This window comes from Engystomops pustulosus, chromosome 8 (genome assembly GCF_040894005.1).
Source record: "Engystomops pustulosus chromosome 8, aEngPut4.maternal, whole genome shotgun sequence".
In the NCBI taxonomy this organism is placed as follows: Eukaryota; Metazoa; Chordata; class Amphibia; order Anura; family Leptodactylidae; genus Engystomops; species Engystomops pustulosus.
Genome location: NC_092418.1, coordinates 89593372 through 89737550, shown reverse-complemented (window position 1 = coordinate 89737550; position 144179 = coordinate 89593372). Strand labels below are relative to the sequence as shown.

Here is a 144179-nt window from a genome sequence, read left to right as displayed (position 1 = left end):
TTTTTGGGGGCAGGCTGTATACTTCATGGGGGCAGGCTGTATACTTCATTGGGGCAGGCTGTATACTTCATGGGGGCAGGCTGTATACTTCATGGGGGCAGGCTGTATACTTCATGGGGGCAGGCTGTATACTTCATGGGGGCAGGCTGATTGTATACTACTTGGGACAGGCTGTATACTACAGGGGGCTAGCTGGCTGTATACTACACCCTCGGCTTATACTCGAGTCAATAGGTTTTCCCATTTTTTGTGGTAAAATTAGGGATCTCGGCTTATACTCGGGTCGGCTTATACTCGAGTATATACGGTATATATATATATATGTATATATATATATATATATATATATATATATATATATATATATATATATAAAAGCAAATATGAACCATATTAAACTATATCAACTGTTTTGGAATGTCCATATAGTAATATTTGCATTTCTTATGAATTAATAATTGTGAAATTATTTCCCTACAAATTTATGTTCCTCTGTTAATCCTCCTAGAAACTAATGGCAATGTATATATTCTATATATTATACATTTTATATATATTAATTCTGTTTCTCATGAATTTCCCCACTGTGGGACTAATAAAGGATTATCTTATCTTATTTTATCTTATAGTCGTGTGTCTCATAGTAGTGGTACACAATATACAATGGGCAGGACTTGTAAGAACAAAGTCTAACTGGTAACAGCTGGTTGTCAATGTATTTCTACATTTGTAGGAGGAATAACAGAGGAAGAGAGTTTTAAGAAAAGATACTGGCCCACATTAACTAAAAACACAGTTTGCCTGTGTAGTCTGCAGAGGGCGCCAGATCCATGAATTTTGGTGCCCGTTCTTCATGAATCTGGTGCACCCTGCACTGCCCCGACAGAGAGAACTAACTGTTTTTTGGTGCACCTTTAACATTGGGACTACGACACAGTTCTATCGGACTTTGCATGATAAATGGATTGCACAGTCTAACTGAGCACCAGAACGCCCCCTTCTGTGCCTCGGGTATAGTGCAGCCGCGCCACAAATGATTCGCTTGTAACACAAATGTTTGCACAAGCCGTTTGCACTAGAATGGAAGTCTGACAGAAAGCTGGTGGAGAGGCTTTAGCAAATGTGCCCCACTTTGAAATTGTTAATTGAGTAAATTAGTCTCCTTTTTATACTATATCTTAGCAAGGAGGACTGTATATACAGCATACAGATGTAGCAGTGCTGAATTGATCACATAGCTCTGCAGGGCAGTATTGTTAGATGCTTCTGTCAATTTACCGTATTTTACCGGCGTATAAGACAACTGCCAAGTTTGGGTAATACTCTACGTATAAGACTACGCATATATGGTAAAAATAAATAAAACATCAGATTTGATTTAAATATGGTCATTTTTATTAATTAAAAAAAAAATCTTCATTCTGCCATCTTCTAATAACTTTGTCATTCTTCGGTGTACAGAACTGTTTGAGGTGTCATTTTTTGCAAGATGAGATTAAGTTTTCATTGATAACATGTTGAGGACTTTACGGCCTTTTGATCACTTTTTATTACATTTTTTTATACGTTGCAAAGTGGCGTTTCGGACATTTGGGTGCTATTTTCTGTTGCAAGGTTAAAAGCTGGGAATAAATGTTATGAATATTTTGATAGATCAGACATTTTGGGACTTTGGCAACACCTAACATGTTTTATGATTTTTACTATTTATTTTTATATAAGTTCTATTTAAAGGGGGGTGATTTTACTTTTTAGTTTTTTAAATTTTTACTTTTTTTCTATTTTTCAGACCCCCTACGGTACTGTATTTTTCAGACTATAAGGCGCATTAAAAATCCTTCAATTTTCTCAGAAATCAAAGGTGCGCCTTATAGTCTAGTGCGCCTTATATATGAACCGTACTTACAGACAACAGCTGCCTTGAACTGTGCACAGGTCTGCCACCTGCTGGTCATTCATCCTTATAATCAGGTGCGCCTTATAATCTGGTGCGCCTTATAGTCCGAAAAATACTGTACTTTCACCCTAGGTCGTCTGATTGATCCTACCATATTCTGCCATACCACAGTAAGGCACTATATGGGGATTTTACTGATGATGTATTACAATGGGGTACTGGCACATTGTAACAAATGACCAAAAAATATACAGCATCGGGTCTTAGAAAGACCCAAGGCTGTCATAGAGAGAGATTGCCGCTCCCTGATAACGTCACGGGGAGCGACGGTCTAAGCAAGATGCGTCGCCAGCTTTTTACTGCCACCGGTAGCTATGTTAGTGCCGATGAAAGGGTTAACACCGGTTGTTAAGGGTGGGTGTTTGTTGCATGGGTGGATGTTTGCTGTCTGGCTTATAAGACGACCCCCGAATTCTGAAAAGATTTTCGGTGGTTAAAAAATCGTATTATATGCAAAATATGGTATGTATATATATATATATATATATATATATATATGTATATATATATATATATATATATATAGGGGTTGTCTCATTACAGATAACAACTTTGAAAAGAGAGCTTCCTGCTTTCTCAGACTCCCTTAGCAGCTGATTTTTTTGAGGGGAAGTCTCATTTATTGATTATAACGTTACACCTCACCATAGAAAATACAGTATTTGCAATTTTTAGAAGGTCCACTTCCTAAGTGGTGATCTTAAGGAAAGGACATCCTTTTATGATGCCCAAATGCGCTAATAGGGTAAAAATATATATTAAGTTGAAGCATTAGGTGTATCTACAGTCTTTTAACCAGAAATAAAACTGTAGACCTCTAACTAAACCTGACAAACTCATATCCACTACACTTACATAGACTTACAATAATCATCCCTCTGAAATGGTGAAAATTCTACATCTTAACAAGAACTAGATTATATATCCACTTACCACTATGGATACTAGTTCATGATCTGATGTGTAACTAAACTTTATAAATGAATAGATAGTAGTAAACTTTATAATATACTTTATAAATAAATCTGATAGCAGTTTTTACTATCCTGGGTTCTACTAGTATTAATATATTACTTTATTTTGGCACATTTTGATAGACACGACCTTTCCAAAACTAACTAATAAGATACCAAAATTGGCTAAAATATATAAGAAATCTGGTGCTTAATAAACTTTCCTCAGTGTTAAAGAAAATTTATATGGTGAAAATGCAATACGTGACCTTATAACATTACAAGACAAAACAAATCACATCAGACACAAGATGCGTTTACAGGCGGTCCCCTACTTCCCCTACTCAGAACACCTGACTTACATACGACCCCTAGTTACAAACAGACCTCTGGATGTTGGCAATTTACTGTACTTTAGCCTTAGGCTACAATAATCAGCTGTAACAGTTATCACAGGTTTCTGTAATGAAGCTTTAGTGTTAATCCTGGTTCTTATGACAATCCAACATTTTTAAAATCCAATTGTCACAGAGACCAAAAAAAATTCGGATGGGGGTTACAATGATAAAGTATACAGTTCCGACTTGCATACAAATTCAATTCAAAAACCTACAGGCCCTACTGCCTGTATAAACTTTATGCAAAGTTAGTGACTATTTAGGACTACAGCATTTAAAAAACACACCAAAAAATGCACCGTGTGACCGCACCCTAAATGTCCCTTTTTCCTACAGCACCACCAATGGTCAAATTTAGCATTACACAGTTTCCATTCAAATCAGTGGATTGCGTGTGTAATGCAGGACAGGATAGGTCGTCCAGAGACTGCTCTATACAGATTATAACCCTGATGAGAGGATTCTGATCAGGATTAAGGGCTCAAACACAGACAAATCAGGGACCATTTTGTATGGATCCATAACATGGAGCCAATAGTCTACTAGGGGGCTATGCTGCACCTCCAGTTTTATATAGAGGTAATTTTTGAGAAAACCTTCAAAGGAATCAACATATAAGAAACCTATTTTATATGGATCCACAATCCCCAAGTGTGAATAAGGCCTATGCCAGGATAGTGCCTTGTCAGTATATACATTACTTTGAGGCCTCTTATATCCTGAACTATTTGCATTGTGCTATAATAGAACATACACATCCCAAATAAAGGAATCCCCTCATTTTAGGGTATCACTTTGTGTTGTATGTTAGTAGGATTTTGTCACTGTCTATTGATTACTTGTCACTTATACAAGATGTCATATTGCACACAAACATTGGTAATGCAACAGCACCCCCTTCTGGAACATCAGAGGAACTTAGAAATATTAGAAGTGTATTATTTAGTCACTGGGACACTTGTATAATATTCTGGCTTTGTCTGTCAGTTTTCTTTTTTGCCTTTTCTGCTGGTCAGATGTATCTTAGCAGTTTTTCCTTATTGATACATATGGGGCACATTTACTAAGCTCCATCTGCCAGTTTTGTGTCAGGCTTTGCTCGTCCTTTTAGGTGCAAACTGCTTGCACATGTATTTAAGAAGTGCCCGCGCCACATATGTGTCTCACATGACCCTTTTGTGGTGCGGCTTCACTAAAGGGGGCATTCCAGTGCTTATTTGGATTGTTCGCCACATTTAACATGCAAAGTACGACATAAGTATGCCGCGCGCACTAGTTTAAAGTTGCCCCAAAAAAGTGGTGCACTCTGTCGGGGCAGTGCAGGGGGCACCAAATTCATGAAGAATGTGTGCCAGAAATCATGAATCTAGCTCCCTGTTTTTAGTAAATGTGCCCCATGGTGTTTGGTTTTTAGTGAATATGCGACTTTTTAAACCAAAGTTGCAAAATTCTACAGATGGTCAGGGACAGCCTTAGATTTGCGGCAAAATTTGCAACTTTTTAGCAACTTGTTTTAATAAGTTCCAACTATTGGATTCAGGAGATAACTTAGGGAACAATGTAGAAAACTAGACAGCAGCAAACTTTGAAGGTAGACTGGGGCTCATTTACTAAGGGTCGCGCTGCTGAGTTTCGTCGGACTGTTCACTTTTTTGGGGATTACACAGCTTGCACAGGTATTTAGGAAGTTTGTGTGTGCTGGGATTTTGGCGCACACAATCCATTTGTGGTGCAGCTGCGCTGGCTTCCATGCGACACAGTATAGGGGGGCGTGCTGTCGGACGATCCGCCTTATACGGACTGAGTGCGGGATTTAACTTTCAAATTGTGTCGCAAGCACTTACATGCACCAGGAAGAAGAAGGTGAACTCTGTCGGATGTGAGTGGGGAAGCAACATTTGCACTCCAGTGGACGGGTAAGTAAATGTGCCCCACTGTCTTAAGCAGAGAAAAAAAAGGTGCAGATGAGCACAAGACCGCGAGTTTCACGGACCCATGTGGTGGTTGTAGAAAACTCACAATTGAGCTTGTTCCTTCCCATAGAAAAATACGGTTCTGTCCTGATTTGTGGATCAGATGCTATGTAACACAATTATGTGATCCTTCAAGGATTTGGGATAAGCTATAGACATAGTTTGCCAGCCTTCCGTTTTTTGTTTTTTTTGTGGAACCACAAAAATGTACGATATGTGAATGACACATGGGCAAAACTACCTGATCAAAAAAATCTGACAACATTACTAATGACTGATGCTACACAGTGTCACACACTAGTATCAGCCAGTGACACAGACATCAGTGACATCTGGTACCTTGCAGGATACGTTCTGCTCCATCAGGAAGACGACTTCATTACCACTTCTCTCGGCCGTGACCATCACTGCCAGATGTCTTCAGCTCTGTCCAGCACATCCATAAAAATACCACAGACCCTGATTATTATATACATCCCCCCACTTCCCCCACTCTATTTTCAGACTCCCCTCTCTATACAACCCCCCAGACCCAGTCTATATTGAGACCCCCTAACCCCCAGTCTATATACAGCCCCTCCCATCCACTAGTCTATATACAGCCCCCATACTATATACAACCCCCTAAGGCCCCCAGTCTATAAACAGCCCATCCAGACACCAGTCTATATACAGCCCCCAGATTATATACAGCCCCAGTCTATTTATAGCCCTCCATAACCCCCAGTCTATATACAGTCCACCCCTCTATATGCCTATTTGTCATCGTCATTACATGCTGCCTGGGTCCAAGACAGAATACAGAGCACTGCAAACACCCATTCTGCTGGGGCTGGGTGCCCTTATAGAATGGGGGCCCTGGGCAATTGCCGTGATTGCCTTGGCGTATCGCGGACCCTGCACAAGGGGGCACATGTATAATTTGTTTTCTTTTGCCTCTTTTTAAAGTCAGGATACTTTAGCAGTGCTGTTTACCTTTTGAAATTTGCTTTTGTGATACATGTCTTTTTTTCTTTGTCCCTGATTTGCGTGTTTTTTTTTTTATTTTTTGCGACTTTTGCGACTTGCAAAACGTGACGGTGCAGATTCCTTTAGTGAACACACACAGAGCTTTATATTTATATGTGAAAGTCCATATATGTGATGCTGACTTTATCTATAGGATAAACAGTTTCATGCCAATACTTTGCAGAATGATGCTGTATAATGGAAGGTGTAATCATAACACAAGATGCAAAAGGGGAGATTTATCAGACGTGTCTGAGAGCAGAACTGTTCTAGTTGCCCATGGTAACCAATCAGAGCTCAGCTTTCATTTTCCCACAGCAGTTTATAAATGTTAAAGGCGAGCTCTGATTGGTTGCCATGAGCATCTACAGTAGTTTTCCTCTCAGACACTATTAATCAATCTCTCCAAATGTGTACAATAAAAGTGACGCCAGGCAATGCCGGACATCCAGTCCATTTCATATTAAAACTAAGGAAACTGACATTAAAATCAGCGCATTAGGAGGTTTACTCAGACCACAGCAAATTATGACTGTATTGTTAACGATTGTTAATGGTGTATTTTTGTCGCTTTTAATGAAAAGATCCCCAAAGCTTCTCTCTTAATACCCCCCTCCTTTGTATGGATGTTGGAAACCAAATAGTTACATTGTTAATGAGTCCTGAAAATATTTTATATAATTTTTTTTTTTTTGCTGCTGAAAAGAAGTGACAACCAGGGGGCTTTGAACAAAGCTTGTGATCAGGATAAAAAGTAAAAGGCAATTTGTAAAATTATATATGTTTTCCAGACTGAGAAAAAGAAGGTTGAGGCTTTAAAACATGTTGCTATTTCTGCTTGGTGTTAATTGGCTCTATGACAACATAATGAACAGGTTTGCAGCTTTCCTCCGATCAGTAAAGCCACTGCCGAATATTAAAGGAATAGGAAATTTTAGCTGAGCGGATTATCATGTGAAGTTCTTCTAGAAGGTCCAGTTATTGCGCTGCCAGATGTCAATACGTAGCCAGGATTTGTGGAGGAACCGACAAGACAAAGCAGGAAAAGTGGGGAGTAATGTGCTATAAATAGGGGTGGAAGGAAACCAATGTAATAAAAGGATATTGTATTTATATGTATTATATGTATTTATAGATCCTTATTGTACAGTATATTGCTTTATATATGCTTTCATTGTGTAGTTGGATGAGGTCTTATAAGAAGTAATAGATGTATAAAATAGATCTTCAGCTCACCTATCTGGCAAAATGTTTGTATTCCAATATCCCACATCCAGAGCTGGTGTGAACGGTAATAAAAATTCAAGTACATCACATATATGGAGCTGACATGCTCACTGTTAAAAAGTGCGTGCAGCAGACCTACGCGTTTCGGACATAACTTGGTATGTTGTCCTTACCAACATTTGCCAAAAGATAAAACACAATGGGGGTCATTTACTAATGAAAAATCAGGGGGGGGGGGGGGCGTGGCCGTAAGGAAACCCGACGGATTCAGAAAAACCGCCGTATTTAAAAAAAAAAAAAAAGTGGCACTTGACACGCGCTTACCTGCACCCACGATAGCTTGGTGAACTCCACTGAACTCCGACAGACTTCGGCGCAGCAGCGACACCTAGTGGACATCCAGCGCACTACTTTAGTGAATCACCAGAAGACCCGAAACCTCCACAGAGAATGCGCCGCTGGATCGCGAATGGACCGTGTAAGTAAATCTGCCCCGATGCTTTATGGTTATAGGAAGTGACTGGTGTAGAACTGTGGTTACGCCAAATACAAGTCTATTATTATTGTAAAACTTGACCATTCTAAGATTAATTCCTTAAAGGGGATGATCCATCAGGGAACCCGCTGCACATTTGCATAAATGGTTTGCATTGATTAGGTGATCAGTTTATACTCCCATACTATTGAATGAAGTGACATTACACATGTCCGACCTGATCATCAATATATTTAATGAAGACCTGTTATAGTGAATGGAATAGGCCAAAGAAGTTTGATAGTATAATGGGAATTGGCAGGATCGTTCACCCTTAGTAGTGTGGGAGAGAAGGAATTTATTCATTATTGTAAGTGGCTGCAGACATGATGAGTTTTATAAACATAATAATATGTGTTGTACTTAAAGGACATCTACCACCAAGATGAAGGAATGTAAATCATGCACATGGACAAACTGGTGTATGTGCCCTCTGGCAGGATCCACTCATCTTTTAGCTTCCAAAGCTCCTCCTTACAAAAAGAAAATATGCAAATGAGCCTGGGGGGCTCCAGGCTCAATTAACAGTTATGATGCCCGGAGCCTCTCGGGCTCATTTGCATAATTTTGACCACTTTTTTTTTTGCAAAGAGAAGAGTTGATCATGCCAGAGGGGGCACACACCCGTATGTCAGTGTGCTTAGTTTTCAGTCCTTCATCCCGATGGTAGATGTCCCTTAAATCAATTCAGCCTAATTTGCATAAGTCTAAAATGATGTTTTGCTACGGAAGGAGCAGCTGGATGTGTGAAATGTGTTGGGATAGCCGTACATAAGATAGCAATAAGTTCAGATAGGAAAATGGTTGTACAAGTTTAGTACACCTTGACCTCACTGCACAAGGGCTGTAGGTACTCAGTGTGCTCTATGTAGATGGGGTTTGTATTCTGGCTTTATTGAAGCATTCAGGGAGAAGGGGCCCAGTTGGGTGGGTTTTGTCCCCCCTATGCTGAACCCAGGGGCGTAACTACAGTGGTAGCAGCCATAGCCGCTATGGGGCCCAGAATAGCACAGTGTAGGGGGCCCCGGGATCTATGGTATGGGTGTATGCCGAGTGTGTGGTGTCTATAAAATGTATGTTTGCGTGTGTATATTATTGTATATATGTGTGTATTTGCTGTATGAGAGTGTATATGCACCATAGGTGTATATGGTACTGTATCTATGTGTGTATATACTGTATGTATATTCATGCTGTATGTTTGTATACGGTGTGTATATTTATTTATGGAGGAATGGGGCCCAGTCTCTCCTAGTTACGCCCTTGGCTAAACCCCTAGCTACGCCTCGGCTACAACTAAGAGCTCTTCCACACTTTTTTTTTTTCACATGCATGGTTCTGTGATTTTCACGGATGCCCTACTGAGCCATTGTTTTCACGTTATATATCCCCCCTCTACAAGGATATGTTGTCCATAGAATTTTTTTTTTAACCTTACGTATTTCACTGATGCGGATGACAGAAGGAATAGAAGTCTAGCGGTCCGCAAAATAAAAAAACAAAACAAATAAAAACTGATGACAGGTCCCTATTTTTTCACTTATGCAGAGGCAAAACAGGTATTGTTTTTTTTTTTTTTGCGGACCAAAAACAAAGACAAAGCGCAACGGTCACGCAAAACATGCTATGCTCATGTGTACTATTGAAAGGAGCAGCAGGTTGCACATGTGTCCTGCTGCTCCTTTCAATAGTATACATGAGCATAGCATGTTTTGCGTGTCCGTTGCGCTTTGTCTTTGGTCCGCAAAAAAAAAAACAATACCATCAAGAAGAGAGAACAGTACCCCCTTATTGTGATCAGTGGGGTTCCCAGCAGTCGAACCTTGAGGCGACAGAGCTTTTTTTTACTATGAGAACTGTCAATCTGTGGAATAGCCTGCCTCAGGCGCTGGTCACAGCAGGGACAGCAGAGAGCTTCAAGAAGAGTCTAGATGCCATTTTACAGCTAAATTACATTGATGGTTATGTTATATAGAATTGTTTCCCCTAAATCCCTTCCTCATCCAATCCCTTCCTTGGTTGAACATGATGGACAAGTGTCTTTTTTCAACCGTATAAACTATGATACACCTTTAAGGTGCCCATATCTGATCAACATATTTTAAAAGTAACACTTACTTGCTATAAAGGGGTTACTTGGGTGTATAAAAGCTACTTTACTTGGCACACAAGGTTATTGCAGCTCAATGGATTCAGACCTCAGCGCTCACTGTGCAGGAGTTCGTTAATAAAATTAATAATATTATCAGTTTAGAATGGTGGGAATACCTAAAATGAAAATGCCCACAAAAAGTTGTGGAGGAGGTGATTGGACATAGCAGGGCCCCTGAGCAGGGCCCTTATAGATCTGTGTGGAAGCCTTAGTTACCAACTGATGGTACAGGGGGGCACATTGTATATATACACCCTGTTCTTTGTATTATAACATGGCCCTTACATTCTAGGTTCGATTCCTATAGTTATATGGAATGGTCTCAGTAAAAGGACTATTTTTCCTTACTACGGGTCTGTCTGCAGAAGGGGGAGGGGGGTAGGAATAGGATACTTTTGTACTGCAATGTCCAAGAAATGTCAAGAAAAATATGTTAAAAATGCTTGGATCAAAAAAATAACAGTTACTTGCCTTTCCATCATTGTAAATGGGGAGAGAGGAAGTACACTTCTATATGTAGGGGCAGCTCAGACAGTTATCTGCTGGGGTACAAGGGATCAGACAGGGAAAAATATTATTTCAGGCCGTAAAGGAGTCGTTTAGGTTCCCATACACACAATTGGCTGCTCAGTGAACACTGCACATACAGGATGTATATGGTGACAGCCTGGCAGCTTCCATCACATGGAGGAGCAAGGAACATGTAATAAGTGGAAGAAATCATAAGTAACCCAGTTACATGAAGTGTATGACATGTGCTGTGTGAGCACTAAGGGTTAACAGCTTCACTGCACAGAGCTAATACTGTCCATGACAAGGTGGGGGAGGTGAGAAGCATGAAGAGCAGAGACAGAGGAAGTTCTCTAGAATCACAGACTGGGATGGAGGGACTGATAGGGAACAGGGGAGATCTTGTACCTCACTATTCTGTGCAGGAGACATCTGCATTCACACATCCAGCACTGCTACATTCACTTACAGTGAGCAGGGAGAAGCAGTGCCTCCCCTCCCATGAAACCGACCAAGAAACAAAGTATAAACAAAGTACCAATTCACAGGGCTTATCAGCACATAGATAGGATGCAGCCATTACAGCACTGAGGTAATCTGAGGGGGGTAGCAAATAAACTACTGCATAGATAACAAAGATAATAGGCAAAGTTGTTTTACATCCCAAGAGCTATGGATTGTGGAAAAAAAAAAATCCTTTGTCTTTAAGAGTAACTAATTTTTTTCTTATGTGTATAGGGCAATCAGACTCAAATCCAAACTCCATGGTATTAAATGTTACACATCTCTATCTATGCAATAACAGGGGACCCAAAAACACTGTATGGAGCCATAACCATAAGTAAGGTCAAAGATCTGACTTAATGGGGACAGAAGATGGGAATACCCCTTTAACCCAGCTATTAGGCAACATCTGCATTGAGTACATGTTGTAGTGATGATGCCTTTTCCTGAAGTATTTCTACTGACCTATCAATATGGTTTTAAATGGCCTCACATGACAATGAGTAATAAATAAAATCCCCATTTAGAAGATGAAGGTACATGATCACTGACGTCAGATAAATGGAGTCAGATTTGATTTTATTGCTCCTTTTCAAGTCCGAGGCAGGAGGACATCGTTCTTTATAATAAATTGTGTAGTACCACAAAGCTGCTGAACAAGAAATGCTAAAAAACAAATAGATTGCTACATAAATATGAAGTGGGCAGAAGACAGCATGCTATAAGACATCAGAAAATATGACTTGCTCTAGGCTTCTGTGAAGAACTAAACAGTTTAATATAATAGGAAACATATGCATCAACCACATGTGACGAAAATTATGTAGACCCAGTCTATCTCCTTTTGTGATCTCTCTCTCGGCTCCTACTTCTCCCCCGGTCTCTACTTCGGCTTCTTTGATCTCGGCTCTTCCCTTTGTCTTTTCTATCCTCATAGTCTCTTCTATCCCGGTAGTTACTTCTGCTGGAACTCCTGCTTCTATGCCGGTGGCTTCTAGATCGTTCATTGCTTGGACTTCTGTAAGATCTAGATTTTTCAGGCCTGTGGCTCTTCTCATCCCTTTGATGACCTCGGTTATCTTCCTGTGCCCTGTGACGTTCCCCATTTTCACTTTGATCATGGGACCTCTGGAGATCTTTACCGCTCCGACAATCCTCACTTTTTCTGCGGTTAGTCGAAGGCTCGTTGGAATCTTTGCTTTTTCTTGACTGAGATTTCTCTTCGTCCTCGCTGCTACTATCTTCAGAGTCTTTGCTGGACTTCTTATTCTTGGCCTTCTTCTTCTTCTTCTTTCGCTTCTCCTCTTCTTCGCTGGAAGAGTCGCTCTCACTACTGGAGGAGGAGTCACTAGAGGAGCTGCTGCTGTTTTTGCGTTTTTTGTTCTTTGATTTGCTTTTTTTCTTCTGTGCCTTCTTTTTCTTGTCTTTTTTCTTCTTTTTCTTTTCAAGACGATCTAGTTTTCTGAAATGGAATAAAAATCATAATCAAGAACAAAAGTTGTATAATAGTAAGTAGACAAAGACCAGGATGATTGCCCTTGGAAGTAAAACTCTGTCACACATGTCTACAGGAAAGCTCACTCTGAAATAGAATGGTTCCTTTGCCTTCTGAATTATGCATAGAAATATTTTTGGCCTTTTTTAAAAATTATATTTGCTAGTTATTTAACCATTAATAAGAAGTGTTGAAGACTTGCTGCCATGATGTATCCCATACACAAACTAAAGCGGCGATCTTGCATCATTCTGTAGCTCAACCTCAAAAGCAGCAGCATGAAGAACAATACCCAGCAGTGCTAGGCAGCATAGCTATAAACCCTGCACAACAATTAGAAGGGCCACTACATTCTGCTTCTTTCCTTCCATCAGCTACTTCCTCCTTCCCTTAGCAGGGAACAGTTTGGAAAATTAAAGAAGATGAATAAAAGAACCTAACAAGTGGTAAAAGTAGTATTTTTCTCTAAGACATATTACAAAGTTTCCTCTATTCTTAAAGGACACCTAGTATTTTTTTAATTGCATTCTGAACCATACACATGCTCAAAAAACAATTATAAAATTCAGGACCTTGGGAAAGCTGGGTGCATTCTGGCTGCTGCGTTTCACTGAGCTTTCTGAACTGTCCAGGCAGGACTATTCAACCTGAGCTGGATGACTAATACACAGCTGCTGGGGGTTGGTGCAGCTATTGATTACTTCTGCCTGTCAGGGACAACACAGTGATAATGTATTTTCAGGGTTTTGCTGGGCAGGACAAGGCTGGAGCAGTGCATAATTACGGTAAGAGGAGAAGCGCCAAGCAGCCATAGGAGCGACAGAGCCTCATTATCATAATATTATAATAGTTTTTTCAGGAAAACCACTCCGATCAGGGATTAAACAAGATATGTTTCAGTGTAGCTACAGCATTCTCAAGGTAAGTTTGGTTCACAATGCATAAAAGCAAATGGTAGATATATACTTTGATACTTTAGCTCATGCACTGGAGGAGCTCAGGAAGCCTCCACCTACCAAAATATGTCTTTGGAAACGTTCAGCAAATACTCCAGAGGACCCGAATGTTAGGTTCGGTGTCCTCCGTTTGCCTAACCTGGACGTGTTACGTGATAGGCTGCAGGGCAGCTTTATTCCCCTAGCAACCAGGCATGGCTGTGATTGGCCAAGTGTGTCCACTAGGTATCTACTTGGCCAATCACAGACATGCCTAGTTGCTTGGGGTCGTAAAACGGTCATAACCAGGTTAGACCTAAAGTTCGGGTCCTCTCATCCGTAGCAAGAAGCTTTACTATCATATAGGCAAACCTTATTTATATATATTAAAAGGGGGAAGGGGGATGCGAGTGTGTGTAATATGTATCCAACAAGGATTTTGGCACTGAATCTGTGCAGTAATGTCTTGATGTTACTGGAACGTGATATGTACAATATGACTGCTATACACACAAATACATTTTAAGAATGGTTTTGTGCTGGAGAAAGCTTGCTGGTAGAGGAAATAGAAAAAAAAAGTGGCACAAAAACAATGTTGTGCGATTTGCAATCGCTTTACATCCCATAAAGTGTATATACGTGTAATTTATGCAACACCCACCATTGTTTTGTGCAATCCAGGCATCCCTGCTGTCAAAGCAACGTTAACCAACAGACAGACTATTCACCAGCTCCGGCTCTAAATCCTATAATTCTCCTTACTCGATGCACGGTTGAATATTTTCTCTCAATGGACGAACCAATTACAATCCGCGTTGCCACTTTACAAACGCACGGATCGTGCTGCTAAATTAGACTTTATATTTGTCTGCCACAATAAAGAGCGCGGGGGACACGAATCTACTTAAGACGGACACCCATGTGGAAGAGGGTCACATCTGATAAGATGCAGATATAGTTTCATACCTCTATAGATTGGATGCGTGGTGCGTTATATGGTCACAAAGCAAATGATGCGCGACAACAGTAAACTGCAAAAATATTCCCCCCCCCCCTCCTCCTGCCGCCCTTCTTCAGGCTCCGACAATGGTTTCTAGTTTCATAGGTAAACACAATAAAATTAGGAAAGTAATGGTACGTGACACAACGGGACCGGCACCGACTGTAAGTATGAAGAAGTAATGGTGTAACAGGCGCAGGACCCCTGATCACATCATCTGGCGACTTCACCAATCTGGGGAGGCCACCAATGTTGAATTTTTGCGTTGGAAATGTTGTCTCATCTTAATTATTCATTTCATATCTATAAGATGGGTTATAAGTATCCGTTATGTATCCCATTGACTTGAAGGGAGCGCACGTCGCTCGATTTGAGAAAGCGAATGTAATGAAGGTCAACAGACCAATAGGTGCAGGTCCTGATGAAGGTTCACAATCTAATTCTTCAGATTAACAATATAAAGAATCATTCCATTCACCCTTTTGTATTTGTTTGGCACAGAATCATTTACATCACACACACTGCACATAGAGTGTAGGAATCCCATGAGTAAGTACTTCATTCAAAATGAGCATCTATACAGTAACCTGCAATGTGCCCCCGAAAGTCCAAGCCATGAAAACATATGATTGATGAATTACCTCAACAGCTTCTGTTTCTGTTTTGTAGATAAGGATTTTAAAAATTCCACTTCAGGATCATCCTCCTCCTCCTCCTCAGGTTCACTTACGACATATCCCTGGACAAAAAATAAAATAAAATAAAATAAAATCAGGCATGAATAAAGTGGATATACAAAGCCACTGAATTTAAAGAAAATCTACTGTCAAAACCAAGCATGGTAAATCATTGATACTTGCTCACAGATTCAGGCACTGTGACTGTGATAATCTTTTTTATATTTGTTATCCATCGCTTCCTTCCTTCTAAAACCAACTTTTAAAATGATGCTTATTAGCATGAAGGGCTACTGTAGCCACTCCATACTCTAGCTTTACAAACTGTTACGCTGTGCAGCAGCACGTCTCCCTCTTCCCCCTTCCTTCTGCACTTCATGTAATTTCAGAAGAAACTAGCAGACTGTGGGATGGGGAAGGGGGGGGGGGGGGGGGAGTGCTCCTTCACACCAACAGTTGGCGTAGCTTAACACTGAGGGGTCAACAAGTACAGGCGGTCCCCTACTGAAGGAAACCCGACTTACAGACGACCCCTAGTTAAAGACTGACCCCTCTGCCCACTGTGACCATTGGGGAAGTTCTCCAAATGCTTTACTATAGTCCAAGGCTGCAATGATCGGCTGTAAGGTGTCTGTAATGAAGCTTTATTGATGATCCTTGGTCCCATAACAGGAAAAAATTTGGAAACTTCAATTGTCACTGGGACAAAAAAAACTACAATTATAAGATATATAGTTTCGACTTACATACTAATTCAACTTAAGAACAAACCTATGGAACCCATCTTGTACGTATACTGCCTGTATAAGAAGAAGATTACTACAGTCACGGTGCCTGGGTATATGAGTAAGTGTCTCTGGCTTAAGCTGGATTCTGATGGTAGATTATACAATTTATAAATATAGGTCAGTGGGTCCAATATTCAAAGTAGATGGATTATGTTTTTGAAGGACATCTACTCTCACACTGACTGATGGTAGCCTACTATTACTAACTTGCTCATTATGTCCTTTAGGGGATGGAACAGTTTTTCCTATCTCCAGAAACGGTAACAGTAGTCTCTACCATCAGTCAATCTAATTATTGATATCCTTTAAAAACGAACCTGTCAATACCGGAGCTTACTCGAAACTGATTTTTTTCTTAGTTGATAGGGGTCCTTATTACTCTGTCTACAGTAAGCTCCAGTATTGACACGTTCGTTTTTTAAAGGATATCAATCAGTAGATGGTAGACTACTATTACCGTTTCTGGATTTAAGAAAACCTGTTCCATCCCCTAGAAGAATGAATTGGGCCAACTGCAGAAGTCTGCATGGGTTGCAGGACTGGGTTTACTGAATTAGCATATTTCTGTTACTTTTTTTCCCCTCTACCACCACTAGAGGGAGCTCACTGAAGACAGATTTTTTTTTTTTTTTTTAGTTTATAGGGGTCCTTATTAATTTGTCTTCTAGGTTTTAGTGGGCCCCTGGGCTGCCCTCCAGTAGTCACACTGACACCCCCCCCCCCTCCGCCCCCTGTACACACACTGACACCCCCCCCCTCCGCCCCCTGTACACACACTGACACCCCCCCCTCCGCCCCCTGTACACACACTGACACCCCCCCCCTCCGCCCGCCGTACACACACTGACACCCCCCCTCCGCCCGCCGTACACACACTGACCCCCCCCCCCTCCGCCCGCCGTACACACACTGACCCCCCCCTCCTCCCCCTGTATACACACTGACCCGCCCCCTCCTCCCCCTGTATACACACTGACCCGCCCCCTCCTCCCCCTGTATACACACTGACCCGCCCCCTCCTCCCCCTGTATACACACTGACCCGCCCCCTCCTCCCCCTGTATACACACTGACCCCCCCCCTCCTCCCCCTGTATACACACTGACCCCCCCCCTCCTCCCCCTGTATACACACTGACCCCCCCCTCCTCCCCCTGTATACACACTGCCCCCCATGTTCTCCCCCTTCCTTGGCCCCTGTCATGTCTCCCCCTCACCTGAAGCTCTCTCCGTGTGGTCGCTGCTTTCCCCGGCAGGTCATGTGACCATGACGTCATCAAAGGTCCTTCAGCCTTCAGCCTCCGGGGCAAGCAGTGAGTGCAAATGCTCTCATCGCGATCTGTGTCCGGAGGACACAGATCGCGATGAGAGAGGAAAGGAATCTCCCGGGAAGGGGCAGATGTCCTGCTGACCCGGGGAGATCCTGGGGCCCGAGTGGGCCCCTCCAGTACCCCGGAGCCCCGGCACTTGCCCGGGTTTGCCGGGTGCTGGCGCCGGGCCTGACCTCAGCAGTCACATGCCATAACCAGTGCCCTAACGGCTCAGTTGTAAGTGGCCCTACCAGTAAGCAAGACATGTAACCGCTGAGGCCAATGGAGTCTTTAGAAGTTGCAGAAAGTGACGACTCCATTGGCCTCAACAGTCACAGGCCATAAAGGCACAAAGGCTCAGGATCGGCAGAATATGATGTAGGTTTTATGATTCAGATGTTTTTTTCCTTAGAAATCAAATAACCATTAATCAAAAATGGCCATTATTTGATTTCTAATATAGATATGAGGGACATTACCTTTTTATGATCCTAAACAATATATAAAAACGCTAAGAATAAAAAGAAGTTCATAATTTAGTGGACAGTAGGAATCTTACGTTTTCATACTAGGATATGAAGGCCACACTTGTATCTAGACACCTGCATCTGTCAGCTCTAGTAAATTTATAGTAATTTAGCCCTCGATCCTAGGACGTGTAGAAGAGAACGCTTTGTTTATGGGCTATTCAGGACTCTAAGCCGGGAGTATAAACTATATTTGTGCTGACTGCTATAAGAGCAGTAGTATACAATGTAACGTGCGGAGAGAGCGCGTACAACGATAAAAGCGACAAGACACAACACACAAGTATAAGAGACAGTAATGCGCGGTGCCAAGTTTAATATCAACATCCTTTACAAGCTCCTCTAATGCCTTGCAGTTTGTACCTATACGCAGCTTTGTCTGGAATCAAAGACTCTTGACAAATCCATCACTAAAAGCGGAGAACAGATTGCTCGCACGAAAAAAAAAAAAGCTTTATGTATTGGCCATCAGGCAGCGGTGATACATTTAGGTGCGTTGTTGCTGTGGAGATGTCTACCTTTTATTATGAATATTCTATTACAGCAATCTCCGCGTGCCAGGAGGATACAATCTAATGCACCCAGTTTTTATCCCGGTGCTATCAAGTCAATGTGGAGTGCTGCCTTCCGCCATTGTGTCCATCTAGGAAAAAAAAAATTGCTTCCTATTCTTCATATTTCAAAGCTTTTCAGGATCAGGCAGCGCAGAGCAAACAATGGGGTAGGAGATCACGGTTATTACTCTTATTACTCATGGGGGGGAGCTGCATAAGCTGAACAAAAATTTATAAAATTTAGGAAAAAAATGTAATAAAATAAGAACTCTGTGATTCACTTTAGCGTTGTCGTTTTCTCTCTCTACCCTGTGGATTTGCATATTGGCAAATGATAAAGTAGTAATTTCCAGGCCAAAAAAAAAAATTGTGTGAAAATTTACAGATATTTTCAGCTTACTGATAAAAAGATCATTACCTGTGATGGATCATTTACGGTCAGGTTTCTTCCTAGTACATTTTGTTTCAGTGCAAACCCACTGTTTCTCATCTCCGCCATTAACTCCGAGGGGTGCATTGATGGCCCTGAAAAGAGGAATTTCGGTGTGAATGCATCGTTGATATCTCCCCTATCTTTATTCTGGCTCCGCTGTAGGAATACGTTTGAAGCTTTGTTAAGTAAAATCGGTGCTAAATCAACTCAATAATCTTCTGCTGGGAAAAGCATCGGATATGATTTTCTAAACCAGCGGTCGAGGGGGGTGGGGGGGGATTCGGAATACAAAATAATTTGGTGTTTAAGCGAGGAGCTGGATTCTCCTTCTTATGTAACTTACTAATACTCCAAAACAACAGGCGGAGAAGTAGCGCCAGTTAGGGGGGGGTGATCATTACAGGAGGTATCCTGGCGTTACCTAGATTAATCGGAGGACCTCTCGCAGCCTAGCGCAGGTACAGAGGAGACCTATATGGGAAACTGTCTGCCAGCTACAAGGAACGAAAAAGAAAAGAAAGAAGAAAAAAAAAAAAAACTTTCATGTTCACAACACCGAGCAGCGGTGAAGTATTGCTTGTACTTAAAAATCCAGCTTATTGGAATGATCATTATTCCACTTAAAGGCTGGCACCTTACAGCTCGCTTCACTTCTGCCGAGATGTAAATTTGTGCCGCACACAAAAATGGCCTTTAAATGCTCATTTCATACTTGTTATTCCTGCGGAGACAGCCATTATGAGCGTACGGGAAACATTTTCTGCTTATTGAAATAATTACAATAGGTTTAAAAGGCGCGGACCCTGGCAGCTTGGCTTCAGTATCAGACTGGAGGAGTTGTAAAATAACATGCAGAAGAAGAATAGTCAAACACTCGGGCACAAATAGACCTCTGATTGATACATTAATCGGGAGAGTCAACCTCTTTACACTGATCGCTCGCTACAGTTTTTTTTGCCTTTTCAGTCATTTACTGTGCAAGCATTTCAAGACAAAGCTGCAAGAAGGATTGATCTGGGTTAGTAAAAAAAGGTTCATTTCTTAATATTTTTCTTCAGAAACAGCACCACTCCTGTCTAGTATTAAAGCTCATTCTCACTGATGTGAATGTGGCCCGAGCTGCAACGCTGTGGAATGTGTATGTAGATGAGAAATCCCTCACCTATAGAGGTTGCTGTCCCTCAGGTAGAAGGTATTTGTCTTGAAAAGCCCACAAAGGAGTTTATTCCAAAAACCACAGAAAATAAACTTCTGTCCATCTAATCTATAATACCCTTCCAACCCCAATATGGAATCCAGATTACTGTATCTTCCTGGATTAACATCAAATCATCAAATATTTTGTTCCCATCATTATTATGCTCTCTGGAAGGGCATCCAGGTCTCTCTTGAACATGAACAAGGTTTCAGCCATTGCAAAATCCTGTGGAAGAGACTTCCATAGTCTCACTGCTCTTACACAGTTGGTAGAGCCGCCTCTCCTCTAGGTGTAGAGGATGCCCCCTTTCTACAGCAATGGTGAAGCCAACTCTTCTCTAGGTGTAGAGGATGTCCCCTGTCTACAGCAATGGTGGAGCCAACTCTCCTCTAGGTGTAGAGGATGCCCCCCGTCTACTGCGATGGTAGAGCTTCCTCCCCTCTAGGTGTAGAGGATGCCCCCCGTCTACTGCGATGGTAGAGCTGCCTCCCCTCTAGGTGTAGAGGATGCCCCCCGTCTATGGTGATGGTAGAGCTGCCTCCCCTCTAGGTGTAGAGGATGCCCCCCGTCTACGGCGATGGTAGAATAAGCTCTCCTTTTGGTGTAGAGGATGTACCCTTTTCCTGCACCTTCTCTTACCTTTTTTGGTGCCCACAACTGTAGACCGTGGCCCACATTTACTAAGGTTCTTTGTGCCAGTTTTCTGTCAGACAGGTATTTAAGAATTCTCTGCACCAGGGGCTTTCCGGCACTCAGTTGGACCGTGCGCCTGATTTATCATACAAAGTCTGACAGAATTGTGCACACAACCTATGTTAAAGGTGCACCAAAAAAGTTGGTTCATTCTGTCGGGCCAGTATTTCATTCGATCCACCAATCTCCCCCTTCCACCAAATCTTTTACAGCTGCAGTTTGCACTTTGTCATCACGGCCCAAGTGCATGAAAATATTGAAACACTACATTAGTTCATTAATAAAAATATTAAAAAGAAGGGAGCCTCAACCCAATCAGAAAATCTAACATTCAGCTGGTACAGTCCAGTAAATCCAGTACATGCACATAAGCTAATTTGTTCCAACAATTGCCGTATAGGAATATGCCAGAACCAATTACAAATTGCCTATTATCAGGAAAGAGCCTTAGAAGTAAAAGGAGCCTAAAAAAAAAAATCTATAAAATTCACAATAAGCCCAAACTCCAAAAAGAAAGAAAAAGGACCAATAGTTACCAAGGGAAACCCTTCCTTTTGACCGCTTTATGAGCCAAGATGGAGATCTACTCGATTGGAATGGCTCCCTATTTGGTGAGCTGGCCCCATCTTTGTAGTGCTACACTACAAAGGTTTATGGTGGAAACTGGGGGCTTCATACAGGTGTGGTGTAGAGATGAAAAGTGATGTGGAACTATTTGGAAAACTTTTCTGGAAACTAAATTCTGGTCTTATAGAGTGAAATCTGACGATCTGTAGGAGAGTCACGGATCCTAAAGTATATTCAGCTGGTCCCAGATCCCTTAGGTTGTGAACAGCTGTTTTCTATGGTATACAGGTAAGGGGGGTGGGGGGTGGTCTTAAGTTTATGCACAAGATTACAGGGAGCTCTAAAAGTGAACTTTTAGATAATGTTGGCACTTGTGGTATATTTTTATGTATACATAGAATCGGAAGGACATTGGAGATATAAAATATTAATGTCATTGCTAATTGTTTGAGATTTATATCTTGTTGCAAAGAATATCCCCAAACTTTTCTTTTATAAAATCCTGACCTCTGGGTACACGCGGCATTAATTTCCTACAGTGTTCTGTGACACAATTGTTTTTTTCACGATGGACGTGAATGTTGTACGGTTTTCCCAGTTACTACAGTGTCAACACATGTAGACAGGAGATTTTATTGAAGCTGTTTTGTAGTTGATTGTCAGGCTTTTTATGTCCTTCCACATCGTGTCAATGCTGAGCACTACCCTGCTGTACAGGTCCCAGGTTTTCATGAAAGAAAATAAAGAGACTTGATTTCAAGGAGTCCCCGGGAAGCCAAGAAGGTTGAAAAATCTGCAAATATATTATATCAACTGGAGGAGAACGATTAAAGTAAAAACCCCTTTACAATGGATCTGGTAACCCAGGATATAACAATTGTGGAGCGCCTTAAAGAGTTCTATTATTCCTTGGGGGTGTGTCACACAAGCCTTCCCTGTCCTATCAGGACTGTAGGGACACACCCCTTTGACTAGAGGAAGTTGGATATGTGCATGAAGAAAGTCCATTGTTGTACAGATGTAAAATAGATAAGCTTCTTTAAATAAGGCCTAAAAGACTGGTCAGGAGTGGTGACAGGCCCTCTTTAAAGGATGTCTCCCCATTGAAATCCATCATGTTAAACCAGGAACATTTACTCATAGATCCAGGCAGTAAGACTGTGGTATTCTGCTTCTATTTATTTGTAAAATTATGCTAATGAGCAAGAAGGGCTTTTGGGTTGTTACCAGAGCCCATCTGTGCTGTAGTTTCACAGGCTGTTACACTGTGTCCTCCTCCATCTCTCTGCACTTCCCCCTTTACCTTCCCGATGTAATCTCCCATAGTGGGAGGTGGAAAGTGCTTTGTACAGTCTGACAGCCTGTGCAGCTACAGCACAGAGGGAACCTGGTAATGTCCCCAGAGCCCTTCAGGCTCATTATTATAATTTTACAGGTTGATTTTAGAAGGAAGGAAGCCATGGATAACAAGTGTAAGAAGATTGCCAAAGTCAAGGTGCCTGGATCTAAGAGTAAGTGTCCCTGGTTTCCCATGATGGATTTTGATTGTAGAATTCCTTTAAAGGACATCTACCACCAGGATGAAAGACTCTATGCAAATGAGCCTGAGGGGCTCCAGGCTCTATTAACACCTATGGAACCTGGAGCCCCTCAGACTCATTCGCATACAGTCCTTTATCCTGATGGTAGCTGCCCTTTAAGTTTTAAATATGCAAAAATACACAAGGAGTGTGCACATTTCATTGCATATGCCCTATATAAGCCAAGGCACAAGCCTCCAACAAAGAGGGATTGCCATTTTTGGAAACCCCCTGGTGGTCAGCTATTGGCCCAGTTGACCTCCATTTAAGTGAGCCCATAATCTTTAGAAAACACTTATATTTTATGTTGACAGCAGAATTTATAACAAAACCTATAGAACCGCTCACATGGTAATATTCCACAAAAGCTACAGCAATTATAGACATTGCCTGATTTGGTATTGTGCCCATTAGGACGATCCATGATGGGCAGAGAGCGCTAGTCAGGTGAAGGGCCAACGCATTATACAAAATCCCTTATATCTGCCTTACAACTATCGCCTGGAGACTGCTGCCAGCTGCTGCCCGCTCTTTATAGCCATGTTGTGTCTTTCTCAATAGGATCACCAGACATCTATAATGCATAGAGGAGAACAGAAGACCAATAACCTTTAAGAAGATTGGAAGCCAGTCCTCTCTGATGTTTTTGAACTTTTCCCAAGACCAAGCCACCATGTAGCGATGCCGCGCGCATCTTTTTCATCATTCGAAAAGCTCTGATTTCTGAGTCTGGTCGACATCATGTTGGGTTTCATCAACAGGGTCTCTCCTCTGACTTATCATGCTGTTGGGTTGTGACCTTCACCATAACCAGGTGTATTTTTAGACCTACCCTAGTGTTTTCTTAACTTTGCTTTCCGTGCCGTTACATGTTATCAAAAAGAACCATTGCGGAGCGGAACGAGGATGGAGGTGGTCAGAAAAAAATAATCTTGTTTAAAATACCTTTTGAGTGTGAACAAAGGCTCTACAAGGCATGTACATAAATTACTCCTTGCAAGTTACACCTCAAAGCAAAGAAAATTCACAATGGGCGATTATCGTGTGTAAATATAATATATATCGATGAGTTATAAGTCTGTAGGAGTAAGGCAATCAAATTTCAACTTCTGATGGCCCATAAAATAGAACAATAATTATTTGAAATATATATTTGTTAGCAATAGGAGGACATTGTGACTTGAAGGATCATAATTGACATCTTATATCAACAAATTTAGCCCCCCGGGAACTACTGATCAGCGGATTCCAGTGCCGGAACAACAACTGCAGTTACCAGGCCCAACCACTACATAGAGAATGGAGCTCTTTGACCAGATCAGTATTCTGTGTTGATACCACTGGTGGAGGTTCATATAGAATTTCAGAGCTGAATGCAAAGAGACCATGGTTATAGCTTATAGCCAAAAAGTGTAGGTCTTCTCACCATCTCCATGTTCAGGTGTTCCTTATTGCAGAATAAAAATTTACACATTACTACATCCAGAATGATTCTGAATCTCCATCTTTGGATATAGCTTATCAAAGGTAAAATGGCCTTTCCAGGACTATCCCTTACCATTTTTCGTAAAGTAACATTTTAGGGGCTTTAAAACCAACTACTCAATATTTGTTTTACGGATTATGGGGAAGATTTATCAAGCTGTCTGAAAGTCAGAATATTTCTAGTTGCCCATGGCAACCAATCACAGCTCAGCTTTCATTTTACCAGTGCTCATGAATATTTTAAAGGGGAGCTGTGATTGGTTGCCATGGGCAACTAGAAATATTCTGAATTTCAGACAGCTTGATACATCTGCCCCTACGTCTCAAGACAACCAGGAATTAATGAATAGAGTCACATAACTGATGGTGGTCACTATGACATTCACTCTACCGCTGTAATAATCCTGTTATAAGAAGTATCGTATCATACAAGTCATTTATATGCTCATAGAAGAGAATTGTTTCTGGGAAATGGATATTGGGGAACCTTAGGGTGCGTCATCAATATCAAATCGGAGGGGGTCAGACACACAACAAACCCATTGGTCAGCTGCTTAAAGATATTGCAGCACCTGGATGAGTGTTGTGGTCTCTTAACTGTTAAAGTAACAATAATCCTTATTTAAAAGTAAAAGTAAAATACTATAGGTTTTACCTGATCCGTCTGCCGTGACTGAGCTCGCGTTGATCCCTGAGAGACCAAACAACGGACATTCTCTGTCTGTGTTCACGTGACCCCACTTGTGACACTTAATGCATCTCACGTTGCGAACCTGTGAAAAGTAAATGTTAGACAATGTTGGGCTGCATACACACGGCTGTCGTAGAAACGTATATCTGGCCGGGATAAACGTCCCATATAGACAGCTATGCCACCCAAGCCGTGGCCACAAAAAAAAAAAAAAAAAAAAAAAAAAGAGCATGCCCTATCTTCTGCATTATTTTCTACAGAACGGGGAGGGGTTACCCCCTCCTCCTCTCCAGCGCGACAATTCTAAAAAAAAAAATATTACAATGTGTAAAAGTTTGTTGCAGCAGAGTCGCCAAGCAGCAGGGATTTACCGTGGTTTAGTGGATGTCATGTATACAAATCCATCCAAATGCTACACAAGAAACCTGCAGCGCAAATCCTTAGAATCCACAGAATACATTGGGGCAGATTTATCAAGTGTCTGAAAGTCAGAATATTTCTAGTTGCCCATGGCCACCAATGACAGCTCAGCTTTCATTTTATCAGTGCTCATGAATATTTTAAAGGGGAGCTGTGATCGGTTGCCATGGGCAACTAGAAATATTCTGACTTTCAGACAGCTTGATAAATCTGCCCCATTGTGTCTTTACTGTTGCAGATTCTACATGCGGCTTTCAACTTTCCAATGTGGACATTTAACTCTGAGACTTTTGATGCAGCTAAATAAAATCCCTTTAAAGGCATTAAATAGTTACACAAGAATATCCTGGTGCAGAAACACCAAAATTTATTTTATGAATATTCTAAAACATTAACAATGACCGGGAAATATAAGGATGAAAAGAAAAAGGGGTGGGGTGGGGAATACCTGAATACCAAAAGGCTGATCTCGGATATTCATATCATCCTTGGCATACCTGCAAGGTAAAATAAATGGACATTACAATATAGAAAAATAAGAAAATTGTAAGCCTTATTTAAACCTTCCACACGTTTTACTCTACATAAACCAACTGAAGTTAATAACTGGAATGTTAATGACATCAGTCTTGAGCGGCCACCAGTCAGTGAATCCGATGTAGTACACTGGGCTTCACTGAGCATGCCCCATAGGTCACACCCTGCTGTAACACCCCTGAACAGAGGTTATTCAGTTCAGGGTCTTAACCCTCTGCACACTGTGGTCACCCATGATCGCGGCGGGCAAAGAGGATTGCAAAGTCCTTCACCAACCTTGATCGGACCCCCGAAACACTTATTGGGGGATCTGATCCTTCCCCTGCCAGCCTTGAGGTCCTAGCACGACCTGTCTGTGTCACCGACTTACTAACTTGTCTGTGTATATAGTGTATGGTGTGTATATATGCTGTACATTTGTATAGGACACAGTATGTGTGTGTATATGTGCTATGTGTATGCATAAGTGGATAAATGTGCAAGTATACACATATGTATATTTTTTAAGTTGGAAAGGGGCCCCATTTAGAAGCCTGCTATGGGGCCCTGCCTCTCCTAGGTACGTCCCTGGTAAAACCCCATGACCATAGGATATCTACAGCCCTGTTGCCACATCTGCACCATGTATGCAAACAACTTTGCCCTCTATGTAGTGGCCATACTAGAGAACTGCAGCCTAGCTCCAATTCAAGTTAATGAAAACTGAGCACGGCCTTTGCACCATGTACTTCTAGTTCTAAGCATTGTGCACTTCAATTGGCTACCGATATGTTCTTAGTGCGGCAGGGCCTCATATTTGACCTCAATTAGGGCTAACAGAAAATCTGACAGCAACAGGATCATTACTTACTTTTCTCGTGGAGCCATCTTCTGCCACTCAAACTTGTATTCAGTTTCTCCTTCTTGCTAGAAGAGTAAAAAAAAAAAAAAAAAAACATTTTCCCCCTGAGTTTACTGACTTTTTTCAGTGACAAAATCAAGGATACTGATCAAAGATAAGTCCTTTCAGAATCAGAGCTTAAATATGGCTAAATATGATACTATGACCCAGTAATCTGCGACTTTTACCATTGCGTACATGCAAATCACTCGCAGATGTGATTAGTTTGAGCCCCATCCCATAGAGTCTGCATTGCGTTTGTAAATGTGAACACACGTGTACATGTGAACGCGCCCAAACGGATGTAACGCACTTGCAAAAAAAAAAAAAAAAAAAAATGCAACAGCATTTAAGTTCTCTGAGGGTGCATTCACATGTGGCATTGAACTTAAATGGCTGTTTACGGTTGCTTCTTTTAAATGCAAAAATTAACACATGCATTAACATTGTGTTAACACTTACATTTTGTAAATGTGAATGTTAACAGCCATTTAATTAGACAAGTCTCTCTTCAGCTGATACACACGTTCAATGTATGAATGCACCCTTATAATACCCAACTGCAAGCTCCTTCATATGAGCACTGCCGGTCTTACCATGATGTCTTCCTCTGTATATTGAAATGTCATAGTTACAATGTTTTATTTTTTGCTTTAAATAACATTTTTTTTCTCAGTTCCACACTTAAAACTGCATTCATCTTGATTGAACTATAAAAACTACATTCATAAAAGAAGCCACATAGACAGCAATACAACAGTGACATCAAGAGGTAACAAGTGGTACAAATGTATTCTTCTCTATACAAGCAAACACCATAACCTCATAGCAATGGAATTTATAATAGGTTGATGACTGTGATGGAGACCTTACACTTAAACATTAGGTGTGAAATGAAGAAACTCAAACTTTAGAAAAATTCCCCATTGTTTTGTTGCTGTAGAATCAGTGCAACTTCTCTACATAGCCAGTTGTGCTGTTTCTTACATAGATCTAAAAGCACCCACTAGTATTGGCTGTGTTGGCCCTCTCTGTTAGGGATGCATGTACAGTATCAGAACATGGAAGTCTGTATGGGGACAACATTTTAGAACTGTATCTGGAAATGATTAAAGTAGTAAAGGAGAAAATCAACATAGGCAAAGAGACAAAATAATTTCTGATAGTACTTACCTCTTTTGTTTCTTGATGGACAAATCCGGAGTAGAAAGGGAAAAAACAAAACAAAATAAAAAGTTAAAATTGCGGTTCTAATAATAATAATAAATAATAATACTAATATATAGCGCACACAGATTACACAGCGCTGCACAGAGTTTGCCAAATCGGTCCCTGTCCCCATGGGGCTCACAATCTAATCATCCTACCAGTATGTTTTGGAGTGTGGGAGGAAAAAGGAGGACTTATTTTTTTAATCCTTACAAATACTCTACAACAATTGAATGTTTGTATAAAGTCCAATCAAAACAAGGTGGAGTGATTATAATTGGCATGTGGTTCTGCTCCTTCGCTCTTTATTCAATTTTTCTATGTAGCTTCAAAACCTTAAGAGGTTGTACCGCATAAAGGATAACAAGAACGGAACCGATCACAAGGATCGGGGTTCATAGACAGGGAGTAGAAGTCCTGGTGATAGCTCCACCGGGCGCTCAATTCAATTTATGAGAACAAGACCCCTGTTCTTGTGCTGGTGGTTGTGTTGCCCTTTAAAGTTGAGCAGAATGACAATGTGTCTTGTTCACCCCTGGCCTGAATCCTTAGATCAGGAATTGAATAGACATTTTAAATGAAACTTCATAATTTATAGAATTTATTATTTATTTGTGGAGTTGATCCATTTTATCACAACTCCACAAAAATGGTCACCGATACTAACCGGCCTCTGTGACCCTGCATCTAAGGGTGCATTCACACACCCGTCTGTGGGGATGTAAGTGCAGCCGCAAATTTGCGGCCGCATATACTTCCCCATAGACGGCAATGGCGGCCCGGAGGCAATACACGTGTAGCACCGATCCGCGCCATACACTTGGAAAAGATAGAGCATACTGCCATGTGAATGTACCCTAACAATGTAAATCTCTATCAAAATGTATTCCAATTCCAGTATGCACAAACAAGGTCTAATACGAAGACTATAGCTTTAACAAGTGAGCCCTCCCTTTTGACGCCCAGGAATTTATTATCCTAAAATCGAATACACATAAAAGTGTGCAGAACCAGGCAACAAACAGGGGAAAGTTTGCTGCCCCTTTCCCCTGGAGATGGAAGGGGTAAGTGACACTCACCCCTCCCATCTCCATAGGAGCTGAGCAACCGCCCTGCAAATGAGGGCAGGAATAGAGGAATAGGACCTGCTGTATATTTTACATCATGGCCGCCCTATGGTGCAGCTAGCCCCAGGCCCCCATATACTGTAGTGAGAATGTGGCCTTCACTGTAGATTTTTCTTCTGGTGCAAGCAAATGAAATTTGATAAAGACACATTGCAAAGTTTCTGCAGAACATATGATCAGTTTAGCCTCGTGCAGTAATTCAGTAAAATATTCTTCATCCTAAAATCCTGAACACAACTGTGCCACTAGAAATAATATGCCGCATACCTTTCTCAGCCCCGGGTGGAGCTTCATACATGAAGTTCAATCCATTCTTCACTTTTTCGTCACCCAGTAGTAGCCTGTGAACAAGAATGAAACAAAAGTGAACTTTTTTTTTGGATCAGATTTGGCAGTGGCTGGATGCTGGAGCTGAACCTTTGCAGCAATAATTATCATTGTGTGGATTTTCAACCCCTGGAGAAATCAGTTTCTTCTGCAGCATGCGGATGGGATTTGTATACATCCCACTATACTGTGACTGTACATTGAAGTGGTTAGCTGCAGAATATCCAACCTAAAGCGTGAACCTTGTATTTTTAAAGTCCTTCTTCTAAACAAGCCCGATTATAGTATACAAACAGCTTTACACGTCAGGTAACATAGTAGGATCATCGTGCAGTCCAGTAATCCAGGATCTGTACAACCCTACAACTCTACATTGTACTGAATATTGATACAATAAGTCAATAATCAGCTCACCTTGGCTTATTCAGACATCCATAATGAGTTAAACAGACCAGACCAAATGCTGTTCCCAACTTCTTATCACAGGTCTAATGAGCAAAACTAGGAGCATCATAAATCCCTATGACACGGCCTGTCCTGGTTATTAGACCACAGGATGGGATTTGCAGCTATAGTATGCTAGTGTAAGCAGCAGAATTTTTATGTATTAAATTATGTTTTTTTTCCATTCCCTTATAAAAATTAGCTGGATCATTATACATCTACATATCATCCTCATAGACTGTAAGCTCTTGCGTCACCCCCCCCCCCCATCCTCATAGACTGTAAGCTCTTGTGTCACCCCCCCCCATCCTCATAGACTGTAAGCTCTTGTGTCACCCCCTCATCCTCATAGACTGTAAGCTCTTGTGTCACCCCCTCATCCTCATAGACTGTAAGCTCTTGTCTCACCCCCCCCATCCTCATAGACTGTAAGCTCTTGTCTCACCCCCCCCCCATCCTCATAGACTGTAAGCTCGTGTCACCCCCTCATCCTCATAGACTGTAAGCTCTTGTGTCACCCCCTCATCCTCATAGACTGTAAGCTCTTGTGCCACCCCCTCATACTCATAGACTGTAAGCTCTTGTGCCACCCCCTCATACTCATAGACTGTAAGCTCTTGTGTCACCCCCTCATCCTCATAGACTGTAAGCTCGTGTCACCCCTTCATCCTCATAGACTGTAAGCTCTTGTGTCACCCCTTCATCCTCATAGACTGTAAGCTCTTGTGTCACTTCCTCATCGACTGTAAGCTCTTGTGTCACCCCCTCATCCTCATAGACTGTAAGCTCTTGTGAGCAGGGCCGTCACTCCTATTGTTCCATATGACTGTTTATACTCTGTAATGCAATATTATATTTGTATATGTCCCCTATGATTTACAAGCACCACAATATAATTATTACTATTATTGTCTGTCATGTTTCAGGCACTATATTCTTATATGTTAAAATAAAGCCATAGTTTGTGTGTATTCATGAATAATAATAATAATAAACTTAAATGTAACTCACCGGTTGTTGTAGGATTCTTGTTCTTTTAAATATTGTTGCATTAAATCTTCCTGTTTTTTTGTATCATAGGAGATTTTCTGCTCCGCCATCCATACCTGGAGATAAATCATAAACATTACTAACATTTGTACAGTGGGAGTAGGCAATACGCTATAGATGGCGCTGTCCATCTGAGTAAATTGGTGTTGAAGAGGAGTCTACAACACCAAGCACATAATTTAAATTTTAAAGGAAAAAAAAAAGACAAACTAAATTATAGTTAAAGGCATACACTCGCCAGATTTTATTTACTATACTAGTCATCTAAGGTAGGGGATGAAATCTCCTTTCTAGAATTCACCCCTGATAACAAAAATTTCTAAACTAATGTAAAATGGGTAGAGAAGAGTCATATTTTGCCCGAGAGGAGTCATGTTTAGAGGCTTGAGGCGGATGTCATCTCACACAGAGCTGTTTTCAGTCCTATAGTACCTAAAAACATGTAAAACTAAAGGTAAGAATTTCATCTTTCTGACTGGCTTGGCAGATAAGGCTTATAATTCTGTGATCTTTAACTGTCTGAATTTTCAGTTCTGTAGAAAAAGGGAGAACTGGATGTTATTGGCAGCTCAATGTTCCTCACTATGTGTTTAGGTGACTGTATCTCCAGTTCCGTACATCGCAGATCTACAAGCCCAGATAGAGCCTCTAAATGTGACTCATCTCAAACAATAAGTTCTCTGCTCATTTTTCACATGGCTTTGGAGGAGAATTTTTAGAGGTAAACTAGTGAGACCTTATCGCCGGCCGGCGATAGGTGCCGTGAGCTTGGTGACGTCACGGCTCTCGGCACCTGAAGGAGGACGGGTAATATGAAGGAGGTGGGAATAATTAAACATTGCAGCCTGAAGATGACGTAGCGTAGATTACGTATGTAAGAAAATCATTTTTTTTAGCTAAACTAAAGTTCGCCGAGCCTAAGAATGTATGTGCCGGCTTCAGCATTAAGTAGCCTACAGGGTGGTCTGCTTGCATGATTTCATCATGCGAGCAGTGGTAGGTTTCCTTTAACAACTATGGAGTCTGGAGGCCCCGAGGATCATTTGCATACAGTCCTTCATACTGGTGGTAGTTGCCCTTTAAAGCGGCTGACACTAGTTTAGAACATAGACCTCCACTTGTAGTAGTGGCTGTTAGTGGTATTACAGATGACATTTATTGATGCTTTGTGACTGGACCCAGTGAGCATGTTAAAGGAAGCCTACCACTTGTAGTGGCAGGTTTCCGATGGCAATACCGGGCACCAGCTCAGGGTGAGCTGGTGCCGGAGCTTATTTTAGCTAGTGTTTTAAACCGCGGTATCGCGGTTTAAAACACTTTTTAAACTTCATAGCCGGCGCAGGCAGGTACGCGCTCGGCGCTTACCGTGCACGCGGCTACATAGGAAGTGAATGAGAGCCGCGTGCACGGTAAGCGCCGAGCGCGTACCTGCCTGCGCCGGCTATAACGTTTAAAAAGTGTTTTAAACCGCGATACTGCGGTTTAAAACACTAACTAAAATAAGCTCCGGCACCAGCTCACCCTGAGCTGGTGCCCGGTATTTCCATCGGAAACCTGCCACTACAAGTGGTAGGTTTTTTTTAATACCGATCCAGAGAATAGATGAAAACTTAAAACAAAATAAAAGGGGACCACCTACATAACAATGGATACATTTATGGTCTATAGGTGACCCCGTTATACGACGCACATATATCCAATACAGATGGGCAAATGGGTGTAGAAAATGGATCACATGACTCCTCGGAGCCAGTCAGGAATCAGGGACTCCTGCATTTATTAAAGAGTCCTGGAATGTTGATCATATGATCCTTTTCAGAACTGCTGATTGGCTTATAGGCATCACATGATCTTACGATAACAAGAAGAGCGATTTTTAGTACAATTTAGGGAATTTAGTCGATGTTGTGTCATGATAACAGCGCAGCCCCTCACCCTCACCCCCCGACAGCTAATATCCCCAATTACGTCTCACCTTCTTTATGTTGGACTTAGAGGCAGGATGGAAATCCTTCTTACACATGAAGTTAGCGAAGGACTTCCCCATTGTCACTGGCTGCTCCCGGACCTCACACAAACAGATGGAGAGATTACGATCCCCGCAGGTCCCGCTGTCTGCGGCTACAACGCACAAACTCCTCAGGGAGCTAGTTCGTAGTACCGCTGAAGGACCTGTGATGACGTCAGAGCATGTGATCAGGAAGCTCTAAAGTGGGCGGAGTCAGACGCGAAATTGGAGGTTGTAGTCCTAAAATAGCGAAATAGCTGAAGGACCTTTCATGACGTCATGAACATGTGATTAGTCATTTGTGCGGGGAGGAGCCATCCCGTGGTCTGTGCTTGATTATGTGAGGTGTCAGAACGTGAGTGACGCACATGTGTATACAGTGTGCAGAGTATATGTAATACAGGTAGTAGTGCTGTGTGTGTCATGTGTATACAGGCAGCATAGTATACAGTATGTAATACAGGTAGTAGTGCTGTGTGTGTCATGTGTATACAGGCAGCATAGTATACAGTATGTAATACAGGTAGTAGTGCTGTGTGTGTAATGTGTACACAGGCAGCATAGTATACAGTATGTAATACAGGAAGTAGAGCTGTGTGTGTGATGTGTATACAGGCAGCAGAGTATACAGTATGTAATACAGGTAGTAGAGCTGTGTGTGTAATGTGTATACAGGCAGCAGAGTATACAGTATGTAATACAGGTAGTAGAGCTGTGTGTGTAATGTGTATACAGGTAGCAGAGTATACAGTATGTAATACATGTAGTAAAGCTGTGTGTGTAATGTGTATACAGGCAGCAGAGTATACAGTATGTAATACAGGTAGTAGAGCTGTGTGTAATGTGTATACAGGCAGCAGAGTATACAGTGTGTAATACAGGTAGTAGTGCAGTGTGTGTAATGTGTATATAGGCAGCAGAGTATACAGTATGTAATACAGGTAGTAGAGCTGTGTGTGTCATGTGTATACAGGCAGCAGAGTATACAGTATGTAATACAGGTAGAAGAGCTGTGTATAATGTGTATATAGGCAGCAGAGTATACAGTATGTAATACAGGTAGTAGTGCTGTGTGTGTAATGTGTATACAGGCAGTAGAGTATACAGTATGTAATACAGGTTGTAGTGCTGTGTGTGTAATGTGTATACAGGCAGCAGATTATACAGTATGTAATACAGGTAGTAGAGCTGTGTGTGTAATGTGCATACAGGCAGCAGAGTATACAGTATGTAATACAGGTAGTAGAGCTGTGTGTGTCATGTGTATACAGGCAGCAGAGTATACAGTATGTAATACAGGTAGTAGTGCTGTGTGTGTAATGTTTATACAGGCAGTAGAGTATACAGTATGTAATACAGGTAGTAGTGCTGTGTGTGTAATGTGTATACAGGCAGTAGAGTATACAGTATGTAATACAGGTTGTAGTGCTGTGTGTGTAATGTGTATACAGTGTGCAGAGTATATGTAATACAGGTTGTAGTGCTGTGTGTGTAATGTGTATACAGTGTGCAGAGTATATGTAATACAGGTTGTAGTGCTGTGTGTGTAATGTGTATACAGTGTGCAGAGTATACAGTATGTAATACAGGTAGTAGAGCTGTGTGTGTAATGTGTATATAGGTAGCAGAGTATACAGTATGTAATACAGGTAGTAGTGCTGTGTGTGTAATGTGTATACAGGCAGCAGAGTATACAGTATGTAATACAGGTAGTAGTGCTGTGTGTGTAATGTGTATACAGTGTGCAGAGTATATGTAATACAGGTAGTAGAGCTGTGTGTGTAATGTGTATATAGGCAGCAGAGTATACAGTATGTAATACAGGTAGTAGAGCTGTGTGTGTCATGTGTATACAGGCAGCAGAGTATATGTAATACAGGTAGTAGAGCTGTGTGTGTAATGTGTATACAGGCAGCAGAGTATACAGTGTGTAATACAGGTAGTAGAGCTGTGTGTGTAATGTGTATACAGTGTACAGAGTATACAGTATGTAATACAGGTAGTAGAGCTGTGTGTGTAATGTGTATACAGTGTACAGAGTATACAGAATGTAATACAGGTAGTAGAGCTGTGTGTGTAATGTGTATATAGGCAGCAGAGTATACAGTATGTAATACAGGTAGTAGAGCTGTGTGTGTCATGTGTATACAGGCAGCAGAGTATACAGTATGTAATACAGGTAGTAGAGCTGTGTGTGTCATGTGTATACAGGCAGTAGAGTATACAGTGTGTAATACAGGTAGTAGTGCAGTGTGTGTAATGTGTATACAGGCTGCAGAGTATACAGTATGTAATACAGGTAGTAGAGCTGTGTGTGTAATGTGTATACAGGCAGCAGAGTATACAGTATGTAATACAGGTAGTAGTGCTGTGTGTGTAATGTGTATACAGGCAGCAGAGTATACAGTATGTAATACAGGTAGTAGTGCTGTGTGTGTAATGTGTATACAGGCAGCAGAGTATATGTAATACAGGTAGTAGTGCTGTGTGTGTAATGTGTATACAGTGTGCAGAGTATATGTAATACAGGTAGTAGAGCTGTGTGTGTCATGTGTATACAGGCAGCAGACTATACAGTGTGTAATACAGGTAGTAGAGCTGTGTGTGTAATGTGTATATAGGCAGCAGAGTATACAGTATGTAATACAGGTAGTAGAGCTGTGTGTGTCATGTGTATACAGGCAGCAGAGTATACAGTATGTAATACAGGTAGTAGTGCTGTGTGTGTAATGTTTATACAGGCAGTAGAGTATACAGTATGTAATACAGGTAGTAGTGCTGTGTGTGTAATGTGTATACAGGCAGTAGAGTATACAGTATGTAATACAGGTTGTAGTGCTGTGTGTGTAATGTGTATACAGTGTGCAGAGTATATGTAATACAGGTTGTAGTGCTGTGTGTGTAATGTGTATACAGTGTGCAGAGTATATGTAATACAGGTTGTAGTGCTGTGTGTGTAATGTGTATACAGTGTGCAGAGTATACAGTATGTAATACAGGTAGTAGAGCTGTGTGTGTAATGTGTATATAGGTAGCAGAGTATACAGTATGTAATACAGGTAGTAGTGCTGTGTGTGTAATGTGTATACAGGCAGCAGAGTATACAGTATGTAATACAGGTAGTAGTGCTGTGTGTGTAATGTGTATACAGTGTGCAGAGTATATGTAATACAGGTAGTAGAGCTGTGTGTGTAATGTGTATATAGGCAGCAGAGTATACAGTATGTAATACAGGTAGTAGAGCTGTGTGTGTCATGTGTATACAGGCAGCAGAGTATATGTAATACAGGTAGTAGAGCTGTGTGTGTAATGTGTATACAGGCAGCAGAGTATACAGTGTGTAATACAGGTAGTAGAGCTGTGTGTGTAATGTGTATACAGTGTACAGAGTATACAGTATGTAATACAGGTAGTAGAGCTGTGTGTGTAATGTGTATACAGTGTACAGAGTATACAGAATGTAATACAGGTAGTAGAGCTGTGTGTGTAATGTGTATATAGGCAGCAGAGTATACAGTATGTAATACAGGTAGTAGAGCTGTGTGTGTCATGTGTATACAGGCAGCAGAGTATACAGTATGTAATACAGGTAGTAGAGCTGTGTGTGTCATGTGTATACAGGCAGCAGACTATACAGTGTGTAATACAGGTAGTAGAGCTGTGTGTGTAATGTGTATACAGGCAGTAGAGTATACAGTATGTAATACAGGTAGTAGAGCTGTGTGTGTCATGTGTATACAGGCAGTAGAGTATACAGTATGTAATACAGGTAGTAGAGCTGTGTGTGTCGTGTGTATACAGGCAGCAGAGTATACAGTATGTAATACAGGTAGTAGAGCTGTGTGTGTCATGTGTATACAGGCAGCAGAGTATACAGTATGTAATACAGGTAGTAGAGCTGTGTGTGTAATGTGTATACAGGCAGCAGAGTATATGTAATACAGGTAGTAGAGCTGTGTGTGTAATGTTTATACAGTGTACAGAGTATACAGTATGTAATACAGGTAGTAGTGCTGTGTGTGTAATGTGTATACAGGCAACAGAGTATACAGTATGTAATACAGGTATTAGAGCTGTGTGTGTAATGTGTATACAGGCAGCAGAGTATACAGTATGTAATACAGGTAGTAGAGCTGTGTGTGTAATGTGCATACAGGCAGCAGAGTATACAGTATGTAATACAGGTAGTAGAGCTGTGTGTGTAATGTGTATACAGGCAGCAGAGTATACAGTATGTAATACAGGTAGTAGAGCTGTGTGTGTAATGTGTATACAGGCAGCAGAGTATACAGTATGTAATACAGGTAGTAGAGCTGTGTGTGTAATGTGCATTCAGGCAGCAGAGTATACAGTATGTAATACAGGTAGTAGAGCTGTGTGTGTAATGTGTATACAGGCAGCAGAGTATACAGTATGTAATACAGGTAGTAGAGCTGTGTGTGTAATGTGCATACAGGCAGCAGAGTATACAGTATGTAATACAGGTAGTAGAGCTGTGTGTGTAATGTGCATTCAGGCAGCAGAGTATACAGTATGTAATACAGGTAGTAGAGCTGTGTGTGTAATGTGTATACAGGCAGCAGAGTATACAGTATGTAATACAGGTAGTAGAGCTGTGTGTGTAATGTGTATACAGGCAGCAGAGTATACAGTATGTAATACAGGTAGTAGAGCTGTGTATGTAATGTGTATACAGGCTGCAGAGTATACAGTATGTAATACAGGTAGTAGAGCTGTGTGTGTGATGTGTATACAGGCTGCAGAGTATACAGTATGTAATACAGGTAGTAGAGCTGTGTGTGTATTGTATATACAGGCAGCAGAGTATAAAGTATTTAATACAGGTAGTAGAGCTGTGTGTGTAATGTGTATACAGGCAGCAGAGTATACAGTATGTAATACAGGTAGTAGAGCTGTGTGTGTAATGTGTATACAGGCAGCAGAGTATACAGTATGTAATACAGGTAGTAGTGCAGTGTGTAATGTATATACAGGCAGCAGAGTATACAGTATGTAATACAGGTAGTAGAGATGTGTGTGTAATGTGTATACAGGCAGCAGAGTATACAGTATGTAATACAGGTAGTAGAGCTGTGTGTGTCATGTGTATACAGGCTGCAGAGTATACAGTATGTAATACAGGTAGTAGAGCTGTGTGTGTGATGTGTATACAGGCTGCAGAGTATACAGTATGTAATACAGGTAGTAGAGCTGTGTGTGTATTGTATATACAGGCAGCAGAGTATAAAGTATTTAATACAGGTAGTAGAGCTGTGTGTGTAATGTGTATACAGGCAGCAGAGTATACAGTATGTAATACAGGTAGTAGAGCTGTGTGTGTAATGTGTATACAGGCAGCAGAGTATACAGTATGTAATACAGGTAGTAGTGCAGTGTGTAATGTATATACAGGCAGCAGAGTATACAGTATGTAATACAGGTAGTAGAGATGTGTGTGTAATGTGTATACAGGCAGCAGAGTATACAGTATGTAATACAGGTAGTAGAGCTGTGTGTGTCATGTGTATACAGGCAGCAGAGTATACAGTATGTAATACAGGTAGTAGTGCTGTGTGTGTAATGTGTATACAGGCAGCAGAGTATATGTAATACAGGTGGTAGAGCTGTGTGTGTAATGTGTATACAGGCAGTTGAGTATACAGTATGTAATACAGGTAGTAGAGCTGTGTGTGTCATGTGTATACAGGCAGCAGAGTATACAGTATGTAATACAGGTAGTAGAGCTGTGTGCGTAATGTGTATACAGGCAGTAGAGTATACAGTATGTAATACAGGTAGTAGAGCTGTGTGTGTCATGTGTATACAGGCAGCAGAGTATGCAGTATGTAATACAGGTAGTAGAGCTGTGTGCGTAATGTGTATACAGGCAGTAGAGTATACAGTATGTAATACAGGCAGTAGAGTATACAGTATGTAATACAGGTAGTAGAGCTGTGTGTGTCATGTGTATACAGGCAGCAGAGTATATGTAATACAGGTAGTAGAGCTGTGTGTGTAATGTGTATACAGGCAGTAGAGTATACAGTATGTAATACAGGTAGTAGTGCTGTGTGTGTAATGTGTATACAGGCAGCAGAGTATATGTAATACAGGTAGTAGAGCTGTGTGTGTAATGTGTATACAGGCAGCAGAGTATATGTAATACAGGTAGTAGAGCTGTGTGTGTAATGTGTATACAGTGTACAGAGTATACAGTATGTAATACAGGTAGTAGTTCTGTGTGTGTAATGTGTATACAGGCAGCAGATTATACAGTATGTAATACAGGTAGTAGAGCTGTGTGTGTAATGTGTATACAGTGTACAGAGTATACAGTATGTAATACAGGTAGTAGAGCTGTGTGTGTAATGTGTATACAGGCAGCAGATTATACAGTATGTAATACAGGTAGTAGAGCTGTGTGTGTAATGTGTATACAGTGTACAGAGTATACAGTATGTAATACAGGTAGTAGAGCTGTGTGTGTAATGTGTATACAGGCAGCAGAGTATATGTAATACAGGTAGTAGAGCTGTGTGTGTAATGTGTATTCAGTGTACAGAGTATACAGTATGTAATACAGGTAGTAGAGCTGTGTGTGTAATGTGTATACAGGCTGCAGAGTATACAGTATGTAATACAGGTAGTAGAGCTGTGTATAATGTGTATACAGGTAGTAGAGCTGTGTGTAATGTATATACAGGCAGCAGAGTATACAGTATGTAATACAGGTAGTAGAGCTGTGTGTAATATGTATACAGGCATCTCCATGTTTTAGCTATTCAGCTAGAATGAAGTGTTTGATTTTTTAAGGGATATTTTCACCTGTGCACTCACATTTAATTTAATTCATATACCTAGGTGACGATGATTTCCCATAAACGTCGCCATGTTGTCCCTCATAAACAAGATTTTATACTTGGATACGACCACCTCTGCTGAAGTAATGGCGCACGGAAACAAAACGGGAGTTACATCTCGTCCCAGAGCATTCCTGTGCTAATGATCACTGCATCCAGGTGGTCGGACAGGGCTCCAAACGCATGTATGGCAACCACTGCCTGAGTGTGGGGGAGGTTGTATCCAAGGGCAGCTATCTCTTTTCTAAAGGACAATATACAAACATTTATGGGAAATTATCTTCACACAGGTACATTTTTAATAACATGCATTTGAAGAAATAAATATTTGGCAGCTGAGTTAAATTAAATGTGAACACCCAGATGGGAATATATAGTTTTTTTACTTCTTCTGGAGCTGGAGTTATAGCCATTAGGGTTGCACAATGTATTGAATCATTGGTACATTTTCAAGACAATTCCCCTGCAAACGGTTCAATACCAGAATTTCCAAGGCTGCGATACTAAGATCTCTGGACCACCTGGAGCAGGAATCCGGGTCAGAGCTGCCAGCATTGCTATAGTTAACACTTTCTGCAGGAGAGAGATGGCATCATTCCTAAAATATCAAATTTTTAAAATGTGATTAGATGAATGGTGACATAAAGGTTTGTGTGATGAAAAGTGATACAATTTTCCAATATACTTTCTGTATCAATCCCTAATGGTTTTCTAGATCTCTGCTTGCTGTCCTGCTATAAAAGGCTTTCCGCTTCCTTTTTCTGTTTACTTCCGGTGGACACAATTCTGTCCATGGACCTGTGATGGACACTTATTCAGCAAAATGTTAGTAAACTGAGCTCCTTTGTGAAATGCAGTATTACAGTTTGCCAGCAGATGGCGGGGAAGAGCAATGCTGATGTGAATTTAGACTTGTGGGGTGCACATTTACTTACCCGATTCCGCGGAGTTCACAAAAGTGCATTGTCCAACGATCATGCAGTCTGCCGCGATTCACTAAGATTGTGTGCCCGATATCCTGCATGTGTCGCTTCCCCGCTCAGGTCCAACAGAGTTCATCATCTTTTTAGTAAGTCAAATGTGTAAGTACACATGTAAGTTCTTGGTCTTGCGACACAATTTGAAAGTTTAATCCCGCGCTGATTTCGAATCAGTCAGATAGTCAGACAGCCCGCCCCTCGATTTCTGTCACATGAAAGCCAGCACAGCTGCGCCAAAAAACGATCACGTGCGACCCAATCCACTGTTAAATACCTGTCACAGCAGCGCAAATCCCAAAAACGTCGGAAAAAAACTGCGAAAGTTCATCCCTGGACCCTTAGTAAATATCCCCGTAATCTTGATCTAAGTGTAATATGATATTATTATAGTCTTCGTTTTTTTTTTTGGGGGGGGGGGGGGGGGGTTATTTTATCTGTACAGCAAGTGAGACCTTATAGGGTTAAAATGTTACTCTTAATGACCTAAACCATCATAAAGAGAGTGTGCAGGAGGGGGTCCGCTGCATTGCTGGGAGGAGCATTAGTATGAGCTGTTTGTAAGTTTCCCAATTTTCCTTCTACCCCTAGTGACAGTATGGAACCTCCTCGCTCCTGTGACACCTTCGTTTCTCTTCCACCTGCAACGGTTGGCAACAGAATTATTTTTGGAAAAAATTCTGACCGTCCGAGCGATGAAGTGCAGGAGATTGTGTATTTCCCAGGCCGGTCCTATGAACCAGGAGAGAAGCTGGAGGTAGAACCAATCTATGCAAACTTGTTTTCAATTAAATAATAATTTATAAAGACTTGGGCCGCATTCACATGACCGCATGGGTGGGGGGTGCATGGACGGCCACAAACTTACGGCCGTATATGCGTCCCTCATAGACCGGCAATGGCCGCATGGAGCGATACACTGCCAAACGCTTGCTGCACCGTACTGTACACATGAAAAATATAAAACAGGTCCTATCTTTCCCCATGTTACGGCCTGTACGCCATGCATTGCTCTGGAGAGGGGAGGGGTCAGTGTGAATGCAGCCCAAGAATCAGAAGGAACCAATGCAGTGAAAGTTTTATAGCAAATTTATAAAAGTTGCCCTTGGCTTTACAGTCTATGAGACAGATTTATTAAAAGTGTCTTAAAGTTAGACTGCACTAGATTTATCACTGTCTGATGCTGTATGTAGTATAAGACTGTGTAGTCATACTTTGTGCCTTCTGCATAGCGTACACTAGAATTGTCTCCACGATAAACGAGATTTAGCCTCAAGGCCTACTGGGAGTCTGAGGTAGTCAGAGACACGCCTCCTCTCTCATCATTGGTTCAGGATGCTTCTCTCTGTCTATCCCATTGGCTGCTTAGTACAGATTACCAGTCCACCTATATGTAGATGGAACCCTATCCTGGTGACGGAATCCCTTAAAGGTGAAGGTTCTTCTTTAATCTTTCTATAGGGTCAGCACATCTTGCTTCTTGGTAACAACTACTGTGTTATTTTTACATTGACTTGTATGCGTTGAAATCATTTTGCCCTCAGTGCACTTACATTGAAATCGAGCAAGCGGAGAAGACGCACTCGGTGGTCTTGAGTCGGCCATCTTGGCTGTGGGGAGCTGAAATGGGAGCCAATGAATTTGGGGTGTGTATCGGAAACGAAGCTGTTTGGGGGAAAGAAGAAATTGACGATAAGGAGGCGCTGCTGGGCATGGATCTTGTCAGGTTGGGAAGTTTTCAGTTTAATCATCGGGGTAGTCGGAAGAAAATTTTATGTGAAAAATGTGTGTTTTTATTTATTAATTTTTTTACAGGTTGGGTTTGGAGCGGGCAGAGACCGCTGAAGGAGCATTGGATGTGATCATTGGCTTGTTAGGAAAGTACGGCCAGGGGGGTAACTGTATGGAGAGTCCCATGTCCTTCACCTATCACAACAGCTTCCTCATAGCGGACAGGAAGGAGGCCTGGATACTGGAGACGGCCGGAGAGTACTGGGCTGCCGAGAAAGTGGATGGTATGTACTGTATCTTATATCTTTCATGGTCCATCCACATAATGGCTAATAATTGGCAGTCCTGGGTCTCCTCATTTGGGACTGAGTCCTGTACTCTGCTTCTATTTGTTTGTCCATAGAGATAAATTGAGTATTGGCCTGAATCAGGGTTGTCTCCAAGTTTCAGTAGGCCCCTGGGCTACAGAGCAACTACTGTGGCGGCATTAAAAATTCTGAAACTAAAACAGTCTCCTTTTCGTAAAATATTCCCTATTTTATCATCAGAATCAGCCCCTTCATGGTTTGTTTTATATAAGCCCCCTCACCACATATGGATTAATTAGATACAGCCCCCCTCACACCCATGGATTCCTTTTGTACAGCCTTATGTGCGTCTCCCCAACAGCCCTGGGCTCTGGCAAATGCCCAGGTTTGCCCAGTTCTGGCGCCGGCCCTGGCCTGCATGCTGGACTAGCACCCTCTGAGAGGACACAGGACTCCAATTCACATATTTGGTGGGAATCCCAGCTGTCGGACCCCACACATCAGGAACTATTCTCCTAATAGTATCTATAGTATTAATACTTAACATGCATGTGGACAGACAGATGTTTTTTTTTTAAGAGAAATCAGCAGATTCTTCAATGTACAATATATGTTTATAGTAGACGCCTCTTTACAGATGTAATGTCTTTCCTTTTAATAGAAGGAATGAAGAATATATCGAACAATCTGTCCATCACCACCAAAATTGACCGTGAACACCCCGCCATGAGGGAATACGCCAGGACTAAAGGCTGGTGGGACGGAAAAAAAGAATTTAATTTTGCGGCGGTTTATTCCTATTTCAACCCTTCTAGATCTTCATCTTCTGGGGATCGATTCTGTGAAGGATACAAACTACTCAGGAAACATAAAGGCAAGTGTCATGATGACTCGTTTTCTGGTTTTTGGGACATTGCCTTACTAGACAGAGGTTTTGCCTCAGGTTTTGTGTAGTTTCAGGTCACCTACAACTAATTAAACTGTTGTATAATCTATTCTGGTTGTTTTTCTCTTTACTTATTGTGTACGGAGCTGTGGGTGGTGTAATTTTTTGCAACTTTTGATGACGTTTTCAATGCTACCATTTTTAGGACTGTATGGCCTTTGGATCGCGTTTTATAGAATTTTGTATATTTTTCAAAATGGCAAAAAAGTGCCATTTTAGATTTTGGGTGCTATTTTCCGTTACAGGGTTTAAAAGCAGTGAAAAGACGTTATTATATTTGGATCAGGCGTTTTTGGAGGCGGCGATACGTAATGTGTTTATGATTTTTACTGTTAATTTATATTTATGACTTTTAGGGAAAGGGGGGTGATTTGAAATTTTTTTTTTTTACTATTTTTCAGACCCTCTAGGGTACTTTAACCCTAGGTTGTCTGATCGATCCTGTATGGGGATTTTCCTCCTCATTCATTACAATGGTAAAGTAGCTGGTTAGCACCATTAGACATGCAAGGAGATTGGAGCCATAAGTGATGTATATCTTCTAGGAAACATCACCGCTGCAACCATGATGGAAATTCTATCAGACAAGCCAAGTGGTATTAACATGGAGGGTGGATTTATGACAACTGGAAGCATGGTCTCTATTCTACCCCAGGACACAAACCAGCTGTGCTGCCACTTCTTCACTGGTACCCCAGACCCTGCCAGGTAGCTGCTGTCTATAAGAAAATGCTTATACACAATTATAATAGTCGATGGAATATCAGAAAACGTATATCCTCCTCAACAATGATGTAGTTTAATTCCTCCAGGGAGAGGCGGCTTGGGTTTACTCTTTGATATTGTATGTGGGTTGAGTACTAAGGGTTGATGTTTGGTCTCAGTCCCGCCATTGTCAGCACTTTTGTGGCGGAACATACTATAAACACGTTAAAGGGGTTGGTAACATATAATATTTTAAAAAAAAAATATGGTAACCTTTCTTATAACGGTTTGTTTGTTATGTAATAAGTTGTTCTTCTCTACTTTGTTCACCAGATCCATTTTCAAGCCATTTATCTTTGTGCCTCAGATTGGCCCATTGGTAAAAACCGCTTCACCCGTATTCGGAGCTGAAGATCCTGTCAAACTCAAACCAAGATTCAAGACAAAGCCAGACAGGAGACACGAACTACATAAGAAACATGAAGATGTCATCATGTCCAGGGAAACGGCACAGGTACAATGTCAAATGTTTGAAGGGGCTTTTCAAGTTGGTCCTTATCCGTAGTATGGGGGGTAACAAGCTGTTCAGTGGTGATCCGACTGTTTGTCACGCTGATCATGTAAACCGGAATCCCAGCAATAGGGAAAAATTGCCAAGCACAGCACTCTGGTATCTCCACCACTTCCATACTATTGAATGAAGCAGTCGGACCTCTGCCGATCAGATTGTTATCCCCTTATTCATAGAAAACTTGGGACGACATCTTCAAGACCATTGAAACGCTAGATCATATATCAATTTTTGTGCTGAAAAAACCCCACTTGGCTTATACTCGGGCATATAAAAAAAATGCAGTACTTGCTCACTGTCGGACTGGCCCACCAGAGTACCAGAGGATCCTCCAGTGGGCCCCGGCTCAACCCAATACTGAACCCCAGAGGACCATCAGAAAACCGCACAATTTGAAGGCTGCTACAGTATATTTCCTGGGGGATAATGAAGAGCGGGTCCCCAGATTGATTTTCTCTGGTGGACCTAAGGAAACCCAGTCCGATACTGTACTTGCCTCTTTGCTTCCTGTGTAATAGCGCTGATAAGGGCGGGTCGATGCGCTTTGGCCGTGCACACACTATGTCGCCCCATGATGACATCATAGTGTGTGCGTGGGCAGAGCATGTGGACCCATCTCTAGTCGTGCTGTTACACAGGAAGCATTGAGGGAAGAGGAGATGTGAGAATGCTAGAGGTAAGTACCAAGCCCTGTGTGGGAGGCTGGTGGAGACTTTGACCAATGCATTTCCCATCCTAGACTTAGACTGAAGCCAAGTTTTACTTTTTTTTTTTTTTGTGTGTTACAATTTGGGTGCACCGTAGGTTTTGGTTAGCTTATACTTGAATATATACAGGGGGTATGTATATGTATATAGTATATGTGTATTTTTTTTTTTTTGAATGATTATTTTTTATTATTTTTGCAGAACGAGCTGTTGACAAAGATGAAGAATTTGGAAAAGAAACAACTTGAGGAGGTGGAACGTATTTTAAAAGGCGGCGGAATTGATGGCTCAGGACTGACTATGCTGTTTGTCAACTGTGTAGAAGAGGAACTGGACCTCTATGAGTAGCGTGTGTCGTATTGTGATTGTGACATTCAGCCAACATCCACTCTCCAGTTTTTGCTTTGCTGTGAGTAGTTTGCTGTAGACGTCATTGTTGACCCATAGCCCTGTTTCATCAGGCGCTCAGTGCTATAATTGTTCTCAGATTGTGACACCTTCTGCAAAATGCTGAAACTGCTGTGATTATAAGACGTCTCATCCTATTACTGGTAAGATCACAGTGAGGTGCAACATAGCATAGAACTATCTGCTTCTTATGTCTAAATCAAAATCTGCAAAGAAAAAAAAGAATATTCCTTGAATTGGACACTATGGGCAAATCTGAAATACAGTGTTGTGCTCCATGTTGGGTTCATGTCATGCTTCACTCACTTAGGTTTTTAGTGGTTGAACCAGAGTCTCCTCCAAATGCAAAAAGTAGATGGTAAATAGGGTATAGGTCAGCTCTGGGTCTGAGATGTTTGACATCCTCCTAGCTCAGGGGTGGTGAACCTGTGGCCATGTGATCCTTCTCTGGGTATGTGTTTTGTATCCCTCAGAAGAGACGGGACGCAAGGCATCTTCCTGCAGTCCCAGGCAATCCTGGACATGACCCACTCAGTCCCATTTTAAAGGAGATCTACCACCACTCAGCTTATACTTGAGTATATACAATATATATTAAAGTATGCTTCACATTGCTTTTCTCAAGGTCAAATTCAATTATTTTCAATGCCTCTGATAGCGATATGTCAGCTTAAGAATCAAAAGCAGACCCAGGTTGCCACATGAATTTTATTTAATAGAAAATGCAAATCCATAAAATGACTCCATTTGTACTTCATTACATAAACCACAAGCCAAATTAATAAGTACATGAATGTCTCACAGTCAGTAATGAGGACGGCAAAGACAACCGGCCCCTTCACAACCCCATAGAGTTTATAGTATTTATTTAAAATAATTGTGTGCAAATTATTAAGCCTCGTAGTGGCCGTAATTCAGTAGTCTCCATGTCATTTGGCGATGACCATGAAGTTATGTCAGTAACATGCCTGTACCAAACATGAGAAAGTCTATTGCATAATACAACATACAGCAATGTCAGGTTCTTGCAAGAAAAGCATCACTATCACCGGTCTGCGGAGTGGAGGCCTGGACTGTGTATGCAGGAAGTAGTCCATTACCAGATCAGGTGGTTCTGTCATTGCAGAATTTTTAGTTGATGTGGGGTTTAAGTATATAATATTACACACTTTTCAGGAAAGGTGAAGTGTCCTCTCTTAAAGGGAATCTGTCAGCAGTTTTGGCATACCCCCCTGCATACAGTACTAAATATCGGCCCTGTGTATGTTGTTACTAATAACAAATGAAGTTATAATGCAGCTCTTGCAAGGGCTCCGTGGGTGGGGTCTTTCATCCTGTAGAGCTTTCTGATCTCTGCTGCAGCACAGGCCCCTCCTCTCTGCTAAGAGTCAGAGCTGTATCGTGAATTTGGTTGGATACCTACAGCTATCGGTTGGGGGAGGGGCTGTGAAACAGTTCATGGCAAATAGCAGAAAGCTCTTCAGGCTGAAAGACTGATGGTAGGACTGTCAAGAGAGAACTATTATTCCCGGCAGGTACAGGAAACACACAAACGAACGTTACACAGGCCAAGACTAATGACAGATTCTCTTTGAAAGGGTTTCCCCCGAACACAAGTTAGACCTTATCCACAGGATAGGGTCTATCTTGCTGATCGGTTGTGGGCCCAGTGATGGGGGTCTCGTGGACCTCCGTCGGACCCCTCGTCGCTACATCAGACTAATGGAGCAGATGGCTGTGCATGACCGTTCTGCTCCATCAATCTCTATGGAGCTGATGAAGATTGACGAGCGTGAACAGGGGTTGGGTAGGTGGGGGAAGAGAACAGTAAAGTCAGTCTTAAAGACACTTTAATTGTATTTAAGGTTTTGGTGTATGGACATTGCTTTATGTAGTCCATGTCAAGGTGAAGTGCAGCCGTATAATAATCTTTATATAGCGCCATCACATTCGGTAGCACTGTACACATCAGGTGGGTAGTCATCTACAACTTACTCTGAAAGTGATCACCATGATGTCTGTTATGCTGCACCAACCTCTACATTTTCCCTCCATTTACAGTTCGGCTCCACTATGGATAAGGGTGGACAGACCCCCTCCTGTGACATCCACATGACTTGTGCAAATGGACAAGAAGGAAATTACAATTCTTTTTTAGTTGGTAGATTTCACTTTTAAAACTTTAAGAACAGAAAAAGCTTTAAAACAAACCGATACTCATAAAATATAAGACCTCTGTTAAAGAGATTATCCAAAATCCCCCTCCCTGTAAGCCAACAATCCCTTTAATACATTTGGATTTCCAGGGTAAGGAACATTTGGATCCTACTATTAGGAGTTACATTAATATTATCTTATTTTCCCATATCTAAACATTAGGATTCCTAGTAAAATACAAGGGGTAACTAGGGTTGCATCTGGAAACAAGTAGAAGGGAGCATCAGGATCTGCCACTATTAGATAACAGGGCAAACACTATAGGAGTTCAATGTAAAAAGTTCTTCTCCGAATTGTCAGTATAGAGAAAAATAAACCTAGGTTTACAGATGTACATGAAATTGTAATATTAGGTTTTCATGGATTGACTCATCCAATAAAAAGCAAAACAAAACAAAAAAAAACCTACAAATAGCTCTCCCTTCCAGCATAGTTTGACACTGGGAATTGGCACTAAGACTTTAATACTGCTGCTGTGCTTGGCTATCACAATGTGTACAGACGTGCTGTAGGGCTAACAGGGATCACAGATCAATAAGTCATTACTGTTTATAGAAATACACAGAACTCTTCACTAGAGATGAGCAGACCGGACGTTTGCATTCAAGTTCGGTCATACAACCCTGTGTCCTCCCTACCTAATCATAGCCATGGCTACTTGATATGGGCAGCAATTTGCCAGATTGGGTGTTTGCCTGCTAATCCGGCAACATGTTCTCTTTACCATTATTGCACTTCTCCTAATTTACACCAGATACATCAAGTGAATCCGGTTGGTCAAGGAAGATTTATAAAGGGCCACTTTTCCAAACGTTGCAAATCTACTCAGTGGCAGAGGAACTAGTTGGGCCAAGTGTGTGTGTGTCTTTGTGTGTGTGTGTCTTTGTGTGTGTGTGTGTGTTTGTGTGTCTTTTCCTGGTTTTGTACTTGCAGGAGTTTTCTTACAGAGTGATATATTGGGCATTTAAAGAGAACCTTTTCACTAAAGACAGGTTGCAGAAGCCCATCACACCTGCCGTGCACATAATAACTTACCTTGCACCCTGACAGAGTCCTCTGTGTAGTCCTAGGGGTTGGGCTTTGGTTTGCATGTATTGCAAAAAAAAAATGTGACTTGTCTGTGCTACTCACTACTTAGCCCTCACCTTTTTCAAGTATCTCAACAAACCCCATTAAATATAGGGGAAATGCATAATGGCGAAATAAAAATAAATAAATGTGCAAAATGTCAGCAAAAAAAAATAAATCTATAAATGTGGTAAAATGAAGGATCTGTTCCTGAGCAAAAAATGAAGATGAATTCTGTGTAGACAATTTGCAGATTGTTTCCCAGGAGCTCATCTTCATGTCAGTGGGAGCAATGCGATGTCTAGATGGCACGTGATGCTTATATGGTGTATTAGGATCTATAGTAACACAGTAATGTTGTACTGCATGATGCTAGAATCTCATGGTAACGGGTCTTGTGACCCACCTTGTGGTATTGCATAGGCAGCTCCTACAAGCCGCTGTCTATATGGCTTCATAGATGCAAATTGTGAATGGTTCATCTGCGGGAAGCAGGAACTCGCTTAGTCTTCAACATGCGATAGGAAAGGTTCTCATCTCGAAACTGAAATTCGTCGGTGATGTGTTGGATGACCCCTCCTTTCAGCAGTCTCTCGCCGTACTTGACTGCTTCTCCGCGGTCTGATGCCAGTCCAACCTCCACAAGCCAGCTCACCAAATCTGATCCCCAGAAGATCCCTCCGGAGATCCGGGGGCCACACCTGTGTGTCAAAGGAATGATTCACCCATATGTGCAGTAACTCTTGTACCAGCGCTGTGTCTTTGTCAGCAAAGGAAAACAGAAAGGAAAGAGGATAGCATGATATAAGCTTGTTAGGAAGGTTCATCGGGTTAGAGAATATTAATGGCCGGGGGGGAGGGGGGTGTTATTCAATTAAAATGCTATTACATGCCACAAATTACACTTAATTTAGTATTTAACAAAATATAGCGCCTTCTATAGCGTGAAGCTATGTAATGGGGGGGAGGATGACGGACTGGTGGAATCAATAGGAATGTGGTAACGGGACAAAGTAATTTTTAAAGGTGTCACACAAGTAAATTAGCCAATAGGCTCTAACCTGGCTTTACCATAATACTATATAATAGTACTTAAAATTCTCTATTTCATTGTTACATAACATTGTATTGGTTGATTTGGGCATCCTGTATAAAACGAGCTAGTAACAGATCTACCCGGGAAAATGGGTTATCCATCATCATCACTGTGAGGTGGAGCGAGTGTAATGTAAAGGTGTTATATAATTACATTATAATAGGAGCTTCCATATACAAGGTTAAGTCTGAAGCTCGATTAGAGTTTGTGCCATTATAAGAGTTTTCCAGGATTTAAATATAGCAGCTTTCAGTGGAACCTGGTGAGGCGCCCCAACAAGCAAAGGTTTAGTGTGCCAAGATTCAGATTCCAATTTACAGAATATTGCTGAATCATCCTAAGGAAAGTTCATCAATATCCAGGTCCTGAAAACCCCTTAGAGGGCATCTACCACCAGGATGAAGGACTGTATGCAAATGAGCCCGAGGGGCTCCAGGCTCCATAGGTGTTAATAGAGTCTGGAGACCCTCAGGCTCATTTGCATACAGTCTTTGATCCTGGTGGTAGATGATCTTAAAAGACATATTCTCTTGACATACAAATTACCAACTTGTGTTAATCCCCCTGTAAATGGGGGTAATAGATCGGTTTATGTACTGGATCGCTTCTTTATTATCCCCTAGAGCTGCGCACTGCTGGTGGAGATTGGTTGTGGGGACAAGCAGGACAAGACAGGTTTCTATGGACAATACAAATGAAATCATGGACTGTTACAAGGCAACGGAAAGGGATGAAGCAAGAACAGCATGAAGGACTGGAGAAGACACAGGCATGGTCAAGACACATCAGCAAAACCGTGCAGCAAACATTAAATCCACAAGAGGGCGCCCTCTATGCAGACATAACATTAATAACATTGAGAATATGAAGACATTGCAAGCAAAACTGGCTGTGACCACAGGTTACTATGTGTATTCCTCAAGAAAATAAATGTAATTATATACATCTGCAGATATAGATCTTAAAAAGCAAACAGTAATGGATGCATCTACCATCAAAACCAAGCACTTCCTCATAGCTCCATGGCCTCCTTCCTTCTAGCATAAAGTGGGCCTAAAGTGTTGTTCTGGGGGAGGGAGCAAATGTCTCATCACCTCCTCAGAACTGCCCCCCTCCCGCTTCAACTTCACACAGTAGGGGAGAGGGGGGGGGGGGGGGGGGGAGAAGAGTTCTGCACAGTGCAACAGCTTGTAAAGCGACAGCACAGAGGGGCTCCGGCAACACCCCTCAGATCCCTTCTGGTTCATTAGACTTTTACTCGAGTGAAGAAAAAAAATTAAAGTCAAAACACACCTTATCCGTGCCACCCGCAGATCTTCTCTTCTTTCGTCGGCAGTGGCAGGTCCGCGCGCAGCTATGATGTATGCCTGTCGGGCCATGTGCACGGACTTGTCGCTCACCGGGACGGGGGAGGTTGTCACCAATGCATTTCCCACTCTAGGCTTATACTCGAGTCAATAGGTTTTCCCAGTTTTGGTGGTAAAATTAGGTGCCTCGGCTTATACTAGAGTATATAGAGAGTCCCGGTGTCACAGTTTCTGGATTATGAGCAAGTGATTGATCATGATGGATTTTGATGTTAGATTTCCTTTAATGTCTCTGCAAATGACTTGGTATATGTGTTGCAGCCTAAAGCATTATATACAAATGCATAGACTTATTACGAAAAGCCAAGCTTACACATGTGAACACGCACAAAGATGATCACACAGAATGTAAAATGTGGTGTGAATGTGGCCCTGGATTATGTACACAATGGATTAGCAGGTAAGGGCCTATCCAGATGAGCCATGTTAACATTACATCAGTGTTGAATTCAATGTTTTCCAATGTCATCTAGACACATCCTAGCAGATCGCACAGGAATAGTGTTCATGTCTTGTTTTTCACTGACACATTGACTCGAATGGGTAAATCTGCTGTGAGAATTGTGTAAGTGCACAGACCAAGGGGTCAAATAACATCCTGTCTACAAATTTCCCTAGATCACTTTATTCTCTTTTACCTTTTCTCCCTGACAATGTTCTTGATACACAGGTCCTTGTGGTAGTTTACGAATTGGTGGCAGGTCATGCGGATTTCTTCAGGAAGTCTGGTCTCCTCGGTCACAGCATTTGTTTCTCTGCCATTCCAGAGGAACTGAAGTCTGAAATATATAAAATAGAACCTGAATGAGAGGCTTAATAGACGTTTTCCATCTACACTACTTCTGGGTAGAACAGAGGCCTGCTAACCCCCTTCCTGCAGTCAGGCTGAACTCTATGGTAGTGACAATAATAGCAGAGACTATACACTCAGAACTTCCATAGAGTTAAAGAGAACCCGTCAGGCAAAATAACCCCCTAAACTAAATATATTTTCATAAACTGCCATTAGAGAGCATTGACTCTATCCCTTCATTGTCCCTCTACATGCCTGTAAACTTAAGCAATGTAGTCCTAAAGCTGTATGAAAATGACCTGTGAAATGTCCAATGAGTCATTAGCATATTCAAGCTGTCCGGCTTATTCATGAGTGGGAGGCACAGCCACACCCCCAGTGCTTGACTGACAGCCTGTATAATGGTTAATGGCTGCTCCATGTGCTTCCTGTTGCTGGCGCCCCCTGCAGCCTGTGTGTGTGTAGGAGGAATACAACAGCTCCAGGCAGCCATGTTATAGCAGAACATGTCAGGTACTTGTGTAGCTGATGTCTGTGTCTCTGTGTATTAGGAGGATGCAGCATGTCAGCAGGTAATAGCACAGACACCAGCAATGCTTTACTATACATTACACACAGACATGAGCAGGGGGAGGAGAGGGAAGGGGTAACAGGAGTGACATCACTGCCTCTGACCATGTGACCAGCCTCATTTACATAATAAAGAATAGATGATTTTATAATGATTAATGTATGAATTGACTAGATAAAGGCTGGGATGGGATCCTTGTGAGCTGCCCCAACAGGTAGTAGTAACAGGACAAGTGACAGGACTAGTGACAGAGACCTGATGACAGGTGTCCTTTAAATGGAGATACACTGCGCATGCACCACATGCCCTCCCTGTTCAGGGGAAGGAGCGGGGGGTCAGCAGATGTCCGTTACCAAGATAGATGCAGGGTCCCAAAGGTAGGAGCCGCATCTATCATCTATTCATGTGAATAAGTCGTAATCAGGGTAACCCCTCTAATGTAGTGTACAGTGCAGATGCCTCTTGCAGTGGTATATAAAGACAGAGGAATTAGGCCCCATAAATGTACTGATTATATCCCATGATGATGCAAGATATAGTGACTGTCATCCACGTAAAATGATATTGAAAGACCATCACAATCTGATCACGTAATTCCCTTTTATATATAATATAAGCAGACACATTACAAATATTAAACTTACCTTTTCTTGCACGGAAGTATAATCAGGTGTTTGTCTAAACCAAAAATGGCAAAACACAGGAAACCCTGCAGAAAGTGTGATAACCAGAAGTTACTAGTACATACAGGAGGTCTGACTTTCATCATTTCTTTCATCTCCTATCATGCTCTTTCTTATATCTCCTGGATAACCACAGTCCCTGTCTTCCCCTCCTTGGTACATCTATTACTCCCATGATCACTCCCTTGTACCATCTATTGTAAGAAGGCCAGGATAAATAAACCCAATTAAACCACTTTTCTTAGAAAACATCTACATTTAGGGCTGTAAAATTACTAACTATATATAGTTTGCTTATACTTGCTAGGACATAATACACAAAGTGAACATACCTGACCAAAGTTAAATACAGCACAAAAAAACTGAAGTTCTACATAAAGTCTCCCTGGTTCTGGATTGAAAAGCCACCAGAAACAACTCGACACGTTCTGTAAAAAGTAGAAAACACACACATTTAATAATCATGAACCAGAGAATCTTAAAACGTAAAAATATAAAGAAACAACCAGCTTGACATACGTCCACCATAGAAGGCAATGGCGGCATGGAGCGATCCGGTGACACACGTGTGGCACCATACTGCTTCGTACACGGGAAAAAGATAGGACATGTCCCATCTTACCCCGTGTGTACGGCCTGTACGCCATGTATTTCTATGAAGAGGGGAGGGGCGCCGGACTATAATTATTAGTTGTGCGTTATGAAAAGTTAGATACCGGTAATTTTTCGGCATACTTTCTGTATCATTTCCTCACGGTATCCAAATCACTGCTTGCTGTTAGTCTATAGAAAGCTTCATATTTTACTTCCACTGCAGAGAAGACAGTCCCTGGTCATGTGACGTCGCTCTTTACATCACAGCTTCGATTACTGTAACGTGCACCTATCCACAGGATGTAAACAATGAAGATTTAAGTAGAATGACAGCAAGCAGAGATCTAGGAAACCATGAGGAATTGATACAGAAAGTAAATTGGAAAAAACGTATAACTTGTTATTGCACAAACAATATCCATTGTTTTCTGAAAGTGGACAACCCCTTTAATTGGGCTGACCTATGGCAAAAAAAATTAAATCTATAGCTTAACCTTGAATTTCTGCTCCAGAACCTCACAGCAAAAACAGGTTACGTTATTCTAATGTGTATTTTTTTGCAATGTGAACAAATTTTATTTTTTAATTTAGATTTTGGATGGTAACAGTTTGGTAAAAATAAGTGTAAATATTCGGTAAAGATCCACTTACTGCAAATAGCCCCACAACTAGAAGCAGACAAAGTAGTACATGTCTTGCTATCTGTCTGTCTCCACTGTGCAGCTGTTGCTGCTCCTCCTGGGACAGGGGACATCTCTGGGAGTTGCAGCGAGTCAGACATTCATGTGCTAGAGGGGGAATAAACAAAAATGCTACATGAGACACCGCACTACACTACTGTGCACAGTATCTTGTGCTTCGATTAGATAGATACAAGACACATACACCTCCAGTGGTATCTTCTAACATGGCCATTTGGTAGTATATACTAACCACTATATGGACTGGAACACCTGGAGTTGGTTGAGGTGGGGAAGGGTCATCTTTACATTTTATATAGAGCTTTTGCAACCAATTTTATAAGATCTAATGTATTTTAATGTTTTTGTAATAAATACTTTGCATAGAGACAAGTATTCGTGCACACAGTTCCTATGAAGAGCGATGTGTCAACAGAAAAAACTAACCCCAAGTGTAATCTGATCCTAGTCGTGTGTTACTTAACCTTCCCCGTTGCTTCAGTCTTCAGTATACCATAAAGCATTATAGATCATTACATTGTGCACAGTTTTATGAATCTCAAGCCTGCTTCTAGTCAGAAAAATTTTTTTTCACAAAAAACAAATGAAAACGGTAAATGTCAGTAAAGCTTCACGTGATGTATACTGTACCGTCTTCAATGCTGGGAGCCTCATTTATATTCAGTGTAGTTGGAGATCCCACAGGCTGACACACGTCTCCGTTCTCCTGTCCACAGGCGCAGATCTCTGTGTGTTGGAGACACCGCAATGTTATTACCGCTCCGCAGCCAAGGTACGGTTTGCTTTCTACTTCCATGAGCTACGTTTTCCAGGGTAACACAATATCTGTTTGTATTCTTGCTTCAGAAATATTACTTCTTGTCAACACAATCAATGTTTTCATAATTTACTATAATAATTACATACCTGAATGCAAACGTAAATTTCATAAACTGGATACATTAGAAAAAATAAAAATCAAAAAATATGCACCAGGAGTACAGGATGAACATGCTACATAAATTGTATCATGTGGAAAAATGGGTGCCCAGCACTAGAGTCCTGGAAGTCCTATAAAAGTGAATGGGTTGTGCATGTGTAAATTTGCTCAATTTACATGCGATCAGACACATATTCCCATATCTAAGGGAAAAGGGAATACATTTCTTTTGATGAACCCATTTAAAGGGAGTTTTTCCATTTATGTTATTTTATGGCATATCCACCTCTGGGATCTGTGGAAAGGGGTTCGCTGTCCCTCTTCCTGCTGCTGGGCTGAGCATAGAGCGGTCACTCTCCATTCATCTCTATGAGAGCTAAGACATTTGGTGAGGCTACCTCCTTGGCTCTCTCATAGAGTTGAAAGGAGGTAGGTCATGTGTGGCACACTCTCCACTCCACTGGCTGCGTGAAGGGGTCAGGGGACCGCCATTGTCGCGATTGGGGGAGGTCCCAGAAGAAGGATCTGCATCTATCATCAATCTGTGGATATGTCTGTAATAGTCTAAATGGATAAAACCCTTTAAGAATAATTAATGTTAAAATTTTCAATAAAGATATTTGTTCTTAGCGTTTAGTGCTTACCTGCTCTGGAGTCTGTAGGTGATCGGGCCTGGATGGGACTCTCTGGCTTGCACTCTGTGGTAGTATCGGCTGTCCTGCCACTACTGCCCAGTGATGACGACTGATTCAGAACCTGGTAGTTCCCATCTTGTCCATTGCGACTCATGCACATAAGAGAAATGCCTGACAGCATAATGGAGGCTAACAGGACCACTGCCGTGCTGATAATCTATTAAAACAAGGGAAATATGAACATACATGGGTCATGTGTAGGGTTTCAAACTGCACAAAGCCAGAGAGGATGCATCTCATTTCATTACACAAGGTTTGTTCTGTCCAGCTTAATCTATACAATGCAGATGCATTCAATGCTCCCGACATAAAGGGGTTTTCCCACAAATGCAAGTTAAGCCCTATCCACGGGATAGTGCCTAACTTGCTGATCAGTGGGGGTCTCAGTGAGACTACTGCACTCTGCAATTTCAGTCAGCTCCACAGAGATTAATGGAGCAGAATGGTCAGAACGGCCATCTGCTCCAATAGTCTGACAAAGCGACGGGTACGTGGGACCCCTCGTTTTTGTGATCTGTGGGGGTTTCATCACCGAGACCCTGAGACCCCCACTGACCACCAAGTTCAGCCCTATTCCGTGGATCGGGCGTAACTTGCGTTTGTGGGAAAAGCCCTTAAAAGTAGTTTTTCCTTGTATTACTACAAAATGCAAATAGTTCACAGACTTACCTGAGCCTTTCCATAAAAGAAAGCAGAGTCAATGCTGTCCAGATCCCGTTCCCCAACGCTCACAAGAACACACACTATTACCACAGGTACGCTATAGTAAAAGACAACCGTACATGTAGGCGTTAGTATTTTCACATTGTAAAGGTGAGAGGATAACATACATGTAAGACAGCGCTTACCCCCATCCGACCAAGGCCATCAGAACAGTCGGAATATTCCCAACTTCTCTCTTCGTTAGCAAGAACAAGCATAAAGAAATCAAACCTGGAATTTAAAGAATAGTTTGGATTAGGAAGAAACATTATGACATTTCATATACTAAGCAGCACTGATGGCAAAATTGTGAGTCTATCAGGGACGGTCAGACTACTGGGACCACCAGAAGGAGGAGGAGTGAGGCTAATACGGCATTTTAATGACTATAGGACCACTGCAGACATTGTACATCTCTGACAAAAATATATGTGACTGCAGCTCCTACATATCACAGTGTTAGCAGTGACAAAGTACATTATTTGGTTCTGTGTGGTTGACAGAACCACAAGCCTGATGAGATCAGAAAGCTGTGATTCATATCTTTAATATGAGACGAAAAGCATCTGAAGGGACATCCCGTCAGCAGCCTCTGAAAGCGACTCATTTCAGGCAAAATATGACTCTTCTCTGCTACCCGGAGGGGCTAGCTGTTTAATGAGGTGAAATTGGGTAACGGAGTCTCTTTATGAACATGGCCACGCATATAATAAGCCTTACAGGAGTTGCTTGATAAGTGATTAGTTGCCAGAGGTACAGCATAGTGTCCCCATTTGAATGTAACATGAGCATGCACGGGTTATAACTCCATAGGTCTGCAATACATTCTAATAATCGTCCTTTTCCATCAGACACTAATTAGCTTTCCTGAGGTCAGGAACTGTGCACTGAAAAGTTATATAATTTTCAACATACTTTCTGTATCATTTCCTTTCTAGATCTCTGCTTGCTGTCATTCTATAGGAAGCTTCATTGTTTACTTCCTATGGATATAAATCTTTCCCTGGTCATATGATGTCACACAGATGCACTGCTTGTTATAACACACAGCTTTAATTACTTTCTATGATATAACGAGCCATGCACCTGTGCGACATCAGATGACCAGGAATATAATGAGCTGTGCACCTATGTGACATCGCATGACCATGGATATATATAACGAGCCGTGCACCTGTGTGATATCACATGACCAGGGACTAGTTGTTATCCACAGGAAGTAAACAATGAAGCTTCCTACATAATGACAACACTCTACAGAACAGTGAGGAATTGATACAGAAATGGTAGAACTCTTCATTACACAAACAATATCAATTATTTGCAGAAACTGGACAATCCCCTAAATCATCTAAAATATTGTACATATGGGATATAACGATATTCATTCAGATCATTGAGTGGAGGATGTGCTTGAATTAAACAGTAATAGTAGAATACCTGTCCACAGGTAAGTACTGTAGAGGGCGCTGTAGAGGATTACAAACACGAGGATCTGCCCCACCACGTTCCTCTCTTTTATGATGAAGTTCCACAGGACCATCCCAATGCAGACAATAAGCTGAAGAGGGAAAGAGACATTACTTAGAATAAAGTACAGACCTGTAAGAATGTCTGTGGCTAGACTTACAGCCTGTAGACTCAACCTCTTACATACAAGTGGGACAATTGTTCTGCAAATATTATACTTAGATTTCTCAATAGACAGAGACTTCCATGGTCCTCAGCTATACTCAATCATTGCTTTCATGAGGGGCTTTACCTCTATGTCAAGTGTGCCCTGCATAGAATATTGCTGCTTCGGGCCCGCTGAATTTAAAAATCCTGTATCCGATATCGAACCCTGATCAGGACAGTGCACTTAGTAATAACTGCGATCAATGCTAGGACATGAATCAGCTAAGTTCGGAACAAATCTGAATTTCGGCATTATGGTCGGCTCATCCCTAAAACAGACACTTACCTGAGCAAGAAACAGGTTCACAGTCAGCATATGAGGAAGCTGCTTATACTTTTTGCTTAGAAGTAAAATAGCCAGAGACCAGATCTGTAGATATAAAAGATATAACCATTTTATATAGCAATTATTTCCTTTCACATAAACAACAAATTCACTCTAAGCATAGTCTACTTTACATGGATCAATGATTTAATATTGATGACCTATCTTACAGATGGTTAATGCAAAATATCTGGAACACCCCTTTACAAAGTGGTTGTACCATTACTGATAATACATTTCCCGAGTGCTTGCAATTCACCAATATAGCTAATTCCATGTAACAGAACAGGAAGTTGGCATCTGTATTCCACTTTAATTGGCTAATCAATATGTGGTTATTCTACAACCATTGTGCAAACTTACCAAGGAGAGCAGGCTCACTATGCTAATGTCAAAGCTGACGTTTTGCAGAGCGGATACAAGGGGCTTAGGATCCATTGTCGGAATAGTCAACAGCCAGGCCGAGACATACATGATCGGAGCAGACACGAAGGTGCTGATCACCATTCCTGATGTCACCTGGAAGCAAATATAGGATTAATATGATCCCCGAAACCCAGAAATAGATTGTGACATAGGAACTTAGTAATCACAGTAAAGGAATATTTTTGACTTCTTTTCAAATACTAAAAAAAAAAAACTAAATAAATGTTTTAATAGTCAAACATGACACACATGCTGCTTGTACAGACAGGAACCTAAACCATGTAACACAGTATAATCCAAAACAGGGCATGCAACAGTAAGTCTCATCTGATCTTGTTCTCCTGAACACATGGTAAGACGAAGAGTAGAGTAAAGCTCTATAAAGCTATGATGGTGCTATATAAAGATTATTATTATATTGTAAAAGCCAAACCAGTATATCCATGTTTGCATCTCACCAGTGGTGGGAACTGGTCACTGAGGGAGAGGCTTTTGACTAGTGTCAGGAAGTAAGAGCTCTCCAAACACTTACAATCTCGACTTCCATGTTGAACTGGTTTGCAAATATAGCGACTCCAGGGGCCACTGGGAAGACTCCGTACAGAAATGCATAGTTTGATAAACTGGTGTGGTTGACTGGAAGGTTCCCCCGATCCAGCAGCTCCACCATTTCCCTGCAGATGAGCGGCAAGACCAGCCTGAAAGAGAAGAAAGGATTCAAGATTTTAGACAGATGAAAACACTTCTTTAGTATAAGCATAAACATTTTCTGAACCTAGAGATTTCACATCTTGCATAAATGTAGAGAAAGAGACTTTTAAGACCCCTTGCACAGGACCTAGATGGGATTCTGGGCATAGCACTCGGACGGTTGAGGTCACCCACCTCTATTGAAAGCTGAGCGGCCACCAAGCTCGGTCACAATGCAGTAAGACACTGTGTTCTCACTACCCTGATTTGAGAACAAATTGGGTCCCCATGGAACTGTGTGAATGGGGTGGGTTTCAGGCTGTATTCACTTGTATCAGAACTTTCTGTTATTATAAATCTGCTCCATTTATCAGAAAAACACATGGATTTCTGAACGCCTTTCAACATATCTGTAATATATATATGATCTATTTTATTATTTTTTTTTTTTTTTAAAAGAGGTTTCACCACACAATTGTGAGGCAGGGTAGGTTGGCTGCTGTGTCCAAATATTAAAGGCATGGGTTACAGCAGCGCATGTGTGCTTACATCAGCAGAAAAGAAAAAATAGGAAGAAACTATAGAGGATGTGAAACTGGACCCCAGGAAAGAAATACCCAAGTGTAATACACCAGATTATTTCACGTTAGGGATCATTCAGAGGATCGGTATGTAAATCCTGGACTGTACAGTGGGCATTTCACTGGCAGACCATAGTGCAGAGAATGGGGCCCCTGTGCATCGTAGTGATATATAATGCATGGAGTCCCTTCTTCCTCCCTATACAGCAGCACTGTACTAATAATCATGACAATTCATTGCTGTTCTCCAGGGAAGCAAGGACTTGTCATATATCATTAAGATACAAAGAGCCCCATCCTCTGCTCTGTGAATCACCACAGTTATTCGAATGAACTCTAAAATTAACTTGTGACATGGTACGGTTAGGAAAACATGCACCTGGATAGGGGTAGACTGCCAAGAACAGATCTGCAGCATGTCAATATACCCTTTCAAATGGCCGCGACCATGTTGGCTGTAATGGATGGCCATCTAATATGTTTGGTCATGTACCCTGTGTCCAGACGTGAAATGTTGGTTGCTGCATGTAGGATTTTTCACATTCCAAAAGATTTTGTTCTCCAGGGATGTAGGCTGACACCACCAGAAGTGCAGATCAACTATTGAATTCACATGCATTCCCAGCCAAAGTGAGTATGGGGGGGGGGGGGGGGGGGAGGAGGCACAGGTCTTTAGCCTTGATATAATCTAAAGTAATGGCCCCTTTGAATTCCTCGCTTGCCATGTAAATGTTAAGGAATGTGCTGAGTCTTCTATCTGCAGAAAGTGTAAGCAAATGAACAAGGTGTAACAGTAACACAGCCTACAGTATAATCTTACAAAAGAGATAATAAAAGGCTGGCCCATAAATCATACTCACAGCTTGGCCGTGATAAGCAGCAGCAAGGCAACAAAAGACGATTTCTTCAGCTTACTGGTCTGTCCCACCATCGTAAGACCCAGATAAAATAACGCCGAGCCAGAGAAGGAACTGGCCAGACCGTCCAGAAAATTCTCTAAGTAGACAGGAATCTTCTGTCCTAGTGCAAAGTTAAAGGCGATGCCTATAAACACCATAAATACTATAGGGTTCTGGAAGACACGGAGGAGAGCAAGTCCCAAGATCTTCATTTTGCCTTGTGAAGAGTTTGGATTATCTCGCCATTTCTGGATCTCGCAGAAAACAAACCCCAAGGGATTTAACATCATGAGTGATACAGGTGCCACCAGGTAGATGTACTGCAGGTATCGGGGGTAGCTGGACTGGTACAAGGCATCAACTAGAAAACAGTAACAAGAAACAGTAGTCATGATATAGGCAGCGTGCCTCAGTCTAAGCCTGGTGGTCCGTTCTTTGCACACCCTTGTGAGGTCCGCTGACACAATAATCACCAGAGAGAAGACTGCCCAAGCCGTAAACATAGGCAGGGATAGCACCTGCTCTAGGATTTGCAGCTTAGACAGCATAGTCTGACTGCTATACGTTCATGTGCAAGAAGCCCTGGGAATGGGGAAGAAATGAAGGATCCAAATATCCTCCATCACAGAGATAATACAATATCTAGGGCAATAGTAAAGTCAGGTGACACCCATCACATACTCAAAGATCACTATGTCACCGTAATTCAGGTTGCTAATTCATGTGGACAAGAAAGGTACAACTAAGGGTACATTTACATATATTAATTGCCATGAGTATATTTGCAGCAGTTTTACCACCCCAAACAGCAGATGCTGATCCCATGGTAACCAATTTAAGTGAATGCAATTGTTGCAATTGCCACCACTTTGGCGGTCGCCAAGTAATAACACCGGAAGGGTGTAATTGTCAAATATAAGATGATTCCCACTATCATAGATGATCTGTGTCCACAGCTGGATGGCTGGAAAATCTGGTCAATCCGTATGGGTATTTGACTGGAAAAATTTCAGTATTACTTAAAGGGGTTGTCCAAGTTTCCAAGGCGATCGAGCATTGCAGCTCATAGTTATGAGTAGGATGCAATGTGACCACTCCAGCCAATCAGCTGTGATAATGTTCTGTAGTCATTGGCCCAACATCTGCTGACTTATTGTAGCTGTAATGTCCAGAACAGAACCCGGGGTAGCTACACTTTGTCTCCTTTGTTCTGTCATCCAATCTAACAGTTTCTACCATGTCCCTTACCATTGTTTGGTTATTTTTTTATTACCCTGCCCCCCCCCCCTTTTCTATATGGTTTTCCCCATTTTACTATTATACTGTGCTACACTCTCAGCAATGAATGTTACTACTTTCTATATTACAACACAGGACAAATTCTCAAAATTCTAATAGCTTCTAGTTTTCAAGCAATGATCCTCACGAGGGAATGCAAAGGTTCTTACCTATGGGATAGCCAAGTGCAAAGTCATTGCTCTGCGTTGCAAATATAGGGAAGAGTCCAGCTTTGCTAAAACGACTTTGAGGGCTCGCCACCAACAAAGTGAGGACACAGACCACCAGAAACACTGAGGCTTTGGCGATGAGGATGCTGTACAGAAACGACCAGTTGACATTGGAGAAGTCTAGGACAACCATGTTTTTGAACAAAAGTGCAGGAAGTGCAAAACGGGAGACGTAGTTCCCCAGTCCTTTTGCCTGGGTGGCGGTTATTACATTGGCCCTACCAGCGATGTAGCCGCACAGGATAATCCCGAAACACTCCAACAGAGCGGGGAAGAGTCTGTTTATAGACATGGAGGGACTGCCATTGGTGGTGTTAGCCAGATCACCCAGTGACTCCGTCATATTGGCTGCAGCAGCAGTTAGCAGCACAGGGGCGCTGTCCATGATTTCTCTTTCTAGGAATTTGACCTTATGCAAGTCGCAGCTCCGTGCCGAATTTTCTATGGAGGTCCATGGTTACCCTATAGAAAAGAAGACAAACAATATGCGATTGTTACAATGTTAATCCAGTAAAAAAAAACAAAAAAAAAAAAACTTGACATTGCCCTTAGATCCTTGTGTACAGCACCTATGAAGACTACACAGAGCTGTGCCCATAGTAATAACTCAATGGACCCCACAGACATATAGTGAGGGGGGGGCGGGGGAGGGGGGGGAGACAGCGGTGAGGTTCAAGTTCTGCTATGGCATTCATCTGAACAATACTGATGGAGCTGCTGCCCAACGACAGCGGCGTCATACAGGTCCTGCCGCCCGACGACAGCGGCGTCATACAGGTCCTGCCGCAGCTTATATTTGTATTGAAGGGAAAAGATAGCGCTGCAGATGGGATCAGCCGTACGTCTGTCAATATTACACTGCTATATTAGTAAATATATTAATTATCAGACAAATGAGCGGTGTCCTAAATGAGCCAGAATCTTGTGCTGCCAATGTATACAGAACCAACCATGGTATGTACACACAGAGGAGGAACCAGAACAGAAAGAAAAGGAAAGTCTTGTATTAGTATCCGGGAAATTTTTCTGTCTATTGTTCGGACTCTCAGAACATTGGACATACATCAGCAGTGTGAACATAGTCTGAAAGATCTGCAGGAAGGTGATAAGTTTTGTGGCAGAGCTATCAGTCCCCAACAGACAACCCTGCGTACATGATAAAACCAGACGTGTACAAAGTAACAGAACTGCTCCTGTAGCCAAAATATGGGAACATCTGATGGGAAAATGTGTCGTCCTGTGACTGCACATCAGGTGAATGAATGGATCTTCAGTCATGGAAATATGTACAAAAAAAACTCCATGTCAATATAATCCAAGACATCATCCCCCACGGAAAATCCACAAGTAAATCGTCCCAGAATTTATTAATTAACAAAAAATGGATCAATACTAACTTTGTTTTTGGATTTCATGGAGATTGCCACAACCCTGTTTTAAAAACAAATTCTAAAACGTGAAAGTGACGTTTCGAGAGCTCCTTCATGCTGTAGCTTCACAGGCTGTTACACTGTACAGAGAAGCCCCCCCCCTTTGCAATTCCTGCGTCTGCTAGATTACACAGGCAGGGGGAGGAAGAAGAGACATGTTTTGCTCATTGTAACATCCTGTGAATCTACAGAACTGAGGGGCTCTGGTTCTGTCCCCCCACCCCGCCAAGCACTTCTGGATTATTAGCATCTCTTTATTCATACTCTCCCGCGCAGAGGGAAGGGGGAGATAGTGTAACAGCCTAGGAAGGGGCAATATAGAAGGGCTCTGGTATAGCTGCCAGAGCCCTTCAGGACTATTATCCTAAATTTGAAGGTTGATTTTAGAAGGATGGAGGCAAATAGTGATGAATGTATGAAAGGATCTATTGTAAATGGACCCATTTTGTTTATTTTTTTTTTTCCATTTCTGTGTCTGTATCCATTATTTTGCAATCCATTTGGCATTCTTTTTGGCAGACCCATAGACTCCTATTGTCGTCTGTGATCGCAAATGTGAAGGGAAAAAAAAAAAAAAAAACAGGACAAGCTGGAAAATTTTAGAAATATATCTTTTTTTATTGTGGATAACACGCCAAGAATAAAGAGGCCTCTGCTTTATACTACGGAGCAAATTAAACGGAAAAAAAAAATTAATATTCCAGAAAAATAATATATATTTTTTAATAATATTTTTTTTTATAATAATATACTGCCAGTTTTGGACTTTGCATGTAATGCAGGAAATAAAGATCCAATAAAACTGGCGAACGCGTCCTGGGATATTTGGGTAGCTTTTATGAGGAGGGAACTATGGAGATAACATGACACGACTGGTATTTTTTTGGTATTAATTTGACGTTAATTGTGCGATTTTTCATAGTCACTGTGTGAGAGCGACTACCGGAATTGCAACTATTCACACGCTGCGGTTACAACGGTAAGTATCGCTGGTCCACTGCAGCAGCACACAGGAGATATCCATATATAACCTCTATAGCCTCATACACTACAGCGCAGCACACAGACCCCGCTCAGCCTCATCCCGTGACGCACTTTCTCTCCGCAGCAGTTACATACACACTGCACCGGACCTGCAGCTGTTAGTCCGTCCCCCTCTCTCACCTGACTCCAGGCGGCGGTCACCACGGAGGCTCCATCACCTTCTCCGTATCTCTGCAGACAAACGCAGCTCGGATACTATTGGGTAACAGGACCTGCGCTGACGTCACTAACATGTGAGCCATCACGTGTGTGGAGGCGGGGTCAGGTACATTGCCCAGAGCCTGTGAAGTGTTTACTTATGAAGAATGCGGACAGTGCGGCTTGTGCGTGATACATGAGAGGGAACCCCGAGGCGCTTCTTTTTTTTAGACTACTTTCAAGGTTGAATTTATTTTTATGGGGGGTTTTTACCACTTTTTCAGGCCGTTTTCAGACGGTGCGTTTGACTGGCGCGTAATGAAACGCAAGTCAAACGCAATGTGGAAGGAGTTTGGGCGCATCGCCTTTGGCTGCGTTCACATTGCGTTGTATATGCGATACTAGAGCTGAGGAGAGGAGATTTGCTTAATGACGTTGCTAATAACATTTTCTTTTACATAATGCAATGTTAATGCATCTGTTTTGTTAACAGGAAATCTATCACCAGGATGAAGGATTGTAAACCAAGCACACTGACATGCTGGTGTGTGCCCCCTCTGACAGGATCTGCTCATCTCTAAACTTCTTATGCCCTAGTTGTTACAAAAAAAAAGGCTTTTAAAATTATGCAAATGAGCCTAAGGGGCTCTGGGCTCCATAGGTGAGGATGGAACCTTGAGTCCCTCTGGCTCATTTGCATATATTTTTTTTTAAATTAAAAACAAGTGCATAAGAAGCTTAACCCCTTAGTGACCAACCTCATTTGCGCCTTGATGACCAAGGCCTATTTTTCAAAACTTGCATGTGTCATTTTATTCCGGTAATAACTGTAGCACTCTTTAAAGGGAACCTGTCACCACATTTGCACATATACAGCCAGTGACAGGTTCCTATAGAGCTCTAATAACTGACGGACCCCCTTCTTTTAGCTAAAAATTGTTTTGCTTACATCCACATACATCACCTTTTATGTTATAATTCCAGGAATCAGAGGGGAGGGGCATGTCCTGCTCAACTGGCCCCTCCCATCTAATACTCCACATGCCTTATGCCTCCTTACTGGTCACAGTTCATGTCATGTGACCATAGTGACATCATCTCAGCTCCGTTAGCCTCTTAACAATAGCAAACTGTACCCCAAGTATGTATCTGACCACAACAGCCTCCATGGACTTCTACTCCTCTCCATCCTCCATGGAGGCTGCTGTGATCACATGGTGTACAGTTTGCTAGCCGATGGCTCACTTATCCCCACCCCTAACCATCTCACCACGCCCCCTTTAACCCGATACAAAAGTGCAGTGGTGTGGAGTGATTCACTGGCCTCTGGCTCCCTATTATATATTTAATAGGGAGACATTCAGGAGCCAGAAGAGCCGGCTCCTCTTAGTGAGCAGAACCTAATGAGCCAGCTCACTAAGAAAAGCCGTAATTCCCATCACCACTGCACAGAGATGATACTGGACAAGTTGGGGGAGGAGAGCAGCTTAAGGTGCAGAGAGAGACAGAGAAAGTTCTGTAAAATCACAGACTGGGATGGAGGGACTGATAGGGAACAGGGGAGATCTTGTACCTCACTATTCTGTGCAGGAGACATCTGCATTCACTGTCTGACCCAGTACAGCTCTGATCATCATCAACAGTCACAGGAGGTCGCAGGAGAAAACTTGTAAAAGAAAAACAAAATGTAAAATAAAAAAAAAAAATCTCAATGACCTCATGTGGGACATATAGTAAAAACAAATTAGTAAAAACACACACAAAAAAATCCCCCTTTACACAACAAAAACATAATCGTCCCGTTTGCCCGAGACTACACATCTTATATGTCAAAAGGACTGAAACAAAATAGGGATTTCATTAATAATGTTCGTTTTTGAGTTAATTTGAAAATCAAAAAAAAATATATATATACGTACTATCAAACGTACTATATGTACTATAAATTACAAAAAAGCCTTTTTTCTACTTTTAACCCCAAATCAAACTAAAAATGAAAACATTTTCTAAAACTTTTTTTATGTTCTAACTAGTCCTATGTGCCCCCCCCCCCCCCCCACAAAAAAAAAGCACACCAAAAAAAAGAAGTCATGTGCCGAAATGACAAATATTGGCTAAAAATGCCCCAGTCATTAAAGCTTTTTCACGCTGTGTCTCTAGGGTGATGGCACACGTGGCATTTTGAACGCGTTTTTGGGCCGTTTTTAAGCAGTCCGTTAAAAGACGCATGCGTTTTTGACAGGTTTGACCAATTATCTTAATTTAAACTGGTCAAAAACGCATGCGATTTAAAAAAAAACGCCACGTGTGCCATCACCCTTCGGGTATAAAAAACATAAAAAGTCATCACCTTTTCCTACATTTTATTTATAAATAATTAAAATCAGGCAAAAAATAATAGGAATGCCACAGCGCAAAATATTCAATCTATCAAAATATAAAAGCAATGATTACATATGGAGAAGGATGGAACAGAAAAAAAATCCAATTTCCAAATGTACACTTTTTCACCGTTTTGCCTACCATAAAAATTTCAGTACAGAAGTGATAAAAACGGTCACACTGTTGTCCAAATGTGTGAAAACATCAGTTCTACACACTGATGTATGGAAAAGGTACTGGTGTCAGAATATGGCGATTTTTTTTTTTTTTTTTTTTTTTTTAATGCAAAGTTTTTGAATTTCTTTGAAAGACATTAAAAACTTGTATAAATTTGGGATCACTTTGTTCGCACTGACAATAAAGGGGTGGTGCCATTTGGACCCCATGCTGAAAGTTGTAAAAACAAGCCCCATAAGGAAGTAATGCAACAGGTTTTTTTTTGCCATTTCTACAATCTTTGGGGAGTAGTTAAAAGCAAATTGTGGTCAGGGCAGTACAATCAATTAATTTATTTATGGGTCAAGGTCCGGGCATGTAGGACTGGTTTGTAGTTAGTCGTGGATTATAATATAGGCAGTTTGGGCAGGAGCCCAGGGCCCAAGCTTTCTATTGTGCCCATGGCCACCCAAACCACCCAGCACATTTTATATTGAGAAGGACCTTCGCCCATGAAATCCTCATACATCTGTCCCTGCTCTCAATACACATGTACACAACAGCCATTTCAGGACCTTTGAAGGTCCTCCAAATGCCCTGAAACGGCAGATTGACAGTAGGCAGAAGGGACACATCCTCCATTCGCCATGAAGCTTGAGTCTACTACCATATTTAGGAAGTGATTCCAGAGTTGTAGGGGCTATAATATTCATTCAGCCCAGGGCCCATGGCAGTCTTAGGGTGGTGTCACACGTGACGTTTTGAACCCGTTATTAGTCAGTTTTTAAGCATGCGTTTTTAGTTTTAAAAAACGCATGCGTTTTTGAAAACGCATCAGTTTTTGTCCGTTTTTAATTAAGATAATTGGGAAAACCGGCACAAAAACTGATGTGTTTTTTAATGGACTGAAAACGCATGACTAAAAAACGGGTTCAAAACGCCACATGTGACCCCACCCTTAGGTTTTAATCTGTTTCACAGTTGCCTACACTTCTAGAAATGAAGATAAACAGGTTCAAAGTAGCCAAACGCATAGTAAACATTCAAAATCGCATGTGTTTTTTAAACAGTCTTTAACCCCTTAATGACCGCCCTATCGGGTTTTTACGGCGGTCATTAAGGGTACTTCTTCTGACGCGTACGCCTTTCTACGGCGGCGCGTCAGAAGAAGATTTCGGGACACCGGGTCTCGCTGGTGCCGGTGTCGGGCTGTGATATCACAGCCCAGACCCGGCACTAACACCCGGGATCGGAAAAACTCCGATCCCGGGTGTTTAACCCCTTACATGCCGCGGTCAAGTGTGTCCCCCGTGGATCGGACCTTACCGGGGGATCCGATCCCTCCTGCCGCTGCCCCGGGTCCCGACGAGTGACCCGGGGCTTCCAGCTTTTCTCCCCGCCGGGTTCTGCCTTCCTGGCAGGACCCCGCTGTAAGTAACTGAGCATGCGCGCTGAGCATGCGCACTGAGCATGCGAGCATGATCGCTTATTCAAGCCAAGAAGTAGAAAATGTAAAAAAAAAAAAAAATGAAATCTTTTTATAATATAATTAAATAAATAAATAAAATAAAAGTCCCATAATCTCCCCAGTAACACATAAAATGCAAATAAAGTAAATAAAACACAAAAACACGTACATATTTGGTATCACCGCGTCCGTATTAATCTGTACAATAAATCTAAATCAATATTGAACCCGCTCGGTGAACTACGTAAAAAGAAAACTCGAAAAACTTCCCATAATATACAATTTTTCATTAAAAAAAATGTTCTAAAAAGTGATCAAAAAAAGTTACGTTACCTAATATGATACGACTGAAAAGAACAACTGTTTTCGCAAAAAATAAGCCCTCAACCAGATCTGACAACAGAAAAATACAGAATTTATGGCCCTGAAAATTTGTCAATAGTAAAAACAATGCGATTTTCTCCAATATTGGTTTTGCTCAGGAAAATTGAGCAAAAATAAGAAAAACTATATAAATGAGGTATCACCGCAATCGTAGTGAACCAGAGAATAAAGATAAAATATTATTTTTAAGTTACGGTGAGCGGGGGGAAAAAAATGCTAAAAATCCAAAATAAAAATTGATGATTTTGTTTGTGTCCCCCTTGAAATAGTTAATACAATCTCATGAATAAGCTTTAGACTCCCAAAATAAATTATTTATACATTGTATCTCATCCCATAAAAAATAAGCCCTCATATGTTCGCATTACCGAAAAAAAATAAAAATGTATAGGTCGTACAATGTGACAATACAAATCTGCTGTGAATGGCGCCTCCATTCATTCTATGCTCGGTCGTGCGCCCGTACAGCAGTCACCACCACATATGGGGTATCAGTACACTCGGGAGGAATTGGGCATCAAACGTTGCAGTGCGTTTCATCATTTAATTTATTCTGAAAATGTCAGTTTTGGCCTAAATGAATGTATTTTCCAAAAAAATTCGATAGTTTCTAAATCGCAAGTCCATATTTTTTAACCCATGTGAAACACTTAAAGGGTTAATGGACTAAATAGAAGTTGTTTTACATATGTTGAGGGGTGAACTTTCTATAGTGGGGTAATTTATGGGGTTTTACTATTATTTAGGCCTCTCAAAGTCACTTGGAAGCTGAGTTGTCCCTCGAAATGTGAGTTTTGGCAATTTTCATGAAAATAAGAAAAATCGCACCTAAAGTTCTGCGCCTCATAACATCCAAGAAACCGGAAGCATAAAATATCATCCCAACATAAAGCAGATATTCTGTAAATGTTAATTATCAAACTTTTTGGGTAGTTTTACATCTTGTCTGGAAACCAGAACATTTCAAACTTGGAAAATGAAGAATTTTTACAAACTTTTGCCAAATTTTCACTTTTTTTCAGAACGAAACGCAAAACTTATCACTTAAATTTTAAACTAACATGAAGTACAATGTGTCACGAGAAAACATTCTCAAAATCACCGGGATATGTTAAAGCGTTTCGAAGTTATAACCAATTATCGTGATACATGTCAGATTTGAAAAATCGAGTCTGGTCATTGAGCTGAAAACTAGTGTCGGTGATAAGGGGTCAAAAACGTGATGTGGGGCATCGCCCTCAATCTGCTCCTGTTTGTAGCCAGGATGAGCTCAGGTTCCTTAGAGGGGTTCTCCCACGCATGCATCGGCTGCCCTTTTCATCTCTATGGCGCTGACAAAGATTGCTGAGTACAGCGCTCTGCTCTCTTTATCTCTGGGTCCAACCGGGGGTACCACGGACCCCTGTTCTCTTGATAGGTGGGGGTCCCATCACTGAGATCCCCATCGATCTGCAAGTTATTCTATGGATTGGGGCCTACTTGTTTGTAACTGGAGAACCCCTTTAACGTAGAACAGGAACAAGTTACTTATCACCAGGGGTCGCTGGGATGCGTTAACCCTTTAAATGCATCTGGTGCAGTGCACAAGCCCCTTGCAGGAGAAGACATGCCCAGGGGGTATCATACAGGCAGCACACGGGATCAAGGGAGAGACTTGTCAGCCGTGATAGCAGCACTCTGCTCCAGGCATTGTCTAAGTGGTGTCCTGTTTTTCATTCTTCATTCCGATACAGACACCGGCTTTCACCACTCAGATCCAGGATAAGGATGATGCCAAGATGGCGGGAGGCCAAGGAATACACATGTTTCTGAAGGAAATGCAAGGGGAAGTATATATTAATAATTGAGAACTGTAACCCATTGTTACTTGAAATATGGTTCAGCAAATATTAAGCGGGAAGTAAAGAGGCTGTTTTAAATGTTGTAAGCAGGAAATATGGGCAGGTGTAATGGCCACATTGTTCTGGCTTATTGAGGATCATAATCTTTTCTGAAACGTTCAATGTTTGCAGTATTTAGCAAAAATAGAAACATGGGACCATTCAGAACCGGATACTTGGATCTTGTAGCTCCTCTGTGCACATGGGAAGAATAACTTGTTTGGTCCGAATCTCACAAAAGGGCCACAATAAATTTCTGAATTGTCTAACACCTACCAGATTCTACAGAAAGCTATTGCCCTCCAAATCATGTGACCTTTGTGGATGAATAAGGGTGCGTCCACATGTGGCGTTTAGGTTGGATCAGAACGCATCCGGTTTTAAATGTTGCAATGCGTTTGCCTACTTTGAAAGCGTTTTTCTTTATTGCTGGAAGTGTGAGCAGCTGTGTAAAAATTTTCACAGCTGCTTACACCTACAGCAACAAAAAAACACTTTGAAATCAGCCAAATTCGAAAAAAAATTCTAAAACTTATGCGTTTTGACGCAACCGAAACGCCACAAATCAACTTACCCTGAGAGTTGCAGGAGCTGGATTACCTATGTTTGTTCTTGCTCATAAGAGACAAGTGCTCTGCAACAGCAAGATTTAAGATGTAGCATCTACTATTCTTTCTTACCCACAGAATTCTTTTTTTATGAAACATAAGGAGTATTGTGAACATCTGAATAGTTTCCCTTCCTTTTCTTTTCTTTCATGCAGAGGGTTCATATTAGATACAAGGGGCAAAACACTTTTTAAGAACAGCCATGGGAAAACAGGGGCAAGAGATTCATAGAAGAAAGCATCATAACTTGTTAGTCTTCTTATATTTGTATTTCAAGCCATCCTTCCTTCAAAATACAATTTTTAAAATCACGCTAATGAGCCTAAAGGGCTCCAGGGGGTGTTACCAGAGCCCCTTCTTGCTGCAGATTCACAGGCTGTTACAGTCTACAAGAAGCCCATACCCCTTCCACTGGAGCAGAGGGGGAAACAATCTGTGAATCTGCAGCATGGAGGGGCTCTAGTAACAACCCCAGGTGCCCTTTAGGCTCATTAGTATAGTTTTAAAAAATTTTAGGAGGAAGATAACAAATATAAGAAGATTGCCACAGTCATGGTGCCTGGAACTATAAGTAAGATCATGATCATGCTTGATTTTTGATTGTAGATTTCCTTTAAAAAACACTTTATTGCATATTCCACATCTTTGGTAATATTACAGGCATGATTTTTTTTTTTGTCCTGATTCCCAACAAATCTCCTGTACTTTAAAAGGCATCTACCACCAGGCTGAAAGACTGCATGCAAATGAATCCTATGAAGCCTGGAGCCCTTCAGGCTCATTTGAATGCAGTCCTTCATCCTGGTGGTAGATACCCTTTAAATCTAATTCACAATCCTATACTTTAAACCAATATACTCACACTGGATGTTATGGGGTGCAGCCACAGGCCGCATTCACATGTTGCATTTGCATTGCGTTTAGATAAACACAATATAAATGCAAATGCAACATGTGAATACAGCCTTAAGATCTGTATATGTATTGCTCACTACAATTTAGTCCGAGCAAACATTGTTTTTGTCCGTGTACCATCTTAATCATTCATTTTAAAGAACATGAAAAGTATTTTCACAAATCCGTATAGAGCCTGTAGAAAGCTCAGAGCAGGTCCGACTCCAGCCAGTGTTTTTTGCAGCCTGAGCCTTGAGGTTGCGGTTACATGTGCCGCTAGAGTTACCGTACATTTTCTTACACAATGGTAGCGCACAGGGAATGGTCCTCAGCCCAATCGCGTGTGGGTTTCACATCCTCCTTTGCCCCCCCTATCTGCTAGATGCATTAGTAAATGCAACACTAGCAGCACCCTGACATAGAACATTAAAAATAAGAGTGAGACACAGGGGTCATCCACATGTGGTCCATATTGGTGGTTGCTTTTGCTAGGAAACACAATCATGTGACCCTTCAAAAGATTGGGACAAGCTAGTGACATAACTTTTTAGTCTTCTAATTCTTTTGCAGATCCAATACCCAAAGATAACAGATAACACATGGACTGTTTTTACAGACAAATGGCTTGAGAATGCATTATACACTTAACACACAGACCACAAATCAGACCATAGATCCATATTGTGAGGCACACATGCAGGTAGCCTTATATACAGGAAACATTACAGCTGGAGGCTCTGCTGAATATTTGTCATGAAGGACCCGGAGCTGAGCACAAGAAACATATGTCAAGCAGCCAAAAATAATAATTAACAATATTTTATTGAAATACAAATACAAACAGGAAACTCAAATGGACAGAAAATCTAAAAACATTTAAAAGCCGAAAATGCAGATCAACTGCCTACGTGACTGAACATAGCAGGTGATGCCATACAATAGTGTCAAACAACCTGCAACAGGGCCCCCCAGAACACACCAAAAACAATTAGCCAAATAAATACCACATGCTGCACACTAGCTGCAACAAAGATCACCAAATATACTACACAGTGTAGGGGTCTAAGCAGAAGAGGACCAGGTATAAGTCAACTCTATGAAGCGCCACCAGGGCAAAAGTAAAAATTGGCAGGCCTGGCGGTATGATGTGTGATGCACACTCAAAAAAATCCGATATAGCAAACGACCCAGATGGCTAAAGGCAAGACTAGAGGCAAAGTGTTACTAGGTGTGTAGAGGTGGTCCAAGGGAGCCCAGGCAATGCCCCACGGCTCCCTTGGACCACCTCTACACACCTTTTTAGGGGTCAGATTCCGTTGTTGTATCGAAGGACCCGGAGCTCACATGTTGCACTTACATTGATTTTAAGGTACCGTTTATATCTGAGTTTTAAAAAAAAATATGCTGAAAAACCCTAACTCGGCTTATACTCGAGACACTGAAAAAATACTTCAGGGGCTGGCAGGCTATATACTACAGGGCTTGGCAGGCTATACACTAGAGGGGGCTGGCTGGCTATATACCACAGGGGCAGGCAAGTTATATACTACAGGGGGCTTGCTGGCTATATACTGTGACCAATGCATTTCCAACTCTCGACTTATACTTGAGTAAATATGTTTTTCCATTTTTTGTGTGTTAAAATTAGGGGTCTCGGCTTATACTCGGGTCAGCTTATACTGGAGTATATACGGTATATGTTATGTTAGCACAACATGTAAATACAGGCTTATATTATTTCTCTGTATAAAAACTTGTATAAAAAGTGCCACATGGGCTAATCTGGTATAGAGAGAGGGTAGCAAGATATGCAAGTAATGACATATAGAGGAGGATCCACACCAAAAACAACGACAATATCAAAATAAACCAGTGTGGTGTGTATGAATGATCCTCAAGGAGATACAAGTTAGTTCAAATAATAGATACAAAATTTATTGAAGACACCGTTAAAAACATTTAAAACTGCATGAAAGAAGTTCATGCACACAAAGGGGATGGTTATGATGCAACCAACAGAAAACCCTCCACATTACCCCCTGAATATAACAGTGCAGAGAAAAACAAATGCAGATGTAAGGATGGCTGGGAAAAAGCAGGTAGGTATACAAATCATAGTCTAAAGTAGAGGCACAAATAGCCGATCAGTACATGCACCATATCTTGCTAACACCAAAACCAAATATTACCCAATTAGGACTGCATTCAGGGGGTGTGTGGCTACGAGCCATGGGCTAATCTGAGCTCCATTGTTGAGTATTTGCAAAGGGGTTTTGCTGTTATAACAGCAGGGGAAAAAAGTACCAAAATAATTCCCCATTCCTATGGAGCAGGCCCTGGGTTTACGGTTTATATCACCTTAAATGTCACATTTAAGGAGAAAATACTGTGTTGCCAGTGCTGAACCTCACCATTCTCCTTCCTGTAACTGCTGAGGCCGCTGATCCTAGTTCATTCTTTTTATAATTTTATAAATGTAATGTTAAAGCAAAGGAATTATATCTAATCAATTGTAATAATTTATCTTAATTCGATATATATTTATTTAAAGTGGTAAGGAGGTTTTGAGTTTGAAATGCTTACATAGAATAACCATGTGGCTTGGGATTAGATTGCAGAATAAATAAAACCTGAATAATAATAAAATCTAACCTGAAAATAAGCCCTAGTTCCAAACAGCTAAATCTTTTGCATCATAGCACTGTTCTCAAATACAGTTCTGATGTCATTTTAAAGATAAGAAAGTCCCCTTTAATATTGCAAAAAGAATTGTGTTTTTAGGGGACATAGAGCTGGAGGTATCCACTGTTAAAGTTACAATAGGGAGTGCAATTTTTATATACAACTCCTGATCCCAACTGTAATTTTAACGGTGAATATCTCCAGGGCTTTGGCACCTAGAAAGATAATCTTTAAGAGATTTTAAGAGCACCAATCTCATCTTTAAAATAGCAGAAGAACTGTGTTTTGGTGCAATTGTTTGAATTCTTCCCTCTATAGCTTGTCAGCTTAGGCAGCATGGAGAATGAGGAGGAAGGAGCTACAGGGAAGAGGGAGCTGACAGATGCGACATGCTACAAGAAGGAACTCATAGAAGGAAAGTCACAAGACATTCACAATGGAATTCGGGGTTTGGAGAGTTATGATGATGTTCCAAAGAATTAAGATGTGATTTATTTTTCAAGAATAAAGGTAGATTTTGGTTTATGGACAAAAATAAGACATCCATTGAAAATGAGCCCTAACCTATTCTTCGGGGACAAAAACTAATTTAAGACCCTGTCATATTATCGGAGAAACACATTAACAAAAGGGACAGTGCTGAACACTTAAAGTGTTCAGTGTGCCAGAACACACATCAAATCAGTCACAAACTTTTAAAGTGGCAGCTTATGCAATTGCTAAGAGTCCAAGAGATCAGGGGGCCCCACAAAGTGTCAGGATGCAGCTAATTCTCTCGGATGGATTCTCTCAGTTTTAGAACTCTAGGGAAGTGCTTAAAAGAACCTGTTGCCACCTTTTCACAAATACAGCTAGTAACAGGTTCCCATAGAGCCCTATTAACTAAATGCCACCCTTCTTTTAGCTAAAAATTATTTCCCTCACATCCCCATATTGCCTGGCATCAGATGGTGCATGTCCTGCTCAGCCAGGCCCTTCCTTCTCAACTGCCCCCGTGATCTATGTCACAGATCGCGGGTATACCCGTGCCCCTCTGTGTCGCTGTCCCCGCTGCTCCGCCTCCAAGCCCGGACTTACCTTTCCACGAGCCTGCTTCCCGTCGGCCTATGGCGCGCAAGAGCGTCCTCCTGATTGAAGCTGGTCAATTCCGACTCTGCTATATAACCTGGCGGCTCCCATCATTCCCTGCCTGATCTTCAGCCATTTCCTGTGAAGTGAAAGCCCTCTAGTGTTCCTGTGTGTTTCCCATTCTCATGTTCCTGTTTCTTCTCTGGTGTTCCTGCTGTGAGTTCCAGTGTTCCTTCTAGCGCTGCTCTCCTGCTGTCATCCCAGGCTCGGACTGTATCCTGTTATACTACCTTGGTTGCCACCGCGGGCTAGTCGCACCTGTGGAACGACCTGGTGGCACCCGGCCGCAGCGAGATCATCCCGCTTTGCGGTGGGCTCTGGTGCAGACCAGGTGCCACTTAGACTCCGGTCCCAGGTGTCGGCTAGTACCGTCTCCCGCGGTGGTCCAGAGGGTCCACAGACCCATTCAAAGACCCCTCCTATCAAAACTCTGACACCTTCTACTCCTCTCCATGTCCCATGCCTCTTCTCAGCATGTCGTTTGACCAGGGTGATGTCATCTATCCTATTACATTTGAAAGGTCTCCCCCATATATGTATCTGATTACATGAAATCACAGTATGACTATAGAGGCATGGGGAGGAGTAGAAGTCCATGGAGGCAGACTTCTCAGATACATACATGGGGTTGTAAATAAAGATTATGATTTGTAAAGCACTACAGCATATGATGGTGCTATATAAATAAAGATTATTATTATTATGGGATAGACTTTGCAAATGATGTAACAGAAATCTCCCTCAATGTTTCATACCACAGCATGTCCTAGCAGTGAGTCCTGTCAATCAGGAACAGGCGTGAATAATTAGCAGTCCCTTTGCTCCAGCTTGCTTCTCTTTTTTTAGGTAATCCTGCCTTGTCAAGAGAGTATCATTATGATTTTTTTTTTTTAAATACCATATTTTTCGGACTATAAGGCGCACAAAAAATCCTTTGATTTTCTCTGAAATCAAAGGTGCGCCTTATAGTCCAGTGCGCCTTATATATGAAACATACTTACAGACAACAGCTGCCGTGAACTGTGCACAGGTCTGCCACCTGCTGGTCATTCATCCTTATAATCAGGTGCGCCTTATAATCTGGTGCGCCTTACTTTCCAGGAGGCTTTATTAACATGGTTCTAAGCCTTTACGGACGACCCTCGGCCTTTATAAGCGGGCTGGGGTTTTGTTCTGAAAAATTTGCAATCACTAACGGTGTCCAACAGGGCTGTCCGCTCTCCACTCTTTTATTTAATATCTCAATAGAGCCCTTTGCAGAGGCAATAAGAGCGAATAAAAACATAAAAGGAATAAGTATAAAGGAATCGGAATATGTAATAGCTCTTTATGTGGACAACATAATTATCACATGTGAAAATCCGGTCAACTCGCTTGAGGCTTTTAAAATGCTTGCGGATAAATTTTCACAGGTATCATATTACATAATTAATGAAGGCAAAAGCAAAGTAATGTTACTTTATTGAACTCCAGCCATAGAGAGAGAGATTAGAGATAAATTTGCATATCTATGGTCGGCGGAAGGTTTCCAATATCTTGGCATACAGCTGGCAGGTACATCTGAAGATATTACAAAAAAATAATCTGGTGCGCCTTACATATGAACCTAGAGGCAAGCATTTATTGATGGTGCACCTTATAATCAGGTGCACCTTATAGTCCAAAAAATGATTTTGGGTGATAAAATTCTGCATTCCTTGATCTATGCCCCAATATCATCTTTGATGGCAAAGTCAGGAGGCTCTTGTGCATGCAAGCGTCACAGTATCTGTATAACAAATACCTTCATATAACAGCCCCCCATGTATTTCCTATATGTCAGATATTGATAATATCTTCTACTTCTACTGGCATTTGCATGAACTGAAAGACATCTGGATTACCTTAATGAACAAATCTTTATTTTTTCGATCTCCATACAATAGTTTACATATGACATATCATGATCAAAACATAAATATCTACAAACTAAAATATGTAGGGAAATAGGTCGATGCAGGTCTGTTTTATTTGGTTATTAGAGATAATCATACATTTCACTGACCTTCGGACAAATGGTTAAATGCATTACAGCTTACTTACATTTGATATTCATTTTGATCTCAGTGATAGCGCCAGCGCTAACAAACTTGTATATATGCGAGTTTCTATATACTGGAGGGTGTATTCCAACCAAGAACCTGTAACGGTTGGGTCATCCGAGAAGGAGAAGAAAAAAATTCTGTTTTGTACAAAAAGGAAAAAAAACTGTACCTAAAGGATACTGGTGAATGAATGATTAAGACTCAAAGCAGATACACCCAAAATATGTGAAAATGTGAATCTCCCAGGTCAACCATGATGCTCAGCAACAGGATTCATATCCAAGTAGGTAATCAAACTAGATAGGACCTGGGATCACAAATAGGAGGGTTAAAGGGAAGCCGTCACTATATTTAGACTGATCTAAAGCAAATTATATGTTTTTAGCACTTACCCCACACCAACATGTTCAGACCATGAAAAACAGAACGTTAGTCAGCCATATTTCATAGAACAAACACTGTTCGGGGGATGGTCCAGGGATGCTATTGTTTTGCTAGAAAGCAACTATGGCATTAAATGAGTACATGAAGATCAATTTAATACATATATCAGGCCATACTGAGCCTCTGCATTTCTTTTGTTTTGTATGGATGCTCTATATTATGCCATATATAGGGTACTCCATTAGTAGTATGCTTCCATTTGACACCATAATATAGTACCATGTGCAGGCAACCATATAGAAACACATTTATGGGAACATAGAAACAGTGGGAGCTATCAGGGCTTGTACACCTGAAATAATTGCAATTCCTGGCACAACGCCAGGAATGGTGAGGGGGCATGGAGCATTGCTGCCTCCGTGCTTGCATGCTACCGGTTCAGGCCACAGAGTAAAGCCCAATTCCTGCTGCCATAGCATTGCCCATGGGCAAAGCTGCCTGCCCGATACATCAGGAGGCCAGTGTCCGCTAATATATCTGGCACTCAGGGGAGGCAGGTCGTGAACATCATCTGTTGGCAGATATGGTGTACAACAAATATTGTTGGAAAACATTCTAATTGATTTACAATATTGAAATGTAAGATTTCATACATTTGCACATAAAACAGGAAGATTTGCACAGTTTTTGTTTTTTTTTGCAGAGGATAAAATGTTAACATGTAGCTATAAAATTGTTATTGTACAAAGCTGTGAAAAAGCAGATAATACCGTCATAAAAATCCATTGTTCTAAAAACTCACAAAAAATATAAAAAAAAATTCTAGGCATGTAAACTGAAAATGTAAACTGGGATAACATGATTATATATACTCAGCCTCCTTGTGCTATTTCAATTGCCAAAAAACAAAATTCTTTGGTATTAAAGACATTGACCGGACACATCATCACTGAGTGATCACCAAGTTACCAATATTCTGCACTAGATTACCTTATATACTCGAGTATAAGCCTAGTTTTTCAGCACTAAATTTGTACTCAAAAACCCTAACTCGGCTTATACTCGAGTCAACTAAAAACATAAAGACAAAACTCACGTTTCTGACGTCACCCATAGGTCCTCTTCTGTCTGAGACAGAAGAGGACCTATGGGGGACGTCGGAAAGATGAGTACAGTGTTATTTTTTTTCCTACTATAGGGGCTGGGCAGGCTGTATGCTACAGGGGTTGGGCAGGCTGTATGCTACAGGGGCTGGCAGACTATATACTGGGAGGCTGTAACCAATGCATTTCCCACCCTCGGCTTATACTCGAGTCAATAGGTTTTCCCAGTTTTTTGTGTTGAAATTAGGGGTCTTGGCTTATACTCGAGTCGGCTTATACTCGAGTATATACGGTAATGAGAAAATTCTCATCTCAATATTTGGACATTCACATAGTATCAAGCCTGTGTGTAACAATAATCAGGACTATCTAGAACAGTGGTGGTGAACCTTTGGCACGGGTGCCAGAGGTGGCACTCAGAGCCCTCTCTATGGGCACCCGCGCCATCACCCAACCGCAGAGTTCGCCAGACAGGCCTCTTGCAGTCCCAGGCAGTCTAGGACCCTGGAAGCAAGCTACAATGATAACCAAAGCTTTTTCTCCTTATTTCTACTGTATTGGTGTCCTCAGGTGCCTATACAACTTATTCCTGTGACAGAGCAGGGAGTAATAAGTTACTGCTGAAATTGTCGCATCGGCACTTTGCGAAAAATATGTGGGTTTTGGTTGTAGTTTGGGCACTCAGTGTCTAAAAGGTTCCCCATCACTGATCTAGAACATTTGAATTAACGTACCGTGCATTCTACTGTATATACAGGATACATGTTCAGGGCACAAACTCTGCAAAGTAAAAACTTCTGGCCAAACATGATCAAATATTATCCATTTGTTTTGCATAGTTTAAAGGGAATCTGTCAGCAGCCCCTCCACCAAGCCTTAGTATCTGCTGGCAGTATGTTGTAGAGGGATGTGATTTCCAAAATATCTTTCTTATTTCTGTACATTATGCCATTTCCAATACATATTCCCAGTTTTATCCCTATGCTAATGAGGCAGTTGTTGCACCCAGGATGAGTCCTCAGTACCCAGACACTGCTATTACAGCCTAAAGTATGTCATCCTAGGCTTCTCACAATCAAGTTATTTGATGGAGAGGTTTGTGGTCCAGGCAGGAATAGCAGTAGTCTGAGTTCTAAGGACACATCCTGGGTGCTCATTAGCATACAGATTAAAATGGGAATTTCTCAGAAATCACATTATGGACAGAAATGATTAAGATATTTTTAAATCACAGTGTATTTCACTAGAATATGATGCCTAGAAAACTAGCAGGTTCTATACTACAGCTGTCACAGCAGGAGCGGAGGGAATGAGGACATCAGAGAGCATTTTAGGGTAAAGGACCAAATTAGCTTAGGGAAACATGGATCTGCTGACAGGTTACCTTTTATATTCAGCACCTTTGAAGATTGGTGTGAAGAGATGGCCTGTGACATGAAATTTCCCCTATCAAGGTTCCCTCCAAGTGTGGCTCATACATGCTCAAACGTATTCGATTTCTAACACCTCCCACCAAGATGGCTCTGATATTTACAGTTAGCTGAGGGTTGAATTGCATTTTGCTTGATTCCTAAAACGTACATGAGATATAAATTGGGCCTTAAAGGAGTTGTTGGTATACTACCCCTATCCTCTGCTGGGACCCCTACAGATCATGAGAACGAAGCCCCCAACTCTGTGGAGTAAAAGGGTCCTGTTATCACTAATGGGTGGAGAGGCAGGTGGAGTATGGGTCCTGCCCTTTGGTTCTTGAGTATGAGTGTCAGAAATTGACAACCACAGCACTCCACTATCTCCGGCACTCACACTCATTGGGGGAGATCTATCATCAAGTTTCTGAGGTAAAACCGTTCTAGTTGACCATGGAAACCAATCAGATCTCAGCTTTCATTTTATAAACAGCTTTGGGGAAAAGAAAGATGAGTTCTGATTGGTTGACATGGGCAACTTGAACAGTTCTGCTCTAAGAGGCTTAGAAATATGATATATTTATTTGGTGTTACTCACTAATCTGAATGCGCTGTACAAGCTTGGTACTATGTTAGTAAATGTCCATGTTACTTATTACTATGATATCCAGTTCTAGTGCTATGGTATTGACTGGGTTTTGCAGAAGGTTGTACCAAAATGATTTCACATTTGCTTCAAGAGAGGAGTGCACAGAAGGAAGATATAGCTCCCTCTACTGGAGAGAGATTGTGACCTTTTTTTTTTTTTAAATAGTCACATTTGATTGTCTTGCACAGTAACCCAAGTAACTTTACTAGTATATTTTCAGAAATGGAATAAGTGATGTCAAAAGCACAATTACCAAATTCTCTAATTTTAGTGGAGAGCACATCTGACAGCTAACCTATTAGGGATACTGTACTGTCTCAGTAATGCACATACCCAGACTATGCTTCTAAATGCCTAATCTGATTATATTCTATAAATTGATTAAAATGTCTTCAGGAAGAATGCACATAGTGCAAAATGTAGATCACCACCGTATGAAAGACCACTGACTTCTAGGAATGTAATTAGATAAGAATGGAGGTGCATTCATACTGCATTTGGAGTGCAGGTCAAGTGGACATCACAACTTATACCTCCCTATGTGAAAGATTCATCTTCTGTGGGGAATACAGTTTTTGTACTGGATGCCTGTTTATTGCATAGTTAGGTTGACTTAAAGCCATACATCTCAACAGAAGACACATGTTTGGCCTTGCAGCAATGAACTGAGGGCCTATGTACACATTTGCCATATATGATAGGAGCTTTCCCAGCACATATAACAAACATACACTGCTAATATAGTGGGAAAGCCCTATAATATAGGAGCTCATATAAAGTCACGTACTGTTAACCATCACAATGAAAATGAACTTGATTAAACACGTAAAAAAAATATATATGTATAAAACGAACTATACTAGGGATTTCCCTGAAGTTTATCAGTCTTAGTAAAACCCATACCAATTTATCTTTCCATCCTAATCATGGTAAATGAGTTTTTTTGCTCAGGATAACGGCATGGTCAATGTGGAAGATGATGACTCGCTTCCCCTTATAGCACAATGCACCTCAATGGTGTAACGTCCAAACACAGTCATCCACATGGTCCCATGTGGTCTCTTCTTAGACATAATTCCAACAATTAAGTCAAAAGCTTCTTCTCTGAACTGTACAGGCATCTGTGGCAACCAAAGTTCTAGTTCACCTGGGAATTGGAGGCAAAGGAGGAGCACCTCGCTCTTTTCTGGTAGAGCCACCTAGGGCATAAAAATAACACACAGGTATAAATAGGGATACAAGTACAATAACAAGCTGCACTCCGGTGTTAGGAATGTAGGTGCCCTCTTGCCCTGTAGTTGTATGTTATGTATATTAACAAAGGAGATGACCTGTATTTCCACATTTGATTACCATAGTTCCAACATAATAAAGACGACACATTTGGGTACTAATGCTATGTAGGAACTAGAGCTGAGCGGACCCGATGGTCGGGCTTGGGGTTTGGCCACCTGATTTGGACATCGCCAGTCCGTAAATATATCTGGGTCAGGCGGATGAACTTGAACCCGACCATGGGATCTGCTCGTCTCTAGTAGGGGGCAACAAAAGAACATAAAGGGGCAACAAAAGAGCATTATAATAGAGTCTACTATGTATACTAGGTGCATGGCTTATCTAGTTCTATCTATCTGTGCATGTTGTGGAATGGTGGCAGAATTCTGTAAGCGTCAGAAACGAGCCAAAATCATCTGGTTTCATACATGTTTTAACATGCACCAAAATGACACCAAATGATCTTTCCTGCATTGTATGTATAGAATTTTGTGAAATCCTTTATAATAACTGACACTATATTATGCTATAGATTTTCTGCATGGAAAATCAGCAGTGTGCACTCAGCCTTAAAGGGGTTGTCCCGATTTAAAAACTTATCTCCAGTCCAAAGGCCCCCTTCCGGTCATGAGAATGGGACCCCACAAGATTTAAAGAATAGAGGTAGAGAATTTAGAGAATAGAATTGAAGTATATTTTGGGGAGATTTGACAGCATAATCTAAGCAGTAGATGCCACAATACAGACATACAGTAGCATCTGTCGTTTAGGGTTTCCTTTGTAAAAACTGCAGCACACCTGTCCGTTCCACGTGGTGACTTTCCACGTTGTGGTTTCAGTATAACATCAGTCAGCTGATCACTCACTAGGCCCGTATTCTTAGATTGGACCTGCTCCAGAAAGCATAGTCTGCTGTATGTTCTGATCCTGATAAATGTCAGGCAGTGCAGGTCTGTAGATCTGCAGGAATTTGGATTTTTACAGCTTCATAAATCATTAAAATGCTGTAAGTTCAATTCACAGGAAAATACTGAGACACAAGTGCTACATTGCAAGGCAGTGTGAATATTTATGCATTTTTAACACAATATTCAAATTTACAGAGACCGAGTACCCCTAAATCCAGTGATGTAGAAGGGGAAAATGTAAACATCATTCCATTGTACAACTTCTTTCTAATTACATTATCGTATTAGTTACAATAATTATTATCATCAGGGCCGGCACCAGCACTGGGCATTCTCGGGCCCAGAGCTGCTGGGGGGCCCACATAAGGCTTTACATAAGGATTCCATGGGGGTGAGGGGGCTTTATATAACATACACATGAGGGGGGCTGTTTGGGATGATAAACCAGGGAATATTTTAGGGAACATCAGACTGTTTTAGTTTCTGAATGTTTAATGCCACAATGAGAGTTTACTGCAAAGGGGCCCACTGAGGCTCTGTCACCCAGGGGCCTACTGAAACCTGGAGCCGACCCTGGTTATTACTCTACTTTTTACTTTACATTGACAGAGAACACTTTATACTCACTTCGACTTTCATTTCTCATAAGTTTGCTGGGATAGGTTTTATGTGATGGTACAAAAGGGTCTGGTGGTGGCAGATCCGAAAATGGATGAAATGAAAATCTTCTCTCCCATTCATCTTGGAAAAAGAAGAAAAGAAAAGTTATTTTTGCAGTCACCATGAGTGTAAAGACTGTAGACAAAAGGGATTCATGCCAAATGGAAAATGATGTTTATCCAACCTTTACATTATGTATATAGAATCTCATTAATAAGCCTGTTTCTTGCTTTCTCTGCTTTCACCTTGGGGCTAAGCCAGTTCTGCACTGATCTGTCATTATGGACCGACTGGCTTCAAGTACTTTCATATGACAGATGGTCTCCGGTAACTTTTGGGTACATTTGTGTACACTAGTAATAACAGCAGTTATGACTATTTCTATTTAGCATTTATCACCAGTTTGCTTCTCTACAGGTTCCATATGAAACAGCCTGTTGTTAGTTTAGCTGCTATTATGTTTTGTAAAACCGACACACACGGGGACACCCTGCCTCTTATCTTCATCTCCTGGTGTTCATTATATTGCTGTACTGAGCTTTGCATGCGCGCAGAAAATTAGGTAGAACACTTACTAAAAGCTGCAGACACTTCTGGAAACCATAGATTTTTGTGGGCAATAGTCAGATGCGGATTAAGACTGCCATGAGACCTGGGCTGTATAAATATTATAACCCCTACAAGTCTGTAATTCCCATGTTACATACTAGAATCAGCTTCTTTGGGAAGGGAGGATGCGTCACTTCTGGCTGCTTTTAGTCTGCGGTTTTAGGACTTTTAGAGGACCTTCAAAAGTCCCAAAATGGCGATTGTGTACATGTCTATAAACAGATATACATGAATCTCATGGGTGAAGGTTTGGGTGGTCCCCTGGAAGGCTTGGGCACCGAGATACTGCCCAGATTGCCTATATTATAATCCACTACTGGAAGCAGTTGTAACTTGATCTTTCAAGAGAATTTATAATTTGTCTTCATCAATCTTCCATCCATAAGCTAACTTCAGCCTGTACTGTCCTCAGAAGATGTATCATGACCAGCTAATCAAATGTATAAAATATGCCACCAATTTTTGACTGTCTTCTGGTATTAGAGTATTTAAGGTTCACATTTTTCTTACCTTCACTAGAGGAGTCTTGGAAACCATTTCTCATTGATGAATGTGGTGGAGGAGGAGGCAGAGGTCCTAAGCCTGGCCTTTCCGGAGGTGGTGGAGGCCTGGCAACACCTCTAGGGGGTTCAATTCCTGGTCTGGAAGGAGGTGGAAGGCCTATTGACCCTCGATGACCATATCCATTTCTGTTGGCGGGAGGAGGTGGAGGAGGAACTTGCCCTAATTAGAAGCAAATATATGGAGTGAGCTGCGAAATGCCTACATACCATCCTTTTTTATGCAGTAATGTGTCATTGTGTTAACATATAAGTAGCTACAAATCTATTGGATTATTCAATAGATGTGTATATAAATATTCTCAAATCCTACCTGATCTTCCGGATGGCTCTCTTGTTGGTGGTGGTGGCCTGTCCATTGAAGGCGGAGGTGGTGGTGGGCCAGACCGTGCAGGAGGTGGGATGGGTGGTGATGCAGAAGACAAGGATGCCAAAGATGAATTTCTTTGAGGAAGTCTTGGCATGTCATCAAAGTTAGAAGGGGTAGGTGGTAAAGGAGGAGGAGGCCCTGGCCTTCCGGGTGGAAGAGGCGGTCCCTGGGAAGATGGAGTCGGTCTAGGTGTGTTGGGGACAAGTGGCTTATTGTTTTGAGGTGGTGGAGGTGGGGGTAAATCTCTGGAAAGAGGTGGCCGGTTTCCTGTAGGAGGAGGCGGTGGTCTGTCATCCATGGTCCTACTTGGTGTTTGTGGAAGAAACGGTCTATTCATGGATGGAAGTGGTGGAGGTATTGATGGAGATTGTCTACTGTTTCCTCCAAATCCATGCGCCTTATTAGATGATGGAGAAGGAACCATAGGCGGTGAGTTAATTTGCCTATTTGGAGCTGGCACTGGTGGGGGTCCTCTGTTGTGAAGGTTTGAACTGATCGGCCTGGGTGTATTCGGTACCGCAGGTGGAGCATTTTCTGACCTAGAATGAAAATCATTCCTTGGAGGTGGAGGCATACGATTTCTTTGAGGCTCAGGAGCAGGACTCCTTATTCCTAATGACGGAGGCGGAGGTCCTCTTTGAGAGCTGCTTGGTGGAGTAAATGGCCTAGGAGATGTCATTCTGCCACCTGGTGGAAAAATCGGAGCTCTACTCCCCGGTGATTCTGAAACAACAGCGTTCAGGGACTTAATATTCATAACAGATTAAAAAATAAATTAAAATAAAACTAAAATATCATTAATAAGTATTAATTATTTACTAAATGAAAGCCACCCATTTGACTATAGGCATCAGGTTCAAAGTGAAGGGTGCTTGATATGTTGACTATATATGCCTACTCTGTAGTCATCCTTAATTTGCTGGGTGAAGGTTTGCTTTGATGACATAAAAAATAAAAATATAAACTATAGATAATCTTTAATTTTAATAGAAATATATATAAAATTAGAAATGTGCAGAATATAAAATAGGGTTGTCCAACAAAACCTGAAAGCAAATAATGTAGTTTCTGCTGGTCACCTTCCTGCAGTGATGATGTGATGTGCAGTGTATGCAGCCAAAAATTCGGAGATGGTAACGTGGCTCACCCATGATATGACAATATGGTGTTCTGCAGTCATTACTGTCACATGAATATTGCATCAACACTGCAGGACAACGTCAGGAATCACAGGAAACAGGAGTTGCGGTGGAACAACAGTGACATATAAAATAATTCCATGTTATGTCTTACCACTTTCCCGGCTTCCTGATGGGCGTAGTTTTGGCATCCCACCTTGAAACAAGCCGCCTAATGCAGGAGGTCCTCCAAACCCTCCACCTCCACCACCTCCTCCTCCTCCTCCACCTCCTCCCATACCTCCACTACCACCTCCAGGAGATGTTTTTGGTTCTATTGGAAAGAATAAAAAAGTCAAATATATGACATTATGTTTAATATAAAGATTTACACAGCAGCAATTATCTATTTATCTAATTATCTATGAGAACTGTCAATCTGTGGAATAGCCTGCCTCAGGCGCTGGTCACAGCAGGGACAGCAGAGAGCTTCAGGAAGGGTCTAGATACCTTTTTACACCTAAATAACATTGATGGTTATGCTATATAGAATTGTTTCCCCTAAATCCCTTTCTCATCCAATCCCTTCTCTTCCTTGGTGGAACTTGTGTCTTTTTTCAACCGTATAAACCAGGGGTCAGGAACCTTTTTGGCTGAGAGAGCCATGAACGCCACATATTTAAAAATTTTGTTCCATAAGAGCCGTACCATATGCACATGCCCCCCAGTAGATAGGTAGTCCCAGTGTCACGGGTGCACGTGCAATCTAGGTCTCGGATCCCAGGTACACCCAGGCCCTCTCCGTGGCAGTGCCCCTTTCTGAGCTCACTCAACCCACCACTTTCTGGCTCCTGTCCAGGCTGGCCAGCGCGTGCCGCACTTGCGGATTTAGAGGGTCTGTGCGCCGCTGATTGGCATTGCCCACTTCCCGGGTTCCTATAAAGACTGGCGGCTATCAGATAGGTAGCCACAGCACACGCCCCCAGTATATAGGTAGCCCCCCAGCACATAGTCCCAGTAGATAGGTAGACCCAGCACATACTCCCAGTAGATAGGTAGCTACGGCACATGCCCCCAAGTAGATAGGTAGCCACAGCACATGCCCCCAAGTAGATAGGTAGCCACAGCACATGCCCCCAAGTAGATAGGTAGCCACAGCACATGCCCCCAAGTAGATAGGTAGCCACAGCACATGCCCCTCAATAGATAGGTAGCCACAGCACATGCCCCTCAATAGATAGGTAGTCACTGCAAAAAAAAAAAAAAAAAAACACTTACCAGAGCTCTCTGCAGCCAGCTCCTCATTGCTCCCACGAATTTCTCTTTGACCCAGGCTTAGACGATGGCGGCGATGGTGCCTGGGTCGTACAAAGGCAGTAGGCAGTGGTAACATCGCTGCCTGTGTCCAGTGATCAGTATAGGAGACACGGCAGCCATCACTATTTATCTGTCTCCGAGCCAGATGCAGCCAACAAAAGAGCCATATCTGGCTCCCGAGCCATAGGTTCCCTACCCCTGGTATAAACTATTATAAAGCATTCCTGACTGATACTAGAGAGACACAAGTAATGGGGGAAGGTAAATAGTTTTATCAGCATTCAAGCACTGACTGCAAAAGGATGCACTGATGGGACATACATATTATCATATTTCACCAAAATCTATGTCTGTCTATGGATCCAAGGCATAAAATACTTGAAGACTATAAAGGGGTTTTCCAGTGTTATAAACATATGAATGATGTAATCCAAAAACACCTGTATATAGTTGCGTATGATCTTCTGTAGCTTTTAAGGCTATAAAAAGCCATACTTTCTAATCCTGGATCCCTTTCACATAAAAAGAACCTGTCACCAGTGACACTCCCCCACAAACACACACAAACCACACACAGTATCTGATAGATGTCTTTATACATGTTCCACTGATGCCTCAGAGCAACCATTCTTCTAAAAAAGATATTTATTGATTTCCTCTCTTCCAGTCATGGAGGCAGGGAGCTGCAATATACAGTCAAGCTAACCCACCCTCCTCACCGACACTGCTAACCCGGCTAAAGAGAATTCCTGAGGGTGGGGGAGAAGGTGAGAGACAGACAGTGGATTTATATTACTCGGCTCTGCTATACCATTTAACACTCGGGAAGGAGGGGTTGAGGGTGACTCTAGCTGTGAAAAGAGAAATCAACCTTTCTCCTCACCCCACCCTCAGGAATTCTCTTCAGCTGGATTAGCAAACTCAGCCTCAGTGAGGAGGTGGGGTAGTTTTACTGTATACTGCAGCTGTCCGCATCCGTGACTGGAACAGAGGACATCAATAAAGGTCTTTTACTTTAGAAGAATGGTGGCTCTAATCTCATGGATAGAAGCATCAGTGGAACATGTATAAAAGCATCTAAAGGGTACTGTGTGTAGTCTGTGTGTGTGTGTGTTGGGCAGGGTGGGGGTGGGGTGGTCACTGGTGATAGGTTCTCTTTAAAGGACATCTACCACCAGGATGAAGGATTGTACACCAAGTAAACTTACATGCTGGTGTGCACCCCGTCTGGCAGAATCTGCTCTTATTTAAGCTTGTTTTTAAGAAAAAAAGGATTTAAAAATGATGCAAATTTGCTAATTTGCATAATTTTAAAAGCCTTTTTTTAAATAAAGACAAGGGCATAAAAAGCTTATGGAAGAGCAAATCCTGCCAAAGGGAGCACACACCAGCATGTAAGTGTACTTGATTTAAAATCCTTCATCCTGGTGGTAAATGACCTTTAATAGACACACACATTATAACATGTTTTAATTATCACATTTCTTTTTTATAATATCTGTTAATGATACCCATTTCAATTAAAACTACATTTTGATTAAAAAAAATCTACAAATGTGTGAACAGTTCTTTTCAACCTTTAATTATTACTATAATGTTTGGATATCCCATTACTCATCAAAAACCATCGGCACAATTGTAAAGTGATGCTTACTGTCCAGGGACGGACCACTTCTGTCATTGGTAACCGCCTTCTTAAGCTTTCTACCTTTGTGAATATCTGACAATAGAGCATTTCTTCCAGACTGCTCTGATTTGTTGAGAATAGGCTTCTCTGTGTTTGCCTGCAGAAAGAAAAATGTATACAAAAAAATACAACATGAAGCCTGCCTGTTCTGTACATGACATGACATCACAATTCATTGTATACAATTGAATACAGCATAGAAATATTTTGTGTTCTTCTGGACACCAGGTCGCCAAATTTTAACAGTATGATTCTCACGCTTTCTGAAACAGCCTCGGAAATAATATTGCACATGGATTATAAATTTGATTAATTAAAGAAAACCTATCATCACGGATCTACCTAATAGGGTAGATCCGGTGGCAGGTACCTCTGACATATTGCAGCCCTAGACTTTTTTCAGCTAATAATTTAGTGTCCCAGAACATAAGAAATGTTTTATCTGATCAATATGCAAATTTACTTAAGAACCTTTAAAAAAAAAAAAATGTTTTATAGGAAGCTTAAAAAAAGTGCAGATCCTGCCATAGGGGGGCACACACCAGTATGTCAGTATGCTTGGTTTACATTCCTTGATCCTGGTGGCAGATTTCCTTTAAGAGGCTACTGGGGCCCCAGTAATGTCTTTGAATCCTCCCTCCTGTCTTCAGCACACAGCTTGCTGTAGCTGCGCGCACTTGTCTGCAAAGCTGGTCTTTGCAGAGCGCAGGCTCACAGATGCGCAATCTTGGACCTGAACCTGGAGCTACTGCGCATGTGCAGATTATCAGCTTTGCAGACGAGTGCGTGCAACTACAGCAAGCTTCCTGCTGAAGACAGGAGGGTAGGAGGGATTCAAAGAGGTTACTGGGGCGTGGAGTAGCCATAGCTTCCACTCCACGGCACGTCTACTCCACGCCCCAAATGAGCCTCAGGGGCTCCAGGCTCCATAGGTGTTACACTTATGGAGCCTAGAGCCCCTCAGATTCATTTGCATAATTTTAAAAGGCCATTTTTGCATATTGATCATACAAAAGATTTTTTATGTTCTGGGGCACTATATTATTAGCTGAAAAAGGGCTTGTGCTGAAATATGTTTGGGGAACCCGCCACCGTATTAAGTAGATCGATGATAGTAGGTTTTCCTTAACCATGATTGATTCTCTAATACAGTAGAGTATTTTTCAGTAAAATTCTGTAGTTATAAGTTTGCCAGCCATCAAGCATCCCCAGTAAGCCCCAAATCTGAGCCACGTGTATACATTCTTAGGTCAAAAAGGGACCATGGTACCCAAAACTTGACCTAACATTTAATATTTCCATAGATTCCTTCCAATACCTAAATAATGTTGGGCATTGCCAAGAAGGTGACCCATTGGCCTAAGTAGGTTTCTTGACTCCATGGAACCTCTAGCTGAGTATAGTGCTTAAAAAGTGGAAGCATCAAGCACAAAGCTGGAGCAAGGTAAGTATGTGTTGCTGGGGCCCCTGTCCTGGAGGTTTCTCTTTTAATGTGTGATTATAAATAGAGATGAGCGAGCACTAAAATGCTCGGGTGCTCGTTGTTCGAGACAAACTTTTCCAGATGCTCGAGTGCTCGTCTCGAATAACGAGCCTCATTGAAGTCAATGGGAGACTCGAGCATTTTTCAAAGGGACCATGGTTCGGGAATAAAATGTGTTAATTAACTGAAAAAGAATGTCTTCTGATAAGTTAGCAGATGTATGCAAACATCTGCAATCTATTCTTCACTGTTCCGCGCGTATATTATCTCCCGACAAGTTAGCAGATGTGAAGAACAGTGAAGAATAGAATAAAAACAGTGAACACAGGATCAATTAAGTGAAAAACGCAGTGAAAAACACAGTGAAGAATAGATTGCAGATGTTCGGCACATCTGCTTACTTGTCGGGAGATACGCTGTCCCGGGATCCGCTCCTCTTCTTCCACTGAAGTCTCCCCGATCTCTCTGTCTCTCTGCCCTTCCCGATGTCTCTGCGCCGCTACCCCAATGTCTCCGTATGTGTCGCTGCCCCGGTGCCTCCGTGCGTGCCGGTGCCTCCGTGCGTGCCGCTGCCACGGTGTCTCGGTGTCTCGGTGCCTGCCGCTGCCCGATGTCTCCGTGCCTGCCGCTGCCCCAGTGTCTCTGTGCCTGCCGCTGCCCGATGTCTCCGTGCCTGCCGCTGCCCGATGTCTCCGTGCATGCCGCTGCCCGATGTCTCCGTGCATGCCGCTGCCCGATGTCTCCGTGCCTGCCGCTGCCCGATGTCTCCGTGCCTGCCGCTGCCCGATGTCTCCGTGCCTGCCGCTGCCCGATGTCTCCGTGCCTGCCGCTGCCCGATGTCTCCGTGCCTGCCGCTGCCCGATGTCTCCGTGCCTGCCGCTGCCCGATGTCTCCGTGCCTGCCGCTGCCCGATGTCTCCGTGCCTGCCGCTGCCCGATGTCTCCGTGCCTCCCGCTGCCCGATGTCTCCGTGCCTCCCGCTGCCCGATGTCTCCGTGCCTGCCGCTTCCGATGTCTCCGTGCCTGCCGCTGCCCGATGTCTCCGTGCCTGCCGCTGCCCGATGTCTCTGTGCCTGCCGCTGCCCGATGTCTTTGTGCTGCTCCCCGGTGTCTCTGTGCTGCTCCCTGGTGTCTCTGTCCTGCTCACCGTGTTCTTCAATGTGTTCTTCACATGCTTTTTTGTTCGCACCGTTCCGCCGTATCTTCCGACACGTAAGCAGATGTGCCGAACATCTGTAATCTATTCTTCACTGTGTTTTTCACTGTGTTTTTCACTTAAATGATCCTGTGTTCACTGTTTTTATTCTATTCTTCATTGTTCTTCACTGTGTTTTTTAAATTAAATGCTCGATCTCGAGCAGGGGAAATACTCGTCCGAGCAACGAGCCGTTTCGAGTACCTTAATACTCGAACGAGCATCAAGCTCGGACGAGTATACTCGCTCATCTCTAATTATAAACTTGATCACTTTTTTGTTGCAGTTATCAAAACTACCACTAGGGGTCTTCAGATGAACTACCAAAGAATAATGTGGAAAAACTGAAGCGACTTTATAATTATTTTCACACTGCTTGAATTAAAGGCAACAAGTAGCTGATATTATATAACATTAAAAATTATTTCACACAGTGATGTATATCATTAATAACAGACTACAATTTCAAGAATGGAAACCAAAATACATTAGAGCAGGGCAGGGGGTGTAACTAGTAGTCATGGCCCCAGAGCAGCCTTCTACATGGGGCCCCTTCCTCTTCAAACAATATCTTTGCATGTTCATATATATTTATACAATGACACACATTTACATATACACACGAAGTTCTGCATTCATACACACATTTACACACACAAACGGCATTTACACACACATACAGCAGATTCATGAACACACATATAACCTATGCACCATACTCATTTTTATATATTTATACACTCATACACAAATATATATACTAAGCAGCAGTCTTCTTATTCCATAGGTCCAGTAGCTGCTGACCACATGAGGGAAGTAGACAACAGAAAATAGGGTTTGCCCTGGAGGGTATGCAGTATTATTCCTCTCCTCTTGGTGTCTCCAGTATTTTATTCATCTCTGGGGGTCTCCAGTATTCAGTGTCGGACTGTCCCACCGGAGGATCGGAGAATCCTCCAGTCGGCCCCAACACTGTTAACACCAGATCACAGTCAACTCAGGGCAGAGGTTTAGGCCTTTGCCCCAAGCTGACTGTGTTCCAGCACAGTCCGATGCAATATACTCATCAAATCCACCCACAGGTGATTTTCTTTTCCCTCTGAGCACTGTTCATCTTTTGGCCACTGTGGGGGACCTTGTAACTATATGGACACAGGGGAACCCTGTTAGTATTACAACTATGGGGCACTGTGACTTTGTTGGCTTCTTTGAGGCCCCGTGACTATTTTGCCTACAGTAGGGGCTCCTGACTTTATGGCTGCTCTGGAGCCTTTATGACCATATTGGCAAAATCGGGCCCCCTGTGCGTATTTTGGCTACTGTTGGGTGTCTATGACTATTTAGTCATTTAGTCTACAGGGGAGGAGGCTGTAACTTTATGGCTTCTGTAAGGGCACAGACTGTTATTCTATTGTCAATGGTGGGACCCCTGTAACTATCTTAGCCCCTGTGATTACCTGTGGCTACTGTGTTAGCACCGTAATTATACCTGTGACTATATTAGCTATTGTGAGGCACCATTACTATTTGACTACTGTGGGGTGTCTGACTATTACGATGTTGTGAGCACCTTGTGACTAAATGTCCACTCCTTCTAAACTGTGTAATGTTAGATGCCTCTCATAAATCTGCCCCAACGTGAAGGGTGGGCCCCAAAAAAGATTTCCTCTGGTGGACCTAAGGTACTCCAGTCCAGCACTTCTAGTATTATAGTCAGCTCAGGGGGTCTCCAGTATTGATTTGTGAAGCGCTATGGAATATGATGGCGCTATAAAATAAAGATTATTATTATTATAGTCAGCTCAGGAGGTCTCCCATATAATCAGTTTTGGGGGTCTCCCAGTGTTATAGGTTGGCTCTGGGGTTCTCCTGTATTATACTTCTGCTCCAGGGGATCTCCATTAGTATTATTGTCCGGGTTGTGCATTGTATTTGTATATGTATTAGTTATTGTATAAATGCAGTATTTGCTTTCTTTGGTGGCATTCATGCTGTACTGTGGTTGTTGGCACATCTAGGGTTGTTGGCACATCTAGTTTGGCCTCTTGGAGTTGACTGATATGTTGTGCGTTTCTGGATTAATAAATAAGTGCGTTTCTTGGACTGATAAATGTTGTGCACCCCTGGATTAGAGAGTCCATGAAAATATTCAGTTTGTATGATAGAAACATAGAATTCTTTATTTTTTAAAAAATGGATCCACCAGATTCTGTGAAAGTAATAACTGCACAAAGACTAAGATCCTAATCCACAAAGCTCCAAGATTCTGGTTATTAATACAGAAATAAAATAATAATGAATGCAGAAACTTACCAATGCAAGTGTAGGCGGAGGAGGCGGCGGTGGCGGAGGGGGGACCGGCATCTTCCACTGGGTTCACTGTACCGTCTCCAGGACCTGCAGATAATAAGAATATGTGCTTACTGTAGATGCACTAATGTAACATTATGATTATTATGTTTTTCAATTGCTAATTCAATTTTTTTTTTTTAGCAATATTTAAGTGTAGCTTCAGTTTTTAAAAAACACAATTCAGTGAAAATTTCTTATACATGCACAAGAACATAGAAGAGTGAGGGCCGGTATGACATGTTATGTGTGCATTATTAATGTATACCTAGGTTGGTCTAGGTCTAGTTAAAGAATACGGCCCTGGGACCAAAGCTAGACAGACAGCAGCAGAATAAACTGTTGAGACCTACGTAGGGGTGCTAGGTATCACCCATGAAGAAGAGTTATAAACAACCTCCACACTCAATGAAGGGGGGCTTAAAGAACCAACGATGTGACCCACAGAAGTGATAATAATTCTCATATGTGGTTGTTGCTGTGCACCAAATCAAAATAGTGTTAGTTTTTCTACAATACATCCAGCCATTCAAAAGATATGACCCCAATGGAAGTTTATTTGTGAATTAGCTCTTGTTATCCAAAGGGGCGGTAACCTTTTTTTTTATACAGCACTCAGAGACACACCCCCAAAGAACATGCAAAGTTACCACCCACCTGCCAAGTATGAGGTCATGCACATATAAACATCCAGGGGCCTTATATGTTTCATCATCTCTTTGGCCATTGCCGGCGCCAGCACCAGGCATCCCCAGGCAAGTGCCAGGGCCCAGAGTTCCAGAGGGGCGGGGCCCACAAATCTCAGTACATAACCATGTGGGGCTGTAAATACGGTAATAAAAATACAAGGGGGCTGTATATAATAGAACCATGTGGGGGGTGAATATATAATAGAACCATGTTGTGATGATAAACTAGAAAACATTTTATAGAACAGGGGACTGTTTTAGTTTCTGTATTTTGAATGCCACCATGTGAGTTCACTGCAAAGGGGCCCACTGAGGCTCTGTTGCCAAGGGGCCTATTTAAACTTGGAGCGGTCTCTATCTTTGGCCATAGATATGGTAACAAGACTGCAGAATGTTATTCTGTAACTGCATTTAGTGTCCATGTAAGTGTCTCCTGACTTGGAGATGTGTCCCTGCACTTTACAGATCTATTCCGTCTACATAAACATCAGATATTAGTCTGTGTGTAAAGGGGGGAGCGGGAAGTCCCTGGTATTTTGACTCCTGGATGCTTCATGCAGTCAGCTCCATATATGCTTATGCCTGTGGAAATTGTTCCCAACATGAAGTGGAAAGTGCAGATCATCGTTGAAGCTACACGAGATGGCTCTAGATAGTGAGGTGCGGGTACTGTACAAGTGACTTTGTAAGCACAGATTTTTGCTGGTACAAATGGTTTACAAATGTGCACAAATACTGGAAAAAAAAGTTGCATATGAAGGGGAGGTGGGGGGGGGGGTCACAATATCAGGGGTGGGGCACAATATAAGGGGGAGCTGGTAGAGGCACAATGTGACTGGGAGCTGGGGGGACACAATTTGAGGAGGAGATGCCGAAATTATCCTCTGTGTGGGTGAAGTAAGAGGTGGGGCAAAAGGCGGGGCTTAGGGCAAAGTCCTTTTCTTTTATCCCTTTTTGTGTGCTGCAGAAGTTGGTAGGTGTGATGTAGCATTACATATCATCAATGTAGCCCTAACATAAGCAGTAGCAGAGGTTATAGGGCATCCTCCATAATGTGCATGGCCCTTTATTTCCAAACATGCTTTTCCCATAAAATGATGTACCCTGTCCCTGTCATAAATCCTACAACGCTTAGTCTCCAGTCTTATAAAAATGAGAGGAGTAAAAAATGCAGATACATTTGACAAATTTTATGTGTAATCCTTCCCGTTATAGATACCAGCTTCCTGTGAAAATAAAAAAAAGCGCTATGACAGGAAGGTTAGTGTTCACTGCAAACCCACAGCCATCCTGTTTCTCTGATGTATACTCATTTCAACTACAGGAACTAACTGAGGTGACGCAGCTCTGGCCTACCCGAGGAAGGTAGCACATGGCACGTAGCACCGGCACCGTCCTCACCCACACCTCTCAGGGGATTCTTTCATCAAGTCTTAAAACTGTCCGACTTACTATGTTTTTTCCCTGAATTTATGAATATTCAATGTGCAAAGATAAATTGCTATTTATTCTGAGACCAGTACGAGGGGAGGCCATTATGACTGTGAGTCATGACTGAATCGCTGCCCTGACTAAATACAGGCTGATTACAGATTATCGGGACTGACTATAGGCCTATATGGGAGACTACACAACTGCATGAGGACCTGAAATTAGGGGGCTTGATGCAGACGATTCTACTATTACAGTTGTAGTAGCTTGGAGGTGTGGGGAAATAGCAGGATGCCAACATAATTGTAATTTTAATATTCAATATTAAATACTAATATTACATATTTTAATATTGTACATGAATAGTTCAGGTTAATATATAACACTTGTAATACAGTATCCTGTAAGCCTGTATGTCACCTGCTAAACTGCTGATCGTACTGCTATGTTTAGTCATCAGTTCGGGGCATGTAAGTTCATACAGACGTATCTCCTAACAGTTCTGGATCCTGCAGGACAGTCCCAAATTTCAATAAAGAGATCTATGCGTACCAGAGCCAGCAGGAGCAATGATATGACGTCATAGTGCCTACAGGCTTCAGTACCGCATGCAGTATGAGAGAAGAGGAGGAGAGCTGCTGCGGGAGAACAAGGAGAGGTGAGTGTGTGTTTATTTTTATTTTTTTTATTAAACAACAAAAGAAGGAGCTGGGGAAGGCACAATATGAGGGGGAGCTGCTGGTGGAGGCATAATATGTGGGGGAGGTGCTTAGTGGCATAATATGAGGGGAAGCTGCTAGGGGGAGGCATAATAAAATGGGAAACTGCTTTGGGGGGGGGGTACAATATAAGGGAAAGCTGCTTCAGGGGCCACAATAAGAGAATGAAACAGTGAGGGCACAATATAAGGGAAGCTGTTCTGTCCACAACTTGAGGTGTAGCTGCTTGAGAGGTCACAATATGATGGGGATTTGGGGGGGGGATGGCATAGTATGAGGGCTAAAATATCTGAAGGATCTGGAGGAAAATGTGAGAAGGGGGATGTGGGGCAGAAACAGGGGAATTATACTTTGTCAGTGTAGAGTAAGGTGCGTTGCCAAAGGCAGGGTTTAGGGGGGGGGTGGATTTCTGTATTTTGTCCCTTTTCACCTAAGTTGGGAGATAGACACAGAGAGAGACCTCTCAGAGTAGATAACAGTAAGACATTTGTTGCAACAGGCCTTTATTGCTCAAAAAACTAAAACTTACTGTAATATTGCTGTTAAAAGTTATCACAAGGGCTAATTTAAAGGGGTTTGCCCACGAAAGAAAGTTCTCAAATGTTAATCCCCTAGTGATGTTTAATAAAACAATCAATGAAGATCAATTTTACCTCTGACTTTGCAATTCTACTCAGTTTTATTGCAGCTCTTGCTCTTCTGCAGTGTGGCAGGGCACTAGCTGAGCAGAAACTTCATGATTCCTCTGTGCTATGAGATGTTGTGTGCTGACAATGTGCTTAGAGTATCATGGTACAGGATTTAGTTACATTTTCATTTAGCTTCTGAACATTCAACTAGTATATGACACATATAAAAGATAGATGAGACAGATCAGAGTCATGAGATGGATATTAGACACAATGACACACTCAGTTCTGCTGCTACACCTTTAAACCACTCAGTCAGCACTGCTATCCCCCATTGAGTTCCAGATCTAAATTGCATATTGTAATAAATAGGATAAAATGAGACTGTCATAGTAACCAATTGACGCCCCCCCCCCCGATGAATTCACAGGGACGGCAAATAAATCTAATATGGTGACGCCCACGCACTGCTGGGATGTAAATGCCTCTGACAGCTTTGCCGTAAGCATTTACATGATTAACACCCACGATCAGTGCCAGCACTGACCACTGGTGTTAGCGATGGGTGTTTGCTGCAATATACAGCAAACTTCTACCTTGTATGTAGAGGGCCCAAACCGTGAACCCTCTCCATATAGTGGGAGCTGACATGTGATGTACTATTACATCATACATTGAAAGGGGGTTAAGTCCCCTAACATCCGGGCACATGTTGGTTTTGGAAGCTGGAGGGGTCCTACTTGTGTGAACAGCCCAGAGTACATGGGGCATGGATAATAAGAGTAGAAGCATTTTTCTCTGATATTACAGTAATATTTATGTTCACCAGAGATCCTCATTTAAAAAATAATTTTCTGAAAATTTAGACTATGCCTAGAACTACTAAGCCATCAAGTGTTGGTTGCTAATTGGCACCATCTGACAATATTTATGAAAAAAAAAATTGTTGTATAATTTATAATTAGTTCTTAGCTGAAAGTTGTCAGCACGTAATAAATTTTGAGTAGTTTCACAATGATGTAGGAGTGTAATTGGCTTTTTAACAACTGTGAACCCTAATTGTAGTCAAATAATGAATGTTTTTGTCTTTCTTTCAGTCGAGCATTTTGATCAGTACTAACAGTTTTATAGATGTCTTTGATGTTGTACGTTAGACTCCAAAGTCCCAAAGTTGGCAAGGTGGGTTTTACCCTACGGCTATTTGCACAGGACAGTTGGCAAAAACGACCTTAAAAACCAGACCTTAATGTTAATTTTTTTCATTTAGATTTTAATCAGTTTCTCTTACTTTGTGGAGCCATCTGTCAATTTTTATAGGCATGCCACCCGCTTTTTAACAGATTATTTGGAAAAAAAACTGATGATTTTAATACTGTATCTCAGCAATCATCCATTTTTACTTGCTATTTATCTATAGATGTGTCCAAGAAGTCTCATGTGTCCAATCCCAAACCAATAATTGACATATTGCAGCTTTTTTTAACGGCAACTTAAATCATTTTTACTCCAGGTTTTATATCAATACCGTGCCTCTTGTTGATATAGATATATATATATGGGCGGCACGGTGGCTGAGTGGGTAGCACATCTGCCTTGCAGCACTGGAGTCCTGGGTTCGAATCCCACCCTGGTCAACATCTGCAAAGAGTTTGTATGTTCTCTCCGTGTTTGCGTGGGTTTCCTCCGGGTACTCTGGTTTCCTCCCACACTTCAAAACATACTGTTAGGTTGTTTAGATTGTGAGCCCCATGGGGACAGGGACCAATTTGACATGCTTGTGCAGCGCTGCGTAATCTGTGTGCGCTATATAAATAAAGAATTATATATATATATATATAAATATATACAGGGGATACTTAAGAACACCCCACTTACAGACGGCCCCTTGTTACAAATAGACCTCTGGTAATTTACTGTATTTTAGTCCTAGGCTATAATAAACAGCTGTAACAGTTATTAAATGTGTCTTTAATGAAGCTTTAGGCCCGTTCCCCACTTGCGAGTGTGATGCGATGAACTCGCATCACACTCGCAACGCAAGCTGCCGGGAACGCACGGCCTGAACGCTGCACCGCGGGAGTGAACTCAGCATGTCAGTTCACTCCCGCGGTGCAGCGTTCGGGCCGTGCGTTCCCGGCAGCTTGCGTTGCGAGTGTGATGCGAGTTCATCGCATCACACTCGCAAGTGGGGAACGGGCCTTAGTGATATTCCTGGTTCTTATGACAAGCCAAAATTTTTAAAATCCAATTGTCACAGAGACCAAAAATAAATTGTCTGGAGTTATATTTATGAAATATACGGTTCCGACTTACATACAAATTCAACTTAAGAACAAACCTACAGAACCTATCTTGTACGTAACCTGGGGGTCTGCCTGTATACACAAAAATGGCGAATGATTTGGAGCAGCACTTGCAGCAAACAATGGGTGCAGGCCTTCTGAAAGTTTAACAAAACTTCTTGTCACCTAGATTAATAAAATACCAGTGTACAGACAGGCAATGTTTCATCCTCTCAATAAAGGCATTATCAAGCTTGGAGGAGTGCTGCTTCAACGTATTATATATATATATATATATATATATATATATATATATATATATATATATATATATACACACACATATCTTAGGGTACATTCACACTGAAGGCCCCTTGGCACAGCTGACTGTTGTTACGCCCCTGACCGTGACAAATCTTACCCAATAATTTTAAGGGAGCCGTGCAGAGGAGGCTGTAGAAAACTAAGAGCAGGTTCTATTTCCTGCCTGTGTTTGCGGCATGGGTCTTCCCATAAAGGTCTATGGGAACTTGAAAAATATGGCTGTCACATGGATTCATACTGCACGCTCCCCATATATGCAGATCAGTTTCTATGGACATTCAGTTCAGAAACAAATGACATACTTTTTTTTTTTTTTTTACAGAATTTTCCATTACATATATACAGAGTTGCGAAAACCTCATTTACCTTAATTTGAAACCAGTTATAAGTGGATTGGGTGAGCATTTCAGAGCAGAATCTGCACTGAAATTTACATAAAACCTGAATTTTGTGAATGAGGCCTTAGCAACATAAAAAAAAAAATTACAACAACCAGGTGATGCTGTTTCTGCACGGTCAAAGAACTGACAAACCCAGCAAAAGCTGAATATATTTCCAGTAAATAATGTGAAGTGGTTAATCGCTGCTCCCCAAAATGTTCCATAGTGTGGGGGATGTTGGTAGGAATAGAATAGGGGGGGCCCCGAAAAAAATCTCCTTGACCGGGATGGTTACAGCAAACTGAACCTTCACTTGGGGTGCAGGAAGTCTTTTTACAAGTCTGCATTGTGGTTTGGGCTGTGTTATCGGGTACTTTCTGGGATGCATATTTAAAGTATATAAGTCATAAGTGAAATAAATGGAAGTGTAATCCCTTTAATAGAGGCTCATTGTCCACGCGGTCGTGTTTGTGAATATAGTCAGAACGAGGAATGCAGAGATTAATAGGCCTCTTCAAGCTCAGCCTCTCTCCAGTAACAATCCCACCATTCAGTCATGTTTAGTAGAAGTGACTAAGAAAATTAAAAAAAATATGGCCCAAACATACCCTGACCCCATGTGCATCTGCTGGAGAATAGCCACACAAGACACTGGTTTTCCATACGAGATGGATCAGGCAGATAAAGCCCCTTTGTTGAATTACATTAGATTTTTCTGAATATTGCATAACTACTCAGTTATCAGAAACTGAGGATTAAGGAAGACTTGTTTTGCAATTAAATAAAAACTTAAACACATATTAATTTTATTAAATCTACTGTTTTATCTTATCCAAACCCTCATCCCCTTTCTGCCCAATCTCATTCATTTACATAAGGATGAGCTGCAGTACTAGACACGTCCTGTAGAGAAGAGTGGTGCTGTTTCTTGCTATTCCTGTTTAATCTACTTATTTTTTTTTATTATGAACTGGCGTTTTTTTTGATTGATACCATTTTGGGGATTGTATGACCTTTTGATCATTTTTTGTAAAAAATTTTCATGGGTGGAAAAATGGCAAAAAAAACCCAGTAAATTGGAGTGGTTTTTTTGAGTTACAGCATGCACCCTATAGGATAATTATTTGAATTGGGTATGTTGGAACACAAAGATACCGAACATACTGTATATACTCGAGTATAAGCCGACCCGAGTATAAGCCGAAACCCCTAATTTCAACACAAAAAACTGGGAAAACCTATTGACTCGAGTATAAGCCGAGGGTGGGAAATGCATTGGTTACAGCCTCCCAGTATATAGTCTGCCAGCCCCTGTAGCATACAGCCTGCCCAACCCCTGTAGCATACAGCCTGCCCAGCCCCTGCAGTAGGAAAAAAAATAACACTGTACTCATCTTTCCGACGTCCTCCATAGGTCCTCTTCTGTCTCAGACTGTCCCAGACAGAAGAGGACCTACAGGTGATGTCAGAAAGGTGAGATTTGACTTTATTTTTTTAGTTGACTCGAGCATAAGCCGAGTTAGGGTTTTTGAGCACAAATTTTGTGTTGAAAAACTAAGCTTATACTCGAGTATATAAGGTATTTATGATTTTTTTTCTTTATCTGTTTATATATGCTCTCTAAGGAAAGGGGGAGGGATTTCATCTATTTTTTTTTACACATTTTTTATTATTTTATAAAATTTTTCAATTTTTGCAGGCCATCTATAGTGTATGTACACTAGGGGATCTGATTGCTTATACAATATACTGTCCCCCCCCCCCCAATCCCTCCCCCTGGGAGGGGACACAGGTCAATTTAGGTGCTGTGGTCAGTTCAATCATGGCACCCAACAGCGCCGATTGTGGTAGATAATTGCGCAATCCATAAATGCTAAACCACGCCACTACATGTAGTTATGTCTTATGGTCCTTAATAGTTGATTAAGTATATAAATTATGAAGATCTGTGGGGCGCAGTATGTAATTCATTCGGAGAAATATATATATATATAGATGGTATATTCATATATAATATGAATACCTAATACTTAAAGTTACAGACATTTTACATGATTTTGCTGCAAATACCAGCTAAATACTATAGAGGTCAGGTAATAATTAACTTTAATTGGGGATGTTACTTCCCATAATAGACTCCATTAGCCAGTCAGTAATCTGCTGCCAGGCGTTCTTTCACAGAGTGCATCAATATATTTGATATATGGTCTGTACTTTACACACATTACCAACCGCAAAAATGCTAAGACTATCCAATGCATATATATCAATACCATGTAATATACATCAGTGTGCAGTACAATGTACATTACACTTGTAAAACTTTATTAATATTTCTAGCACAATCTGGATCTCTGACCAAAAAAGCTACTAGACCTCACAAAATGCAATATTGTCATATACCAACATCCAACACCAGTACTTGCACCCAGCTTTAAAAAGGTGTAATTTAACATATCTGCGTTAGCATTGCACGGCATAGCCCATTTTACACCCTATGGTATTAAGACTGTCGTACTGCCACAGATGGTTTCATTTGAATTGTTCTGTACAACTGCAGGAGCCCAAGAGGTGATAAAGGGTGAAACAGAAAAAAAAAATTAAGAAATAAGTAAACTGGCAAACATAGTAAGGCCTCATGCAAACCACAGTTTGCAAAAAATAAGGGCTGTTTTTGGGCCAGATGGAGATTGGTAGGGCGGGGTCATTGTCCTCATCCCACCAATTTTCATAGGAAGCTTAGCTTTGTTACGCAAAAACTGGCTTTATCCAGAGCAGCTTGGTCATGCGGCCCGATCCCGGTGAGGTAAGACACGTTGTGCTCAGCGGACAATCTGGCACAATAGACCTCTACGGCAGCCTTGAGCTAGCTGATGTTTTTGCAGCTAGTTCATAGCCATATACAGTTGTGTGCATGAGGCCTTAAATTGATACTAGCCAGGTCCAGGTCCACAGTACCGACGGTTTTGGCAATTTTCCATTGTTAGATACAGACTCAGAAGCCAAGTGCCATAAATATTGTCCTCAGTAACGTATGATCGCCCAGTGATACATTTCCTAGACTATATTCAGGTTCTAAAAATGTTAAAACACCCATATTGATGCCAGATGGAGGCTTCATTACAGACATGACAGAACGATAAAGGGTGACATATGACAGCTCCTATATGGATGTGACTAGTCCAAAAAAAAAGATTTCAGTTGCCTTTGAAGAATTCAACATGCTTTATCACACTCTGAAGAGGCACAGATAAACAATATTGCAAGCTTGTTCCCATTGGTGGATTTCTGTTGTGTCCCTATGGAACCGACGCATGCTTATACAACGGCATATGGTGTTCCAAAATGCGGGGGAAGGAGTGGAAATCCGCAGGAGTCAGTGATCAGCTTCTGCAGATGTTCAGGGTGTCTCCCCAGTGATATAAGTGTCCTTTTATGACATCACTGGGGTCCTCCCTCCTCCTGAGCAATCTCAGCGTTCAGGGGAGGCCAGGGTGTGTTGCACTACTGCTGCATCTGCCCCCATATATTTCAGTTGCCTCAGCTGATCGTATACATCACAGGAGGGAGTAAAATGGAATGATGTAGCTTGCTACATTCCATCCCGTGTTTTGCACAGAATGCGATGTATACTGGCCAAATGGAGGCAAAAATTATGCCTTCGATGCTATGCCTATGAAAAAAAGAAATAAGAACCTAGCCTTACTGTCACTGAGAGCATGGTGATTGTTACAAGGAGATGCTTACTTGAAAAAGTCTTTAACCAACGCTTTGGTTCCAGACATCAAAGTGCTCAACAACCTCTATGAACAGTGAATTTGACACCATATTAGCAGGGGCGTAACATGAGGGGGTGCAGAGGTTGTGGTCGCACCAGGGCCCAAGAGCTTTAGGGGGCCCTTATGGTGTCACTTTCCCATATGAGAAGACTATTACTATAAACTCTACATTATAGTCAGGGGCCTGGTAGAGACTTTGCACTGGGGCCTATCAGCTTCTAGTTACGCCACTGCATATAAGGGGAGATTTATTAGAAGTGTCTGAGAGTGAAACTGTTCTATTTGTCCATGGCAACCAATCAGAGCTCAGCTTTCATATAAAATGAAAGCTGAGCTCTGATTGGTTGCCATGAGCAGCTAAAACGCTCTTGCTCTCAGACACTTCTGATAAATCTCCCTCTATGTGCCCATGCAATAGGGGCAATTTCTCTATATACTGTTACAATGAGCAAGTGCTGTAGCATCCTGTGTCTGCTTTCCACAAAATTACAGGGCACTAATACAGATTCCGAATCCTCTACCCCTTGTTATCAGATTGCACCCTAACTGCACATATATACCATGTACTGGATCTGTAAGAGTTAACATTTTTACGTAGGGAAAAAAAGGACGAAAATATTATCTGAAGGATCACAGAATCTAAGGCAAGCAATTTTGTGTCTCATGGGTGTAGGAAGGTAACGGTCAGCACATCTGTCCTGAAGTTCACTTGGGGTTACTCAGACGGTTCTTAATAAGGTTATATCAGGCCTGAGCAGCGAGCCTGCAGCTGGCATTCATCTATACTGACTCCAGGCACTCAACGATGAATTTCTATATTCTGCAGATTTAAAGGCACATAACTCAAACTTTTCACTAGTTTGTGGTCGTTCCACAGGGGGCATGCTGGTGTCCTCTGTTTTGCTCTGGGTTTTGTAAATCAAAAGTTTAAGGGTGATGCCGGGTGATGCATCCGGTTTTCCGAATTATCTTAATTACAAACGGTCAGAAACGGATGCGTTTTTAAAAAATCGGAATCAAACCGCTAATATGTGGCATCACCCTTAGGGAAAATGCATGAGAACTCATGGGGGGGGGGGGCAATCTCCATATGGAGAACCTTTACTTCCTGACTCCCCTAAGGATCACTTCGATATTCCCCCGTAAGTAAGGCCATGCTGCACTTCTCCCTATGGAAAGAAGAGGGGCGAGCGCAGCGGCTGTATGTACACCCAGGCTACGGCCCAGGGCGTGTATATGTTCGTGTGAAACCTGTTGCTAGAGTAAATTACAAAATGTATGTACACAACTGATTCTTAGGCATTAATGTATTCACATTTTTGCACTCAAATCGAGTATGGCTAGTTTGGCAAATCCATCCCTCTTCCTGCCTAAAGATAGAGACAACAGTCCGCATGTATTTGTCCCTCCAGTAAAAGGATCAGGTGGAAGCTTTATTTGAATTTGTTGTCTAACCTGTAGGGCTACAGGAAATCTACCATTAATATCCATCATGATAAACCAGGGGCACAAACTAATAGATCCAGGCACCCTGACTATGGTAACCTTCTTCTATTTGTTATCCATGGCCTCCTTCCTTCTAAAATCAACTTTTAAAATTACGCTACTGAGCTAGAAGGGTTCTTGGGGGAAATGTTACCAGAGCTCCACTGTGTTGTAGTTTCACAGGCTGTTACACTGTGCAGGAGAACTTCTTCCCTTCCATTGTGTAAGATTACAGCTGGCAGAGGGAGGGGTGAAGGACTGAGGGAGCAGGGAGAGGGGGAGCTGTACACAGTGAAACAATCTGCTACAGCACAGAGGGACTCTCGTAGCGTCCCCTAGAGCCCTTCTGGTTCATTAGCATAAATTGATTTTGAAAGGAACGAGGCCATGGATAACAAATAGAAGAAGATTTTCAGTGCCTGGATCTATGAGTGAGTTTCCATGCTTGATATTGATGGTAGATTTCCTTTAATTCTATCTCAAGTAAACTCTAGGAACAGAACACTGTCCATTACTAGTTTTATAGTTATTAAACTTATCAGTAAGTAAATTTCTGCTAAGGAAGAGGAAGCGAGTGAAAGCAGAACTTCAGTTCAGTTGTTATTGGATGATCAATTATTGTTTGAAAGTCCAAGAGAATCTTCTACTATTTGGTCACTATTTGGTTTCATGTGGAATCTACCTAAGGAAGTGCCATAAATAACCAGACCCAAGTGCCAAAATCTAATATAAAGGAACTAGAACCCTAGAAATAAATGAGGAAAAACTATGCAGCTACTACAATGCATCAGGAAATCTAGGCGTTCATTACCTCCTTATATTACTCCATATTTCTTATGGCATCGGCTTGAGTAGGACTTGGCTAAGATCAGTACTCAAAGTAGACAGGGCAGGAGCTTCCCCCCACAAAGTGTTTTTGTAGAAAGACCATTAAGGGGTCTACTTCATCCAGCTACAATCTAAATATAGCATCATAAAGGATAAAGCAAGTACGCTTAATCATAGATCCAAGACTCCATAAATCTTCTTATATTTGGTCTCCTTCCCTCTAATATTAACTTTTGAAATTAAGATAATTAGCCAGAAGTTCTCTGGGGGGTGTTACCAGAACCCCTCTGTGCTGCACACAAGCCGTTACACTATGCAGGAGCACTTCCCCCTCCCACTGTATGCTAAAACTCTTTGCTGCTGTGAGATTAAATCAGGCAGTGGAAGGAGGAGGAAGTGCTGATGGAACAGAGGGGAAGGGTAAGACAGTGTAACAGTCTGTAAAGCTCCAGCCAAGAGGGGCTCGGATATAGTCCTACTGGCGCATTAGGATAAGTTGATTTCAGAAAGAAGATGGAGATTAAATACTATATAAGAGAATTACCACAGACACAGTGCCTGGATTTATGAGTAAATGTCCAAGGTTTATCATTTGATGGTAGATTTTGTTTAATGTAATAAAACCCTCAGGTTAGGTGAGCATCCTAAAAATCATCATATAACATCAAGAAATTAATTCTCTTTAGCAAGACTGCCTTTGCCGACCTCCTATTCATGTGTAAGAAGTCTTAAAGATCATGCATGCACCTCTACTCACTATACTGCTTTGTGTGACATCTAGTATTAAAATGGTATAGGAGAAACGACAAAATGAATACCTTTCTAGGTAAAAGTAGCAAGAAAATGTTAATAAAGCTTCTATATATCGGAATCACTGGAAAAATGTAGATTCATATTCTAGAATTGTTGCTTCTTCCAGTAAACTAGGGGCATCCCCTCACACTGCTGTGCGTAGTATTGAGAGCAGAAGGAAGGGTGGTTGCTTGCATGGAACTAAGAGTACAGCAGTGTAAGGATACAACATCATGCACAAAGTCCAGCTACAATCATGGAATATAAATATATTTTTTCACAGTCCTACTGTGTTACTAACAGCACATGCAAAGATATAGTTACACAGATCTCCATGTCTTTGTCAAAGATCTCACAGATCTTTGAATGGTCTAAGCTGCTGATAGATTCTCTTTAGAAGCATATGACCTGCAGCTGTGTAGATGCATAACTTCCAAGTCCTGCAGCTGATGTCTCGGATCATTAATGTGATAAGCTACATTTTGGTAAAAGCGCTGGTCAATAGATTGAGACAATAATAAGTGTAAAACTATGGATGAAAAAGCTTTCAATAAAGCTATAATAACATTTTACAAACTTTGAAACTTCTAGAACTTTATCTCGCAACTTTATCTCACCAGACGGCAGAGACAACTTCCCATTTTGACATCTGCTGTAAGTGCGCAAAGCAATTTTTGTGGCAGGAAAAGACGTAACGTAACTTCTGCAGAATTGGTAAGAAAATCACTTACTTCATTACTCGGTCTAATAGCTGCATGTAGAAATCACAGGGTATTATATCAATATTCTATGCAAATTCTTAGGGGAATGGGGAGTTATACAGTGTGGGTGTCACAGGAAGGGGGCATCATACAGTAAGGGTGTCACAGGAAGGGGGCATTTTACAGTGTGGGTGTCACAGGAAGGGGGCATTATAGAATGTGGGTGTCACCGGAATGGGGAGTTATACAGTGTGGGTGTCACAGGAAGGGGGCATTATAGAATGTGGGTGTCACAGGAATGGGGAGTTATACAGTGTGGGTGTCACAGGAAGGGGGAGTTATCAGTGTGTGTGTCACAGGAAGGGGGAGTTATACAGTGTGGGTGTCACAGGAAGGGGGAGTTATACAGTGTTAGTGAGTCACATTAAGTGGGTATTATACAGGGTGGTGGTGTCATAGCAAGTGGACATTATATAGTTTGAATGTCACAGAGAGGGGACATTATACAAAGTAGGTATCACAGGAAGTTGGCATTATACGGCGTGGTTGTTACAGGAAGGGTAATATACAGTTTTGGTGAGCTACAGGAAAGAGGGAATTGAAAAAGATGGGGATGTCACATTATGTGGGGGCCACTTCAGTCAGTATTATACATTGTGGAATACTAGGAGGTGGTGTTGGGGAGGGGGCCAAGGGTCGTTGGGAACACTTCATCCCTTTTTGTGTGCTCATATCTACGATTTGTAAGATCACTGGTAAATTTCCACCACAAAAGTAATATTTCATCACTTTCTTATTTCAATCAGAAGAATTGTTCTATGAGAGGCCGAAATGTGACACTGAAGCTCTGATAGTTTACCTTAAAAACGATTTTAGAACTGTGCCCGAACCAATCCTTTTGCCATGTTCCATTGGATTCAATATCATGGAGATAATCTATCTAACTGCAATACCTACTACTTCCCCTCCGGCAGATATTTACAGTATCTTATTATATAAGGTTGAAAACAGATTTAGGTCCATGAAGTCCAAACTTAAACAAGCTCACATACTAAGAACCAATTTTGTAGTTTCAGATGCTTTCTTATACAAGAGCAGAGAAAATTACCTAATTTTTTTGCTATACAGTGTGGTACTCTATGGGACAGCAGGGAGCAGTAGACTACCCGCTCTGTCATTTGCAGTTGGAACGGGGATGGGGGTCAGGCATAATTGTGCTTGGGGCCCCAAAAACATCTACCCCTTATGTTGTACAAAAGTAGTGGAAAAAATTGATGATTCAGTATGTTTCATAACCTTTGGTGGTTTATTTTGTCTAGTACTGAGTAAATTAGTCTGCAGCTTTACTGAAAGACAAACAAAATATTGAGTCGCAGACATGGCCGCCATTGGGGGTGTTTATTGTTATTGTGAAGGGGCCCCCAGTCCACAGAAAACCTTTCTCCCTTCCCAGGTGCGTGGAACTCACTGTGCACACAGGGTCTGATTATCATACTGTGGGTGGTGGTGGGACCCAGAAAATGTGCCAGTCAGGGGTCCCAAACTTCCTAGTTCGGATCCTGGTCACAGACAATGAAAATCCATGGAATAGATTGATTGGTATAGTTATGGCTGCTGTGCTGGGTTGTTAGTAAGTGCCATAGACATTGAATAGGGCATCATGGCACATACATGACCCTTGATTCATGCAAACCTCTTTTGGCGTATGTTTTGCAGCTGGGGGCAACAGAGGTTCAGGGTTCCCTATTCTGGCAACTTGTGGGTGTTGCAGTACGTGGATCTCCACTATCCTACAGTTACCTTTCCAGTGCATAGGTGATAAAAATTTCATCCTGGAATTACTCTTTAAGCAATTGAAACAATTTTCCCAATGCAACATCCTGTAGCATTATATCTATTTTCTTGTTATTTGAAAATTTTCACATATTATTTATATAAGGTTTGGAGATCAAGCAGTGCAATTGTATAAATGTATGTGATGTTTTATAGTCTACGATATATTTAGAAATATAGATTAATTGATGGAGTGTTTATTACTGACCTAGACTACTACACCGTCATTCATTATTAATGGAAATTACCACAAAAATATCTCTGCAGTAATTACACAGTAAGGATTCCACCGGCCCATGTACTTCATGTTCTCTAGCAAAAAAGGGGAAATCAATGCACATATCCCTCGTCTATCCCTCTTCATCTTCACTGTACTTACATTGTGACACAGATATTGTATTACTTCATTTTACCCCATTTCTTTTAACAGGGGGTTGCATGATATTTGAAAAACATCTCTATTACAACAATACAGCCCAAATTAGATTAATCAAGCTGAGGTCAATACACAAAACAGCATATAGACAATGGTGAATTTGTATTTGAAAGGAAGCAGTGATGCTTTCCTAATCTCATATGACCCCTTTAATAATAGTAAGATTTCCAAAATTCTATTACTTGTCAACCAAACACATATATAAGCAATATCTATCTATCTATCTATCTATCTATCTATCTATCTATTATCTTTGTATGTGTCTATTAATCTATCTATCTATCTATCTATCTATCTATCTATCTATCTATCTATCTATCTATACATTAATCAAGTTCACAGCTGCACCACTTTAGGAAGCTCAGATTGGGTGCTCGCCCTTCTCAGTGGTTTGACTCTCCACCTCTTCATACATAAAAGTAAAAAATAGGCTGCACACCACAATATAAAAAAGAGTGAGTACTTTATTCACCCAAGTGCTACGTTTCGGATCCTCTTCAGAATCTTTTCTCAAGGGCTTGAGAAAGGATTCTGAAGAGGATCCGACATGTAGCACCTGGGTGAAAAAGTTCCCTATCTACCAGTCTATCTATCTATCTATCTATCTATCTATCTATCTATCTATCTATGATCTATCTATTATCTTTGCATTTGTCTATTAATCATTCTATCTATCTATTATCCATCTATCTACAGTATCGATCTATCTTCCTAAAATTTCTATGCAGCGTTAGTAATTGATGTCTTTCCCCTAGGGTTGCTCTTCATGTAAACCTTTCCTAAGAATGTATCAGCCATCTCAGAAGACAATTTTTAGATATTTGTACTATTTCTACAGAGTCTTTACAAGAAAGAAATAACGTACAAGCAAAAAGTTAAATCACCAGTTACACAAAGTCTTACCTTACAGATTATAAGACGTGATTTATATTTTCAATAAAATCATTTGTATAAGTCCCCCAAGTCTTGGAGTTACGGCTGTGAGTCTGTTATAGCCCAGATGTAAGTTCCTCTAAATTCATGTAAGTAGTTCATTTCCTGTTAAATCTGCACATGACGACAAACTTCCTCTTCACTGCACCTTATTATTCACTTTTTTCTTCTTTCTTCTGTAATCTGTAAAGTTGGGCCAGGCCGTGGGTGTCAGAGGCTGCTGAATAACGCAGATGTCTTGTTTTACCCACCTAGTATATAAACTTCTGCATTAAGCAGAGGAAAGGAGAAGACCTCATTGGATACTTTTGTTCAGAATCTATTAAGAAAGATATCTATGTCTATAAAGAATAAGCAGCTTCTGTTCTGGGAGACCAGGGCCATCTATGTATGATAAAATCAGAGTCACCGCTGTGTAATACTACATCTATCTGGTAGAGGATGTTGCCTATCTGGCTTCCCATAGGAAATCAGTTGAGGTCATCTTTCACAGAAAGTACCAGAAAACAGTTACTCTAACTGGAGGACTTAAAGGGAACCTGTCATCAGACATTGACCTTATAAACCACTAACAGTTTTTTTTATTTGTTTCTTTCGTGTTTCTTTCATGGGTCAGTGTGGTGGCATCATCCAGAAAATTAACTTTGAAGTGAGATATAAATTGGTTGTATAAAGTCAGTGGAGAGTTTAACACTGAAGTCACGTTCTCTCCAACTCAGAACACCCACTTCACTGTAATTGATGGTCCTGCAGCCATAGACATCACTATCCAGATCTTCTGAGGTCTGGCGGATGATGTCAATCACATGGAAGGAGACGTTGATAGTGCTAAACTCTCCGTCTTCTTGGCTTTATACAACCAATTTACATCTCACTTCAAAGACTATTTTCGGGATGATGCCATCACACAGAGCCATGAAAGAGACCTGGAAGCAGTTAAGCTTGCTAGACGACATACTGGTAGTGGCTTATTAGGTTAATTTCTGATGACAGGTTCCCTTTAAGCCAATCATTGATTTCAATGGGATCATTGTAATGCATCATTTCTCTATAGACTTCTACGAGTCAGGAATGTCGCGCCACAAAGTATGGGACTTGTCCTATACTTTGGTAAATTTGCGGCACGGCCATTGGTCTTTCTATGGAGGGAGCAGGGGTGCACTCCCAGCTGTGTGCTCACCCGGGATCGGGTCCATGCCGCCCTTAGGTTACATGCACACAAAAGTTATTTTAGTCCGTGTGCTATGGGTTTTTATTTTTTAATAGTTGACATCCTGACACTTCATTTCATTGGCCCCATTCTCATGTATGTGTTTTTCACAAATCCATGTGGAGGCTGTGGAAAACTCAGGCCTATTCCTGCCCGTGTTTGTTGCTCAGGCCTTGCCATAAAAATCTATGGGAACATGAAAAATATGGATGCCCCATGGATAACACACAGTTGCCATATGTGTGTTGTTTGTATTTGCGCATCAGTTTACTCAATCATGTGACCTTTAAAGAAGTTCAGACAAGCTGGTGACATCCACTGCCAGCCTTTTTTTTGTGGATCCGCAAAAACGTATGACATACTAATGACACACAGGGGGGAATTTATTAACGGACATGTGCCACAATTCTGGCGGTTCTGTGCCAAAAAAACAGTGTGAAAAATCTTAAACCACATTTATCAAGGCTTTTTAGACCTGTTTTAGCCATTTTCCGACATGTCCGACTGAGGGGGGCGTGACCTTCGGAAAGGGGTGTGGCCTATTTGAATGTTCCTTGCGCCAAAAATTGTGACGCATAGTTTAGACCACTTTAAAGTACAGGCGGTCCCCTACTTAAGGACACCCAACTTACAGACAACCTATAGTTACAGACAGACCCCTCTGACCTCTGGTGAAGCTTTCTGAATGCTTTACTATAGTCCCAGACTGCAATGAACAGCTGTAAGGTGTCTGTAATGAAGCTTTATTGATAATCCTTGGTCCCATTACTGCAAAAAATGTTTAAACTCCAATTGCCACTGGGGCCAAATTTTTTTTTGTCTGGATCTACGATTATAAAATATACAGTTTCGACTTACATACAAATTCAACTTAAGAACAAACCTCCGGACCCTATCTTGTACGTAACCCGGGGACTGCCTGTAGGTCTAAACTGGAAAACGACAGTCTTATCCTGCACCAGATTCATTAACACAGTGTTAAATTTGGCGCAGAAAATGACTAGGGTTTTCCTCCACTAAACTGACTTAACCTGGGACACATTGATAAATCCCCCCCACAGGCCGCTTTTGTGGACATATGACTCTGCAATGGATTACACACTAATGAAACACAAAAAAACACAACAGATATATTGTTTGTGGCCTGTAAACAAGGCCGAAGCCTACATAGAAACTGCATCTGATCCTAAATCAGGGGTTGGATTGAATATCCTATCCTTGTCCTTTGTCTCTGTATACACCACTTCTTAATGTGTTGAATAATAATATCCATACAGCGGAATATCTTTTAATGACAGGATTTTTTCTGGTTCCATGGATCCCTTTTTAAAAGTTCCATGTTGAAGCTACCTTGTTTCTGAAGACAAAATCCCGGAGTCATGATGGACCTAACAGAATTTGAAACCTCATAGAAATGTATAAATCCACTATTCAGTTTACCTCATGAGAGGAAGAAAATCATTATAAAAACAGACATCATGTGAGGAGGTCAGCTCCTGAGCAGCCTCTGGGGAAAACATGGCATTAATACGCTTCTATGAGGAAGGAAATAGGGTTGTGGGAAAGACTGCAAAACAGCAGAAACAGTAAGAAATGATCAATTGTTACAGGGAATAAGAAGAGAGAACAGCCTCAGTATAATACACTCCGGCCAGGAAAACCTGGGACTGCGGAATAGAAAATAACTGGGGTTGTAGTCCGATAGGACACAGAATACACAGGATGATATGGGCAGCTACTCAACATTTTTATATATGTCCTTTATATGTAAAGGGTCAACTATATTCATCTAGCAGGGTCCAAGTGGTGGCAATATTGCAATCGGCCATTGGCAAAATATTGCAATATATGGATATTTGTTGAGGATTTGTTGAATATTTGTCCACGTAATTGACTGATTGACGCAAATGACATGAAAGCACAACATGACTTGAGAGAGCCGATTTAAGTACCGATGGAACTGGTTCACAATTCGCAATAACATCCCCCATTCCTCCAGTGACTAATTATCTTAAAATTGTGGTATTCCTCTTTTGGAGTAGTTTACCCCTTGAATAATTGCTTAAATGGGTTGTCACTTTCAGCACATAATTAATATTGATATAATTGATATTGTTTGTGTAATGGCAGCTATACAATTTTCCAATTTATTTTCTGTATCAATTGCACACAGTTTCCTAGACCTCTGCTTGCTGTTGTTCAACAGGAAGCTTATTTGTTTACTTCCTGTGGATAAAGACCGGTCCCTGGTCATGTGATGTCACACAGGTGCACAATTCATTATATTACAGAGAGTAATCAATGCTGTGTGATATAGCGAGCCATGCACCTGTGTGACATCATATGGACTGGTTTTTCCACAGGAAGTAAAACAATGAAACTTCCTGTTGAAAGACAGCAAGCAGAGGTCTAATAAACTGTATACAATTAATACAGAAAATACATTGAAAAATTGTATAGCTTTCATTACACAAACTATAACAATTATTTGATAAATGAGGACATCCCCTTTAAAATTGAGTCTGATGGAGCCTATAGAACTGTATATGGAGGCTGTGTGCTTCCACATTGTACAGACTCCAGGCCATGCCATATAGCAGTGGTGGCGAACCTATGGCACGGGTGCCAGAGGTGGCACTCGGAGCCCTCTTTTTGGGCACCTAAGCCATCAATATAGCACTCGACATAGAACTCAAAGAATCATCCTGCAGTCCCAGGAGACTTGAGAAATGCTGCTCTCAATGCTTTTTTAAAGCAACACATTCTTGATTGCTTGGCCTCAAGAGGCCAAAATGATTGTAAGTTGTGGTAGAACAGGTAGCAATAAATTACTACTTAAATTGCCGTGCTGGCACTTTGCAATAAATAAGTGTGTTTTGGTTGTAGTTTGGGCAACCGGTCTCTAAAAGGTTCGCCATCACTGCCATATAGGATCCTTACAGAGGGCACTGCCATAAGAAATGGAATTAAATACAAAATTCCTGTGTTCTCCATCAAGGAAACAGATGTTTTTTTATACAAAGGGAGCCTATTGCAAAACGTTTCAATTATTTTTGCCCAGTGCAATGGCATTTCATTTATCAGTTATTTCTTTTGTCCTAGACAGATGGAAATGTTGGAAAAAAATACTGGACACGCTTGTCCATTGGTGCCTCCAAATTTCTTGCTGCCAGTTGTTGCAGCAGTTTAGTTGCCAGCAGCACAACCAGAATATTCTTGTTCGTGAATGGCGTCAAAGATTCTAGTGGGATTTTTATCTAAAAAAAAAAATAATTTGTAATATTTCTGGATCACATCTGTGTTTCATTGTCAAAATGAAGGCTAAATCAACAAAAAATTGGGTGCACTGTGGATAAGCACTAACAGACTAAACTAACCCCACTGGCGTCTAACCCTAAGTCCTGTCATTTTTTTCCTTCATCTTACAACATAGCCAATGGAAGCTCCAACACAAATGGGTATTTAGCATCTAATGTTTTGTAACAAGATTTATGGCTGAACTTATATTATGTAAATATTTAGTACTATCTTAAGAAAATATGACATCAGTCTTTATTAGCTAAATGTCAGAAAATTCCCCTTTTTGCAACTATGACTTTATCATTTGCAGGGGAAACCCACTCAAAATGATCTTGTCATGTGTCATAAATATAAGAGGATGAAATAGTTTATGTCAAGACAAGGAAGAAGTACGGGCCCTGAGTCTGTCCAGAATCTCTGTCCCTGCCTACTTTCCCACACTGCGCTAAACCACAGGTAGCAACTGGACGACAGACCCTACTCTGGGAATGTGCACAGATGACAAACAAACACAGAGGGATACAAATAGACACAAGTGTAGCCAAGCATACAAAATCAAAAGCAAGATCGTGACGAGTTACAGAATCATGAGACAAGATGATTAGCATCCATCACTCAAACAACACATGAGACATAAATTCAGTTCCATGATGAGTAACAAGAATGCTCTGCTCCCAGCAGAACAAAACACCTAGGTCATCCAGCCAAAAGTGTATCAAACAGCTCAGGTTCTCACTGTAAAAGTCTTAGTTTTATTGAATATTCTATATTTGATTTTTATTACCAAATTTTGAAAAAAAAATAGATACATTTGTCCATTAGACTCTACACTTGGACCGCCAATCATTTCCGGAACAAAAAGTCTCCAAAGAGTGCTCAGACCCCTCTATTGCAAAGGTATGCCATTGATGACCTATCCCCATGATACATTAGTTATGTCAGATTTTTGGGGATCCGTCAATCACTGACAAGGACCACCCTCTAGAATCCTAAACACTGAAAGAATATTTGTGTCGCTAAATTCTATCTAAATTGAATCTGCTTGGCATATCAGGCTCTATAACATGCTGCTTGCAGCTTAGAACTCATGCTTAGTGCATAAAGTTCAATCGAAGTATTATACAAAGCCATTTTGTTCAGAAATCTTGTAGTATTTCCCAGAACACAACCATGTGATATTCTTGAATGTATCTCTGATACAACAGATCACTGTATTAACTGGATTTCCTCCTTTAATATCCATTGTGCTGAACACTAATATGTAAGAAAACCAGTTGGAATAATTCTCTGATATTTCATAAATATATGGTAGATCTAAGAAGTCTGTGATAATGAAAGAGACTCTGTCACCAGCGTTTACACCACTAAACTAGCTATACAGGCGGTCCCCTATTTAAGAACACCCAACTTACATATGACCCCTAGTTACAAACGGCCCACTGGTAATTGGTAACTTACTGTACTTTATCCTTAGGCTACAATAAACAGCTATAACAGTTATCACAGGTGTCTGTAACAAAGATTTATTGTTACTCCTGGTTCTTATGACAATCCAACATTTTGAAAATCCAATTGTCACAGAGACCAAAAAAAATTGCCTGGGGTTACAATGATAAAATATACAGTTCCGACTCACATACAAATTCAACTTAAGAACAAACCTGCAGAACCTATCTTGTACGTAATCTGGGGACTGTCTGTACTAGCCACTAAACACCACTATACTAGCAGCTCCTCAGGTACTTAATGAAATGTCCTTTATAGAATTCCCCCTTTTTTATCAATTCTGTTTTTATTGAAATTTTAAAGTAGTGAAAGATCCATTGTGACAATACAGTATTTGTGATCAGTGTACAAGGTGTATACAATCAGATAGCGGAAAGCAAGATTTACAATTCGGTCAGAATTCCCCCTTTTTTTTAACCTTAACTCATTATAACTTATTTACCAGTGGCAAAACAGGGCCCCACAACAGACTACTGAATAGGGCCCACCTCCCTCTTTAAAAAAAATACATATTTTTACACTCACCAAATACACAAATACATCGCAAACATACATACAGAATATAAACAGATATACAGTATATATACACCACATTCACATACAAACATACCCAGCACATATACACCCAATATCACATATGCTGAGGCCCCCTGACACTGTGGGCCCCATAGCAGCTGATATGGGTGCTACCCCTGTAGTTACGTCCCTACAAAGTCATATTCAAATGAGAAGAGTCACTTTTAGAGGGTAAAGGGGAGTGTAAATTCATATACCCATATCTTGGGCTCCTTAGTACCTAGAACAATGCTTTGGTATATTAGAGTTAAGAATCTTATATTTCAGTTCCTAGCCTTTTGGTTCTAGAGCTACAGAACAGGGAGATACAGGCAGTTAAACATAATAAATTAGAATAATCAGAGGTGCCTGAAGTGATTCTGTAAAGGTTATCCATCTTCTATCCTGTGTGAGGATAATATAATTACAGGCGGTCCCCTACTTAAGAACACCCGACTTACAGACAACCCCTAGTTACAAACGGACCTCTGTATGTGGGTAACTTACTGTTCTTTAGCCTTAGGCTACAATAAACAGCTGTAACAGTTATCACAGGTGTCTTTGTTAATCCTGGTTTTTATGACAATCCAACATTTTCAAAATCCAATTGTCACAGAGACCAAAAAAATTTGTCTGGACTTACAATTAAAAAATATACAGTTCCGACTTACATACCAATTCATCTTAAGAACAAACCTTCAGAACTTATCTTGTACATAACCCAGGGACTGACTTTTACATTACATGACATTAAAACCATGGTTATATTGTTTACATACCGTAATCCCAATCCCCCACAGATATTCTTAGTGATTGTGATGTCTCATCCACAGGTTTCTTATGCAGCTCAATCCCATTCAAGTAAATAATAATAATTCTTTATTTATATAGCGCCTACAGATTATGCAGCGCTGCACAAAGCTTGCCACATTGGTCCATTAGACTCCTGTAGATCTGATCCTGGAAATCTCTTGAAAATAACATAATTTCCACAAATATTTAATTTTCTACTTTTATGCCATTCAGTGTTTCAGAAGACCTTTTCCCATGACCCACTGAGTATAATTTCAGAAGCTAAAAATATAAAAGATAGCAAACATTTTTCACCCTCTGATGCGGCGGCAGGACTTGCTGTAGGGACTTTCTAATAACTGGTGTTACTTAATGCTGGAGGCCTAAGAGCCTTAGGGACTAGTAATGACTGGACCCTTAGAAGTTTTGTCAAAGCTGAAATTCAGTTCGGTGCCAGCCTCGATTTAGACTGTTACCGGTGTTGAGTTGAGCTTCACCCGACCCTGGACCCAAACTTCTGAGGAACTTTGCGGTTAGAGTCCACTCAACAATATTAGGGGTGAAAAAGTTGTCTCTTCCGTATATGGAGATTAGTACTATGAATTATACTTAGGGGGTATGTGAGGGATTTTGCATTTGGGCCTAGTGTCTGAAGTTGCATGTTGTGGACCCATTAATGAAACAATTAGCACCATGGTGTAGATAGGTGATGCATTTTATTAATATAAAATTGAGAGTGTATATGGTATTTATCAGGGATGTAACTACAGGGTAGCAGCCAAAGCAGCTGCTATGGGGCCCACAGTGTCAGGGGGCCCCAGCATCTGCAGAATTGGGTGTGTATATGCTGGATGTTTCTGTGTATATCCTACTGTATATATATATATATATATATATATATATATATATATATATATGTGTGTGTGTGTGTGTATGCTCTATGTATTTATGATGTGTATTTTTTGTATGTATTTATGCAGTATTTGTGTATATGGTGTGGGGAAGTAGGCCCTATTCATAAGTCTGCTATGGGGCCCTGCCTCTCCTAGTTACGCCCCGGGTATTCATATCCTGGTGGTGATCTAGACCTGTGACCAAGGCAGGAGCTCCCATAAGGCACCAGGGACCACAACTATGGGTGGCCTTGCAGGACAGGGCACAGGTATATAGCTCACATACACTGAAGCTCCCTGTGGCAAGTACTAATATAGGAATAATTACTTGCACTATATTTAGCCATCCCTGGTAGATGTTTGGGCACATGACGCTGCTGACGGTATCATTTACACTGGATAACTAGAATGTTAACAAAGAACAATTAACACAAACATGTTCCTAAAATGTAAATCCTGTCTGGTCGTTTACTGAGGCTGAAGGAAATCTGGTATGTTAGTGGCTTCAGTCCTAGCTTTAGGATGTATAATGTCTTCTAAGCCTCTAAGAGTTATAGATTTAGCTACTTTCCCTAATTACCACTTGTTTCTCGGCTTGTCTGCTCCAGGCATGACTCATAACTTTTATTCTGCTATGCATATAAGCATAGTTTCCAACAAAAGAAACAGCAGAAAACAGAATCCAAAGCCAAACTAAAAGCGAGCTACTGGTACATTGCATGAATCTCATACTACGTGTATTATTTAAAGTGAAACTTTCAACAACATTTTTTTATAAATGAATATTGAAGTTCCTATTAGTAAACTTTGTGATATACGGTAATAAAGAAATATTTTCTTCTGTCCTTCTTTTCCTCTGTCTTTCTTCCTCATTAAGCAGTTTGTATAAATCCGCTTTCTGTCCTGTATTTACTGACAGCAGAGAGATCAAGGAAACTGGTAAAGTGTCTAATGACTTACCGTATATACTTGAGTATAAGCCGACCCGAGTATAAGCCAAAACCCCTAATTATGACACAAAAAACTGGAAAACCTATTGACTTGAGTACAAGCCGAGGGTACGAAATGCATTGGTCACAGCCCCCCCAGTATATGGCCTGCCAGCCCCCTGGAGTATATAGCCAGCCAGCCCCCCCTTTAGTATATAGCCAGACAGCCCCTGTAGTATATAGCCCGCCAGCCCCATCAAGTATATAGCCTGCCTGCCCCCTCGAGTATATACCCTGCCTGCCTGCCCCCCTCGAGTATATAGCCTGCCTGCCCCTCCCGATCCGTCGCAGGCACCACGACGTCAGCCGCAAGCTGACATCATAGTGTGTGCCATTGTGGCTGATGTCACGAAGACAGACCAGGACCCCATGTAGGAGCCGCGATGGATGCTGGGGAGCGTCAGTAGGTGAGTTCACTTTTAGCTTTTTTCCTTGACCCGAGTATAAGCCGAGTTAGGGTTTTTCAGCACATTTTTTGTGCTGAAAAACTAGGCTTATACTCGAATATATATGGTAATTCTTTACAAACAGCCTAATAGTCTAATCACCTCAGAATGATGAAACATCATGGGGATATATTCAAGAGGTATGGAAAGAGTTCATATTTAGCCTCCTTATCTGTATGAAGTGGACCAACCTCTGGCCAACGCTAAACTGCTCACTGCAGGAGAAAGAGCAGAAAAAGATGCAGAGATCACTGGGGACTGTACTTGACTATTTTTGACAGTTCCCCATAGACATGAATGAAATTTTAAGTGTCTGTGGATCCAGCTGCTTATTACATACAAAGAATATTGTAGAAAGAAATAATTTCATATCCATCTATATATTTTACAGTTTTTGTATCAGGGTTGAGGAGTACAATACCCGATACAAAAACCATCCACAGCTGAAAAACAGCTGTCTACTTCCACACAGCTGCATTGGCACCATCCAAACCATTGTGGGATGTTCCTCGATCTTATGATGTAGCCCATATAGTGACATCCGTCAGCAGCTGCCATGCCTTCCTGCCTCTCCATGACACATCAACTTCAATGAGTTTATCTCAATGCTAGATAATGATCTGCAGCTTCTACACAATATATTACCTTGTTACTGTTACTATTGCTTCTGACACAATAGATTCAACGTGGAAGAAACTTTTTTATAATTCTAACAAATCTGAGATCTTACTCTACTAATTGGACTTTCAGCAGTGAGCTGCCCTATAAGTCATCCCATTCACTATACGGCAGCCCCCAATTTTACAGATTTCAAGAAAGGGGAGAAATCCCAGAGGTGGGATCAGAACGTATCATGAATCTATGATATATTCTGTGAATATACTATAAATACCTGACTTGGGAATAGCCCTTTAACAGCACGGCAGACCAGAGGTATTATTCAGAGTTATTACTGGACCCTCAAGCAATACCTGTACTGTACTGTATAGGTATTTTTGTATGGAGAAATTACACATTTTGGTTCGCCCAAGGCTCCTGGGCATGGATGTGAGCACACCCTCAGTACGGTGCTTCCTCAAGTTACACCCTTGCTACAGACTACATCAGAGATTTCTGGAGCAGCTGCTTACACAACATTATGTATATTGGATGCTACTGGAGCAGAAGAGAACTGCAGGTTCAGGCTGGCCCAGCTAGTCCAAGCAGGGCCCCTGAGCTAAGTGGGTCCCCAGGTACTTGGTAGATCACATTCATCTGATGTCATACAGATACACAGTCTAATATATTATATGCATTTGCAATAAACTCCCCAGTATTTTTTCTATACTGTAGTTGCATTATGTGATTGAGGTGGCGGAGGCCCCTGGGCGCACACAGTTGGGGGCCCTCCCCACAATTTTGTTGCTAGTAATAAATATATTTCCAGCCACCTCTAATAACTATATACAAATCCTCTATTATAACTATATACACCCCCCAATAATAACTATATACAGCACACTGTAATAACTATATACAGCCTCCTATAATAACTATATATGCAGCACCCCTATAATAACTATATACAACCCACTTTAATAACTATATACAGCTGTCTGTAATAACTATATACACACCTTATAATAACTACATACAGCCCCCTATAGTAACTAACTATATACAGTCCCCTATAATAACTATATACAGCACACTGTAATAACTAGCTACGGCCCCCTATAATAACTAACTATATACAGTCCCCCTATTATAGCTATGTACAGCCTCAGGTAAAATAATAAAATTGTATTCACCTTCCCCATTCCCCCCATGCAGCCAACCTCCTCCTCTTGCCTTGCGGTGTCAGAACACTCAGACTGGCAGCGCACTGTGTGAGCTCTGATGGTCTATGGCAGAGCAAGGAACTTATTGTTCCCTTGCTCTGCTATAGACTGAAGTCTACATGACAATGCCTGGGCAGCTGGAATCGTACATACTGTGGGCTGTCATCCGACTGCCTAATTTGCCTACATTTGGTGGAGGCCCCATTAAGGGCAAAGTGGTGGGGGCCCTAGAGCACACGCCCCAGGAGCCCACTCTATAATCCAGTCCTAGTGCTAAAAGCGCCCTGCTTCAAGGCCAGAACCAGTCAGCAGGTTACTGACAGGGACTATAACAGTCTGAGGCAAAGGTTGGGTTACTACTGAAATAAATGTTTAAGAACTTTGCATATGGGTATCAGGTAATATTTGAATGTGGCTATATGGTGGAAGACCCCAAGAATTGTAATAAATGAATAGTGTAGGTAACAATATATATATATATATATATATATATATATATATATAAAAATACTTTATTAAAGAAATCTGTTACTGTGTCCTTATTTCTCCTCTGCCTTTCTTCCTTATTTAAGCAGTTTGTGAAAATCAGCTTTCTATCCTGTATCCACCAAGAGCTGAGAGAAAAAGAAACCTGATAAAGTGTCTAGTGACTTAACTCCTTAGAGATAGACCATGGATAGTCTACTCTCCTCAGAGAGCTGAGCTATGTACTAGGTGTGCACTGGGTCATTAGCCTCCATATCTATCTGCTGTGTATGAACCTGAGAAGGCTTTCAGATACACTGCTCACTACAGGAGAAAGAAGGAGCTGAAAGATACATAGAGAAGCTTCTTTACTTAAAGTAGTTGTCCAGTGACAACAAGTTAGTAGGATAGCGGCTAATCTGTGGGGGTCGCAGTAATCACGAGATCACGCTGCTTTATTCATCTGTATGGCGCTAACGTATATAGCGCTCGGCTATATCCGTCAGTGCCATAAAGATATCTGAATCCTTAATGAAATGGCTCAGCTTTCAACATAACTGGGACTGCTTCCAAAAAAAATCTGTAGGTGGAACATTAACTTGACAATTTAACTTGTTTACATGTGAGTAGACTTGCAAAATATGTAACATTATGGATGGGTTTATTAGTGGAGTCTGATACAATTAGGCTAGATTCATACTGCTGTTGCCCACCGTACCGTAGCACGGTGGGCACGCGGCAGCGCGCTGGGAGAGGAGGGCTGCTCACCCCCGCCCCTCTCCATAGGGATGTATGGGGCACGGCACCGTAATACGGGAAAAGATAGGACATGTCCTATCTTTTTCCCGGGTACGGAGTCGCACGTGGGCGGCACCGTACCGCTCCCGTAGGGCGCCGTGCGCCCATTGCCATCTATGGGGGACGTATATCGGCCGTGTGAATGTAGCCTTAGACAGTGTAAACTTCAAGATCTCAAAATATACCCGGCTTATCATGTGCCTAATACTGGATAATAAATTTGGTGCATCTTTAGACTGTCTAATCTTACCCTTCAGATACATTCACCTGACTGCCATCTTTTTACTCCCCCATTCACAGTTGATAGTTGTTAGGTCATCAATATCTTAATCACAAACTCTGAATGCAAAAATATACTGCTCTCTATATATGTTTTTACCATAGAATAAAATAGTGCAGCCTAATGTAGACAAGCTTGATGGAGGTCAAAAGGACGCCTCCATCCTGTGTACTGGAATCTATAGGTCTGTTTGCTATATGCCTTCTAGATGTATACAGCAAACATACACTGTAAGGCTACATTCACATTAACATGTGTCTGCCGTACCATAGCATGGCGGCCACACATTGGTACCAGGGAGAAGAGGAGGGGATGTGCACCGCTCACCCCCGCCCCTCTCCATAGTAATATATGGCGCATAGCGCCGTATTCCAGCAAAGCATAGGACATGTCCTATCTTTCTCCCGCCTACGGAACGGTACGGTACCGCACCGTAGGGCGCCGTGCGCCCATTGCCATGTATGCGGAACATATATATGCTGTATATACATCAGCCGTATATACGTCCCCCATAGGTTCGTGTGAATGTAGACTAAGTAGAATGCGATAGTAGCCCTAAATACATAAGGCGGCATTAGTTATGTATTTCTCCTCCTCAGGTATGGTGTGTGTTGTGTCCTTTCTAGAATTCCCCCCTTTTATGTGAAATGTCATCCATTTATCCTGCCAAATCACGCGAAAATGATAAGAGAAGAGTCATATTTTGCCTGAGATGAGTTACTTTTGGAGATAGAAGGAGGACCATCACTTCTAGAGTACCTACATATGCAGAAATTTGTTGCGTCAGGTGTAGTGCAGCCACGGCGCAAATGAGTCGTGTGCGACACACATGTGTCGTGGACACTTCCAAAAAATACCTGTGCAAACAGTGTGCACAAGAAAGAACATGCAAAGTCCGACAAAAAACTGGCATAAGGGCCTTCGTAAATGTGGCCCATTCCCTTCTATTTCTTTTACTGTATGTATATATATATATATATTTCTGTAGATCACAGGCCTGATTACTATAGAATCGAAGGTAGGATTGTCTTAAGTGACACCACCTCTGAAAATGACTCATCTCAGGCAATATATGACTCTTGTCCGCTCATTTGCATATGACTTTGGGGAGATATAGGTAAATGATTGAGATTTCACATACAAGATGGGAATTCATGTTAGTTTACTGGTGTAAAAACCTCTGGACCCTATCTTGTACGTAACCCGGGGACTGCCTGTATACTACATTTACTGTATTCACACATGTATACTATATTGCACACATTTCTGTATGTGTTGCTGTAATAGAACATGAGCTCTTTCTCGCTTCGTCTTGTGATTCTGAGGACACAAGCGTTTAGCAAATATTTAACATTGCACCAAATTTCCACTTCTACTTCTCTCACGCTGCAAAACAAGGAGAACAAATGACCAGAGGTCTCCCACAACATCACTGGAACCGTTCTGGCGCTCGGGATTCAGATCTGTCAGGATCTGGCACTGGATGAGCATTGCCAAATAAAAAGAAACCAAAATAGTAACTAAAGTCCAATGAAACATGAAATTCTACAGTCATGGAAAATGTTTCCATTGCAGATCAGCTGATATCCCTGCAGAATATTTAGTACCTCGTACTCTAGAATTTGAGCAAATCAATGAGGACTGCAAGTCCCAGCATCAACACAGATCAGGACATGAAGTAGAAGTTAGTTTCAATGTGACTCGTAAACAAATAAATACAAACTATATGTGACACCAAAAATAGCAATGTTTAAGTAGTACATGTACATAACTATTATATAAAAATAAAGCAAAACATCCCTTCTAATAACGGCAATCAGGTGATCACTGCAGCTCAGGCTCCTAAATCCCTGCAGGATCATCTATTATTACTAGGAGAATTTTTTTGGCCTCCTTCTGCATTAAGAAACCTACCAGAACCTTGTTCTTTCTCTTACTTTTGATGAGAATGGGATAGGTGATATATAGTGCGGGCAGCACCGTGGCTGAGTGAGTAGCACTTCTGCCTTGCAGCGCTGGGGTCCTGGGTTTGAATCCCACCCAGGTCAACATCTGCAAAGATTTTGTATGTTCTCTCCGTGTTTGTGTGGGTTTTCTCCGGGTCCTCCGGTTTCATCCCACACTCCAAAAACATACTGTTAGGTTGTTTAGATTGTGAGCCCCATGGGGACAGGGACCAATTGGGTGCAGCGCTGCGTAATCTGTGTGTGCTATATAAATAAGGAATAAAAGAATTAAAAGACCTAAAAGGATCCCTCACTATCTAGCTTATAGGATGATTATATCTTACAATGGGATCCTTACCTAAATTCAAGACCTTATATCACCCCTTCGCTTCATATACTATAAGAATGTTAATAAATAACTGGAAAAAAAGTTTGAACCATTTTTGATAAGTTGGACCGATGAGCAGATCTCTGTAACCACCAATTATCCTTTGGCAAATACTACAAAGGCATCATAGTAAATTATAGAAGTTACTTAAACAAGAAAAAAAAATCAAGCTATGTGTTAAAAACACATTCCATAACCGAAGAGTATCATAACTAGTATCTCATCGAGGCAGCGGAGATACGAATCTGAACAGGATGCAAACCAGCAGTAAAAATCATGAGAAGGGAAGCAAATACAAGCAGCAGACATCTGAGAAGAGAGCACTGAATGGGTCAAAGAGCAGGAGTTAACTATTGAAACCCCAGTGACAAGAAGTTAGTGACTCAATCAGCACATACTTACTATTCTGCAGAGGATAGTCCTACGTGTGGCCTGAGTCAACTCTAATTGTTCCTCTGCATTAGATGACATGGCAGTGCAAGTCAAGTAGCATAAAAGAAGGGATTAATGGTAGGGATCTGACAGCCTGGCTCTGTGTGTTCACATCCCACCACCACACCCAGCCCAGCATAGCCTACATGTAGCAGCTCCCATAGCCCCTGCCTTGTTGTCACCTACTGGCAAGGAGGGAAGATGGTGAGGACTCCTTCCAGATGTTGCTCCGCTCTCTCTCTCCCAGATTGTCCCAGTCACCGGCAGTTGTGTCTTGTTTTCCAGACTTCTCCTAGAGTTCTGCAAAAAAAAAAAAAAAAAATTTCTGACTTCCCCTCAGTCCGGAAACATTGAAGTGATGCAACAGTTCCCACATGTGGCTGCTGCTGATCAAGCCTCTCCTGTGAGCCTGAGCTATTGTAGAGGAGACTATAAACTACATGGAGATCAATACAGGATGAATTATTACAATTAATGGCTCCTATTTTCTGCTCCTTTTCAGGATGTACTAACATAACCGCTGCAGAGACATTACTAGATCACTAAAACTTCTACACCGAAAAGTCTTATATGTAAAACATAGTGAACTTTATGCGCAGCGGCTTTCAGGCTGCTTTTTCCATATGAAATTTTTATAAGATGCAAATGAAAAAAATGTAGCGTCCAGATGTTATCTGGGAGTGGATAGAAAAATAGGATTTGTTCATTATCATACACGGCTTTCCTTTGCTTTTGATGATCTAGCATAGTCCCACGCTGTTAGACTCTAGGTGTGTTGTTGGTGTTGGCTTATTAGAAGCCATAAAGCCCCTACAATGTGCAAAAGCTAAATTTTAATGAGCTTTTTTTGATTGTCTTTACATTTTGCTGCACAAAAACATACAAAAATATTGGGCTTCGAAAGAGTTGTCTGCATGAGACACCCCCTACCCCCTGCATAAACCCAACAGGAAAGTCTCTGCGTAAGAGATACACCCATTGAGGGGGTGTATCATTGCAGTTATGTCAGTTTTTTGTCTTCAAAATGTCTCATAAGCATCACTTCTTCCATTAATAATAATTCTTTATTTATATAGCGCCTACAGATTACGCAGTGCTGCACAAAGCATGACAAATTGGTCCCTGTCCCCATGGGGCTCACAATCTAAACAACCTAACAGTATGTTTTTGGAGTGTGGGAGGAAACTGGAGGAAACCCACACAAACACGGAGAGAACATACAAACTCTTTGAAGATGTTGACCTGGGTGGGATTCAAACCCAGGACCCCAGCGCTGCAAGGCAGAAGTGCTACTCACTCAGCCACCGTTCCATTTCGTACAAAATAGCGACTGTTGTGTGACTGTTTCCAACCTACTCCACTTTTCACTTATCAAGTAAATTCAGATGTGCAAAACAGATTTATGAAGTGTGAGTTTTCAAAAAGTCACAAATATAGGTACAAATCCACTCCCGGCTGTAGAAAATTCTAGAATTAGTTGCAACAAATTTTCAAACTTTTCAACTTTTGTGCCACTAAGTTCTGCAGAGTTCTGCAAGCTACTGACTACCACATACCAAAAAACCAAGGGTTACTTAGACCCAACTAATTCCAGTCATTCATCTATGCAGTACATGTAAATAATTCATAAGTTTTGTTGTTGAAGGGTTTTTCCATTTAATTAAAATTATATTTAAAATAACTTAACTCCCTATAGGCCAGTAATTAGACCGAGTAACAACAATTCTCATGACTGTTGTCTTATCGCTAGACCAAGAAGGGCAAAGCAGAGCCAAATTCCTGAAGAAGCAGCAGCAGAGGAATCTGGGTAAGGAATATGTAAACAAGGTATTCAGGGTTGGAAAAGGGAGCTTATGTCTCAGCACTACCTTAAATAAGCTAGCTTCCTCTACATCAATGTCCGAAAGCCCAGTAACATGACGTAGGATAAAAGTCAAACCAGTACGTTTTTTTTACAAAAAGTACAGACACCCAGATGTAGACAGCGCTGTTTCAATGTTATTACATCTCGTCAGTGCAGTATAGGGAACTGTTTTGGTTAGGTGAGAGGCCATGGATGTAGGTCAGGAATGGATTTATTCAATCTATGGAGATTGCCTTTGTAGGACACTGTTTCAGACGTATGGAGTCTTATAGAAAATCTAATGTGTTAGGCCAGTTTCACACAAATTTTTCATTACTGAATTGCTCCTGTACAGCTATCCTATGATTGTCACTCTTAGGCAATGTGATGATTGTGTACATGTGTTCCTCTTTTATTATGTTTCATCACATCACTGGTACCTTTCAACAGTCAAGTCATGACATCACCAGAAAAGTAGAAATTGACAGCCAGGAACCTGATACATGTTGCTACATAAGGAAACACCATTTTAAGGTAGAGAAAATTTTGTATATTCTGGCCTCAGAAAGCTTTGGGTTGCTACTAAAATAGACTTTTTAGAGATTTTACGTATATGAAGCCACCAAATGATCAAAGTATTAGAGGCAGGGGAAAAGGGTCGAATGCTTTTTGGCCTCCATCAATATGTGGTTTCACAATTCACAATCATCTGCTGCACAATTATTATTAGTTTTTTTGGTTTAAAGAATTCCGATGTAGCCTTGTTATGTGTGTAATGCATGTAGTTATTGTTTTTGCCTCTGTTATTTGGTATTTGTAGTGCCATTGTTGTATGACAATATAGGGTTGCAGAAGAAACACTAAACATTTCTCTTATTTCTGCACAATATAGTAATTTTAGAAGTTCTGTGCTGCTGTTCAATTTCAATACATGGGACTTTGATATTTAACCTGTGATCTTCTCTACCTTCAAGGCACTTTGCACTGTTGTCAGCAGATTTTGATCCAACCTGAAATAAAAGCAATGGACCACTGTGGATGGGGGCAGGGGCGTACGTAGGAGAGGCAGGGCCCCACAGCAGGCTTCTGAATGGGGCCCCCCTTCCTGCTTAAAAAATATACACATTTGTATATGCACACATATGAGTTACAATCGCACACATTTATACATATACAAATGGCCCTCTGGATGTGGGTAACTTACTGTACTTTATCCTTAGGCAACACTAAACAACCATTACCATTATCAAAGGGGTCTGCAATTAAGATTTATTGTTAATCCTGGTTCTTATGACAATCCAACATTTTTAATATCCAATTATAAAATATGCAGTTCCGACTTACATGCAAATTCAACATAAGAATAAACCTATCCCGGACGTAACCTGTATATATATATATATATATATATATATATATATATATATATATATACACACACATTTATACACTCATGTACTCATATATACAGCATATACAAATCAAATACATACACACCGTGCAGCATATAGACATCACATATACACACACATACAGCATATCAGCATATATACATCAAATATCTGTTATAAACATATAATGTTATACAATGAGCAGCATAATATGTAAACATTGGTGCACATCCTTCTTTAAAGTGTCAGGTTGGATGATGGGGCTCCCTGAGACTGTGGGCCCCATGGTAGCTGCTATGGCTGCTACGACTTAGTCTCCTGAAATTGTTGGGACCAAGGAAGAATAAACTATACCATAGTCTGTAAGCTCTTGCGATTTGTATATGTGCCCTATGATTTGTAAAGCTCTGGGGAATATGATTGTGCAATATAAATAAAGATTATTTTTATTATCATAGCAGTAAACCTACAGTATATGAGGACGCCATCGGTTATTTTGAAGAAATGGAGAACTATCAGTGGCGAATCACTAGATTAATTACTGGAACAAGAAGTTTTGCATTGAAACTAATCAGCTGGGTCACTATGGACTCTGCATAGTTTTAAAGCGGCTCACCAGGGGAGCACAGAATTCACCAGTGGGCCCAGGCTCATACCTCATAAAGGACCCTAAAGGTCTAGAACAGTGGAGACGAGCCTATGGCACGCAGACCCCTCTGTGTGGGCACGCGCATCGGCCCCCTGCACAGATTCAGTTTATAATCAGAGCTCCGGCCAGGCAAAGCAGGGGGTGTATTACTCAAGGTGACGAGGATGATAGTAGTATTATCCGTGTATTTATCCCTGTATATATGCCTGTAATATTTATCCCTGTATATATGCCTGTAATATTTATCCCTGTATGAATGGCGGTAATAATTATCCCTGTATATATGGCTGTAATATTTACCCCTGCACTTATGGCATTTATATGGCTGTGATATTCATCACAGTGGTATTATTTATCCCTGTATGGTGGTAATGTTTATCCCTGTATACCGGTATTATTTATTCTTGTATAGCGGTAAAATGAACCACTGCTGCTCTAGGTTAGTGTTATTATTTGTCTTTGTATAGTAGTCTTTATTATCAGTATCATGGTATTTATGTTGTTGTAATGGTGGTGATCATCATGTAGCAGTATTATTTGGCCCTTGCATAGTGGTATTGTGGTATAGTGGTATTGCTGGTAATATTGGGCTAAATTCCTGTGTTGGCACTTTGTGATAGATAATTTGACTTTTGTTTGCAATTTGGGTACTCAGTCTCTAAAAGGTTCGCCACCACTGGTCTAGCAGAAGTCAACCCAATTTTAATATTACTGGAGTCTATTTCCTAAGGATTCATGGAGGTTGTGCCTTAGTATAATTGTATCTGGTGGGCCCACATTAGATTTTTCGGTCAAGCTTTTCAAGGATGAAAACATCTCGGAGGTCTTTACGGGAAGTGGTGAAAGGGATAAAGCTTCAACGCTGTCCTATTCCCTGAACCTTCTAATAACGTAAAATCTCCTCTGTCTTTGAAATATATATTTACTCAAACCCTTTCGATTATGAGGCTGTTTATTTGCTTTTTTTTGTTGCATGCAAAAACATTTCTTTCAGCAGTTTCTAAAACCAAGCACCAGAAAGATAACAGGAAACCAGAACACACAAAAAGGAAATGGTTTTACAGCTTCTGTGAGGGGTAAAATTAGAAAACTCATCTCCTCACAGCACGAGCCGTTCCTCTGCCAACACAACTAATCGCATTGGTGTGACATGGATTGCGGTTGGGTTTTTGTTGCTTTTTTGACAGGTTGTGCCATACATGAAGTATAAAGTCTCCTTGTATTGCAGTCCTCCTTGCAGCGTTACACACATAAAGAGAGAGTTATGTAGTTTCTATAGGAGGAGATACACAATGCACAGATAGATGACCTCTACTATATAGTCCTGTTGCTCCCATTAACATGATCCATTGCTAACCCTCTCTCCCTGGATGGAACACATTGCTACACTTGCCTAGCCAAAAGATGACATGTTTCTTCCTAATTTCATCAGGTATGGAGCGGAGTCTAAGGTTTTGAGCGATAGAAACATGTATTGACCCTTAGATTCTTGGCTACATCTAAAATATTAAAACTTGCAACTTGCAAACTGGCAGCTCAAAAATATAATGCATAGAACAGAAATAGTGTTCCCGCTCTTTTTTAGGGAAGATAAGGTAAGATTAGGTAAGATAGGCCTTAAAACCCATGACCTATCCTTACCCTCTTTGCCCTATCCCTTAGACCCCATATATACAGGGCACTGTTCTGTAAAGTAAAAACGTAGGTTGGGGAGAGGAGTAAACAGCGGTGGGAAAATGAAAGCTGAGCTCTGATTGGTTGTGGGGCCCCGAGTAGTCTTCTGAATGGGGTCCCTTTTCCTGCTTAAAAAATATAAATATTTGTATACACACACATCTGAGTTACAATCACACACATTTATACACATATATATATATATTTATATATATATATATACACTCACCGGCCACTTTATTAGGTACACCATGCTAGTAACGGGTTGGACCCCCTTTTGCCTTCAGAACTGCCTCAATTCTTCGTGGCATAGATTCAACAAGGTGCTGGAAGCATTCCTCAGAGATTTTGGTCCATATTGACATGATGGCATCACACAGTTGCCGCAGATTTGTCGGCTGCACATCCATGATGCGAATCTCCCGTTCCACCACATCCCAAAGATGCTCTATTGGATTGAGATCTGGTGACTGTGGAGGCCATTTGAGTACAGTGAACTCATTGTCATGTTCAAGAAACCAGTCTGAGATGATTCCAGCTTTATGACATGGCGCATTATCCTGCTGAAAGTAGCCATCAGATGTTGGGTACATTGTGGTCATAAAGGGATAGACATGGTCAGCAACAATACTCAGGTAGACTGTGGCGTTGCAACAATGCTCAATTGGTACCAAGGGGCCCAAAGAGTGCCAAGAAAATATTCCCCACACCATGACACCACCAGCCTGAACCATTGATACAAGGCAGGATGGATCCATGCTTTCATGTTGTTGACGCCAAATTCTGACCCTACCATCCGAATGTCGCAGCAGAAATCGAGACTCATCAGACCAGGCAACGTTTTTCCAATCTTCTACTGTCCAATTTCGATGAGCTTGTGCAAATTGTAGCCTCAGTTTCCTGTTCTTAGCTGAAAGGAGTGGCACCCGGTGTGGTCTTCTGCTGCTGTAGCCCATCTGCCTCAAAGTTCAAAGTACTGTGCGTTCAGAGATGCTCTTCTGCCTACCTTGGTTGTAACGGGTGGCGATTTGAGTCACTGTTGCCTTTCTATCAGCTCGAACCAGTCTGCCCATTCTCCTCTGACCTCTGGCATCAACAAGGCATTTCCGCCCACAGAACTGCCGCTCACTGGATGTTTTTTCTTTTCAGCGATTTGTAAACCACCAACATGCAAACTGCTGACCGAGTGCAATTGGCAGCATAAATTATGCAAAAGACACAGTCAGTCCCAAATATTGGATTGTACACTGCACCAAGCACACTGACATGCTGGTGTGTGCCCCCACTGGCATGCTGGTGTGTGCCCCCTCTGGCACTGACATGCTGGTGTGTGCCCCCTCTGGCACTGACATGCTGGTGTGTGCCCCCTCTGGCACTGACATGCTGGTGTGTGCCCCCTCTGGCACTGACATGCTGGTGTGTGCCTCCTCTGCCAGGATCTGCTCTTCTTTAATGAAAATCTACCATTTGATTACATACATTATGAACCAAACATACCTTTAGGATGCTGAACCCTACAGTGATAAACCCTCCGATAAAGCCAGCAGACACTGCAGAACCGTACACTGCGGTTCGGCGTATTCATGAGGGGGCGGTGACTGCCGCATGAAGTCACTGCCGCATGAAGTCACTGCCGACCTATGGCGTGGGAGGGGCGGTCCGGGCCAGAAGCAGCACCTCGGACCTCCTCGAGGCCTGAATTACCTGGTGGCTATATACCACAGGGGACTGATGGCTATATACCACAGGGGGCTGGTGCCTATATATGGGGGCAGGCTGGCTGTATATACTACTGGGGGCTGACTGGCTGTATATACTACTGTACCTCGGACCCCTGTTTTAATGATCACGGAGACCCTCACCGATCAGCACCTTGATTGGTGGGTAAATCCTTTTAATAATTTAAATGGGTGGGGCCTTTTTATATTTATATGCAGATGGTATACATATTAATAAATTAGGGGGGTCTGTATGTAAATGGATCTGAGAGGGGCTGTAGATAATATACATAGTATATATGTTAGTCAGGGTTGCACTGTATATAAAGGTGTTGGATGTAAATGAATACTGGGGTAGGGTATATTATTACAAGCACTCATTATATTACAGGCAGTCCCCTACTTAAGAATACCCAACTTACAGATGACCCCTAGTTACAAACGGACCTCTGGATGATGGTCATTTACTGTACTTTAGCCTTAGGCTACAATAAACATCTATAACAGTTATCAGAGGTGAAGATTTATTGTTAATCCTGGTTCTTATGACAACATTTTTAAAATCCAATTGTCACAGAGACCCAAAAAATTCTGTCTGGGATTACAATTATAAAATATACAGTTCCGACTTACATACAAACTCAACTTAAGAACAAACCTACAGAACCTATCTTGTACGTAACCCGGGGACTGCCTGGATTGTGTCTGCAGTCACATAATGCGTTTGCTTTGTGTTTTGTAATACATTGCAAACGTATCGGCAAAATGCATCATGTGTTGTGTACATGGAAAAGTGCATTATTACTAAAAATCAATTTGGTGGGGACTATCAGGTAATTTATCTAGTGTATATTATAAATACATTTTTAGGGCCACACTATGGCTTTTTTTTAATTGTGTGGCCAGTTGTGTTGGGAAGGGTGTGTATTATTTAGTAGTACTGTTATCCAGGTGACATTATAGTGTGACTGTGGTATTTTTATGGTTGTAGTGTGAGAGATGTGCTGCTAAGAACTGAAAACATCTGGCACATCTCACGGCAGATGAACCGCGAGCGGGAGAAGAAATATTATAGTCCCTGAGCAGATCATCACCTGTAAGGTACTGGAAGCCGCTAATGTCTATGTCACTGACTGATACTAATGTGTGATACAAAATCACAGAAAAAGAGTGGATTATGACACTCCCTTTTCTCTAGCCCCGCCCACACTTATAAAGGCCACCTATCTAGCCTCCCGATGTATGTCCCCTCCATGCAGATCCCCACCCTACTTCTTTTCACTGTGAATAATTACAAAACCAATCATATATTCACCATTCCCCTCCCCTGAAGCACCTGCAGTTCTCTTCTCCTTTACTCTGTGCAGTACGCAGCTCCGATTCCGACTGACGCAATGTAATGACATCATCACGTCTGCCGGCGTCAGCTCAGCGTACAGAGGAGACGCGTACTACTGGAGGAAGGGTGTGTTTATTTATTTTTCCTAAAGATCTTTGGGTGCGACCCAGGACTGGATGTTCCACGGACGACTGTGGTGACCACTGTATTAGAGCACTACATGGAAATCCAAGGGAAATAAAGACACAGACACCAAGCTGTAAGGGGGTGGGGGAAAATATTTTATTTATAACTAATATCTATTTTGTTTTTAATAATTTGTGTATTTTATTTTATAAATTTAAGCTATGTTTACTATTTTCTGTATTACTATTTATTCATAAAAATATTAAAACTATGAAATTTCACCTATTTTTTTAGCTTTTTAGATTTTTTTTGTTACTTACATTAATAATTACTTACCTACACTATCCACATTATAACCTACATTATCTAACCTATTGTGTGTATGGGGGGATATATATATACTTGAGTATAAGCCTAGTTTTTCAGCACAAAAAAACGTGCTGAAAACCCAATCTCGGCTTATACTTGAGTTAAAAAAATATAGGTTTTTGCCAAGTTTTTGTGGTAAAATTAGGGGCCTTGGCTTATACTTGGGTCGACTTATACTCGAGTATATACAGTATATATTAACTTTTCTAGTATTTTCTATGTAAATTATTATTATGAGACCACACCTATTTTTTTTTTGTTTTTTTTTATTATTTATATTAATTAATAATTACTTAGCTACACTATCCACTTTATAACCCACATTATCTTACCTAGTGTGTGTGTGTGTGGGGGGGGGGGGGGGAATATATGTTTACTTCTCTATTATTTTCTATGTAAATGATTATTATGAGACTACACCTATTTTTTTTTTTTTTAGATTTTTTCTAATTTGCATTAATTAATAATTACTTAGCTACACTATCCACTTTATAACCCACATTATCTTACCTAGTGTGTGAGGAGGTCTATATTTTTTACTTCTCTAATATTTTCTATGTAAATTATTATTATGAGACTCCGCCTATTTATTTATTTTTTTTAGATTTTTTTTTTCTTATTGACATTAATTAATAATTACTCAACTGCACAATCCACTTTATAACATACATTATCTTACCTGGTGTGTGAGGGGGCCTATATTTTTACCTCTCTAATATTTTCTATGTAAATTATTGTTATAAAGACTACAACTATTATTTCAGGGTGGGAGGGTTATTCTTTATTTTATTTATATTAATAATTAATAATAATTTACAGAGCTTTAGCACTAAAACTATTTATGGCAGAGTTGATCCAGAGGAAGGCAAAAAACACCTTCCTGACCCCATATATGGGGATCAGAATAAATCCCAGGATCAAAGACCATCATCTATCCTACGCTATCCATGTAATAACCTACATTATTTATCCTAGTATGAGGGGGGGGGATCTATATTTTTACTTGTCTAATATTTTCTATATAAATTATCTTTTTTAGGATTGTAAATCTATCATACTATACCTATTTATGGCTGTGTATGATCCTGAGGAAGGCAAAAACCTCCTTGAAGAGCAAACCAATGCTCATCAAGGTGGAAAAATTCCTTCCTGACCCCAAATATGGCGATCGGAACAATTCCCAGGACCAAAGCCAATATCTACACCTATCCTATATATCTATGTGTGTGTCTATACCTATATCTATCTAAGTGTCTATCAATGTATCTATGTGTGTGTAGTGTGTGTAACTTACCAGGCCTGGGGTGAGCAGGACACACAGGCCTATCCAGGAGCTGAACGTTTCTTCAGGAGGGAAGTGATGTCAGACGCTGCCGGATATCAGAGGATCGAAGCCAAGCACCGAGGCAACGTCATGATGGAATTTTCAGCAACCTGAAGTCATAGAGAGGATGTTGTAGGCGAGCCGAGGTCTTACACAGCAGCAGAGATGGGTACAGGAGGCATTAAGTTCTGGGCAGTGGCACGGGCTGATCCTACAGGACATAAGAGGGAAATGTTAGTTGTACCACTTCTACATATATAGACAAGAGAACTAATGTAACATGAAAATATTTATTCTTATGAGATTTGTGTCTAATATATAGATGTGGAAAAAGCTGTAAAAAGCTCAAAGCTGTCTTTACCAATAATGGGGCATATGTATCAAGCTACAAGCTAGCATTTGCGATTATTTCAGGGCCTGATAAGTATGCCCCAAAATGTATTGTTAGTCCTGCCCATAAGTGAGCCAAGATATATGTATATGTCATATATTATGTGTCATGTGTATATAGATATGTTGTTATAGGTGCTTAGATATGTATGTATGGAGAACTCACCAGTCATAGATCTTACAATCTGGATCTCTCCATCATCCTAAGAATAAGCCGAGACATAATAATTGTTAGGAGCAATAATAATGAAGAATAGAAGGAGAAAGACTATGGAAGAGACTGCATCAGGTTAATAATGACTATTACATGTAAGCTTTCTACAGGAGAAGGATCTTACCGGGCCCAGCTAGGTGACATGTAGGAGAATTCGGCCACCGGGTTAGTAGGTGTTTCATCTCCCGGCCACTGCAGGTGTTTGTTCTTCAGAACGGCCCTGAATGGTGTAAATGGGGGCTGTGCTCTCCCGGCCTCAAGATCCTCCCAGCCAATGCTGTCAAAGAAGGGATGTTGTCTGATGTTACCGGACACACCCAGCCGCATCTCAGGATTTTTCCGCAGCAGTTGTTTAATCAGATGTTTTAAATCGGCGGCCAGCCAGGGTGGTATTTCTGGCATTTCGGTGATGATGGACTCGGCCGCCTCAATCCTGATGGGCCCATAGTAAAATGGGGAGTATCCAGATGACATTATGGACACAACAATCCCCAAGCTCCACCAGTCAACTGCTGCGTCATATTCCTCATCCAGCAGCACCTCTGGGGCCATATAACAGGTTGTGCCCACCACTCCACGGATCTTATTGGAGGAGGTAACACCATCGCGGGCAAGGCCCAGGTCGATGATGCGGATGTGCCCACTTCTATCCAGCATGATGTTTCCTGGCTTTATATCTCTGTGGACGATGTTGTGTCCGTGGAGGAATTGGAGGCCACATACTATCTCTGCTGTGTAGAATCTCACATTATCGATGTTCAAGCTGCCGCACATTGTGATTAACGCCTGCAGGCTGCCGCCAGACAGATACTCCGTGATGAAATACGCCCCGTGCTGAGACTGATGTGCGGCATACAGGTGGCATAGAAATGGGCACTCTCGGGCTGTCTGGAGTATCCGTCGCTCTCTCATCAACATTGCTGTATTGTCCGATGTTTTGAGGACAACTTTCACGGCCATGAAGGTGTTTCGGCCAGGGAATGACGCCAGGACCACCTAAAGATGGAAAGAGGAGATTCTTATACATTTATTACATAGATAAGTTATCTGCTGGGGGTCAGACATTTCTGCTGGCTATGACAGTGGGGTGCACCGTTCATATAAAGCACCAACTAGCACAATCTTTAAAATGACAGTAGCCAGGCTCTGGTCAGACAGGTATCAGACTCTCTGTACTATTATTATAATAATAATAATATAATTTATATAGCATTACACAGCGCTGCACAGAGATTGCCAAATCAGTCCCTTTCCCCAATTGGACTCACAATCTAATCAATCTACCAGTATGTTTTTAGAGTGTGGGAGGAAAACGGAGGACCCATATTTTAAAACCATCTCCTCCTTGAAGAATACTTTTCCACTATGACAGTAAGGTACACTGAGTGATTTTTATGATATCAAGGCCCTGATAGCAAAATGTAGTAGGCCCATGTCATATCTTTATAAAGCAAGAATGTTTTAATTTAAAACCTCACACTTAACCCATCTCACCCTCGTGCTTTATAAAAATGGAGCTTAATCAGATTAGAATATTTTTCACTATATTTACAGAAGACAAATGGCATAAAACAATGAACAATCTCTCCTATAAATTTCTTAATGATGAAACTTTCTGCATGCAATTACCACTAGGGGGAGCTCAGTGGATAGAAAAAATACAGCTTTTATTCCGCTCAATGGAAGCCAAAAATGTATATTGAATAGAGCTCCTCCTAGTGATGACTCCAAATACAGCAATCATTGTCAGGAGAAGATCAGTGTTGGACCCATTCCCCTTACAGGCACCTTTACAAATATAAATACATAGCTATTAGCATAATATGACCTTTGTGGAGCAAGTTAATAACAAAAATAACAATGTGTTTTTCCCAATCTCAGTGTGACCCCACATATCATACGCATGGCTAGAAATACATTCACTGGATAAAAATGTCTGTTAACAGAAACTAACGGCAATGGCAAAATGAAATCAATAATAAAGTGATGCCACTTACCTTTCCAAAGCCGCCCCTACCCAGCACCTGATGGATGGAGAGGCGGTAGACATAGAAGTCGGGGTAGGGGCTTGATGTTACAGGGTCCTGGCTGTTGCCCGGTCTTGGCCCGTCATCCTCTAATAATCCGGCAATCTCTCCTCTCCTCTTTATCTTTAATCCGCTCTCGCTGTCCTCTTCTCTCTTCCTCTTCACCTTTTCTCTCTTCCTCTTCTTATCTTCTCTCTTCCTCATCTCTTCTTCTCTCTTCCTCTTCTTCTCGCTTTCTCTGTGTCCTGTAGACGCCATCTTTGGGAATCCAGTAGAATCCAATCCAGTCGCTGCCTTCGACAGTTGAAGGTAACTGGCAGTTGGTCGTGTGCAGGTCGCAGGTCAGAGGTCACGGAATGCTCAGGTGGCACCTGCCTGCCAGTAGGATCATGTGCCTGCTCTGCCATCTATACTGTGGGCAGCAGACATGGCAGTACAGTGTCCAGAGGAATTAATATATTTATATGTATTATTGTATTGTTATATTAGTTGTAGATGGGCAGAAGATGTGACTTATGCCCGGGCTGGCAGTGGTGCCCATATCATACATCACCAGAACATCTGCTGCAATCTGGAATGAATGCAGATATGTAGACAATGTTTAAATGGGAATATATCAATTTTAGGAGTTTTAATAAACAATGAGGTTTGGGAAAGTGTCCAATTATGAGCATGCAGGAATTCAGGGCCTCTATTAAAGATATTGTCAGCTATGTAGATTTTATTTGGTGATCGATCGTTTTGATGATTATCTAAGTTGCCTGAATTCATACATTGGTACCATATTTTTTTACTCATAGGGCCAGGATTAAGGAAAGGGGCATTT

General features: G+C 41.4%; 5 protein-coding genes across 8 annotated transcripts; 1 reads left to right on the top strand and 4 right to left on the bottom strand.

The window, feature by feature from the left end:
• Positions 1-11779: 11779 nt before the first annotated feature.
• Positions 11780-33370, bottom strand: CIR1 (corepressor interacting with RBPJ, CIR1). The gene is made up of 10 exons (XM_072121683.1): positions 33118-33370; positions 31104-31198; positions 29589-29662; positions 28159-28169; positions 26956-27011; positions 26017-26065; positions 25113-25230; positions 18920-19026; positions 15289-15386; positions 11780-12679 (listed from the first exon to the last, which is right to left on the bottom strand). Exons 1-10 carry the CDS (start codon positions 33187-33189, stop codon positions 12052-12054), a joined length of 1308 nt encoding a protein of 435 aa, XP_071977784.1. The 5' UTR covers positions 33190-33370; the 3' UTR covers positions 11780-12051.
• A 27-nt stretch (positions 33371-33397) lies between these two features.
• On the top strand, positions 33398-46641 carry SCRN3 (secernin 3). The gene is made up of 8 exons (XM_072121684.1): positions 33398-33505; positions 41579-41744; positions 42532-42713; positions 42803-43002; positions 43688-43900; positions 44518-44680; positions 45011-45191; positions 46157-46641. Exons 2-8 carry the CDS (start codon positions 41586-41588, stop codon positions 46301-46303), a joined length of 1245 nt encoding a protein of 414 aa, XP_071977785.1. The 5' UTR covers positions 33398-33505; positions 41579-41585; the 3' UTR covers positions 46304-46641.
• A 410-nt stretch (positions 46642-47051) lies between these two features.
• GPR155 (G protein-coupled receptor 155) lies at positions 47052-66607 on the bottom strand. 3 transcript variants are annotated; one of them, XM_072121680.1, is made up of 16 exons: positions 66470-66607; positions 63816-64337; positions 62329-62728; positions 60730-60895; positions 60135-60290; positions 59733-59816; positions 59210-59330; positions 57916-58000; positions 57737-57827; positions 57017-57224; positions 56084-56179; positions 55404-55540; positions 54491-54586; positions 54120-54184; positions 52750-52890; positions 47052-50349 (listed from the first exon to the last, which is right to left on the bottom strand). In XM_072121680.1, exons 2-16 carry the CDS (start codon positions 64258-64260, stop codon positions 50127-50129), a joined length of 2514 nt encoding a protein of 837 aa, XP_071977781.1. In that variant the 5' UTR covers positions 64261-64337; positions 66470-66607; the 3' UTR covers positions 47052-50126. The 3 variants fall into 3 exon arrangements, with proteins under 3 accessions (XP_071977781.1, XP_071977782.1, XP_071977783.1); XM_072121681.1 differs by lacking the exon at positions 66470-66607 and adding an exon at positions 66374-66392; XM_072121682.1 differs by having other exon boundaries at positions 50206-50408.
• Positions 66608-83826: 17219 nt separating this feature from the next.
• Positions 83827-130587, bottom strand: WIPF1 (WAS/WASL interacting protein family member 1). Of its 2 annotated transcripts, none has more exons than XM_072121678.1 (8): positions 130476-130587; positions 97193-97276; positions 92170-92299; positions 89374-89532; positions 88024-88803; positions 87661-87873; positions 86509-86622; positions 83827-84897 (listed from the first exon to the last, which is right to left on the bottom strand). In XM_072121678.1, the coding sequence occupies exons 2-8, from the start codon at positions 97241-97243 to the stop codon at positions 84842-84844; spliced, it is 1503 nt and encodes a 500-aa protein (XP_071977779.1). In that variant the 5' UTR covers positions 97244-97276; positions 130476-130587; the 3' UTR covers positions 83827-84841. The 2 variants fall into 2 exon arrangements, with proteins under 2 accessions (XP_071977779.1, XP_071977780.1); XM_072121679.1 differs by lacking the exon at positions 130476-130587 and adding an exon at positions 114440-114731.
• Positions 130588-140383: 9796 nt separating this feature from the next.
• On the bottom strand, positions 140384-143654 carry LOC140074763 (protein kinase C theta type-like). The gene is made up of 4 exons (XM_072119923.1): positions 143324-143654; positions 141451-142322; positions 141279-141315; positions 140384-140933 (listed from the first exon to the last, which is right to left on the bottom strand). Exons 1-3 carry the CDS (start codon positions 143609-143611, stop codon positions 141291-141293), a joined length of 1185 nt encoding a protein of 394 aa, XP_071976024.1. The 5' UTR covers positions 143612-143654; the 3' UTR covers positions 140384-140933; positions 141279-141290.
• Between the last annotated feature and the right edge of the window lie 525 nt (positions 143655-144179).

Bases quoted from the DNA above. Each gene is read 5' to 3' on its own strand.
- CIR1 (XM_072121683.1), bottom strand. From the start codon at position 33,189: ATGGGGAAGTCCTTCGCTAACTTCATGTGTAAGAAGGATTTCCATCCT. The intron at 31,199-33,117 runs GTGAGACGTAAT...ATTTATCTCCAG, and splicing joins CTAAGTCCAACATAAAGAAG to GTATGGATGGCGGAGCAGAA. The intron at 26,066-26,955 runs GTAAGTAATGAT...TTTACCTTGCAG, and splicing joins AAGATGGCTCCACGAGAAAA to GTATGCCAAGGATGATATGA.
- SCRN3 (XM_072121684.1), top strand. From the start codon at position 41,586: ATGGAACCTCCTCGCTCCTGTGACACCTTCGTTTCTCTTCCACCTGCA. The intron at 41,745-42,531 runs GTAGAACCAATC...TTTTGCCCTCAG, and splicing joins AACCAGGAGAGAAGCTGGAG to TGCACTTACATTGAAATCGA. The intron at 45,192-46,156 runs GTACAATGTCAA...TTATTTTTGCAG, and splicing joins TGTCCAGGGAAACGGCACAG to AACGAGCTGTTGACAAAGAT.
- GPR155 (XM_072121680.1), bottom strand. From the start codon at position 64,260: ATGGACAGCGCCCCTGTGCTGCTAACTGCTGCTGCAGCCAATATGACG. The intron at 62,729-63,815 runs GTAAGAACCTTT...ACTGTTTTCTAG, and splicing joins TGCACTTGGCTATCCCATAG to TTGATGCCTTGTACCAGTCC. The intron at 54,587-55,403 runs GTAAGTGGATCT...TACTTTTTACAG, and splicing joins TAGTTGTGGGGCTATTTGCA to AACGTGTCGAGTTGTTTCTG.
- WIPF1 (XM_072121678.1), bottom strand. From the start codon at position 97,243: ATGCCGGTCCCCCCTCCGCCACCGCCGCCTCCTCCGCCTACACTTGCA. The intron at 88,804-89,373 runs GTAAGACATAAC...CTGTTGTTTCAG, and splicing joins ATCAGGAAGCCGGGAAAGTG to AATCACCGGGGAGTAGAGCT. The intron at 87,874-88,023 runs GTAGGATTTGAG...GCTTCTAATTAG, and splicing joins AGAGCCATCCGGAAGATCAG to GGCAAGTTCCTCCTCCACCT.
- LOC140074763 (XM_072119923.1), bottom strand. From the start codon at position 143,611: ATGGCGTCTACAGGACACAGAGAAAGCGAGAAGAAGAGGAAGAGAGAA. The intron at 142,323-143,323 runs GTAAGTGGCATC...TTCCATCTTTAG, and splicing joins GTAGGGGCGGCTTTGGAAAG to GTGGTCCTGGCGTCATTCCC. The intron at 141,316-141,450 runs GTAAGATCCTTC...GCTTATTCTTAG, and splicing joins ATGTCACCTAGCTGGGCCCG to GATGATGGAGAGATCCAGAT.